We start from the raw sequence: 144,179 nt of genomic DNA on the forward strand, positions 1-144,179 counted from the left end.
GTGGATGTTTGCAGTGGTGTTGTAACCATGTTGGTCCCAGCATATTACAGAGGCAAGGTGGGTGAGATAATATCTGTTGTCAGACCAACTTCTGTTGGCGAGAAGTTGGTCCAATAAAAATGTTACCTCACCCTCCTCTCTCTGACAACAGGTGGCAGCTTTAAGTTACTAGCTATGGTTGTCTGGGGGAAGACGCCCCAGAGTGATGCCCCAGTAACTTGACATTCTACTACCAGGTTCCAATAGCAGGTCAGTGGATACTATTGACATAGTCTAATGCATGTTGACTAGCTATGCCTTCATGGAGCATGCCCACAGTATGGAACACATTCACGTCTGCATCATTCTTTCATTTGGTGCTTAACATATGGGGTATAATCCTGCCATTGACTTCAATCCTGGCCCTGTTCTATGTTTCTAGGAAAATCTTCATTTTCATATCATTACTATATTACTTTGCTATCCTTACTGAGTTGAGCCTTCACAACTGAGTTAATGTACACTGACCCATTAATTCAAGTGGCTCATAGAATCATAGTAAGAAGAAATGAAAAATGGATTAAAAAATATGTAAATATAAATTTCCATATTGGTTTATTGTTCCTTGTATGTAAGAAATTTTATTGTACAATTTACAGAGCTTTAAAATGTAAAATGGTTAAAAATGTGTACAAAAAAGCATATTCTCAGAAAATTATGCTAATAGCAAAAACATGGGCGGGGGAGCAAAAATCTTCAATTCAGTGTGCAAACATTTTATAAAAATAGAAATACTAACTCTACAGGTAGCACTTCCTGATAAATTATTTAAATAGCGTATCTACACAATTATGAGATTAACTATTCAATGGCAATGAGAAAAATAATTTATAAAAATACAAGCAATGGTATACAAGATGACAAAAATATAACACAACATTAGAAATAATATTTAACATTGTTTCAATGCCATTTTCTTATGGGGAATATACTTTTCCGCAAAGAGAATTTGACTATGTACAGCGTTTATTTTTAAAAGTTCTACAGTAGCTTTAAAGATTGTTAGACATTTAACTTCTGCTTGATCCAAAGATTTTTTTCTCAGTCACACAATGAGGTAATATTTGTACATAAAAGTTTCACCTTGTTATTTTTTTTTCTGGAAAGACAAAGGATTATAGGTATAATCATGCTGCCCTTTACACCTGGAAAAGCTTCAATTAATGTATGTCTTGCCACCCTCTCCCAGGAGCTCCTAAAATCCCACCTTCTCTGTGAAGCACTCCTGTTTTCACCACTGCACATGGATCATTCCAATGTGCAACCTGCAACTTCATAAATGGCTATAATCCAATGCCATAAAGACAAGTGCCATTTGTGCCTCTAGTTTGAAAACTTGTCGGGGCAGGGATTCTGTTCTTTGTCTGGCATATTGTTGACCAATTGTAAAACACCATGAACATCTAATGGCACTACGTAAATGATTAACTAGTAACAAATGCTGTCTAGTCCCTCCAGTAACAGGCACAAGAGATAGGAACTGACAACATATAAAAAAGGACTTGTTTTTTAAAGAAGCAGAAAGGTAACCTACCAGGCCATCACCAATTGCTTTGCACAAAGAAGTAAAAAACCAATACATGGAATGCTGACTTAGGAAAAGCCAACAAACATTCCATTCCCTCCAGCTGCTGTTCCCTGTTCTCCACATTCTCTATGGGAAAGTTGCTTTTTGTAATTAATACATCTCAGCTATCTGATCCAAACAAAAAGCTTTCTAAACTAAAATCTAGGTTCAGTATAGAACAGAATAAATAAATAATCTGTATTTACAATTGTACAGTCTTGAAGACTTGTAACAATGATTCTATGGATAGTCTTGACGCATTTATTTTGTTTTGTTTTATCAATAGTCCTTCAGTCATTATGACATCCAGGATAAGTAAAAAATAAATATTTTACATTTTTTAAGGTTTTATCTACAGCCTTCTTCCTCCTCCCAAAAAGTGAGGAGTTAAAAAAAAAGTCCATGAAATTTGTAGAAAAAGGAATGTTACTATTGTCATTTGTTGTGCCTTTTTAACCATAAAATATAAAGCAAAGATGCTTGTTCCTTGAAGGCCAGCAGAGGTGCTAATTGAGATGGTGTGCTTTCCAGCACCTTTTTTAAAGTTCTTGCTACATCTGCACTTGCTACATGTGGAATAAAATAAATATCTCTATTTAATCAGGCAACGGCACTAGATTCCAATTGTGAATCCCTGTTCTTACCAAGCGATACAATCCTGTGTGTCAATCTTTATTCCCTCTTCCCCACTGGGGATCTGTTTTACAGTTTCTATTTTATACTGTATGGATTAATTTGCTACTACAGCTAGTCTACGTCATTAAATCAAGGAATATATTTGTCACCTGAAAGATATTTAGTCCAAAATGTAACAGTTTCTCCAAGTTACCCGGATATAAACCCCAGAGAGCATAGGCACCTTTTAGACAAGCATGGCAATTTTCTGTTTAACCTTTAAAAGTCCACCCTCCCATCCCAAATCCCCTTTCCCCACATATTGAAATGTCTTTTGTTTTTAAGTAGTCCAAAGCACATCCAAAGATGTTCTTATTACAAAAATGCTACTTGGCGGGACCACCACTAAAAGAGAGGCAGTGACACTGCACTGTGATAAAACAGCAAAGCAAACGTCTTTTACTGATGCACAGGTGTGCTTTTTAGATGAAGAAAAATTCTCATTCATGAAAAACACATTTGTTTCCTTCCATTTTAGCCGAGGTCATATGTTGAGTTTACTTTCAGTTTCATTCTTTCAAAAGCATTCTTGAGGCAGGTCATGTGTTTTGAGTCCACATTTGTGCAGACAGAAGAAAGGAAGGAAGGAATACAATGGTCCCAGGGTTTGTAAAATATTAAACATTTCAGAAGGTGCAATACCAGCATTTTTAAATAGTCTCTGGATCAATAACCTCGTGATTATGGATCTGTGGAGGAAGGGCAGGGGGGAGACAGAAAAATTACAGAACGAGTTAAAATATTTCTGTATTATCAATCATAATTATAGTTAGGGACTAATCTGAAAAGCAGTTCTTTACCCCTTTAGTAGCAATTTCTTGAGCCAGACTTTTGTATGAAATGGTCAGGAATGTAAGAAAGATTTGAGTTATATGATAGAGTGCATACACACTTGAAAACCTAGCCTAACTCAGCTGAACACATAAACCGACTTGTATGGGCACATAAACCATGAGCTGTGCATACATTTTGCATGGGTCCAAGCCAATTGGGGTATGTTTGCATGTGCATATGTGTACATTAATATGAAAGTAAGGATTTTCTCTTTTCACACTGCAGTTTATGCACATGCATTTGAAAAATCCGGCCAGGTATTAAAAAAAATCACTAGCTGTAGTTCAAAGCATGAAGTAAATATATTTTATATGCCTCTTCAAACATCATGTCCTGCAATTAAGTCTCTTCAACATTTCACTTTTAGTGGATGGTAACTTTTAACTATGCAAAATTCATTAACGGGATGTCCTCTACCCATCCCTGCACAACACAGATCTCAAAAGAAATCCTGCATGTGGCTCAAGAGTAGTAAAAGATTATTAAAATGTTGTATAATCCCACAAGATTTAAATTGATAAATTTAATCTTTAAATTTGTTTAAGAAAGTGGCCTTAAGAAAACAATTGTCATTTCAATGTATTTCAGTAAAATGTCATTCCAACAAGATGCCATCCTTACCTCTGCATTCATATTTAAGATCTGAGAAGAACACCATTTCTTGAGAGAAGACAAATAATCCTAACCGACCACCAGCATAAGTTTTATCATAGATTGGTCCTGAATCAGCCATGATTTTCTTCCCTTCGTACATTACAACTCTGCAAGAAGAGCAGTGATAAATCATCCTTGTCAGCTGTGGTAAGTTTTTATCTTTAACATAAGGCTAACCGTTACCAAAATGACATTTGCCCTCAAGTCCCTTCAGATATATCTCAACAATGGTTACCTAATGTAGCCAGTCTTTGGTCTGTGGCTAAGACGCCATCTGTAGGCAGTAAAATCTTTCCAACCTACGTGACGAGGATCATGCCACAAGGTCCGCACCTAAAAAAGAAGGATACGATTATAAATAACCAGAGGAATCCAATTATTTAGGCAATATTTTGACACACGACATCTCGAGAAGCTTTTTATATTCAAAATAAGGGCGTACAGCTGGACAGTGTATCCAAAAGACAGGCTCTGAATAGAGTCTTTTGATATGCATCTGATTTAACTCCGCTCCTAGAGAGGTTCCTATTTAATTATTCAATCTGCCTAGTGCTGCATGTTGAATGTTTCAGAAGACCATCAGAAATAATGGACTCCCTACTTGTTTTAAACTTAGTAGAGTCCCTTAGCTCCAAACAGAAACTATGTAGAGCATGCGCTTCATAGTCAAGTTTATACACAAAATCCTACAACTACAAATCATTATTTCTTCTAAGAGCCCCTTTCTACACTAACAGGATGCACAAACTCCCCAGAATTACCATGCTTATTGTTAGAGTAAAGCCTGGCCTCAGGTGCAAGAAAATAATTAACCACAAATGCAGTTCTTACCTGCCCAGCGGTGTTTCCTGTGTGCCACAGAGCATTTCGAAGGTGCTCTCCAGGACCTGTGGTAGAGTTCACAACTTTGATAGAAAGACCTGAGTATCCCTGAGCTTTGGTTGGTGTTGAGTCCCAATAGGACTGGGTGATCTGCTTCCACATGACTACATAGAAACGGCTGCTAGACTGATAACCAAATACAAAGCCAGCATAGTCATCATCCCTTTCTGTATTGATGAAGAATGTGCCACTGAAGTCCACAGCATTGAATTCATCAAATCCTGGGTGAAGAATAAGGAAACCAGGTTTGAAGTTGCTGCTTTTATTAGCCTTATGCTGAACCTAAAGCTAAGTTTCTAGACTTTTATAAGACACTGAGGAGAGAGGATCCAAAATGTTCTACTCACCCACTGCAAGTCCAGGATCACAATTGACAGTCTGAACCAGCTCTTTACCCTGGTGACGAACCACCCAGTTAGGATCATTTTGCGATGTTCCCTTAGGATCCAGGGGAACCATCTGAAATCGACGGAAGTCTGTCTCACTGATGTCAACATTCTCAGGGCAGATGTCATCAATGTCTGGCACATTGTCTTGGTCAAAGTCATCTTTGCAAGCATCTCCACGTCCATCACCTACAAAAGTATAGCTTCACAGTGACAACTCTGAAAACTCACTGGCATAATTTGAGAATGATGTATCACTACAGTTGCCTCAAAGTCATACATGACACTTCAGACGGAAATCCGTTGCAATGTTTTGGCTGTGTCTCTACTACAAGAAGCCTAGATTTATTTACATAGTCACCCTGGTATCTTAGTGTCAAGAAGTTTTTTTTTAAAGATATGGCTTAGGTTTACATTAATTACAGTAGCCATGAGCAATTAATGTGTTCAGACCCCTTTTCCCTATCCCAATATTTCTTCAATTTTGGCATATTCCCAAACTTCATTAAGATATGGGGAATCAGCATAAGATCTACAGTAAAAAGGAATGACATAATACCAATACAAACTGTACATTTTTTTAAATAATCTTTTAAAGAGAGAACAAGTTATTCATAACAGAATTTTTTAAACATTGGTATATAATGCTAGACAAGCCTGTATGGGAAATTACTGGTTTTGATATTATAATGTTCATCTTACTTACCATCAGAGTCAGTCTGGTCTGGGTTGGCAACCAGTCTGCAGTTATCTTTGTCATCAGGGATACCATCATTGTCGTCATCATGGTCACAGGCATCACCTTTGCCATCCTTGTCGTGGTCAGCTTGATTAGCATTGGGCACATAGGGGCAGTTATCTAGGTTATTTTGATGGCCATCTTCATCTATGTCCTGATTGTTGTCACATTTATCACCTATGCGGTCAGAGTCAGAATCCTCCTGTTGGAGAAGAGGGAAAGCTTGAAGAACAAGCTTTAAAATGCACAACACTTCTTGCAGCACTTGAGGATGCTGACAAGACAGACAGAAATACAAGGCTAGAATTTAGGATTGCTATTCCCTTAAAGGACCAGTGTTAAATTGTTACACTCATTTTGCAATTCAGATGAGACTAGTTGTGCTAACTTCTTTTGAACTACTTTATTATTAACATTTCACTAACCAATTGCTTTAGGCTTATTTATCTGAACATCTGGGGCTCAGAGAGTAGTGTGGTTTTCAACTTTTTCCCAGGGGCTTTACAATTATGCATGTAATGTTTCTGCAGCTGCAGAGTAGTCTCTATTTAATCCATGAGATTTGCAGAGATCTAGTGTCAGTTTACCCTCCATCTTGCACCTTGTATCTTTCTGTTCCAAGCACCATATGAAACTGACTTCAGTATGTACCTAGCCATTAGATCACTCTTACATTATAAGAACATTTTGACAGACTGTTGTATGGCTTCCGCTCCATGTCATAATTTTCTTAATTACAGAAACAGCCTCCAAAGCCCTCTATAAACATAGAGACTAAGTGGTATTGTAAGGAGATAGTTACTTCCCTTAGTAGTGGGCTATACCTGGAAAACCCTCTTCTGCTTGCATTTTGTATATACTTTTGCATCTTGTTGTTTGCTAAGTTAGTTTCTGTAATATGATCACATGGCATCTAGCTTTATATTTGCTAGAGCTATCAAAAGTTAGCCTGTCCTATATTCTTGCAGACACTCCTCAGACCCCAGGAGTTATTGAAATGTCAGAGGCCATTTTAACTTACACATTCTGAATTGCTACAAGTGCTAGGGTTTAAGTTATTTTTTCCTTAATATGCTACCCTACAGCAATACTTACAGGTGAGAGTTTTGTGGATTAATTTAAAACAACCATTCAAGAAAACGCTCCATGAAAAGCCAGTGAAAAACCTAACAAAAATAGAATGGACCATGCTTCCCCCCCACTTCACCTCCACCTATTAGGAAGAAGTCAAGCATTCCAGTTATGCCCCTGAAGCTATTCATTTTACTGCCTTTTACTTGACAGGACTGTACAGGCTTTACCCACTGCTGCTGTCGAGTGTCTTAGAACCAGCAAATTCAGTGGAAGGGGCTGGAAACTCCCTCACCTCCACTTAATCTTGTAAAGATTAGTCTTCATATTTATGAATGTTGGAATATGCCTTTGAGCCTTGGCCATAAAGAGGCAAAAGCAGGCAGCATTACCCTTATTGTACTGGCAAAGGCAATCTTTTGAAATGTGGTTGTTTTGTACTGTTTTTTTTTTGAGACAAAGGTTAAAGCAATGTGTCTAAACAAAATGAAATGCAATGCACTGCACTAGTTAAGCCTCTGGCCCTGCTGTGCCTACGAGCTACCTCTATTCCTAGCACACACAGATGTTCTGCATACACCCTGCATTAATGTCAAGCACCTGCCAAGTGTTTGGGGGTTGATTTTTTTTCAGAAAAAAAAAAAAAAAACAGCAACAGTTGCTTTTTGAGTCACATTACTCCTCTATTTTTAGCTAATTTGGATCCACTTTTTTTAACCCCAGCCCTAGTAATGCCTGTGTCTCTATTTGTAATTTACATAGTCTTAGTTTTTCTTGTACAGCATGTTCATTTGACTACACTCCAGACTGTACAGTAGAATCACTGAGAAGAAATTCTCATAGGCTGTTTACTATTAGTTGTAACCCATGTAAATTTCATGCTGTACTCCCAGAGTTACTGCAACTGACAAGATCCATAGTCAAGTTTACAAACAGGAGGAGTGTCTCCCATTAAAAATGCTCAGGACACACATGACTTCAAGCAAGAGTCCTACAAACCTCCATTACTCAATTTCAGACAATAGCTAGCAGCTGTGTGAGCTTCCTGTGAGGTATGTTATCACCTGATAAAGGCATCATGTGTCATGTCAGCACAGTGTGTATAACAAAGGGTAAAAATTAAATGGGAAATACGATTTGAATAGCAGGTGCAGATAGAGGTCAGAATACAAAAACCTACCTGGTCTGGATTGTGTTCCATAGGGCAGTTGTCACACTGATCCCCAACACCATCCAAATCTGTATCCCTCTGGTCTACGTTGTAGACATATTGGCAGTTGTCCCTTTCATTAAGAATGCCTAAAGGAGCAGAGAAGAGATGAAGAATTCAAGTGGCTTACATAGATCATAAGCTCCACAATCTGAGTACTGTAAACTGGCAGTGGAACTGCAAAAAGTAAATAAGGTTGACAATTAAGCCAACAGTTTGTATGTTGCTAAAAAACCCACACTTGTACAGCATAATCTACAATAATTTATCTAACACTAATTGAGACCCCTGTTACAACTGTGGGATAGCACAGGACTTCATAAGTTATATCTCTCACCCATTGCCAGTGTGAATGGGGCTATAAATCAGGACCATCTGCTTCAAAAAATATAGGCTCCTAAACTAAAAGGAGATTTCCATTGGCTGTAATAGGATTAGTGCTTATAGCCTCAGTCACTAGGAGGTGACTTGATCACATACTTGACTTTCTATCCTGCACAAGACAGTGGTACCAACAGAGGCAACATATAACTGCCATCTATGCAGTACTGAACTATCTGTATGTTTAGGAGTGTGGAAATGGCAACAGAACACCTTACCATCTCCATCAATATCCACAGCACATGCATCTCCTTCTCCATTGTTATCAGTGTCAATCTGATCAGGGTTGTGATTGTAGGGGCAGTTATCACAGCGGTCACCAACGTCATCCCTATCATAGTCATACTGCTGTGGGTTGTAAATGAATGCACAGTTGTCCTGCAAGAGGGAGGAGAGGTCCAAAACCACTGTTAATAAACAGAGAACTACTTTGGTGCTTTACCAACACAATGCAAATGTAGGACATTTGTTTTAGGAGGAGATTTAATGCAAGTTAAGAAAATGCTTGAAAATTCAAACTAGTTAAGCCCTCTTCAGTGGGCAGATCAGAACTACAGTTTCCTTAAAAAAATAAGGAAACACTCAGATTGTAATGGATCCAAAGGATGTCTGGGAAGAAGAAGTGGAATAAAACAAATTTAGATTTAAAAAAAACCAAAAAACCACGCACCCTACTTAACAACATTGGCCAATATTTCAAGCCCTTTGCATCTCAGCCAAATTTACCACTGGTGTAAATAGCAGAAGTGATAAAGTTGCTCTCACTTGCAGCAGTGAATTACAATGACATTCTGAAAACCTTGGTTAGGCTGCTACTGTAAACCAACAACTAGAATGTGGAAGTGAAGAATGGGAGGAGGAAGATTAGCCACCTGCGTGCTGGAATGTTACTGTTTACTTGCTGAAGCTTCAGCTGTCTCAAGAGTCTTTTTGCCTGCATGAGACTATGAAAGCATGAAGTCAAGAGTCAATCTCATTTTCAAAGTTCAGGCAGCTGCAGCTACTTCCTGGAACTACTGAAGATGCAATCAGAGTTAGGCATCTCTTTTCAGATAGAGATCTTTCCCTTTGAGCCTGTCAATTTCCTAAAATCTTCTGTTAAGATTAAGGTCAGAGGCCAGGACTTGACCACTGGGAGCGGAGAAAGGAAAAGCTACACTAGAAAAGGCATGAATCTTTCATGTAGCCTTACCCTGTCATCTGGAATGTTATCATTATCATCATCATTATCGCATGCATCACCAATTCCATCCTTATCATAGTCTTCCTGCCCAGAGTTGGGAAGATTGGGACAGTTATCCTAGAAAGGAGAAAATGCAAAAGTATTTTTATCCCAGGCATAAATGCCATGTTTTCTTTATTGTTTTTAAGAGAGTGAACTGCTAGAGCTATACAGCATAATTCAGATCTCATTTACACTGGTGATACCTCAGTGTAATTCCATTGATTTCAACCAGTCATCATAATTTTTAAGGACTGCAGATAAAGTTTTCAGAAGTCACTTAGAAGCCTAAGTGCATGTTATTTTTGAAGATGGTACTTAAGCACTTTTGAAAGTCTCCTCCTGTATCTTTTTTGCCTAAAGCTTTTCTCTATGACATTGAGAAAGTTTATGGGTGGCTCTTTGTAGGAACATAGATGTGGTATTTTTGGAATTACTGGAATGTTCCGAATTCCTGAATGTTACAGGCATGACTCAACTACTGTAATAACAGCTTCTCTGACAATCTGTGACTTCTGACAGTACAATGCCATGATATCCCTGAAGGGATATATTCCTATTTTGCACTATAGGTAGTTTAATACCTGTAATTACTCAAAGGTCTGACTGTCTCATAAGCCTTTAAAATACTGAGCATTTAGCACATTCCTCAGATATATGCTAAGGCAATTTCTTAAAACTGCTAAGTGGGAGAACAGGGGAATATCCTTACTTTTTTGCAGTGGTAAGTGGCATTGGCAACGCAGACAAGGTTCTCATTTGGCCATCCATCTAAATCAGTATCTTCTCCACAGATTATGCCATTGCCAGCATAGCCTGGTTTACACTCACAGCGGTACATGGGGTCACTGAAGTGGCCAAGGTAATTGCACTTGGCATTCTTGTTGCAATCATGAGTTCCATCTGTGCATGGATTACGTGGTTTGCAGACCTAAAAGACCACACACACAAAGACAGTAAAACCACTGCAGAAGTCTCTATCCCTCATTCTTCCTGGATATACCACTAAGGCAAGAGGAATTTATGGCTGTTTTGATCCTAGATCTTTCAGAAACAAAATCTTGAAGCACAGTTGCCATCTTAGTATTAATAATTATTTGTCCTTATTCAAAACCTATCTTCAAAGGGATCAGGCACGTACAGGTCTAAATAGTCACATGTTAAATATTTACTTCATTTCTGAATTGGCAACATTTCAACCAATGTTCATCCCCCAAACTCATGACATATGCACCTTCCCACCTTTAAAAGGCTAAGAAAGCAACAGCTTCTAAAACTCATTTTACTGAAGCAGTTTATACGCTTGTACTATGCTGTCTCTTTACAGACAACCTTTAATTTCCCAGACTATGAAGGCTGGTAAAGAACTTGCTTTTTCCCTTTTTTGAAAACTTCAAACCTTTTCAGGAGGTGCTTTAGAATACAGAAGGCAGCTGGGAGGTTTTATAAACCAGGAAAATTCCCAACTTGGCAGTACCTGCTTGTTAGCTGTGGCATCCTCAATACCCCGACCAAAAGGCTGTGTTCCAGTGAAACGTGGTGGGCAAGGCAAGCAGTTGTATCCAGGTTCAGTGTTCTCACACCTGTGCACGCCATTGAGGACAAAGCAGGTATCAGGAACCTCTTGACACTGAAGGGAGAAAGATTGGGGTAGCAGGGAAAATTAGAGGATTTCTTAGGGCATTTGGTTTTTATCTTGTAGTTTAGCGTTTTGTACTTTTTTATTTAAAAAAAGAGAGACTACAAACAAGAACCCAAGCTTCTGACCTCATCAATATCTTTGCATTGAACACCATTGCCATGGTAACCAGTAGGGCAGGCACCACACTTCCAGGAACCATCAGGGGAGCTGGTACATGTCGTTCCCGCAAAGCAGGGATTAGATAGGCATCCATCTGAGACACAAGATTAGATCATGGTAAATGTCAATCATTTTAGCAGTCTGTTAAGGTGCTGGATATGGCCAATATGTGAATTTAAACAAACTCTTTGGACTGTTTTGGAGGGGTATGGCAGCATTTTAGACTTGAACAGCCTCACTAACCAGTGGAAAATACTAAAGATAAATTTCTACATGGCAGTGACATTAGAATGTCAAATGAAAGTAAGAAGTCGTTGGTTTCAGTTGCATTCTTAGCTGCAGAAAGAAGTATGGTCTAATGGATTGATAATGGGGCTAGGAGTCAAAAACGCCTTCAGATCTAATCTCAGCTTTGCCACTGACTTGTCGTCATGCCTTGACAAAGTAATCCAGCTATTCTTGTCATATTCTACCCTCAGTTACACAAATAGAAATTTAAAGTAATGGCACTGAAACCAGTTATGTTACTCTAGATTTGTAACAATGTAATGGAAGACAGAATTTGACTCTCAGTTTTCCCCATCACTAAAATGGAGATAATACAGGACTTCAGATGAGGTGTAATTTTTGCACAGATATTTGAAGATGTAAGTGTATCCAAGTGCTACGTAAAAAACATTTTTTTTAACGTAGAGTTACTCACCAATTGGACAGTCCTGCTTGTTGCAGACCTGGGTCCCGGTGGCATCACCTATGCAGTCCTTCCCACCATACTGAGGCTCAGGGTCATTGCAGAGACGTCCACGTTTTTGAATGCCTCCTCCGCATGTGACTGTACATACATCCCATGGAGACCAGGGTCCCCAGTTTCCATTTACTACAAAACAAATCCATGGAAAGTGTAAACATTCACAAAACTGATGGTAAATTCAGCAAGATTCTACTAGCTGCATCTAACCTAGGTATTGATGCATGTGTCAACACCACTGCTGCCCTTAGACATCGTGAAAGAATGAAGGACAGAATGGCAGCCCTACATTTTTCATTTCTGAGTTTGCTAAAATTAGAGCCTGAGTGTTATTCAAAGTAATTTTTAAATTTAATTTATCTGTAGTGGGTTTTTTGTAAATATGAGATTTTACCTAGCAGTTGATTTAACAAGAGACAGTTGCCAGGAATAGATTATATAGCAACTTCCAGCTCAAGAGGCTTGTTGTTTAAGTTAAATAATGTAATAGTCTCTATTTGACCAGTATACTTACTTGGGCAAGGATCTTTCTGGCATGATTTGGTTTCTCTTGCCTCACCCTCACACGGTTTGCCATTCATCTGTGGGACTGGAGAGTTGCAAAGACGGATTCTAGTGATCATGCCAGTGCCACAGGTAACAGAACATGATGACCATGGCGACCAGTGGCTCCAACCACCATCCTGTTTGACTTCAGAAAAGACAAACACCTATTACCATCTATGAGTTCTTTGAGGCATGTCTGCAGAGTTCCAAGAAGACTTTTGGCAGTGTGTGAATGCCAATATTAAATAAAAACCACAGTTTTACTACACCACTATCGTGGCTACAGAGTCAAAAAAATTAAATGCATGCGGGCCTGAGATTTTGCTGTGTTTAGTTCAGGCCCAGTGACAAAACAAACATTCATGCTTGCTTCCATTGCATACATTTCAATTCTGACATGAGTTTAGTAGCCAAAAAACCTTAGGAACTGCTAGAGCTAGAAACCAATGTTTTGTACCATCTGTAAGCAGCTTATTGTGGTTTAAACCATTACCCTGACTTGTGGTAATTTAATACTTAAATTACAACTGTGGAAGCCAAGGGTAGGCTCAGGTAATTTTTATGAGCTATGCAAGCAGATGAAATACTTACACCTCTTATCACACTCCTGAATGTGGCAGGTGCGAGTCTGCACAGAGGAACCTTCACAGCGATTATTGAGACTATCACAAGAGCGGCCTCTCTGCTGAACCCCATTCCCACAGGTCACAGAGCATGAAGTCCACTCAGACCAAGGGGACCAGCCATCTTCTGCATAGTCACTGGCTGTAAGAGAAGTACACTTCTGCTTAAAATTTGAATAAAAAACTTCTATTTTATAGACTACGTTTAAACCCTTTTCCTGCCCCCTCCCCCCCCAAAAAATCAAAGGCTACAATTATGTCATTTCCCTTCCTTTTACAAAAGATTTCAGCATGAACTTTAAAGGTTCTGTGGTGTTGTCTCAGTGGCAAGCACAGAGGAAGGCAAGGGCAACACAACTATTTTAGTGCTGTACTTTACTTTCATAAGAGTTTCTCAGGTCACTGTTTGGAAGACCAGCTAACAGTTAGGCAAGGGCTGCATGTATGTTCTACTGCTGCTTATCTTGAACCCATTAGGCCATAAGTTGAGCTGCTTGGAAAAACTTCAACAGAACCATTTTCTATCAAAAAATGGTCAAAATCTAAATGCTTTGCAAAATCATGTTGCATCTGCCAAAATTTCATTTTGGAGAAAAACCTGGAAAAAAGTTCTAACAATGTCAAAATATCCGATTTTGACATTTTCAGAATGAAATGTTTCACTTTTTGTTGGAAAAATTTTATATTATATGATTTAAAGAGTTGAAATCAAAATGAAGTGTTTTGTTCAGTCCAAAACAAAGTTTTCAAAACTTTGATTTGGAGAATTTTGAAATTTTCAGGTTTTGTTCAGATTCAAAATGAAGGCAAATTTCAAAATCTTTCATGAAACAGAATGTCCATTTTCTGCACAGCTCTAGTTATTGGGTACATGTTGTAACTTTAGCACCTGGCTTCTTATTTTTCACCATAAACTTTGAAGTTATGAGGCCACTTATGAGGCCACTGATATGAGGCCACCCTCTGTTCACTCAGATCTAATACAGCGATAGCTGTGATATGTCAAAAGCAAACAAGTTTTTCATTATGACTTGAGTTCTATGACATTTTTGCTTCTATTGTCATTCCTAAATTCGTTATTAGTGTTCTCTTATGGTCATAGTTCAGTTGCTAAAAACTCTGAAGATTCACTTTTCAAAAAAAGTATAATCATGACAAAATATTCTTGTAAATAGTTTACAGTATAGTTATATTTGTTGTGGAGGAAGATAGAGACCTAATCAGAAAAGCTGTTATCAGAGAACCTGATGGTAACAGCTTTACTTCTGATATTTTAAGAGAGAGTCTTTTTGCAAATTTTATATTGAAAAGTCAAATATTTTGCTGGAGAAAGTTGATATGAAGCTATTAGATATTTGAGACTATTTATACAAATATGTTTATTTTGTAATTAAGCTACACAATAAAGGCAGAGTTTCAAACAATGCTGTAATTCCAAATACAGCAGTTCCAAATTCAGATGATTTAAAAGAAGGACTTATGTTTGACTGGTATTAGAGCATTCCAGTTTCAATACTGGTTACATCAGACTAGATTTGTCTACAGTATTTTGTAATACGGGCTTTTGAGGGACAGTTAAACTTCCTTTATGTGGCATGTTTCTTTGGATCAGTGCCATAAAGACCAAATTCAAAAGCAAGTAACCACATCTGAAATGTCCACCCTACCCTCCTTTCATGGCAAACATGCCATGGGATCCATGCCTGGACTGTCTGAAGTATTTTCAGGTTTCCAGTATTGCAGTGGTCATTACTTTGAGAAGTGGTAATTAGAATTTAATAGATAAATTATCAACTATAGTCTATTTAGGACAGGACTGCATGATCGTTTAAGGGTCTCAAAATTCAGTTAATGCAAACTAAGGCTAATGGTTCTCCAGTGGTGTAATCCTATACCCTATTGTGGTAATTAGAGTACATTTTAGTACACTATACCTAGCTAAGAGAGACAGCAGAGCAGATTACAGCAGAAATGCCAAGCAAATTTCACTACTTACGCCAGCATCGTGGGCAGCACTCCCCATCAGGAACAGTGGCATTAGAACAAGGCATGAGAGGGCAAGACACTTTCCTGCATATAGTGGCAGAATTCTACAAAGAAGGAGAATCATAACTAAGCAAGTACAAATAAAGTTTAAGCTGAAATTTTAGCTGAAAAAGATCAAATGCTAAAGACAATTATCTACTGAATTTCTTGGAAAAGATTCAGTAGTAAGTCTACTGCATAACTCCTTGTTGTATTTAGAGCTGACACAATAGTGGTAGTTGTTCCAGTCATTCGTAGACCTGTTTTCCCAAGTTGTTCTTTAGTTACTTTCCAACCAAGAGTGGAAATGTTTTAGAATTTGTAGAAATTAAGCAAAAGAAACTGCCAAATGTCTGAGTCAAACTCTGCTGCATCATATCCCAAATATTTCAAACTTTGGGGGAACTAATGAAGAATTTGAAACCAGCTTTCTCATATGTTAATCTGAATTGAAATTGATTATATAAAGTGAGTTGAGTGGAGTTGGCTCAAAAAACAGCAATCCATAATTTATAGTTAGATGTGGCTTTGATCTTTAAGTCAGAAGCAGAACAAAAAACTCCACTAAAGACTGAATGAGAACTAAAATGCAGTGTATACTGTTGCCAGTTCTGTTCCTTTCAGGACAACAGGCCTTCTTATAGATATAGTTTTAGAAAAGAGTGCAGCAAATGATTGTGACAGCTACCAGTATTCAGTAATGAGAATCATAATGTCATTAGCTGACTACAACTTAAAAAGAATATGAAGACCTACAAGTATTCCATTTATATCTAATTCTTAGCCTTTGGTTTCCAAATTGAAGCAGGCTTTGATGTATTTGTACTCCAAAGTGTTTTTAAGAAGGTATAATTAAAATTTGAAGAATGCCATAAAAGGAGGAGTTTTAAAAAAAGAAGTCTGTGGAACTATAGTTATGGCATTATTCAGCATTTTAGGATATTTTATAGTATTCTACAGGAACAGAACATACTGAAGAATGAATTCCTTGTATGGTTCTGTGGTAGTTTTGGCTAGCAGTTACCAACTTTATGAAATAGTCCTTCGTTCCAGGCTGCAAAATGTCTGCAAACTCAGTGGCATTAACAGTTTCATTATAGAATCAGGATTTTCTTTTAACTGGTTACATTTTCTAGTTAACTGCAATGATTCATTCCTATTCATTTAAGTCAGTAAAAGGTGCAGTTGAGTGCCTAATTTGGACCCCAAGTATTTAACTTAGTTTACTTTTTGGTTTGTGTAAACTAAACAGAGGCATTCCCCAAATCACTGAAATAGACTGGTTAATAGACTATTATATCAGTTGGATGTTTTTAGCCTATGCCCTTCTAAAATGCTTCTTTGGTAACATTAAATGAAAGCTGCATTTACAGCAAAGCCTACTACATCACTGGGTGCTTGATGGGTCTTTCAGAGGATGATACAATATGCAGTTTAAGTGTGCCTAGTTTTGTGTAGGATTCATTCTTTTACAGAACGAATATCATTTAGGTAGCAGTTGTTTATATACAGATGTTGGCATGTTATGAACTGTAAGAAGTCTTTACCTGGCAAGTACATTCAGTGCAGCTGTCAATAGTCCACTCTTCTTTATTTTTGTGCAGAATTCCATTATGAATGCACACACCAGGAGTGATCTGCACTACTTTGGCAATCAATTCATTTTCTTCAGTCTTAATGAAACAGAAAAGAAAAAGCATCACAGGTATCTTCTGTACTAAGCTCTCCTTTGTCTCAACACTTGTAGTTTGGTCTACAAGTCTTAGAGGCAAGTTGTATTTGAGAGTGAAATACTAGCTAATGAAAACTACTTTGGATTTACTCTGCACTTACCACTTTACGCACTCTGTCTTGAAGTGTTGTAACCATGGACCGCAATCCTTGCATTTCCACAAACATATTTGTAAGTTCATCACAGGAGAAGCCACAGATTGCCTGGATATCCTTTGTTTTGTGGCCAATGTAATTAGTACGGATAGCTGGACTGGAGCCATTGATGGGATTGTCCAGTGTAATGATCGCACTAGTGGCTAAAAACAAAACAGTATATGCATGTTAATATAGATACATGCACTTGATCTCTCAAGATTACAAGTGAAAAATTCATCGTCTGAAGTGTGCATAACATCTGCTAACATAGCTGTCACCTAGTCCATTCATTTGTTTATAAGCCTGAAAAGGTAATATAATTTGTTATACAATAATGATTTGCATTTCAGCATACTTCTGAATTCTGTCTCAACTTGTCTTCCCAGCATGCTGAGGAATCCTGTTTTCAATAGGTCAGTGGATTCGAAAAAAGTTGCAGACTTACAGCTGGAGCAACCTTTGTTCCTTAGGATGGCCTCCAGGGTTGTTCCAAAGACAAACCGCACATTCTGCAGCACTCCCTGTGGACAGAGGAAAAATGACAACTTTCTGTCGCAATTACAGGGGAAAGAAGTGTCATTTTGCACAGAAAATTTAAAAGTTTCAATTGAAACATAAAAGTCAAAGGCAATAGGGTGAGGGATGTGTCCAGAATGCTTCACTACCCCTGTTGACTCAGTGATAGCAAGCCCTAAGTCTGAACACTCTTTTCCCCAGCTCTAAGTGTCTAATAACTCCACAGATGCACAATGTCCATTCTTCTCCTCTCTATATTCTGGGTTTTATTTTTGTTTACTAAAATTTGTTACACAACTATTTATCTGATCAGAAACTTTGAGTTCTTCCTGTAGTCTTACGAAATTCACCATCTCTCACTAAATGATTCTAAAGCTTAAATGTGCTTGGGATTTGAAGAGGATTTTCTACAACCCACCATTAACATGCAAGCATTCAAGTAGATTGTGGAGGCTATTTATGTTGGATGTTGAGAGTTTTCTTGCAGAAGCTGATCAGCGGCTGCACCCCTCCTGTTCTCATTACTACTCTGTCTCTAGGGTGTCTAGGTGTGGCCACTGTGCCTTTAAGTGTTTCTCTCGTTGCGGGAGCCCCATGAAGCTGCTGACTGAGAGAAGGAGCCTAACCTGGAAGTTGTCATTGACACCACCCTTGGCGATGCGGAGCTTGGCACTGCTGGCCAGGTCCCTGGTGAAGATGTTTTGGATGGGGATGTCCAGTTCAGCATTCTCCATTTTCTCACACCCTACGTACAGCTGGGCCCGGTCCTCCTGCACGAACAGGGTGATATTCTTCCAGTGCCCAGTGGCCAGCAGGGCATCCTCCACTGACACCACCTGCTGCTTGCCATCACCAGACAGGCTCAGGTCTAGGGTGCCTGCCTTGCCGTTAGACACCAGGTTGAAGATATGGCCAGAGCTGTCCTTGCGCTCCACGGCCAGCAGGGTGCCCCGGCTCTTTTTGGCCTGCCGGAGGGTAGCCAACAAGATGAAGCCCTTCTCAGCATAGATGGCATCCAGCAAATCTTGGAACTTGTCATCAGGCACGGCTGGGATGCGGCTGGCATCCTCAATGCGGTAAGCAGGGCTGGAGGGCTCAGGTCCCTTCACCAAGTGCACCCCAGTTGCCCGACGTCCGGCCCCCTTGCGAGTGAAGCCGATGAGTTCGAAGAGATCAAACACACTGTTATCATCGCCCCCAGACTCTGTGGAGAGACCAGAACAAGCACTGTGAACAAGGACAGGAAGGGGCTGAGTGGTATGCAACCCCTGGGGTGGGGGGGAACACACTCAGGTGCTGAGGGCTGTGAAAGTAGCTCAGCCCCATTGCAGGCTGGTGTTCACGGAGGCTGAGTGGGGGCTTTAAAAGGGAGTTGAAGGTCAGCCCAATGGGGTGGGGAAGCTGGCGGAGAGACAGTGCAGGCAGGGGCAGCTGTGAAGCTAGTTCAGTCCTGTAGTGGGGCTGCTGTGCAGAAGGGCATGAGAAGTCCAGTTGGGATGCAGGTGAGTGTCATTTACATCCTGATTTATGCACAAAGGTAGCTGGACAGGGAGTGGGGTTTTGAGGGCCAGTAGAGGAGGGGAAGCATATCAGGAGACACAAAGGGAGGACAGCAGAGTGCCCACATCTGTCAGATCCCATTTTAAAATCTAAGGGGAGAGTTCTCTGATCGCCTACAGAGATCTCAACTAGTACATAAACAATTTCTCTCTGTGGTCCCCAGGGGCTAGGCTGCGAAGTAATGGACAGTGCAGGCAAGCTAGGGGAGAGTGCCCCAGGTGGCTTCTTTTAGTTCCTGAGGTACATTTTTTAACCATGCTCAACTTTGAAGTCCTTGAGTGCTCAGTCCTTCCTCGTTTGAAGGTTACATAAATTCTGCACAGGAGGAAATATTTGCTGTTCATAACCACTAATCTGAATATTCCTCAGGCTAATGCATTTTTGTGGGCTGGAAATATCAAAGCCGCTCTTCGCCACAGTTTAAGGTTTCATTCCTTCCAAGTCAGCACCAAAGATATCAGAAGCCTTTTAAAAAAATAATAATAATCCCCACCATTAATATTGACCCAATAAATCTCTTTATAATCGCCAGGTACAGAATGAAGCCGCTGTTCTTACCTGGGATCTGGTTTGCTCTGCAGACACCAAACATTAGGAGGAGGAAAAGTCCGCCCGATAGCTCCATGGCAAAGATCGGTCTCCCGGACAAACCTTCGAACAACAATAAAGGGGCATCTCATAGCCATTACATTCAGAAAAGTAACGTTTGGGGCAATCAGTAGGTTTGTCAGGTGCCCTGAAGATGGAAACCGCTGCAAAGGGCTACGTGGGGCGAAGGGAGAGAGAGACGAGCGAAGAGTGCATAGGTAGCTAGACACACCCAGACCCCCCACGCATTTCAGCTGGGTTCCCCCCCTTCTGCTTGATTTGATTTTCTCTCTTAGAAATTACATTACGTCGCAGGGGGAAATCAAAGCGCTGCTTCAGCACTTACCTTTACAGGAAAAGATGATGAGACCCTAGAGATAACCCAGGGGAGGAACTATCTTCTGCAGCCACTGAAGAAAGAGCGATCAAAATCCTCGGAGTCTCCCGGTGGCTCTTAGGTGAGTTACTGTCTCGAGCGCTCGGCAGCGCCCCTGAGCGCGTAGTACCAGCGTCTCTTTGCAGCGGGGTCTCCCCTGTTCCTGGAGCAGTCCGAGGGTCGCCGTGAGTCCTGCGTGGCGTGGCGTGGCGGATCGGTAGCCGCTTGCAGCCCCCCGCAGGTTTCCCTTGGCTTGCAGCCCCTGGCCGGTGCAGTGGAGTGGCTGGAGGAGCTGCTCTCGCCTTTAAGGGGTCGCTCACATTCCTGAAAGTCCCGCGGGCCAATCAGCAGCAGCCGGGCAGGAAGCGGGCTGGTGTTTATCCAGTTACCTCACAACAAGAGAGAAACAAACCTCCCCCCCCCCCCAAAAAAAAAGGCGGGCGGGGGGGGGGCGATGATCACCCTCCCGCTTCTCGATTCTGCACGCCCAGCAGCCCATGGTGGCGGCGCTGCCATGCCGCTGTTACAGACCTGTCAAGGGATTTGCTGTACCCCAGTTCGCGGTGCTGGGAATGCCTGAGAGCCTAGCTCCCCCGAGACCACACTCTGGAGTAGTTCAGCACTAGGGTCTGCAGGGGAGGGAACAGCCCGGCCGCGAAGGAGCTGATCTCCCCAGTCTGATGTCCCCCCTCCTACCCCGGTCGTTAATTCGTTGCTGATCGCAGCTGGGCTGGGGCTACACTAATCCGTGCTCATGTTCACTGGCTGAAACCCTTCTTTGACTTTCTTTCTTTCCACAGGTATCTTTGCTGCTGGATGTCTGGGCCAGGCTGTTTGCACAGCGGGGCTCGGAGGTGTGAAACATACACGGACCTTCCATGAGGCGCGGGTTAGGGCTCTCACTCGATGCATTTCTCGGACCACGGGCACGCTTTCAAAAAGCCTTCGCGTCCCATGCCAGCTCGCAGTGTTCAAAGCCAAGCTGTCCACTTGGCGGCGCTCTGCGAATTCTGATCGCCATGGCCGGAGAGGGAATGGTTCTCAAGTTAATCATTCCTAAAGGGGAAAGGGCATTTTTCCTTTTATAGGAAATAATGAAGTTGCATCTTGAAACTCACCCCCCCCCCCGCGCCCCCCTGCAAACCGGATCTCCCCAGTTGTACTTTTTGTGCGATTCTTGCCTGAGTTTTGGAGAGAATTATGATGTCACCAAAGTCCTCATCAATCGCTATTCGTTCACTGGGAAAGAAGCTGCTGGCAGTTCTTTCTTTTCTCTGCTTCCTAAAAATCTCTCGTGCCGGTCTCCTCTATTCCCCGGGCGCTTCCGAGCAGATGTACGTTAATGGCTGGGAAGCTGTGCAATTCTCCTGGGTGGTGGTGGTTGATTTTTTCAGTGCTCTCCTACTGTGTAGGGGATCTCGGTGCAGTGCACGCTGACAGAACCTGTCCCTCGCCAGCATTACTCCAGCTGTCTGGAATCCCATTCATGTCCTCTGGCACTGACGTGGGAGCAGCAGCAGCCCTTCCACGCAATGGAGTGGGTGGGATGAGACCTATGAGCTAATCAGATCTATCTGTACAGCCTTGTTATTGTTACCAGGAGACCCAGGTTATCAGTCTTCTCCAGACAAGTGCCCACACATATCCTGCAACCCCAACCTTGAAAGCAAGACAGATCGGTAACAGTTAGACACGTGTCTCCAGGTTAATCATGCCGTTTAAATTCCCAGTGAGCGTGCTATAGTGTAGTGTGTGGGAGTGGATTGGATAGGTGGCAGGATATGTGTGACTTTAGTGCCTATGTACATATGCCCAATGTGTAGTGTGTGCCAGTAATAATGCTGAGTTTGAGCGTAGTATAGTGCATGTAGTGTATGGTAGGTTTGGAGTGTGTGAGTTTAGTTTATGTAGTGGGTAGTGCATATGAATAGTAGTGTAAGTTGTGTATATGTAATATGCAATGGGTGTGTAACGCTTGTATATATAAGTATGCAGTGTATGTGCGAGGAGTGTAATGTATGTAGTGTGTAGAGGACATGGCTGTGAGACTTGTGTGACCTATAGAAAACACCAGAAAAACCTGGAACGTCAGCACCAGCACTATCTTCAGAAGATCCTCAACATAAAGTGGGAGGATTGCCACATTAATGTCAGTGTCCTCACAAAAAGAACAGGAGGACTTGTGGCACCTTAGAGACTAACCAATTTATTTGAGCATGAGCTTTCGTGAGCTACAGCTCACTGCATCGGATGCAGCTGTAGCTCACGAAAGCTTATGCTCAAATAAATTGGTTAGTCTCTAAGGTGCCACAAGTACTCCTTTTCTTTTTGCGAATACAGACTAACACGGCTGTTACTCTGAAAAGTGTCCTCACAGAAGCCAACATCTTCAATGTTGAGGCCCAGATTATCCAGCACCAGCTGAGGTGGAGCAGGCACTGTGTGCGCATGCCTCATGTACGCTTACCAAAACAACTGCTGTATGTCCAATTCACCAAAGGAGAAAGGAAACGGGGAGGCCAAAAGGAACGCTTTAAAGACACCCTCAAGGTAAACATCAAGAGATATGGCATCGACACCACACACTGGGAGATAGCAGCCCAGGACAGGGATAACTGGCAAAGACTTGTCAGAGAGGGAACATCCATTTTTGAGGAAAACCTTGCCTTGGTTGCAGAAAAATACCAGAAAAGAAAAGACAGACAACTGTCACCAGCAAACGCCGCCCAACCCTGACTTCCAACACCACCTGCAACATCTGCCAACGAGCCTGTGGCTCAAGGATCAGTCACCAAAGGACACATAAAAAATAAACTCCTGTGAAAGAGATCATCCTCTACCTCGAGGGATCACCAGTGATGTAGTGGATATACGTAATGTCTGAGCATAGTGTAAGTTCTGTTATGCAGAATGTGAGCACAATGTTGGTAGTGTGCTGATCCATAAGTGGATAGTGAATAAGTGTAGTATGTAGTGTGTAAATATAGTATGCAGTGCATATTATGTACATGTAAAGAAGGGAGTATAATTCAGTTACATTAATCTCTAATCAAACTCAAAACTAGGAGATGGCAACTACACATGGTTGCTTTTAAATGTTAACTGAAATTGCAGACCATACATTACATGTGTTCAGCTGCAGAAATGCACTCTCATTTGGAAATTCAAATTTCTGTTGGGAAAGAGCACCCTTTCCCCTTTTGATTGCTCAGAACTTCCTCTAATTTGTTTTGGAATGCAGTTTCCCATGCTTGGTCTCAGCCTGACATTGATAGTTTTTTAAAAAAGTTGTAACCCAGTTGGTTCAGCTGTTTTGCATGATTCAAGCATAAAACACGATAGGACCCTCTTCTGCCTCCTCCCCTGCCTTATTTTCTGATATACAGCACAGGTTACTTTGGCCCCAAAAAGAAACATTACAAATCCTGTAGTGAACATGTACTTCTTTTGCTCTGACATAAGAGTGATCATCTTTAACTGGACTATCTCTGTAGGAAGAAGGAGCAAGAACTGAGAAAGAGGTTCTCCCCACTTTTGGTGTGTGTATTGCTGTTGAGAAACAAGCCCCTTGCATGTATTTTAAGAGAGCTTTGACCCTCTGTGGAGGTTGTGTGGGGAGACAGACGTGGAAATGTAAAGAGCATCAACTGGTGTAATTGTTATAGCTTCAGTGAATTCAATACAGCTGTGACGTTGCACTCTATATGATTTTATAAAAATATGCTAATGAGTGTGAATATAATGTAACTGGAATATGCTTCATGCAAAAGGTCTCTTGTAAGGTATCATTACAAAGCTTATAATCTACTGAGTGTGGTCATCCTATTTGTATGTATGTATCATTCTTGTATCTAAAACTAGAAATATGAAATATAACTCTTAGGGTCTATTGTAATTATGCAAAGTGTGGGCCATTAATGGTGGTTTGGAATCTTGATGGCGCCCATCAACCAGGACAATTGACTGTGGATGGCTCTGTTTGCTTGCAGGCCCTCCCGTGAGTCAGGCTGGGAGGAATGAAGGCTTGGGGTCTCACAGGACATGTGACCATGTCACCTGGTACTGAAATCCATCTTAAACCTGGTGCTTTTCCATTTAGAAGGAGGGGTGGGGACCCAGAGAGATAAAAGATTCCCGCCTTGTGCCAAAGCTATATAAGGGAGTGGAACAGACCAAAGGGAGCGACCATCATGAGAAATCCCCTAGCTACCATCTGAGCTGGAACAAGGGCTGTACAGGGGAAAGGATTGTGCCCAGACTAGGAAGGCGTCCAGTCTGTGATAGAAGCTTCTTGAAACATCTCTGTGGGTGAGTTTTTATCTGTATTCAGTTTTCTTACTGTACTAGGCTTAGACTTGCCTATTTTATTTTATTTTGCTTGGTAATTCACTTTGTTCTGTCTGTTATTACTTGGAACCACTTCAATCCTACTTTCTGTATTTAATAAAATCACTTTTTACTTCTTAATTAACCCAAAGTATGTATTAATTCCTGGGGGGAGGGGGGCAGCAAACAGCTGTGCATCGCTCTCTATCAGTGTTATAGAGGGCGAACAATTTATGAGTTTATCCTGTATAAGCTTTATACAGGGTAAAATGGAGTTATTTGTAGTTTAGACCCCATTGGGGGTTGGGCATCTGAGTGTTGGAGACAGGAACACTTCTTAAGCTCTTTTCAGTTAAGCCTGCAGCTTTTAGGGAACGTGGTTCAGACCTGGGTATGGGTTTGCAGCACGCTAGCGTCTCTGGCTCAAACCAGGCAGGGCACTGAAGTCCCAAGCTGCCAGGGGAAACAGGCTCAGGGATAGACTCAGCACATCAGTTGGTAGTTCCTAAGGGGTTTTCTGTGATCCAACCCATCACAACAGCTATGACAAATTACATCAGATGATGATCTGCCCCATTACCCAGATTTAAGGGGCAGGGAAAGGTTGATGGTTTAAAAAGATAGATTGGAAAAAAGTGATGTCTCCTTCCATCGTGGTGGTAAAATAAAATGTAGACTGTCCTTGTAAGGGAAAAGCAATAAGTAATGTATAAGATAGTATATTAATGTTTTATTTAGGGCTGTCAAGCAATTAAAAAAAGTATTCGCTATTAATCGTGTGATTAAATAATTAATAATGATAAATCATGCGATTAATTGTGCTGTTAAACAATAATAGAATACCATTTAAATATTTGTAGGCCTTTTCTACATTTTTAAATGTATTGATTTCAATAACAGCACAGAATACAAAGTGGACAGTGCTCACTTTATATTTATTTTTGACTACAAATATTTGCACTATAAAAAACAAAAGAAATAGTATTTTTCAATTCACCTATTACAAGTACTGTAGTGCAATCTCTTTATCATGAAAGTTGAACTTACAAATGTAGAATTATGTACAAAAAATAACTGCATTCAAAACCAAAACAATGTAAAACTTTAGAGCCTACAAGTCCACTCAGTCCTACTTCTTGTTCAGTCAATCGCTAAGACAAACAATTTTGCAGGAGACAATGCTGCCTGCTTCTTGTTTACAATGTCCCCTGAAAGTGAGAACAGGCTTTCACGTGGCACTGTTGTAGCCGGTATTGCAAGATATTTACGTGCCAGATGCACTAAAGGTTCATGTCTCTTCATGCTTCTACCATCATATCAAAACATATGCGTCCATGCTGATGACAGGTTCTGCTCGATAATGATCCAAAGTGGTGTGGACCGATGCATGTTCATTTTCATCATTTGAATCAGAAGCCACCAGCAGAAGGTTGAGTTTCTTTTTTAGTGGTTCGCGTTCTGTAGTTTCCACATTGGAATGTTGCTCTTTTAAGACTTCTGATAGCATGCTCCACATCCCATCCCTCTCAGATTTTGGAAGGCACTTTAGATTCTTAAACCTTGGGTTGAGTACTGTGGCTATCTTTAGAAATCTCACATTGGTACCTTCTTTGCGTTTTGTCAAATCTGCAGTGAAAGTGTTCTTAAAATGAACAACAGGTGATGGGTCATCATCTGAGACTGCTGTAACATGAAATATATGGCAGAATGCAGTAAAACAAAGCAGGAGACATACAATTCTCCCCCAAGGAATTCAGTCACAAATTTAATTAACACATTGTATTTTTAATGAGCGTCATCAGCATGGAAGTATGACCTCTGGAATGGTGGCCGAAGCATGAAGGGGCATACGAATGTTTAGCTTATCTGGCACGTAAATACCTTGCAATGCTGGCTACAAAAGTGCCATGAGAATACCTGTTCTCACTTTCAGGTGACATTGTAAATAAGAAATGGGCAGCATTATGTCCCGTAAATGTAAACAAACTTGTTTGTCTTAGCGATTGGCTGAACAAAAAGTAGGACTAAGTGGACTTGTAATGATGTATTCCAAAGTATTGTGGGTATAGTGGCTGTGGGCTAGCTTTCAGCTCAGGACCTTCAGAAAAGGTTCTGTTTCATTCTGAGGGAGGAGACTAAATTGGCATAGCACCAGTGAAGTAAATGGAATTATGCCAATTTACACTAGCTGTGGATCTGAACCTATGTATCTTATTCCCATAAATGGAAAGTCCCAAAAGAAGCTGTATAATATGTCTGTCCTGTTCACTATACCACGAACTTCTGAACTGCAGTGAGCAGTGATGAAGCTATGGGGATTGTTTTGTTTTGTTTGACAATTTAGCAATGCTTTTAAAAATTCTTATGATGTACAAGCCACAATTCTCTTTTTGCTTCATGTTGTGACTTTCTTTGGTGAACTATAAACAATCCCACAAACAGTGAAATACAATAGCAGACTGAGAGAAAGTGCAGAGCATCTAATCCTCTGACTGGCATCACTCACATCTCCTTGGAGTGTCAGCCATTATCTTCTTCCTCCTCATTTTCACTGTCATCATCGTCACTCAGGGTTGTCATCCTGATGTGTCCCAGTGGATTATCCCTGCAACCCAGCACACGTGCCGAGCAACACTATTTAGTTGTAATATTTTTTAAAGGAAATTGATGTTTAGCTCTAGAGAGGAAATGGATACATAATGTTGGGAGTGAGGATTTGTGTGCAGGGCAGAACTCCTGCTGTATGACACTTGATCTTGCGGTCACTGAACAGTGGCTCAATTGCAACTCAATGAAAGAGGCCACCCATGCAAATTCCAGTTAAAAACATAATTTCTTCTTCTAGAATATGACTGTGTGTCTGCACATCAATATTTTTTGTTTGTATGTATGTTCTCATCCAAGCCCAAGCTACATGCTGGCTGCATCCAAAACTCAGACTTCAGATAGTTTTGCCTTTGAATTTCTTGCACCAAATGTGGCCCTACACCCATGTCAAAAATGTTGTGGGAAATTGCGAATGACTGATTAACTGATATGTTATTGAACTGCATCCCAACCACTTAATAAGAGGAGATCTTTGCAGCTGTCTGAGCTTCTGCTAAATTACAATATAAGCCCAGATGCATTTGTTTACTGTTAGTCAAATATTGGTATTGGCAAAGGACAGCTCAGTTTCATATGGGGAATGTGATTTAAAGGAATAATATTGTGGTGAGATGACTCGCTTACAGTCAACTGCATGTGTTACTGAACTACTGGCAGCAGACACACAACAAGAATGATAAGATCAACGTTTAAGATTGTTTCCCTCCAGTTTGCTATTTTTCACAAACAAACAACCCAAAATATTACTACTGGACTTCTGAGTTCTGAGGTGGCTTGTCTTGTGGTTGGACATCAAAAGAACCTGCTTGTGCAATGATCCTCTTCCTTCAGGGTTACATTTCTTGTTACTATCAAAAAACAAAACTACAAAGTAATAGAGAATGTTGCTTTTCCTCCTGTTTAAAACAATTAATAAAGGAAAAGGTGGCTTGCACTGAAAGAAAGCAAATATCAGTTTGACTTTCATTGCTAACTTTAATATAGGAGCAATGTTTGCATACTGTTGTATTCAGTCAAAACTTTATAATGGTAACTTCTTGGTTAACTTTGTTAACAATGGATCACATTCAACCTCTGATATAAGTACCTAGCCCTTGATTCAGCAAAGCATCCCTATTCAGCAAAGCATTTGAGTACGTTTAACTTTAAACACATGCTGAAGTTCCCTTGATTTTAATTGGATTTCAAGCATGCACCGAAGTTAAGCACATGCTTAAATGCTTTGCTGAATAGGGATGGCCTCAAGCATGTGCTTAAGAGTTTTGCTGCACTGGGGCCTTTGGTCCCACTGAAGTTAATAAGAGATGCTCATCAGCATCCAGGAGCAGAATGTGACCAAATATGTTCTCTTGTACTTTCAACAAGCAGATGAGGATCTTATGTTCCTTCATGACAATCACATACACAGTAGGAAAGAGATTTGTTGAATTCATTCTCACTTACAAAATGGGAGGAGAGGGGTAACTGCACCATCATACTCCGAATGAATCTCTGAATTACCTTTGTATTAGACAGTTGAAGCAGGATTAAGTTACAATGAAAAGGAACAGAGATGTATTTACCACAACATGTGGCCATTATGGCAAAATGCTTTAGTCAAATACAGACCCACCCTTCTATTCTTTCCATCTTTTTTTTTTAATTAGAAGGAAAAGGTCAATTAATAGGGTAAAAATATAGGGATTTAAATAAAAATAATTACAAATCCTGTATGATTACATGATTTTTTATTTTAACTGTTAGTGAAAAGAGCACTAGAAGGCAGATCTATGCCAGACATAATAGTGTGAAATGAATAGAACTAGGTTGGTGCTGATATGTTCAGAAGTTGAACATTATATATATGCTCATATATATATGAAATTTCTGTGCTGTCATTACACATCTTAGAAATATGTATCTAAGACAACTAACATAACCAATGAATAAATTGTATGTACTCCAGAGAAGAAAGAATAACTGCATGCTAGGAATTGTTGAGTCTGTGGCTTTCAGGCACTGCATTTGGAATTAAATGGTGTTTTAAAAAGTATGGGAACATAGAAATTAATAGTGGACACTGTGATTATATTTTAACGTGGAGGAAAGCTTGAAAACTACAACGCATTTGTTAAATTCTTCTTACTGAGGAGCTGATGGGGAGCAGCCTCTGTCACAACTGTGTTGTGAATTTGTTTTAGATCAGCAGGCTACATCAGGCATAGAACTGCACTGCTGGGCTGTAAAACAAAAAGCAATTGCCTGTGTGTTGTTTTTACGAATTCTGCAAGGTATCAGCAGTGGGTCAATGCAGCAGCTGTTACACAACATGCACATAGATAGTGACGTGAACAACTTTATGTAGAACACAGAAATGAAAAGGTTCTGTTTCATTCTGAGGGAGGAGACTAAACAACATTGCCTCATATAGTTATTTCCATGATTTTGTTGCAAACAATTTCTTGCAGTCAAGCAAGAAAGAAATGTTGCCAAATTACTCTGAACATGAAATGATCCATGAAGTCTTTGAGTCCTTCAGACAACTGAAAAATTAGTTTACCCACTTGAAACTCACAAGCCTGCTGCTGTTGTAAACTAGCTGGATGCTGAACACATACTAGATGCACAGTGTATATGAAACATGTGAGGATCCTTTCCGTCTTCAACTTGTGTTAGTCTTTTCTACATCACAAAGTCAGAGTCAAATCCTGCAGATCTTTACTCATTGCTCTACTCCTTACTCATGTCTGTAGTCCTGTTGCCTTACTCATATGAGTAAGGACCACTGGTATGAATAAATGCATGCAGGATCAGGTCCTTATCCAATACCATTTAGAACTGTATCCTACTATGACTTGTGTCTCCTAACTTCAAACCACATACAGCATAATTTATATGGAAAAATGGCGATGGCTGACTGTCATAAATATAAAGGGAAGGGTAAACACCTTTAAAATCCCTCCTGGCCAGAGGGAAAACCCTTTCACCTGTAAAGGCTTAAGAAGCTAGGATAACCTCGCTGGCACCTGACCAAAATGACCAATGAGGAGACAAGATACTTTCAGAGGTGGGGGAGAGAAGCAAAGTTTCTCTCTGTCTGTGTGATGCTTTTGCTGGGAACAGAACAGGAATGGAGTCTTAGAACTTAGTAAGTAATCTAGCTCGATATGTGTTAGATTCTGTTTTGTTTAAATGGCTGAGAAAATAAGCTTTGCTGAATGGAATGTAGATTCCTGTTTTTGTGTCTTTTTGTAACTTAAGGTTTTGCCTAGAGGGATTCTCTATGTTTTGAATCTGATTACCTTGTAAGGTATTTACCATCCTGATTTTACAGAGGTGATTCTTTTACTTTTTTTCTTCAATTAAAATTCTTCTTTTAAGAACCTGATTGCTTTTTCATTGTTCTTAAGATCCAAGGGTTTGGGTCTGTGTTCACCTATGCAAATTGGCGAGGATTTTTATCAAGCCTTCCCCAGGAAAGGGGGTAGGGTTTGGGGAGGATTTTGGGGGAAAAGACATTTCCAGGCGGGCTCTTTCCCTGTTATCTATCTGTTAGACGCTTGGTGGTGGCAGCAATAAAGTCCAAGGGAAAAAGGAAAATAGTTTGTATCTTGGGGAAGTTTTAACCTAAGCTGGTAAAAATAAGCTTGGGGGGTTTTCATGCAGGTCCCCACATCTGTACTCTAGAGTTCAGAGTGGGGAAGGAACCTTGACACTGACTGTCAATTTAAGTCAAGTGATTGGTATATAAAACTGATATTCATTAGAATTGTTACATAGTTATGAGGGTTGCAATGTTTCTGACACCATATAATACTCTTGTTTGATTTCATAGTAGGTGGTGGCTGTGCATCTATGAAATTATTCCAGTGAAGTGAGCTGTAGCTCACGAAAGCTCATGCTCAAATAAATTGGTTAGTCTCTAAGGTGCCACAAGTACTCCTTTTCTTTTTGCGAATACAGACTAACACGGCTGTTACTCTGAATCCAGTGAAAGAGGCATTCAGGGATTTATTGGTGATATATACAGATTCTAAAAGAACCCTGCATTGCAACTAACACAACATTGCTTCCGAGGTCTAACTGCCTGTGCATAACAAGTCAAGCAGAACTTGTTAGAATATCTGTATTAGTGCCATCTGGTGACTCCCAATAAGATTCTAGAGACCAAATCCTTCAACTTTACTCAGTCTTTCGTGAGGCAAAACTCCCATTGACCTCAGTGAGAGTTTGCCAAAGTCTACTCAACACCCCATTGAAGGTGGATGCCAGGGCCAGAGAGCTATTTACATTAGTGCTCCCAATATTTCTGATATTGGTGCAGGTGAAGTGGTGTTAGGGTGGGAATTTTTTGTGAAAATTCCCTACTGTAGACAAGGCTGTAGAATGGCACCCACAATATATGGTAAAGAACTTTGTGGGGGGTCTAATTGCAAAGTGTTATGGGAAGGGGAAGGACTGGATTTATCAGTTCCAGTGGCATAGTTAGAGGTCCTGGGAACACGGCAAACAGCACTCAATCAGCTACAGAAACTGAACCATGTGGAAGATTAAGTCTCCCGCAGAGCAGCATGCTGTTAAAGTTCACTGGTTATTAACCAGTTATGAAGCATGTGATATGTGAATGTAAACACTGTTTTTAGCTAACTATGCCACTAACCACTAAGTGGCATGAAAAGGGGCTGGAGTCAAGGCTGATACATGCTGGCAAAGTATATTGGGGAAGCTTACATTTATTTTTTATGTTGTTAGTGTTTAATAGTCATTGTTAGGGCACTCATCAGTGAAGTATAAGTGAAAATTTCAGTCATTAATGAACTCAGATAGGGAAGCTTTATTGTCCACATTTTACAGATAGGGAATCTGAAGTGCAGAGATACTGAGGACTACATTTTGAAAAGTGGCTTCTAATTTGGAGGCTGCAAATTTTGTGCTTCCAAACTTAAACACAAAGACCAAAGTCTTCAAATCTGGATGTATACATTAGGCTCCTAAATCCATGTTCACCTAATAAGAAGCCTGATTTCCTGAAGTTCTGATTATTCACAAATCCATTGAACTTAGTAGGAGTTGCAGGTGCTCAGGATCTTTGAAAATCAGGGCATGCAGGTAAGTTATAAAGTTGAATGCTTTTGGGTGTCTCCATTTTTAAGGCTGCTTTGAAAGTTTAGGTCAAAGTAACGTGTCCACATTCACACAAGAAGAACATAGCAGAGTCAAGAATAAACCCCAAATCTCCTGGCATTTCCAGTCTGGCCCCAGAACTACACAGCCATCTTTCTGTCCAGTCCTAAACCTACTCTGTGGTTAAATGGAGAATTATAACCTGCAATGCCGACAGTCTGGCATCTTTCGTGAGCACTTAAGAAAAGAGTCAGGGACCTGGAATATGCAGTTTCCTCTCAGCAACTTTCACCTGAATGACAGCCCACCAGTGAAGGGTGGTGTTAAAGAAATTGGTCAGCTACTCAGCAACACAGAGGAACTCCTTTAGCTCCACTGCACACCCATGTGTGCACATCTAGATCCCTGCTCAGATGTTGAAGCACACGTAGAATCATAGGGTCAGAAGGGACCACAAGGTTCATCTTATCTAACTCCCTGCCAAGATGCAGGATTTGTTGTGTGTAAAACATTTTTTTTAAAAACCTACCTGCTGACCCAAGGTATCTGCCCCTTTTCGGCTATTCTTAATCCTGCCTTCCTGCTTTTTTTCACCACACCATCGAATGTCCTTTTCCAGAAAAAAATCTAGGTGTCCTTTGAATTCAAGTATATACTCTTTCTGCTTATGACCTTTCCTAATAACTTACTCTACATGCCCGTATTCCATAACTGCCCTTTGTAGAGAGCAGTTCTTCCAGGATAGGGAAGAGTGTCTCCTTTGTGGTCACTGGATAACCTTTCATCATTCAGAGGAGGAAAAAATTACTTAATATTTTAAAAGTTTAAACAAAACTGGAGCTACTAAAACTTATTCCAGAGGCCTAAAAAATTCATAAAACAGAACCAAAGGTGATGCAACTTTGCAAATGAAACATATACATCCTCCAGATCACCCATGCACACTTAAGCATATATATATACATTTGCATTTAATGAATATATGTCCTCAGGTACAGGTAAACAGAATATCTTCTGGTTTTAATTAAAAACAGATACAAATAATTTTACTTTAAGAAGACTTTTAATCCCTGGAGTTAATAAATCAATGTGTAGTTTTTCAGCTCATCACATGCTAGAAACAGTTCTTATACTGCTGAATAAATCAGTCTGTGTTGCTTTGTTTCTGACAAGATGTTTATTCCTAAGCAGGCAACGTTCTATACAAAATAACCAGTCCAAAAACAAGTTTGAAATCTTGTTTAATCTGATCTTTCAGAAGACAGAAACTAAAAGGGCCGTGGAATGTTTGATCTGCACAGAAAATGAAGTCAGTTTCCTTTCCCCACTTCCCTCATTTTCTCTATTGGAAAATGTAATTTGAGGTCAGGTAACCATGCAAGCTGAAGGGAAAAGGACCACTTATCCGAAAGATCCTGTCACATGGTATATTTAAGAAAAAAGAAAAGGAGTACTTGTGGCACCTTAGAGACTAACCAATTTATTTGAGCATGAGCTTTCGTGAGCCACAGCTCACTTCATCAGATGTGTACCGTGGAAACTGCAGCAGACTTTATATACACTGTACAGTGTATATAAAGTCTGCTGCAGTTTCCACGGTACACATCTGATGAAGTGAGCTGTGGCTCACGAAAGCTCATGCTCAAATAAATTGGTTAGTCTCTAAGGTGCCACAAGTACTCCTTTTCTTTTTGCGAATACAGACTAACACGGCTGTTCCTCTGAAACCGGTATATTTAAGGAAAGGCATGTTTGTAGAGAAGTTCTCTGAGCAGTTAGTGTCTCTAGATTTTGGAAGCAAATTACTAAATGGATGGAGTTGTAGCTACAAACTTGGCATGAGCTGAACTAGAGACAGGGAATTCCACATCTATGTGCGCGCACACATACATGGCCCATGAGGCTGTAAAACAGGATTTTTTCTTTTTACAAAAGGGATTATAATATTAATCAGGTATTGTAGTACCGATTATGTCCATGGCATGGTTATAGTGTGAGTCTCTAGGCTCTGACCCTGAAGTAAGCTAGCCAATATTGAATGATATGATTCGGACATAGTTTATGTCCGGTACTTTGTCAACTAAATCAGCCTTTTCCTTTTTTAATAAATGTCCTTATTAGATAGGGAACATACTGATGTTATTTAGATGGAAGGTCAGCATTTGAAGTTCTTTTCATATATATGTGTCCTGAATATGTTTAAATATAAACAAGATCTGGAGTATATTAATAGGCTAAAGAGTTCTATGTATCTAAACACAGACAACTAGAATGCAGAATGTATTTGTATAAAGGTTATGAGATTTTTAATTTGCATGCCACTGGTAGCCACAAAAGGGAAATCTTGACAGTATTTATAAAGTACTCATTGATACATTTTCAGATGAAATCCTGACTCATTCGTGGAAGCTGACCTGCTTTTAAATCATGGTGTTTTAGTGCTTTCTGGCTGTAAATGATGCTTTAAAAACATCAGCTTGCAGCAGTTTCATAATGCAAGGGATTCAGTGACACAGAAAATATTTGCAGATTTAGGTTTTCACAATTTAGCCATATTTTTCAAATTAGAAACATCTCTTTCTACATTAATTGCCATTTCCACTACAGCATGTACAGCATTGCTTTAGGGTGCTACTGTAAATAATTCTTCACCTTTCCAGCATATGAAATGCCATGCAGGCAGTTATTAACGTGAAAACTTGTACAGAGACAAAAATACAAAGGTTGATGCATAAAAATGAATAACTGCAACTTTCATCTAGGAAGTGAGAGTAAGTATTTGAACTTGAATAGGAACAAGGAGGAGAATAAGGCTATTCTGGGGAGGGATTATCCTGTGATCAGAACAGAGGATGGGGAGTCTGGGGCTTCTAGGTTCTATTTCCAGTGCTGCTACTGACTTACTGTGTGACCTAAGGTATGCCACCTCTCCATGCCTCAGTTTACCCACCTATACAATAGGGATAATAACACTCACCTCAGAGAGTTTTGCTGTGAAAATTATTGAATGTTTGCAAAGTGCATTGAGAACTTCAAATAGAAGATGCTATATGAATGCTAAGTATTTAAAATAATAATAATACCATCATTAGGTAGTACACAGCTGTGGTCTAGCAACTGAATGTGCTAGAAAGCTTCTGTTAATACACTTCAATCAGCAACCAATGGAATAAAGAGTTTACTCACACGCAAAGTTAATCGATTGCTGCAGAGTTTTAAAAATCTATATAGACCCTGTGATAGGGCATAGAGGCCCCAGCTGAGCAACAGAAGCAGGGAAATTACTCCCTCCTCAGGTCTCCCAAAGGTGCTCAGGAGGGGTCAGGAAGCAGGCTAGGGACTGAACGCCCAAATCAGGCTCTCAGAGGAGAGCCAAGGAATGATGAAGTGAGCTGTAGCTCACGAAAGCTTATGCTCAAATAAATTGGTTAGTCTCTAAGCTGCCACAAGTACTCCTGTTCTTTTTGCGAATACAGACTAACACGGCTGTTACTCTGAAACCTATATAAAATCAGCCTTCCTCCTGCTAGTTAGAGCTCTGGGCTTTACAAAGGGTTTTCCTAGTGGGCTAGGTGCTTTCTGCTTGGGTATAAATGCTTTCATACCTTACAGCACATTAGCCCTTGAGCATGAAAAGCTATGGGGAGAGAGATACTGTTGGAGAAAGATACCATAATGTTGGTGGCTCAGGTGACCCACTCTGCTGGTACATACCATATATCTCTAAAAGAAAAATGAGCTGGTAACTACTGTAAATGGGCCAGGATTGGGATCATATAGTCTAACCTCTCTCATATTCTGGGCTTAAGTAGGCGTATCGTTAAGTTCTTGTGCAGAGAAGCTCCCCATGATGTACTGGCTGATTTTGCCCACTGTCAGACGTGTTAGATACCTAAGTCTAACTGCTCTTGCCATATTAGTGATGTGGATGTACCTTGTGTTAATGATGGATGTACACTGGGGGAGGGGCAGCGATAGCAGGCTGCCACATGCAGCACTGCTTCTTAGCAGTGTTCAGAAACCTAGCCACTGTTGCTTTGTACCAATTAGTGCTTCAATGACTGCTTGTCAGTTATAGTCCTTTGCCTCATGGGGCCATTCATATTGGTAAGATCAGATGCTGAGGGAACTGTAGGTAACAAGACTGGAAGTGTTCTATTGGACCCCACAGAGCCAACATGCCTGAACTTCATGTCATAGGTTGGCCTGACGAATAATAAGGTGACACATCACTTTTTTTCATCTAGCTCGTATGTTCTATTCCTGCTGTAAAGTGGGTGCAGCATTCGGAATGCACTGGAGAGATATCAGTGCAAAGCCTGACTGTACCTCAGATTATCAACAATTCTGTGATTTTGCATGGGTGGTGGTATGAAATACATCTGAAAAGCCCAGCAGCATGAGAGTGAATGACACAGCACATTAAACTAACATGAGAAATGAGCACGCACAATTTAAAGGTAAGGTGTCCGTATGGTGATGTGGTTGAGATCTAACCTGCAAAGTGCTGAAATATTCTGATCATTAAACTAAGGGGACCATCAGGAAAAAAAAAATCCTGCCTTCATGTCACATGGTGGCTGGCCCCTTCATGGGGAAATGGGGCCTCAGTCCCACCTGGGACAAGATCAGCTCACCTCCCCATGTGGGAAAATGATTTTGGGCATGTGATTAACTCAGGCCAAGCCTGGGGAGATAAGGGAGGAAAGGAGAGACTCTTGTAGTAGTGTCTGGGAAAGGGAGCTTCAGTGGGAGCATAACACTCCAGCTTATCAGGGCTGGGAGTGCCAGGCAGGAGAGCAGCCTGGAAAGCTGCAGTTGGTCTGAGAAAGTAGCTACAGGTGGGTGCTGCAGGGATCAAGGCTGGCTCCAGCATGGAGTAAAAGGGATTGTTGGCTTATAACCCAGTTCTGGGGCGTCCTGACTCAGAAGGAGAATGAGGAGCTTGAATGACAACCAGAGGCTGGAGAAGGCAAAGAAAGGCAAGCCAGGTTTTGTGTCTTCCTCTCTACCTGCTCTGATAGCAGAAAGATAGAGTTCCTCAGGGAGAAAGGGCTGGGTCTGCTTGAAGCCTGGGCAGAAGAGACTTTTTTTTTTTTTTAGATTTGGACTCTCATAAAATAGAACCCCAGCATGGGACTTCTGTCTCATAGCTTTCAGACTGTATGGAGTTGTTAAGAGGACCAGAGCAGGAGAAACAGGGTGCTGCAGTGTCACCCCAGGCCATGAGGGAGAGAGAGAGAGTGTGTGAGTGTGGCAACTGCCCTATTGCACTTCATCCCCATCGTATCACATTGCACAAGTAAATGTAATGTGAGGATTTTGTGGTTTGCTCTGAATCATCCAGCTTTGGGGCATGGTTAGAGACAGGATGCTGAGCTAACTAAATTGTTGATCTTTTCTGGCATGGGAACTCCCATAGACATGGTCTCCCTGCCTGATTGTAGCCAACCAAGAGCATTCATTCTCCTGGTATTTCTAACCCAGCTGTTAAGATCAGAATTCCCAAGAGATTTTGGAACCTAAGAGGTTGAGATAAATGTTGGGGGAAAAAGGATGCTTTTGGGTGGCCCTTGATCACTATCAAAAATATTAAGAAAGTCATTTTACAGAGGAAAACTAAAATAAATATCTTGGGGCTCACTCATGAGGAGGATAGTCTTGCACAGAAAGTGGTTTCAGTAAAGCAAAATAAATATACACAATACAAATGATTTAGAATGACCAAGCCTTTTGCTCTCTCTGTATATCATGTCAAAGATTGACTCAGATCTGTAGTGGAAAGAAAATCCCTATAGATCAAATTCCTCTGGCGAAGAATAACTATTTTGAAGACCCCTGGCCCTTCCTCATGTGTGTTACAAACAAATGTCCGGCCATGAGAGTCATTGGGGAGTACTATTGCCAATGTAGCACTTGCACGGGGTCCTAGTACAGAGAAGCTGCAAATGCTCTTTAAACTGTCACTGGCCCAGATGTTAATTTAAAAGATGCTGTCATCCAGCTCATGCACGCAATCTGAAGAAACTGACCTAAAAATGTTGCTTTTCCCCTTGTACCTTTTCGTGATCTGCCTGCAGTTCAGGGGAGGTCATTGAACAGCCAGTAACCTACACTCTTGCATGTGAGTGTGGGGGTGGGTGGGGTGGTAAGAGTGGGGACTGAGAGACGGCTTGTGGAAGCATTAACTGCCTGAGGGAAGGAGAAAAGATGAGACTCAAACCTCTGTGTAATTGGGTGACAACAATGCTGCTCTGAAACAATGACTTTGTTTGGGTTTTTTTTTACACAGGGCCCCATAAGATCTTAACTCTTTCATGTGAGGGAAGGAAAGTAGATTAATGGTGAAATAATTCATACCAAAATATATCCACTAGAACAGTTACATGCTTTCCTAACAAATGAGCTGAGAGTCTACACTCCAGAAATGCAAAATGAGAGTGAATTTTCAAAAAGACTTTAGTGTGAAATGGAGCACAGTGTACCTGGGATAGGATGTGAGGTACATAACAGCATATGTGACAAAAGGAATTCAAGCCAGGTAGCATGTGCTTTAGGCCCTGCCCTCCTCAGTTGCTGTCTCAGGTTGGGAGTGCAAACATGGGGCCTGATCAAAAGTCTACTGATGACAATGGGTGTCTGTCCTTTGCCTTGAATAGGCTTTGGATGAAGCCCATGCTTGGCTTCATTGGAGGGGGGAGATTTCTGCCCCCCCCACCCCTTCTGTGTGGCGATGCACAGAATAGTGTCAATGGGTTTGGAAGGAGCAAGGTTGAGCACTTCTCACCCATCTTTCTTGCCTAAGTAGTGCTAGGATTTTGAAGTTAGTGACTGGAAAGTAAAAGGGGAGAGGAAATGCGAAGGACTCTCAAAACTTGCCCTCTCCCACTACCCCATCTGTGCCCTCCCCCAGCAAAGCCAAACAGAAGTATGCTGTTAAATTATCAATATTTCCAACATCCTGCTGTTTGTTACAGCAGAAAACCCTGTTTTCTTTTCTATCTAATAGCAGAAAAACATGGGATGACCTACAACTGTTGAAACATGTATAATAATATCTGAATGTAGACAATGGAAGAAATGCTGCAACAAAAGCTGATATTTGAATCCTAGAATCTCAGGGTTGGAAGGGACCTCAGGAGGTCATCTAGTCCAGCCCCCTGCCCAGAGCAGGACCAATCCCCAACTAAATCATCCCAGCCAAGACTTTGTCAAGCCTGACCTTAAAAACCTCTAAGGAAGGATGTTAATCAGTCTCACCTCATGACTACAATGCATGAAGAGCAAACTGTTGCTATTTGCATATTTGCTATTTGCATGTATGTTAGCATCTGGTCAGAGTGTTGTTCTTCAATTTTGTTTAACTCAGATTCTGAAGTGTGCATCTTCTCTGGCCATCTTCTTGAGAGTCAGATGTAGCCTCTAGTTTTCATCTTCATTCTTGCACCATCCATGAAAAGATTCCTCACTGTTAGGCACAGACATATCACCCTTTTAACACTACGGGATCTAGCTTTTTCTGAATCACATTGATCTTTAATTGTTTTGTTCCATTTGCACAGATGGATAGGATTTTGTTCTTATTTTCAACAGATCATTTTATTCCCAAGTAAGAAATCATTTCAAATTGCAGGTAGGTCATAAATGAGTGTCCGTTTAAAAAAAAGAAAAAGGAATAATGGAAAATGGATAAGACACTAAAGCTTGACTTTCAACGATACCCCAGTTTCTAAGTGTCTAACTTTTGAAAATGGGATTTAGGCTCAAAATTAATCTTGGCCTACACTAAAAAGTTAGGTCAACCCAACTATGTTGCTTAAAGGTGTGATAAATCGTCACCCCTGAATGATGTAGTTAAACTGACCTAATCCCTGATGTAGACAGCCCTTGGTTGACAGAAGAATTCTTCAGCTGACCTAGCTACCACCTGTTGTGGAAATGGGTTACCTATGCAGAACCTATGAGAACCCCTCCAGTCAGCATATGTAGTGTCTACTCTGAAGCAACATTTCAAATGTAGACAAGCCCTCAGACACTTTTGAAAACTTTACTCCAAGTTCCAGAGTCTGTCAATTTATGATGAATGAGCTGTCACATTGCTTTCAGTGGGAGTACTCATGGAAGAAGGCACTTCACTATGTGAGTAAGGGTGGCAGAAAGTAGCCTCAAATCCAGGTTCCCGTTCATTAGATTTCAGTAGCATCAGATATAAACCTGAAATCAAATCTCAAAAAAAATAAAAATAAAAAAAAAGCTCCAGGGTTTAAACTATTTTATTAAACAGTTTGTTTTATAAATGATTTTAAATAATCTGAATTGTTCCTCTTACCTGACAAATAACTGGGGACCTTGTTAGTTCCCCCCTTAAATTGCTTACATTTTGGTAACCTAGCCACATAATGAACCATTGCTTCCTCTGATTGAAACATTGTAACTGCAGATGGAAACAATAGGCTGCAGCAAAAGCCTATTCATGAAACTGTACACATAGAAACTTCTTTGTGCTGCAGCCATGCTTCTGTAAGCGTCTTCCATAGCAAAATGAGAGGAATGTTTTAATTTCTTGGCTACTGTGGAATTTAGACAAGGTGACCATGTGATGCTACCTGACTGCTGAACCCTTCGGATGCAAATTAGACACAGACTTTGTCATTGGCTGACAAATAAACCTTGCTTCTTTAATATTTCTACTAAAGGTAGCTGTATTTGAACAGAAAAGGAATTGTGCCATCTGCTCTGCATTTGCCAGTCAGGCAGAAAAATGACAATGATGCAAGACCCCTTCATTAGCTCAAATCCAGTTAAAGAATTAAGTGCACAAAATGTCATGCATTGATGGGCAGTTTGCTAGTTCTGATGCCAGAGATTTTGTGGTTAGCATTTTACAGAGAAAGTTAAAGTTCATTGATGTCGGTGTTTGTCTGTTTCTATAAGAAATATGGCTGTCTGAATGAGTCACTCATTCTGCCCCCATTCTGAGATTTCTGGACTTGGTTTTTCTTCTTCTCATTGGCATATGACGCACAATATTCATGTTGCAGGGTTTTGGCAAAAGCCTCCACTAATTAAAATAAAACTTTGAATCTCTGAGTCTTCCTGGGAGGACGTTATAGCTAAAGACAGAGCTGGAACGAGAGGCCCAGTTCTGTGGACCAGATCATTGACCCTAGTGCCATCCCCTTTGCACTGCTCCAGTGGAACAAAGAGGCCACAAAGCTGCATGCACCAGACAGCTGAGGATTTCCCCTGGTATCAATGAATTTTTGGGTGGTTGAGAGCTGAGATTTCTCCAGCGTGGGGGGTATGGACTGGGTGTTGTGGCAGAGTGGCTCTTCAGGAGTCGTTACAAGCTGGTGCAAGCTAGAGCTCTCCTGAGGTGGCTGTAGCTTGTGCCAGGAGGGAAAACTAACCCCCAGCCAGCCCTGGGACTGGAATACAGAAAGGTGACCTAAACCACCCATTCCTATTGGAATCTGTGCTGAATGCAGCTCAACCGGATTAAAAAATCAAGCCCTATGTTTCTCTAGACAGTCAATGCAAGGTATCCTATCAATGCAAAAGGGTTATCCCAGTCAGCGGTCACTCTGGTTTCTGACCATTTATCCCTATGAAGTGGCATTCCCATTTAAGAGAAATATCGATAATATTGATGGCACTGACTGGTGAGCTTCATGTTACTGGACATGGACTGGGTGTCTCAAGGAGGCACAGCAGGAGAAATTGATCCTGCTGTCTGCTCAGTGCAAACCGCAGAGGTGCATGCATATCACAAGTCTTGAGGGCCCAACCTCTGTAACTGGCATGAAAGACCAAATGAACAGCCAGGGACAGGCAGTGGTGAAACTTCCTGCAGATATCTTAGCTGGCGAGAGACTGAGGGCTGTTGTTAGAGGAGCAAATGGGCAGAACCTGCCTAGAGTGAGATACACAAAGGACCCGGGCACCCCGTAGTCACCATCACATTTGATACAACTATCATCCCCATTAAGTTAAGACATTGGGCCTTATCTCTGTGTCTGTCCAGGCGGTGCTTGGTGCAGGGCCTGGAGAACACGGGAAAATGAGGCTTTAAGCCACCTCCCCCAATCCTAGAGCTGGCTAAGGAATGAAACAGACCCTGGAATAATTTAGAGCAGTCTAGTGCCACTCTAAATTATGCTGGTGACAGCAGTCCACTTCCTTTTTGCCTGCTCCCTACTCTTTTATATGGAATATGTTGACAGTGATCATACTCTGGAGATCACTGCATGGTGAGTTTTGTTTCCTTGTCACAGTTTTTCTCCTGGTTCCTCACGTAACCTATTTGAGCATTTATTTTGTGTGCGTTGGATAATCTTCAAGACAAAATTGTGAAATTACTTGCAATTTTAGAATCTTTTAAACCCAAATGACAATGATCAAAGAGACCTGAAAAATGTAAAAGAAACAATACTAAGAAGCAGAAGACTATTACCAAGAATAGTAAGAGCACTGGGAATTCTTGGAACTAGCATACAGGATGCATCGAGCTTCTCCAAAGAATCTCGGTAATGGTATGTCAGACTGAATAATGTTTACTGCAGGCCTTGCTTTGGAATGGGGGTTTATTCATCTACGTCCTGATTCAAGGCTCACTGATTACCACAGGAAAAACTCCCATTGACTTCAATGTGCTTTTAATCAAGCTCATATTCTATTAGAGTTTCCTAAGTGATTTCCCTACTTTCACATCTAATTGAAGAAAAAAACACTGTGCGTTTGTTTCAGCTGGTACAATATAGCTATGTAGCTGTGAATCATTCATCCATTTGCTGGAGGATACACATGCGTAAAGGAACCATTTGTTTGGGAAATGGGGGTAAACAATGAAGTTCAGATCTGGATCTGAAGTTTCCCAAAGTTCAGGAGTAGTCTTAACTGGGCTTTGGGCCAAGACCATTGTCCCAAACGATATCTGTTAGTGTGGTTTATCCAATATATGTGGAGTAAAGATGCCGTTAACTATCTCCTTCATTGTTTAACTCTCTGGGAAAGCTGAAAAATATTGAGTGTGCAGGTCTTTTCTTTAAATAAAATAAAATCACACTTTCAATAAATGAGTCAGATACTCACTATTCCTTTCATTGTTGAGTAAGTGCAAGGACTTAACAGCAAGAACTTGTGACCATGTTCCATTTGCAGTGTGGTTGTTTACCAGCGCTGTCTTGATTTTGAGCAATTGAGAAAAGCTAAACAAACTGAAGCGGGGAGCATGAGCTTCCATGCTGGGAGCTTTCATGCATCTGGCAGTTGAAAAATAATGAGTCTCAGCCAATGTCTTAACGCAAGATTAACGCAAAAAGAGTTGCAAGAAATATACGGTTACACTCCATGTTTTCTGAGCCACTATTACAGTATATGGAATCAGAAAGCAATAATGGTGGGTTTTTTTTGGTATTAAACACTCAGAAAAGGCTTGACTACTATACAGAATACCAGAGTTCTGTCTTCTCTTTCACTTTTATGACCTTGTATGTAATTGGCTTGATTCATGTCTTGCTCATTTGATATTTCCCTCCATAGGATTAGCATTTTTATCTCCAGCAACTAGCTGATGTGCTTTATTTCAAAACAAAATAAAACCTGCTAATCTTCCTGTCAAGGCAACGGATAACTGAGCAATTGGTGTAAAATGCTGGGTGCTACACTTAATCTTTATCTGAATCGGGGAAGGAATCAGGAACCCTGATCCCACTGAGCTATGTTAGTGGGCTGGCCTGCATTCACCAACCACCTCTTATAAGCAAACCTCAGATATAGTGGCCAAAGTCAAATGGGAAAACTTGACTTCCAAATGAAGGTTTCTGCAGCCAGGGTCCTGTAAACAAAAAACAATATACTACATCCAGAGGGCCAAATTTTACTTTTACACCAGTATAAATCCAGAGTGACTTCAGTGATGCCAACTCTGGATTTACACCCATGCAACTGAGAGCCGAATGTGGTCTATAGACTCTTTTTAATGGATAAACCAGAGTGCTTCTTCCAGCCAGTTTACCCAATATCTCAGAGAGAATCTATTCCCTCTTACTTCTGTTCTACTTCCACATCATCTTCCTTGTTATGCACAGCTTTCCTCTTCATGATCAACTGTGCTTAGCCCCATTCCTCAGATACTGGGGTCCTTGCAATCCATGATAGCAAGGGGCATTTGCCCTCATTTCCTGCTTAGGAAGAGAGTTGTAGCATGAAGCTTGTGCTTGAGTATGGATCACTAGTAGATTATTTACTGAGCATGTGAGCTGCTTATGTTATCAGTTGCAAATGGCTTGATTTATTAGCTCATTTTCCTTTTAACCTCTCTGGTGCTCACAGGCTACTGTGACGGGAGCACAACAAATCATTAAATAACCTTTTCCCCACAAAAGCTTGGCTATGCTCTGTACACATCACTGTGTTACCCTTAAACCTCCTTGTTTGTAGGATGACAGTCCTCCTTCATGGTTTCCTTCACTTTGGGTTCTGCTCATCAATTTTTTTGATCCTGTCCTTCAACCTATAGAATGCATCTGTTACGCTTAAATGGTGTATCAGCCATCAGTGCAATACATCAGATCCTCAGTGAGAAAATCCGTGTCCAATAACCCTGTCTACTGTAATTGTAAGTGGACTAGAGAAGTGGACGGAGCCATTATCACTTCTCAGTAAGATCTAGACAGCACATTCTCATTCAGAATGAATTCTTCAAGCCTGAATTTCATTCAGGAACTTCAATGTCACACTGAAAATACTTCAGATAGTCTTAAATTCAACAATTTTTATTCCAGTGCTTAACTACCCTGACAGTTAGGAAGTTTTCCTAATGTCCAACCTAAACTACCATTGCTGCAATTTAAGCCCATTGCTTTTTGTCCTATCCTCAGAGGTTAAGGAGAACAATTACCTCCCTCCTCCTTCTTACTAACCTTTTATGTACTTGAAAACTGGTATGTCCCCCCTCAGTCTTCTCTTCTCCAGACTAAACAAACCCAGTTTTTTCAATCTTCCCTGATAGGTCATGTTTTCTAGACCTTTAATTACTTTTGTTGCTCTTCTCTGGACTTTCTCCAATTTGTCCACATCTTTCCTGAAATGTGGCACCTGGAATTGGACACAATATTCCAGTTGAGACCTAATCAGTGCGGAGTAGAGCGGAAGAATTACTTCTTGTGTCTTGCTTACAACACTCCTGCTAATACATCCCAGAATGATGTTGGGGGTTTTTTTTCTTTGGTTTTTTTTTTTTTTTTTTGCACAACAGTGTTGACTCATATTTAGCTTGTGGTCCACTATGACCCCGAAGTCCCTTTCTGCAGTACTCCTTCCTAGACAGTTATTTCACATTTTGTATGTGTGCAACTGATTGTTCCTTGCTAAGTGGAGTACTTTGCCTTTGTTCTTTATTGAATTTCATCCTATTTACTTTAGACCATTTCTCCACTTTTTCCAGATAATTTTAATCCTATCCTCCAAAGCACTTGCAACCTCCTAGCTTGGTATTGTCTGCAAACTTTGTAAGTATACTCTGTCATTATCTAAATCATTGATGAAGATATTGAACAGAACCGGACCCAGAACTGATCCCTGCAGGACCCCACTTGATATGCCCTTCCAGCTTGATTGTGAATCATTGGAAAACTGTTCCCAGACAGCAGTTATCAATCAGTTATGCACTGGTTGGAAAACCAGCAAAGTGACATACAGCTTTATAGTCACTTTCGTAACATAGAGTCAGACTTTACAGAATGACTGGCTTATTGTGTCAACTGAAGTCCATATGTATTGTCTACTTGGAGAGAACAGCACACAGGCACCATCTACACCTAGAAAACAATGGCATACAATCTCAGTCTTGGACACTGTTTGCAAATTGCTGAATATAGTTTTACCCTATCTACACTAATCGTCAAACCACTTTCAGCACCAGATGAGGAGTTGTCATAGTTACCTTTGGAGCTATAGGTACGTCAGGAAAATATAGGAGTGAGTCAGTAAAGAGACTGCTAAAACCATGTGACAGAATAGTGCCAAGAGGCATGCTTATGCAGGAGAGGCCATTGTTTGAATTTGAAATACAATCATAGACCTGATCCTTTCTGGTCATTAAATACCTTGTGCTACAGCTCATAAGAAGAAGGTTGTTAACCCTGATGTTCCTTCCAAAGCTCATCGTGGATAATTATATACTCTGTCTACCAAAAAAATCTAAACTTCAGTTGGGTACATTATTCTTCACTTTCTACCCTAAATTTTAGTAAATACGCTTGCTATGCACAGCTAAGCAGTGTGGGGTTCCACCACAGCATCTGCATTTCACAGATGAATGGAGTGATCCCTGCATGGTGGATATATCTGTTTGTTTGTAAAATGCTTTGTGATCACTTAAGAAAGGACCTAGGTAAATGTCAGTTAATGGTACAGATATATGGTTAGTTTGACATCATTTCTTTTAGAAAAATGAAAGCCTGACAGCAAAGGCTGCGGCTTAGCCAAGAGCTATGATGGTCTACAGAATTTGAACTGAAGTTGTTTTGAACTAGCTCACAGTTGCTGAAATTGGCAAGATAAATGCTATTGGAAAAGTCAGATGTTTTTGAACTAAACAAGGCTATTTTGTTTTGGTTTCTCCTGAAGGACAGAACAGTATAATAAAGGAATGCTATTACTTTGTTTACTTTCTGAACATTCCTTCATCTGTAAAGATCTACAGCAATCTGATATCCAGTGGAAAACCAATTTTAGCAGCTGACCTAGCCCTATGCTACCATACAGAAGTTGGGGGAATTGATATTCAGCGTGCTGCTTTTTGCTCCCAGGCTGGCAGTGCACTCAGCCTCTTGACAGTCTGCAGCAAGCCCTCCGGCCAATTCAGCAGCAATGCTTTATGGGCTCAGTAGGAAAGCTACATCCAGCCCTCCTCTGCTAGAAAGATGGGCCTCTTGACATGAGATTTTGTGTGTGAGAGGAGAAAAACAAAGAATATGATGGTACAGAATCCTCAGAGCTCTGAGTGAGAGGCTCAAATGTAACAATAGGTTGGTCATTAGTGTTCTGTCTGCAAAATTTGTTTTTGAATCCCATTCCTTGTATTATAGGTCACTGGGATGTTTGTGTAGCAGATGCTAGTCTCATAGTCTGTTCATTACTGGTCTGTCCTACCATGTGGGAAACCTGGGTTTGATTTCCAATCCTGATAGATCATAGTACTGTTAGTTTAGTGGGGCAGAAGGTAAAAATAATTACCATAGTAACTGTTTGTTTGTTCTGTTGCAAGGTCTGGCTTGTTAGCTATTTTTAAAAAAAATATTAATGTGGCATGTAGATATTTCCATGATCATCTCTGGCATTTGTAACTTCAACCCCAACTCCTGTGTCAACTTAAGTTGTCAAGAAAGGGATAGTAGCACTATCATTAAGGTTTCTTTAAGACAACTGGGACCTAGGAACTTATGAAAAGTTCCTAAAGTAATTTTAAAAAACTGATAAATGCCAAACCTTTTTCCATCTCAAAACATTCCTGTACATTCAAGTCAGTAAGAAGCCAAAAGGTTTATTGATTAATGACTGCTGCTTATAAACTGCATGAGTCTTCAAGAACATCACCTATTTGCTGCGGAGGCACCTGTGCCAGCCATAACCATGTCTTCAATTATGACCAGAAAAAACCCAGGGTTTGTCACACAGTATATTAATACTAAGGAAGATACTGCATTTCAACATAGGCAGCTACAGGATAGGTTTAGGGAATTTCTACTCACTTATGTGGCAGTTGTAGCCACACATCATAGGGCAAAATTTGTCTTATAGGCATTTTAAAAACATTTTAAATGAACTAATTACTTGTATATAATATTAGCTATCTGTGAGATGAATTAAGTCAGCTCTAGGATCCGAAGGGGACCTGTCAGTTTTCAGTAAGCCCTGCTCTGAAGAGAAGATTGATGCAGTTTTGCTGGCATGCTTTTCCCTCTGTGTGTGTTTCTGGGTTCCTGCACCTTTAATGATAAGGACATCTTTATCCTTATTCATAGACCTGCCCTCCAAGGGCAAAGACTACAATATCAATGTTACAAAGAGTAACTTCTCTCAACAGATTAGCCTATAGGGCCTGATTTAGCACTTACTGTGGGAGGAATGAATTCAACCCATGGTGCATATTCACAATTTGCATTGTGCTGGTTACTCATGTAATGTATTCAACACATTTATGTTCCCTGACTGAATGGCTTGTAACTAACCAACCCACTCTGATTTTCCAGCTTGGCAATTAGATGTACAGGTTAAAATACGCGTTCAGCACACAGTTGAACGATCAGAGCTTTATCTTCATTTTTGGTGATTATTCCTGCTAGTAAAGCTTGACTGCTCAGGACACACCAAGGTCAAGAAAATGGTGGAAACAACATTTTGTTTTTTAGAATTTGAATGTATGGTGAAAAAATTTCCCACTATTTTCTTAACTCTAGTGAGCACTTGCCTTAGGTGGTTTGGACAGTGAACTATAGTCCTTCGGCTTTCAAATCCTGCAGGAAAGGAGAGTCTTTTTTTACAGGTGCTCAGTATTATTCAATGGAATTAATCTCTGGGGCCAGAAATTGCTTTCAAAACATGTGGAATTTCACCTGCTGATATGAAAGTCTCTAGATTCCATCATCCACTCCCTGAACCATCCTAACCCTGCCCCTTTCCTTCTCCCACAACAAAGCAATCAATGCTAGCAATTTTCTGTGACACAGGATATGATTGTTAATCATTACAACTATAAAACCAGGTCTCTGTCTTCCTCAATAGTGACTTCTATCCAACAAGGGCTTTGGGGATCTCACATATGGAACCTCTTAATAAGCACAGGCAGTGTTTCATAAAGACATTTGATAGTCCTTTAATTATGAATGACCTTTTCCTCTGAGAGATGCACCTGACTTCATCAAATGGCAGAACTAAGACTGTAGTCATGGCTCCATTCTAAAAGTTAGGATCTAAAATACCTAATTTGAAGTGGACTCTTGGCCTATTGGGAGGGGATATAATTTTGTACTGTACAGGGTTATTGCAAATGTCTTAGTTCCCCTCTACAAGAACCTCTGAGAATAACAGGCTGAGTAAGCCATTACACATTTTCTTTCTCTTCCAGATTTTCACAAGCTCAAAGAAGCAAAATGCAATAGCTTTTCCTAATAGCTGAAAAGTTGGAGGAGGGGAAAGCCCAATGATCACAAGATGGGACTGTTTCACCATCAGCAGCCAGAGCTGAATCAGGAAAGCCATGGCACAGGATCAGGAATACAAAGCTTGGGCGGGGGGGAGGGGGAGGCAGTGGATTGGGGAGGGTCAGATAGGTCAGTAGGCGTGTGTGTGTGTGAGAGAGAGAAAGTGAGAGGGGATAGGGGAATGATAAGGGAATAGTAGGTGGAGATCAACCAGTACTTATTTCTTAATCCAAAGATTCGCATGCAACAATACAATGGCCTTTGCATGTCTTAAAATATGTTGTGGGTTTCAAAATAACTTCCAGGTGATGATGCAATTAGACTCAACTGCATCAACTTTTCCTCTATTCAGTATAAATGATTCTCCTCTTCCCGGCAGAACTGAGCTGAGAACAGTGGATCTGAATCTGCTCATCGTTTGGGAAAGCTCAGAGCCGGGCCTTTTTGGCTGAGGCCTGTCTCTCATCTGTTATGATTTGAAGAGATGACACAGCAAATATGCAGCATTTGTTCTTTTACTTCTTTTAGGGTTTTTAGAGATTTGACTATAGCTTGGAAATAATATAATGGAGAGAACAACATAATAAGAGAAGAAGAAGAATCGTAATTCTATATGGAAACCTCAATGACTGGGAGTATACCAATTCTTTGGAGTCTCCTAAAGAGTAAGGATGTCATGGATGTTAAGGCAAAGCACTTGTCATGAATAACCACACAATCACATGAAACCCTTGGGGAAGTGCAGAGACAAACACCACTTCCTCAGTGATTTTTACCATGCTAAACTGCCTCTTCTAAATCCCTGACTTATTTCCTTCAAAAGGGACAGTGTTCCAAAGCATAAGAAGACAGTTTGGTTTAAGTATCTCAATATGCTAACACTAAAGGTCTGACTGGGGAAATAGAAACACATTCTTTTTAGGGTTTTTTTGTTTCCAAATAGGTATGTCAGTTCAGAAAACAAAGTTTAAAGGACCGCTCTTGGCCAGATGATTTATTTGGCTTTTCAATCAAATGAAGAGCTGTATGTGCTACAGCGAGGACACTGGAGCACCCCATAAAGATAAGTGATGTCACAGCCCCTTCTGTGACAATAGTCGGTGAAGAATGCATGTACCAAAGAATGCATTTGTCACCTAGCAACAGCAATGGGTAGTCCATCAAAGTTCTGGTACAATGCTGCAAGTGAAAGGCATGTTGGGTAGTTTGCCTTTGATGGTAGTTCAGGGGCTGTCAGCTGTTGTACCCATTGCAACATACATCTTTCCCTTATTGTGAGGTTAAGTTGCGGTAGCCTACACAAGAAAGCAGGCGCCTCAGCTGGTGTCAGTTGAAGTCAGTGGTGTAGCCTGATCAAGAAGAAAGCAGAGAGGAAAAACTGAAAAATAGCCTTAAGGTGTGGAAAGCCTAAAAACGTGCCCCCCTGCAAATTTTGAAGGGTCTCTGTTATGTGCTGCACTGGCAGTATGATGAATTACACTAGCTAAGGGTCTGGCCCAAATGTTTTAGTGACACAGATTCTCAGTCACTCGAACTCTTTCTTCAAAAGGTAAAAATGCATAAATAAGCAAATACAGATCCTGTGAGTGTTACAAGAGCGTTACATGTTCACTTAGAATTCTGCATCCGAGTGTAATTACAACAAGTACAATAGCTAAAAATGGTCTTATTTCACTTAAAATTTGCTAATGTTACTGCACAGGAAATATTGTATTTACACTGTAGTCCTCTTGCATTATAAAGGTTCTACGTTGCCTTCTACTGAGTTTGTTTTTGTGTTTGTAGTATAGCTCCATTGACTTCAATAGAATAAAACTGATTTACACCAAATGTGGATTTGACCCAGTGTATTCTGTTTATATACAGGCATGGATTACCCCCTTCAGCTGCAGGTAAGTAGTGCATGGTCTTACTGGAAGGTAGACCTTTAGGACCAGCACAAGACCTATCCACCTACCCACTGTTTTAAGGGACTTATGCAGGGGCTAGGTCTTGCGCTGGATCTCTGCCTAGGGTGGATCTCATGTGGGGGGAATAAGAAGCAAGAACAGATGGGCTTTTAATAATAAAGATCCTGTTTTTCATGCCAATATATCAGTGATAAGTGATGAGTGGAAAAACTCCCGCAGAGGATTTTTGAAGTATAAGCAGAATTTATTCTTTATAGAATGTTTTTCATAGTTGTTTTATTTCCTTCATGAGATATCACATGCATTTGAAAATTCAGAGAAATTGGAACTGTTTATTTTTGGCTTCAGCGGTGACCTGGCTCTAATTGATCATTTTGTTTGCTATATGGCATGTTTGGCAGCAATCTAACTTCAGCAAAGAAATAGGGCAGTGTGGATCATAGAATCCTAGAATATTAGGATTGGAAGGGACCTCCGGAGGTCATCTAGTCCAACCCCCTGCTCAAAGCAGGACCAACCCCAACTAAATCATCCCAGCCAGGGCTTTGTCAAGCCTGACCTTAAAAACCTCTCATGATGGAGATTCCACCACCTCCCTCTGTAACCCATTCCAGTGCTTCACCACCCTCCTAGTGAAATAGTGTTTCCTAATATCCAATCTAGACCTCCCCCCAGCTGCAACTTGAGACCACTGCTTCTTGTTCTGTCATCTGCCACCATTGAGAACAGCCTAGCTCCATCCTCTTTGGAACCCCCCCCCCCTTCAGGTAGTTGAAGGCTGCTATCAAATCCCCCCTCACTCTTCTCTTCTGCAGACTAAATAACCTCAGTTCCCTCAGGCTCTCCTCGTAAGTCATGTACCCCCGCCCCCTAATCATTTTCATTGCCCTTTGCTGGACTCTCTCCAATTTGTCCACATCTCTTCTGTAGTGGGGGGCCTAAAACTGGATGCAGTACTCCAGATGTGGCCTCACCAGTGCCGAATAGAGGGGAATAATCACTTCCCTCGATCTGCTGGCACTGCTCCTACTAATACAGCTCCATATGCCGTTGGCCTTCTTGGCAACAAGGGCACACTGCTGACTCATATCCAGCTTCTCATCCACTGTAATCCACAGGTCCTTTTCTGCAGAACTGCTGCTTAGTCAGTCGGTCCCCAGTCTGTAGCAGTGCATGGGATTCTTCCATCCTAAGTGCAGGACTCTGCACTTGTCCTTGTTGAACCTCATCAGATTTCTTTTGGCCCAATCCTCCAATTTCTCTAGGTCACTCTGAACCCTATCCCTACCCTCCAGTGTATCTACCTCTCCCCACAGCTAAGTGCCCTCTGCAAACTTGCTGAGGGTGCAATCCAGCCCATCATCCAGATCATTAATAAAGATGTTGAACAAAACAAGCCCCAGGACCGATGCTTGGGGCGCTCTGCTTGATACCGGCTGCCAACTAGACATCTAGGATGTAGGTATCTGATACGGGTTCAGTGCCTGTACTCCTTTAAAAAAACAGATTACCACCAAAACCTCTGTAGCTGCCTCAAGAAAGGCTAGTCAAGTGGAGCATATCTTGGTAAGACTCAAAACAAATTGTAAATAGACAAACAATGCTCAGCTATGTTTTTACATTCTGTAAGAATAGCTGTCTCTTTTCATAAATCTGTTCTTTCCTGCCTGTGTCTCATTGATTGAGATCCCCATGTACAGACTGAGAATGGGGTGTGGGGCTGGAGGATAGTTTAATGTGTTCCATTCTTTTAAATTCTATTTAGGTCAGTGGTTCTCAAACTTTTGTATTGGTGAGCCCTTTCACACAGCAAGGCTCTGAGTGTGACTCCCCTTTATAAATTAAAAACACTGTTTAATATATTTAACACCATTATAAATGCTAGATGCAAAGCAGGGTGTGGGGTGAGGCTGAAAGCTCGCGACCTCCCCTGTAATAATCTCATGACCTCCTGAGGGTTTCCAACCCCCAGTTTGAGAATCCCTGGCTTAGGTATTAGAAAAATGTATGTTCTTCTTTTACGCTGATAGAGCCAAGGTTTGAAAAGTGGTCAATAAATCGTCACTCACAATTTTTCACATATAGCTCTATCTCTGCTATATAGCACAGAACCCTACTTTCGATGTACAAATACCATCAGCACATAACGATCAGATAGTTGGAACTAACCTATATGCATGAGCACCTATTATTTGTATATGCAAAAAATTGAATATGTGACTGCAAAAAATGTAACATGCAAAATCATAGGTGCAATTTAGTGACCAGGTTGAAGTCTAGTAAAAGTAGAAGCCTGGACTCACAAAGGGACATAGGCTTTGTGATGCTTAGTGTTGCGGCACCTAAGTTTCAGGTGACTAAAAATCATAGGACCCTCACTGCAATCCACAAAGCCTGAATTAGGCACCTACATTCCCTATAAAATGAACTCGGCTCGACAAGCACCTTCAAGTATGAACCACAAAAATTCAACATGATAGCTAGGGAGCTGCCTAAACTAGCCAATAGGAGATGCTGATGAAAGGGCTGTGTTCTAAGCCCCACCCATTTCTTGGTGATAGGCACCTATGCCTGAGCTGTTTGACAAATGGGAATCTGCCTCCAGGAGTCAGGTGGCTTAGATGCCTAAATTGCTTCTTGTGGGAATGAATTAGGCAGCTGTCTTGCCCCACACAAAATGGCCAGAGAAAGAGGTGATGCTGGTGCCAGTGGTGCCTACTTTTAGACTTCTTAGCCCAGTGGTTAGAGCACTCACCTGAGATATGGGAAACCCAGGTTCAATTCCCTCCTCTCTCTGTGGGAGACCCTGTTCAAATCCTTGCCGGCGAGTGCTTTAATCACAGAGCTAGGCAATATTCTGATGTGGGGCTGTCAAGGTTCCTCCCCCACTCTGAACTCTAGGGTACAGATGTGGGGACCTGGATGAAAAAACCCCCTAAGCTTATCTTTACCAGCTTAGGTAAAAACTTCCCCAAGGTACAAAATATTACACCCGTTATCCTTGGAATGGCCGCTACCACCACCAAACTAATACTGGTTACTGGGGAAGAGCTGTTTGGACGTGTCTTTCCCCCCAAAATACTTCCCAAAACCTTGCACCCCACTTCCTGGACAAGGTTTGGTAAAAAGCCTCACCAATTTGCCTAGGTGACTACAGACCCAGACCCTTGGATCTTAAGAACAATGAACAATCCTCCCAACACTTGCACCCCCCCTTTTCCTGGGAAATGTTGGATAAAAAGCCTCACCAATTTGCATAGGTGACCACAGACCCAAACCCTTGGATCTGAGAACAATGAAAAAGCATTCAGTTTTTACAAGAAGACTTTTAATAAAAAATAGAAGTAAATAGAAATAAAGAAATCCCCCCTGTAAAATCAGGATGGTAGATATCTTACAGGGTAATTAGATTCAAAAACATAGAGAACCCCTCTAGGCAAAACCTTAAGTTACAAAAAAGATACACAGACAGAAATAGTTATTCTATTCAGCACAATGCTTTTCTCAGCCATTTAAAGAAATCATAATCTAACACATACCTAGCTAGATTACTTACTAAAAGTTCTAAGACTCCATTCCTGTTCTGTCTCTGGCAAGAGCAGCACACAGACAGACACTGACCCTTTGTTCCTCTCCCTCCTCCCAGCTTTTGAAAGTATCTTGTCTCCTCATTGGTCATTTTGGTCAGGTGCCAGCGAGGTTACCTTTAGCTTCTTAACCCTTTACAGGTGAGAGGAGCTTTCCCCTGGCCAGGAGGGATTTCAAAGGGGTTTACCCTTCCCTTTATATTTATGACAGGGGCTCCCTCCATCTTTCCTCCTGAGGGTGTTCCACTGTGGATAAATAATGAACGAGTGACTGGAACACGGACACTGGGCTGTGGGTCTAACACTGCCCATGTGGGTACCCTACCATGACTAAACTACAGAGTCATTCTCCCTCTCCAGTCCAATGACTCTTCCAGTATTTATCTACAGTGGAACACCTTTAACTTCCTCATAGCTCAGTGGCTAGAATGCTCTCCTGAGAAGTGGGTGGCCCTGTTTAAATTCCTTCCCCCCACTCTGGCAAAGAGGGGGAATTGAAGCTGAGTCTCCCAGGTGAATGATCTAACCACTGGGCTAAAAACTGGGGTGGGCATCGCTACCAGAATTTGAATGGGACCTGATCTGCTAAGTGTCCTCTGAGGATGCCTACTAGATTGGATCCCATATGTGACATAGGCAGAAGAGCCCTTGTCTTCCCCTGGCTCGTGAATCTGGGGCTTAGATGGGAGATAGACATCCAGATGCCTGAGTGAGGCAGCAGTGCACAAGCCCAGAGACAGAAGCGTAGGTGTTTGAGAGAGCTTTTACCCTGAAAACTGGGTACAGGGTTTGGTGGAAGTTTTATGGATCACAGTAAAACCTAAAACTGGGACTGAGGCACCTAAATACCTTTTGTGGATCTCCCCCCTTAGTCCATTGAGTACTGTACAGATGCCAAACCAAACTTAGAAACAAATGTTAGGGTATCCCTAGCAGACAACTTACAGGTAAATATACCTCACCTACTGAGAAGTAGGTACTCTTGAATTCATCAGGTACCTCACTGGTGCCTGGGGAGCCTGCAGTGTGTGACTGACACTCACAGGCTACAGAACTACAAGGATGTAGGCTGTCAGAGTAATACACTACCATCTTAGGGCAGAGGAGAAACTTTTGCCATAGAAAACATGTAACATTTCTGTCACAGTGTGGGTGGCCCCTTCAAGAGGGAGCAGGGTCCAAAGCTCCTGTGACTTGTCAGCTGCCTCCTCAGCAGGCAGGTGAGAGCTGTCTCACAGCAGACCCTGGAGGAGTAAGGAAAGGGGAAGGTGCTAGCTGCCTGAGAGAGCCTGACAACAGAGCGTTAGTCAGGAGATTGGAGGGTGAGAGCTGCCAGAGACTGGGAACCTGGAGGAGGTCTTTGGGGAAAGCTGTGGAAAGTGGGAAACCCTCTACAGGCCCTCCCTGGAAAGAGGGAGGAATAGTCAGGAAGCCAGTGGAGAGACTCGCTGGCTGACCTTCCAGAGCCAGAGGGCTGGGGCCAGAGAGGGCTGAATTCTGACAGCACCAGATGGAGATCCCTGTTGGCTCTTTGAGCTGGAGGGCTGAAGGCAGATGGTGAGGTGTAGTGTGAAATGCTGGAGCTGAACCAGAGAGCCTGTGTGGGCTGAGATGCAGGGCCATATTTGGTTTGTTGACTGACTGCTGGGACTTGAAGATTGAATTAATGTACCATTTAGAGTATAAAGGGGAAGTCTGAATTATAGTTGTGGGACTTTTATTATGGTTTACATTTACAGAGCTTTCTTTTGAAATACATGAATCCTGCAAGGACTATTTATTTGGAAAGACTTTCTGGACTATTTCAGGGACGCACTTAAGGGGAAACTGAGGCAGGCATACCTGTTGTGCTGTGACCTGATGTTGGAAGGCATCCAAGGAGAGGCTACTTTATGACAGTTTCATCTTAAGTTTTCCACAAGGCTGACAAGGATCTTATAAAGTGCATTATACAGCTGAGTCTTCATCATGAAAGTGTTGCTTTTGGAGCACATTCGTGACTCTGGGGAAAATATCCAATGTGCCTGCTCACTGACCGTCCCATCTGATGTACAGTGGCATGCCTCCATTGACTTCAGTGAAGCAACATTGGTTTACACCGGCAAAGGATCCGGCACATCATTTGTTTCTTGACTTTAGCAAAGCTTTTGACACAGTCTCCCACAGTATTCTTGTCAGCAAGTTGAGGAAGTATGGGCTGGATGAATGCACTACAAGGTGAGTAGAAAGCTGGCTAGATTGTCGGGCTCAACGGGTAGTGATCAATGGCTCCATGTCTAGTTGGCAGCCGGTATCAAGTGGAGTACCCCAAGGGTCGGTCCTGGGGCCGGTTTTGTTCAATATCTTCATAAATGATCTGGAGGATGGTGTGGATTGCACTCTCAGCAAATTTGCGGATGATACTAAACTGGGAGGAGTGGTAGATACACTGGAGGGGAGGGATAGGATACAGAAGGACCTAGACAAATTGGAGGATTGGGCCAAAAGAAATCTGATGAGGTTCAATAAGGATAAGTGCAGGGTCCTGCACTTAGGACGGAAGAACCCAATGCACAGCTACAGACTAGGGACCGAATGGCTAGGCAGCAGTTCTGCGGAAAAGGACCTAGGGGTGACAGTGGACGAGAAGCTGGATATGAGTCAGCAGTGTGCCCTTGTTGCCAAGAAGGCCAATGGCATTTTGGGATGTATAAGTAGGGGCATAGCGAGCAGATCGAGGGACGTGATCGTTCCCCTCTATTCGACATTGGTGAGGCCTCATCTGGAGTACTGTGTCCAGTTTTGGGCCCCACACTTCAAGAAGGATGTGGATAATTTGGAGAGAGTCCAGCGAAGGGCAACAAAAATGATTAGGGGTCTGGAACATATGAGTTATGAGGAGAGGCTGAGGGAGCTGGGATTGTTTAGCCTGCAGAAGAGAAGAATGAGGGGGGATTTGATAGCTGTTTTCAACTACCTGAAAGGGGGTTCCAAAGAGGATGGCTCTAGACTGTTCTCAATGGTATCAGATGACAGAATGAGGAGTAATGGTCTCAAGTTACAGTGGGGGAGGTTTAGATTGGATATTAGGAAAAACTTTTTCACTAAGAGGGTGGTGAAACACTGGAATGCGTTACCTAGGGAGGTGGTAGAATCTCCTTCCTTAGAGGTTTTTAAGGTCAGGCTTGACAAAGCCCTGGCTGGGATGATTTAACTGGGAATTGGTCCTGCTTTGAGCAGGGGGTTGGACTAGATGACCTTCTGGGGTCCCTTCCAACCCTTATATTCTATGATTCTATGATTCTATGATTGGGATAATACATCCGTTTAACTTAGCATCCAAAAACCTGATCACTTGCTTGGCGTCCAGTATCTGAAGCTCTTATCTAAAGAACTTGCCATATCACTGCTTCAGGTATCATGAAGAATGGTCTTAACATTGTTTAACTACATTACCATAAAAATAGAACCGCAAAAAAAGAAAAAGCTTCTTAATGGTTTTGTGGACTCTTCCCTTTCCCCTTCTTAATCCCCCCTTAAGCCCAACCTAAGTAACTAGCACGTGGTATGTTCTGCATTTGGACCAGCACTGCTACACGTACACTACAGCTGTGCATATCCAGTGCACAGATGCTTTTATTTTTATTTGTGTAGCTACATAGAAAGTAGGCAGAATTTTAAGAGAAGGGGGGGGGGGCAGGAAGAGTTACCTACCAACATACGGGGGGAAAAAAGGCAGAAATCCATTGACTCAGGGGCAGTTAATTTGGTGGTCCTTACTGCTCTTTGTCAGGGTTCTCGTCTAGGTTGTGTATTTCACGGACAAATGCTTAGTGTGAGGGAATGTCTAGCTCTTGCCCATCTACTAAGCCTATAATGGTTTATGTATTTTATTCAAGTGTTCTGGATACAGATGTAGTTTCTTGAAATGAAAATGTGAACACTTTGCTTTTTGGAGTTGAGAGATCTCGAGTTTCACTGTAGAAATGTTAGCTATTGAAATATTTTGTTAACCCTTCTTAGAGCAATTATTTGTGATATCTCACCAAATACCCTCTGTCTCCTGCAGCAACAGGACGTGAGGGATAGCATGCCGTTATTGCAACAGGATTCTGTCCTTCTCTGAATTGATACGGTATGGTTCTCTTCTTCAGTAATTTATTCTCAAGACAGACCGGATTTCAAGCATGGCAGATCATGATATAGGTTATATCCAGGGCCGGCTCTAGGCACCAGCCAAGCCAGCACATGCTTGGGGCGGTACAATTCCAGGGGCGGCATTCCAGACATCATTTTTTTTTTGGCTTGGGCAGTTGTGCTCTCGGCACTTGGGGTGGCTAATTTTTTGCTTGAGGCAGCAAAAAACCTACAGCCGGCCCTGGTTAGATCCACCCTGAAGCTGGGAGCATGACTCCCAGCCTGGGTAGACAGACATGCTAGCCCGAGCAGAGGTAATGTCTATCTGCCTGGGCTGGAAGACATGCTCCTGGCTGCAGCGTAGGCATACCCATACACAACAGTCATACACGCATACCCGTACAGTCTATGTGCTGTTTTAAACAATTTTTTGTATGTAATCAAGTTATGGTTACAAAATAAAACACTTAAGTTAGAAATATCAGGATTAAGGTTGCCTGTGAAACTGCCCCCATGTGCACATGCATTAGGATACTGTCTCCAATCACGCGATTTGCTTTTTTTTTTTTTGGAACAGAACCCAGGATTGATCTAAAGGAAAAGGATAGGGGGAAAAGTCAGTTTTAAGCTAATGTGCTGAATCCCCCTCTTAGGCTGACAACTGGGGACAATCAACATATATGGTTAGAGTGGCTGGGAATTTTGAAATTTCGCATTGTGGATCATTTTTAAAAGCTCCTGAATTGTGGTGAAATCCCTCTAATCTTACTAAAGTGATAAACCACAAATAGATATTCCTGAAGTAGAAGCTTAATAAGAAAGTGTAGAGGAAAATGTGTTGAACTTTTAAGGTCTGCACCTAATGTGATGAAAGGGTAAATTTCAGATAAAGGAAGAAATGCCCAGTATCTGATAAAAGGATAAAGTCCCTTTCTTTCCACACAAGAATGTCATTTTCAGTGCTGAATTTGGGGGCAGCTGTTTGTTTTTTCCTTTTTTTAAATGTTCAATAAATAGTATTTTTTTAAAAGATTTGAATACTGATTTAACTAAACGAGTGACATTCTTTTCCCATATATGCTGTGCTTTCTTTAGCTCCACAACCAAAAATATTTTCCTTAGTTTCTCTCATAATCTCGATGTGAATTATGTTCTTCAGACAGATGTTCAGAGAGCATTTAAACCAAGTCTGAAAATTTGTGAAAATGTTTGCATTCTGAGATGGTGCTGCAAAGCTGCCATGCCCAGTCTGTGCGTACACAATTATGGAATTCTTATGCTAGGGGCTATTCTGGGGGAAATTATGTTGGAACTGCCCTTTCCTGGACTTTCAGTCCCAAGAGATTTTTGGGGTTTAGTTTAAGGTAAACTGCAAACGTAAGATGTTACTTAATGCATGTGCGGGAAAAACGAATACAGGAAAACATGACAATAGTATCTTGGGTAACTGAACAATGAAACCAAGCGTTCGTAATCCAACTTTTCACTTCTGCATTTGAAGTGTTAAGAACATTGTGAAATAATGGCCATGTGTTAGATCTGTGGTAGCAGACAAAATACTCCAAGAACTGCCAGGGTTTGGTTTTTATTGACGATAGTGATATTTATTGTCTGTTTTTCCTAACATACTTTCCCAATATTGCTTATCTGGAGTAGCCAGATGAGACACGCACAGCTGGACTAAATTCCATCCTGTTGTATCACACTGACTCATTTCTTTTTCTTATCTACAGAAGTTTATTATAAATAACCTCTGCATTTCTGCAGCCCTCCTCTTAGCTCTTTTTTTAGCTGTAGAGACCAATATATGCTGTAATTATTTTAAATCACACAGTGGGCCGGATCCTGGTCTGTGCTTGGTCCCCTATACTGGGACTTAAGCGTATGCTTAAGTGCTGTCCTGAACAGGGTTGCTTTCCAGACTTGGGGCTATGGCACCTACGGATTATGTTCAGTGAAAACTTTTTTTGTTCAGATTCCAAATGCAGAAGTCCATTCACTTTTTCGGGAGTTTGACAAGATGAAAGTTGGATGGGGTTTTATCAAGGAATCCCAAGAAAGGGGACTTCTATTATTTCTTTACTACTTTAGATGAAAAAAGCAAGCATATATGTGATGGTGGTCATTCCTCGGATGCTTATGTGCTGTAGCTTGGAATCTAATCTTGTGAAAGATTATGATGCTTAAGGGCAGAACAAATGACTGCACAAATGTGGTTAGTTAGCTGAATCACAGAAATGTAGAACTGGAAGGGACCTTGACAGGTCATCTTGTCCAGTCTCCTGCACTGAAGCAGGATTAAGTATCCTCTTCTAGACCATCCTTGACAGGTGTCTGGGGGTTTTTAAGAACAGGTTAGACAATGACAGAGGTTCCACAACTTCCCTAGCTAATTTTGTTCCATTGTTTAATTACCCTTCTGTAGAGTTAGGAAGTTTTTTCCTGATGTCTAATCTAAATATCCCTTGCTGCAATTTAAGCCCATTACTTCTTGTCCTGTCCTCCTTGGATAAGGAGAACAATTTATAACCCTCCTTTTTATAACTATCTTTTATGTACTTGAAGACTGTTATGTCTCCCCTCAGTCTTCTCTTCTCCAGACTAAACATACCTCATTTTTTTCCTTCAATCTTTCTTTGTAGGTCATTTTCTAGACCTTTAATCTTCTTTGTTGCTTTCCTCTAGACTCTCCAATTTGTCCACACCTTTCCTGAAGTTTGGTGTGGAGAACTGGACACAATACTCCACTTGAGGCCTTATCAGTGCAGAGTGGAGCAGAAGAATTACTTCTTGTGTCTTGCTTACAATACTCCTGCTAATACATCCCAGAATCTTGCTTGCTGGTGGTTTTTTGCAACAGTATCACATTGTTTACCCATACACTATAACCCCCAGATCCTTTTCTGCAGTACTCCTTCCGAGGCAGTCATTTCTCATTTTGTATCTGTGCAATTGATTCTACCTTCCTAAACAGAATACTTTGCATTTTGTCCTTACTGAATATTATCCTATTTATTTCAGAGCATTTCTCTGGATTGTCAAGATCATTTTGAATTCTAATCCTGTCCTCCAAAGTGCTTGCAAACCCTCCCAGCTTGGTATCCTCTGCAAACTTTATAAATGTACCCTGTATGCCATTATCCAAATAATGTATGAAGATATTCAATAGAATTGGACCCAGGACAGATCTCTGAGGGACCCCACTCAGTATACCCTTCCAGCTTGACTGCTAACCCTTCATAACTACTCTGAGTATAGTTTTCCAAATAGTTGTGCCCCCATCTTATAGTAGGTTTATCTAGGCAATATTTTCCTGGTTTGTTTATGAGAATATTATGCAACAATATCAAAAGCCTTACTAAAGTTAAGATATATCACATCTACCACTTTCCCTCTCCCCCTCCCTCCCCCCCCGGCCGCATCCACAAAGCTTGTTACCCTGTCAAAAGAAGGTATTAGGTTTGTTTGATATGATTTGTTCTTGAGAAATTCATGTTGACTGTTACTTATCACCTTATCTTCTATGTGCTCACAAATTGCTTGTTTGTTTTTGATTACTTGCTCCATTATCTTTCTGGGTACGGACGTTAAGCTGACTGCTCTATAATTTTCTGGGTTGTCCTCATAGTACCCATCTATAAAAAGGGGAATATTTGCCCTTTTCCAGTCCTCTGGGATCATTCCTGTTCTGTAAAAGTTCTCAGAGACAATCACTAATGGCTCAGATCTCTACAGCTAGTTCCTTAAGTATTTAGATTATATTTTGTCAGGCCCTGCCAACATGATGGCATCTAACTTGTTCAATCAGACAAAATATAAGAACTGGAAAATGTAATAAGAGTTTTCATTCTTGATCCAAACACTAGTGCCTAGAACATTGATTAGCCCTGAATACTTTGAGGAAATCCAGAATGAAGATGGAGATTCTTTACCAGCAGTGCACAACTCATTTAAAATGGTATGTGTGTGGGTGTGTATATATAAATGTTTTTCTTACACACACACACACACATATATATTAGGGTTGTCAATCACTATTAACTAAAAAAAATTAATCACGATTAATCGCACTTATAACAATAGAATACCAATTGAAATTTATTAAATATTTTTCCTACATTTTCAATATTGATTTCAATTACAACACAGAATACAAAGTGCACAGTGCTCACTTTATATTATTATTTTTGATTACAAATATATGCACTGTAAAAATGATAAAAGAAATAGTCTTTTTCAATTCACCTCATACAAGTACTGAAGTGCAATCTCTTTAACGTGAAAGTGTAACTTAAAAATGCAGTTTTTTTTGGGTTACATAACTGTACTCAAAAACAAAACAGTGTAAAACTTTAGAGCCTATAAGTCCACTCAGTGCTGCTACTGATTCTGCCAATCGCTAAGACAAAAAAGTTTGTTTACACAGACGGGAGATACTGCTGCCTGCTTCTTATTTACAGTGTCACCTGAAAATGAGAACAGGCGTTTGCAAGGCACTTTTGTAGCCGGCGTTGCAAGGTATTTACATGCCAGATATGCTAAACATTTGTATGCCCCTTCTTGCTTCGCACACCATTCCAGAGGACATGCTTCCAGGCTGATGATGCTCATTAAAAAAATAATGCATCAATTAAATTTGTGACTGTACTCCTTGGGGGAAGAATTGTATGTCTCCTGCTCTGTTTTACCTGCATTCTGCATATATTTCATGTTATAGCAGTCTCGGATGATGACCCAGCACATCTTCATTTTAAGACACTTTCACTGCAGATATGACAAAACACAAAGAAGATACCAATGTGAGATTTCTAAAAATAGCTACAGCACTCTACCCAAGGTTTAAGAATCTGCAGTGTCGTCCAAAATCTGAAAGAGACGAGGGGTAGAGCATGCTTTCAGAAGTCTTAAAAGAGCAACGCTGATGTGGAAACTACAGAACCCAAACCACCAAAAAAAAAAATCAACCTTCTGCTGGTGGCATCTGACTCCGATGATGAAAATGAACATGTGTCAGTCCGCACTGCTTTGGATTGTTATCAAGCAGAACCCATCATCAGCATGGAAGCATGTCCTCTGGAATGGTGATTGAAGCATGAAGGGACATATGAATCTTTAGCATATCTGGCACATAAATATCTCGCAACGCCAGCTACAACAGTGCCATTCGAATACCTGTTCTCACTTTCAGGTGACATTGTAAACAAGAAGCAGGTAGCATTAACTCCTGCAAATTGTAACCAACCTTGTTTGTGTAAGTGATTGGCTGACCACGAAGTAGGACTGAGTGGACTTGTAGGCTCTAAAGTTTTACATTATTTTATTTTTGAATGCAGTTTTTTTTGTACATAAGTCTACATTTGTAAGTTCAACTTTCATGATAAAGAGATTGCAATACAATACTTGTATGAGGTGAATTGAAAAATACATTTTTTTTTGTTTTTTATAGTGCAAATATTTATAATAAAATAAATATAAAGTGAGCACTGTCCACTTTGTATTCTGTGTTGTAATTGAAATTAATATATTTGAAAATGTAGTAAACATTCAAAAATATATTTAAATAAATGGTATTCTATTGTTTAACAGCATGATTAATAGCAATTTATTTTTTTTAATTGCTTGCCAGCCCTAATATATGTATGTTAACTGATTTTTCCTTTAGTTCAACAGATGAGTGGGGTCTGTGGCTTTTGGAACAGGAGGACCTGAGTTCTATCCCAAGGGACCATGGTGTGTTTACCATAGTGACAGCAGTTGTTTCACTAGGTGGCTCTGGATTTAATGTGAGAAGTGGAATTTGAATTCCTGCAAACTCCAGACGCTCAAGAACAAATTGCATCTAGCTAGCCACCATACTGAACTAGTGCATGTGTTTTATCCCTGCCCTCTAGATGGAACTAGGACTACGCATCTCTGTGTGTCAAAGGGTTTGTCTTCACTGCAAAGTTAACTCAAGTTCTAACTTGAATATTGTCACTAACCTGACTCCCATCCACACCGAAAAATCTCTAGCCTGAGTGTGGTGGTGCTCTAACCTCAAGATAGCTGGCCCATCTTGGGGTATAGGCTGAAGTTCAAGAGCTGCTGCAACTCAAAGCTACTTTGTGCTGTGTGGGCACAGCTAGAGTCCACTCAAGTCCTGATAGTCCCCCAGCACCTTCCCAAAATTCCTCGTAAGGCCTTTGTTGTGTCTGCTTACCTACTCCCTGCTTCTAGACCAGAAACTACCTCCAGCCAGTATAAATAGCCTGCTTTGAATTTTGGACCATGCCTTGCATGCAGCTTTCTGTACCTATAACAATTTTGTGGTGCTCCTCAAAGAACCACAACTCCCAGCCTGGTGACTGCCCTAGAACATCTCTGTTCCATGAGAAGCTGGATGCGTAACAGTGTCCAAAACATGGAGCCCATGTACATCTTTGATATGTTAGGCAATGTGTATGGTCACAGGCAATGTGTGTGGACTTGGAGAAGGAGCAATCTCAGCTGAGATGGATCAATTGCTCACCACTTCTGGGCACTTCTTGGACCTTGCCCAAGACTGTCAGGAGCTGTTGGGGAAGAGATAAAAGAACAGACTCGGGAGGACACAGAAGCGGAACCAGCATAGTTGCCACTCAGTAAGATGAACTGCAGTGTGTGTGTGGACGGGGGGAGGAGAGAGGGACAATTATTGTGGCACACATTGTTATAAGTGCGTAAAGCAGGTATTATTAATACAGATCCTGCAATGACCACAAACACAGGGGAAAGGAGGATGGGACAAGCATAGTTGTGGAGTACATACATAGCACTGTGCTTTCTCTCAAACTGGCCTAGGAAATCCAGAATCCATGCACACAGCATATGCATTACAACATTTTCAGAGACAGCTAAAACTTCAATAAAAAAACCAGCACTGGCCTAGGAAATAAGTCCACTGCATGGTCTGCGGTGCTATTAAATCCAGAGCACTTGCAAAGTCTCTCAAAATATGAATCTGGGTGGAATGGATGGGGAGGGGCAGTTTATAAAGGCATAGTTCTATGCTGCTGCATCCTAGGTCAGCACCCTGTTTATACTGGTCTGAATTTTAGTCACTCCCAAGGCAATGATGCAGGAGAACTTCTGATGCAACAAGGGTTCCACATGGTATCTCTGATGTCTTGGCAAAGCAAACTTCCCATGCAGCTCCTTCCCCACCCCTCTTGTAGCTCACTAGTCCCTTCCTGTCATTTAATCTGCCATCAGCCAGCAGATAACAAAACAACTCTATGTCACAGATAAGTAGCTTTTCTCCAGAGGCCTTCAGTTGGCCAAATGCACATTCCACTGCCATCCTGCACTTGTTTAGTGTGTAATTGAACCTTCTTATGCCAGGTGCTCTCACACTAGGATAAAGCTTCATGAGCCAGGGCAGCAAAGGATATACTAGGCCTCCCAAAACAATAGCGGGGACAGACACTCCACTGATATTCGTGTGGGAATAAAGACTTAGCTTGTCCAAATTAAAAAATAAACAAGACCCTGGATCTTTGGCATGCCATGGCATCATGCACCCTCCTGGTGCATCTCACAAAGCTGGCCATTAATCATCCTCTGTGATTGACCAAGGCCGTCAGAACATTAGGTTAGTATTCTTTCTGGTTTATATAACCATGTGCATCTTGGGAGTGGGGGCAGACTATGGCACATGTTTGCCATCAATGGCTCTGACACAGTTCAGGAAGCCCGTTCACTCAAAGCCTGCTATTATTACAGGGACATTTCCAACCTTAACTATCTGTGGGTGAACCAAAGCTATAACTGCCATGCAAATCTCCATCACCACAGAACTGAGAGTTGCCTTTCCAACACCAACTAGCTACTGATCTGTAGAAGTATGGTGTGACCAGCTTTCAGATGGCAATAGCAACTTACTTCTGGACTGACGTGTCCAGTCTCCTCTTTGTATCCTGGCATTAAAGGGCCAGGAAAAGGTTCTCGCACAGCTCCAGGAATGTGGCCTTTCCCATAAGGAAGTTCTGGGTCCACTGCTGATCATCCCAGAGCTGCATGACAATGCAGTCCAGCGACTCTGTTCTTGTGGTCCTGCTTCAGAACCACCAGTCAGCACAGACGGATTCCACGGCCATTAAAACCTGCATCAACTATCCATACTGCTCCTTGTCTTCATGCAGCCTGTGTGATCTTAGCAAAGCTTGTTGCCACCTTCTGAGGGTGACAGGCTGTTGCCAAAAGACCCTCCATCATGCCATGTGCCCTGTATCTGCCTCATGTTCCCAAAATGAGAGTTCTATTAATGCCAGCATTTGGTATATAGGTAATTGTTTTCAATGGGATTCATGCTGGAAAGCAAGCTACAAACACATCACCAGAGGTGGAGTACAACAATGAGTTGTCCAACTAACACAGCTTCTGCCCATGTGCCCAGAAAGGACAGACTATTCTTCCCTAAAGCTCCTTGAAAGATCTTAAAGAGAAGCTCTCATTAGTGCAGCACGAAGACTCAAGGGATATGCTCCCACAAGTCCTAGCAGCTCACTTGGTTCAGTGAAGGGCTGTGTGGATGCAGTAACTGGATGAAGTGAGCTGTAGCTCACGAAAGCTCATGCTCAAATAAATTGGTTAGTCTCTAAGGTGCCACAAGTACTCCTTTTCTTTTTGCGAATACAGACTAACACGGCTGTTCCTCTGAAACCTAGCAGTAACTAGTGTGGCTCGACTTTCCTTTGCAGTGTGGACTAGGCTAGCTCAAGTGAATACATTTGACGATAGTAACTTGAGTTAACTCTGCATAGGAGCCATACCCAAAGGCCCTATATTGCTAAAGGAGATGGTTTCGCAAGTTGTCAGGCCTGATTTTGGTTCCAAATTGAGGTGCATAGAAATAAGTGGCCTATTTTACAGAGACATTGAACACCTACAGTTCTCATTGAATTAAATGAGCTTTGCTGATGCTCCACACCTCCTGAAGATAAGGCTATGAGCAATTTGACCAAAGTCAAGTAGCTGCTGTGAAGCAGGTATGAGAGAAGTCGGATCTCCTGCCTCAGTTTTATAAAATGATCACTAAATCCTGTTTTTTTCTCTGGCTCTAGCAAGTGACAGTGCAATCTGTGTATCTTCTCCAGCAAATGGTGTACTGTACTAGAGGACTGTTGGGGAGAGTGAACTCGTAAGGCTGCCTTAGGACACCGTCTATATGGAATAATGTCTTTATTCGGCCATTTCTTTCCCTGTTTAGCTCTCTAATAGGCAATAGTTGTAGCAGGAGACTCCTGGACCAGAATAGCTACTAAACACTTAAATTTACTTATAGCTCTTTAGAAAGAAAAATATTTTACAAGGGATGTTGTTAAATGGTATAATTTTGGAGCTACAATGCCTGGTGAACCATCTAAAAGGTCTTTCTCCCTTATGGTGGCTCCATTTCAGCAAGATATTGAAGAATGTGAGTAGTCCCATGGACTTTAATTGTGCACATCCTTAAACATGGGGCTAAACTGGGGCCTAAGACAGGTGTCTTTTAGGGTTAAAATAAAATTATAACTTCAAGTGCCAATATGGTGTTAAAATATTCCAGATACCTCTTCCCTGAACAGTTTTTATCTAAGGGGATCTTTACTGGTAAGGACAGGAGAAAATGTTTACTGATACACTCATACAGTAGGGTAACAGAGATCTATAGGATATACAAGTATACACAGGAAAAGAGACATGAGTCAGCTGAACTGGAGGCAAATAGGTTTTACCTGTTTGGAATATTTTTCAAGGGGATGTATCCTGTCTCTTTGGTTTCAAAGAAAGGTGGGTTTTTGTTTTTAGATAGCATCAGCAAAGTAAACAGAAAGGACAATGAATGAGCCCCAAAAGCAGGTCTACTGAGTAAGAACGGCCATACTGGGTCAGAATAAAGGTCCATCCGGCCCAGTATCCTGCCTACCGACAGTGGCCAATGCCAGGTGCCTCAGAGGGAGTGAACCTAACAGGTAATGATCAAGTGGTCTCTCTCCTGCCATCCATTTCCACCCTCTGACAAACAGAGGCTAGGGACACCATTCCTTACCCATCCCGGCTAATAGCCATTAATGGACTTAACCTCCATGAATTTGTCCAGTTTTCTTTTAAATCCTGTTATAGTCCTAGCCTTCACAACCTCCTCAGGCAAGGACTTCCACAGGTTGACTGTGCGCTGTGTGAAGAAGAACTTCCTTGTATTTGTTTTAAACCTGCTGCCCATTAATTTCATTTGGTAGCCCCGAGTTCTTATATTATGGGAACAAGTAAATAACTTTTCCTTATTCACTTTCTCCACACCACTCATGATTTTATATACCTCTATCATATTCCCTCTTAGTCTCCTCTTTTCCAAGCTGAAAAGTCCTAGTCTCTTTAATCTCTCCTCATATGGGACCCGTTCCAAACCCCTAATCATTTTAGTTGCTCTTCTGTGAACCTTTTCTAATGCCAGTATATCTTTTTTGAGATGAGGAGACCACAGCTGTACGCAGTGTTCAAGATGTGGGCGTACCATGGATTTATATAAGGGCAATAAGATATTCTCTGTCTTATTCTCTATCTTTTTTTTTTTTTTTAATGATTCCTAACATCCCATTTGCTTTTTTGACTGCTGCTGCACACTACGTGGACTTCTTCAGAGAACTATCCACGATGACTCCAAGATCTCTTTCCTAATTACTTGTAGCTAAATTAGCCCCCATCATATTGTAGGTATCGTTGGGGTTATTTTTTCCAATGTGCATTACTTTACATTTATCCACATTTAAATTTCATTTGCCATTTTGTTGCCCAATCACTTCGTTTTGTGAGATCTTTTTGAAATTCTTCACAGTCTGCTTTGGTCTTAACTATCTGGAGCAGTTTAGTATCATCTGCAAACTTTGCCACCTCACTGTTTACCCCTTTCTCCAGATCATTGATGAATATGCTGAATAGGATTGGTCCTAGGACTGACCCTTGGGGAACACCACTAGTTACCCCTCTCCATTCTGAAAATTTACCATTTATTCCTACCCTTTGTTCCCTGTCTTTTAACCAGTTCTCAGTCCATGAAAGGATCTTCTCTCTTATCCCATGACAACTTAATTAAGAAGGTGCCATTCATTCACCCTCACTTTTCAGAAGTGGATTAATTACGCTGGCGGGAGCAGCTCCCGCCCGTCAGCGTAGTAGCATCTTCATTGAAGTGCTGCAGCGGTGCAGGTACGCCGGTGCTGTGTTTTAAGTGTAGACCTGCCCTTAGTATGCTAGCATAAGCCCTGCTAGCACAAGTCTGTGGACCTGGAGGAGACGCCTCCCAGCTGCAGCGTGACATACCCGTAGGGCAGGGGTTCTCACAACAAATTGTTTGCTGTTGTCTGCTCTGACAATGTTTCCTAAAATACTTAATTACCCTTGGGAAAAACAAATAAATATGTACATATAGATGTCCAAATCATTGTAATTTATTTATGTAGGGTGTTTTTTTGCAGACGCAATAATAAAAATAATGTACAGTTGTCTCTATGCTTTACTGGACCTAAACAGAATAGAGACACAAATAAGGTGCTTTGCATTTTGTCTTGTTTCATTTTTTTTGTTGTTCTGAAAGACTCGCTAGCTACTAAGTCTGCTGTGAAAAGTGAGATTTGTTTGTATGTTAATCTCACTTTTCACAGCAGACTTAGTAGCTAGCAAGTCTTTTACAAGTTTGCTGTGAAAAGTGAGATTAACATGCAAACAAATCTCACTTTTCACAGCAGACTTACTCAGCCCCGGCGAACCTGGGGACAAATTAACTCCTGAATGGGGAGGTGGGTACAGAGGCAGTGGGGGTCAGGGGGTGATAGGGCACAGGGGGAGATAGTGGGGACCAGCAGTGATGTGGGGGGTGAACTCAGGGTCAGAGCCCACCACTGCATGGCTAGGGAATAGAGCCCAGAGTCCTGTGGCTGGAGCCTGCCTCCCGCCACACCCACTCACTTCCTCCGGGAAGGTGGGGCATTCACTGGCTGCCTGCTCCTCCAGTTTTTGTGTCTCAAGGGGGGGAAGGGCAGAGCCCAGCCACTGCTGGTGGCCCTGGGGGAGGGGCTGCTGCTTTTCCTACCTTCCAAGAGGCTGTGGCCATGAGAAAATCCCCCTAGTGGCCGCATACTACCACGGCGGCTGCATTTGAGAAACTCTGCCCTAGCACTCATTCCAGTGCTTCACCACCCTCCTAGTGAAATAGTTGTGACAGGTTCGGTCAAGGAGACCTCCTAGGGGCTGTCACCTGACGTGCTGAAGTTATCTCTGAGCCCATTTTCCCTGCCAGCTTGAGACTCCAGAACCCTGTCTTGTTGAGCCAGACACACTAACCTGCTGCAACACAGACCCAGCTCTGGTCCATGCCCCCAAAGCTGCAGACTTTAACCAAAAACTTCTGAGCGGGTCAGTCCAGTGTTCCAGAAGCTGGAAAACTCAAAGTGGGGCTTACAGTTTTTATTTATATATTGCGTCTATTCCAGAAGCTCTTGTTAGGTCCTTATTGATGGAAAAACTACCATTGATTTCAATGGGTGTTTTCTTTGAGTAATAACATCAGAACTAGAATAATAATAGGGACTTGGGGTGGTTGAACAGGGTCAGATAAAATAAGTCACCACAACACTTGACTTTTAAAATGGGAACTGGTTTTCAGGTTTCTACTAGCTTGGCTAACTGTTTAACTTTGCACTTTTTGGTTTCAACTGAAAGTAACAAGTACAGAACTCCATGAAAATATCTATTTGGGTGGTAGCTCTAACCCAACTGAAAGTAGGAAGAGCTGTAAATGTAGCAAGACGGTTTTGACTTTTCCAAGACTTTCAGCTCAACAGAAGGTATTACCATCTCCTTGTATTTATTAGGAACTGAGAACAGCGTGTTTTTGGGACTCCTAGCAACCAGCTGTAGTCCCTACCCCAAAGATCTTATACATGGTGTGCTGATCCCAGCTGAAGGTTCAAGTGTACAAGTTGGGATTGATAAAGTAAGCATCTGAATTTTGGAATGCTTTACTCATGCTGACTCTATTGAGGTTTGATCAGCAGCGGCGTTTCCTGTGTGGTTGCAGTCCCCTGATTAAGAGGGTGTTTTCAGTGCTGTTGCTGGAAGGGGCCCTGGGCATTGCGCTTCCTGAGGAAGCTGTGCCGCCAAGGGAAAGAGACAGACAAAGGGAAAGGTATGGGGGCCCTAGGTTTCCATGCAAATGCTCCTGCCTCCTGCAAATGCCCAAAGAGCCATCTGTTGCCTCCAAAGGGAAAATTGGGAGGGTATCCTGAGAGGGGAAGGTGATCATTTGCTAGCTCTGGGTCAGGGTAGCATGCAACCAGTATTAGGATTCAATTCTCCTCTGTGTTTGCACTGAGAGTTTCCACCTGTATTGCATATTTGAAATATTTGTCTGCCACCAGCATATCTGTAATGTGTGTTCATTGCCACTGGCTTGCTCATGCTTGTCCTGGTTTTGTTTGGTATTTATAGTTTGGACTGCAGAGAGCCCTAAGTCTCTTTCATGTGACTTGTCACATGCGCAGCTGTGTGAGACACTTGCCACCCTGCTGGGGTGTTCTCAGCTTTCTGCTTCACACGCTTTCCTACATGGCTCATCCTTTACAGATGGCTCTTTTTTGGCTTCCGTGGATCTTCTGGTTGTTAATTTCTTTACATGTGTGTATTCATCCCACACAGACCTACGAAAACATGCTTTGTTTTTTATTCCATGTTTCCTGCCATCTAACATTAAAGGTTCAGATCTGTGAAGCCCTCGCTGATGCAAATGCAGCATAGCAAAATGTGTCCCTACTACAATTCATTCTTCTTTGTGAGATCCTTTTTTCCTTTAAGGGAGCTAGAATGTTTACTTTTCTCTTTTTTTCTTTAACCCTTTGGATTGCAGAGATCCAATCCCTCTGGTGCCATGTGAGTACTGCATACCTGCAAGCTGCTGGCCTAATGTCGTCTCTCAGCTAATTCTCTTATCATCACTCTGCCCTGCCTGATACCCATGAGCAGTGTGGGGAATAGAGCACTAGCCAGTACTGCATCTGAACATTAGAGATAACAAGCAACAGTAGTCCCTTAATGACAACTCAGCTCTCAGCACTTGTCAAGCATTTATGGAGTGAGTGAAATGGAGAAACAGAATCATAGAAGATTAGGGTTGGAAGAGACCTCAGGAGGTCATCTAGGCCAACCCCCTGCTCAAAGCAGGATCGACCCCAACTAAATCATCCCAGCCAGGGCTTTGTCAAGCCAGGCCTTAAAAACCTCTAAGGATGGAGATTCCACCACCTCCCTAGGTAACTCATTCCAGTGCTTCACCACCCTCCTAGTGAAATAGTTGTGACAGGTTCGGTCAAGGAGACCTCCTTGGGGCTGTCACCTGACGTGCTGAAGTTATCTCTGAGCCCATTTTCCCTGCCAGCTTGAGACTCCAGAACCCTGTCTTGTTGAGCCAGACACACTAACCTGCTGCAACACAGACCCAGCTCTGGTCCATGCCCCCAAAGCTGCAGACTTTAACCAAAAACTTCTGAGCGGGTCACCTATTTCCAGCACCTAGAAACCCAGCTCCCAATGGGATCCAAACGCCAAATAAATCCATTTTACTCTGTATAAAACTTATACAGGTAAACTCATAAATTGTCCGCCCTCTATAACACTGATAGAGAGAGATACACAGTTGTTTGCTCCCCCAGGTATTAATCACTTACTCTGGGTTCATTAATAAACAAAAGTGATTTTATTAAGTATAAAAAGTAGGATTTAAGTGGTTTCAAGTAATAACAGACAGAAAGTAAGTCACCAAGCAAAATAAAGCAAAAACATGCAAGTCTAAGCCTAACACATTAAGAAACAGATTACAGGTAAAAATCTCACCCTCAGAGATGTTCCAATAAGCTTCTTTCACAGACTAGACTCCTTCTGAGTCTGGGCCCAGTCCTTTCCCCGGTACAGTCTTTGTTAGTTCCAGCAGACATCTTAGGTGGAAAGTAGGGGTGTTCTCATGACTGGCAGCTTCCTTTGTTCTGTTCCACCCCCTTTTATTGCTTTGGCACAACGCGGGAATCTTTTGTCTCTCCCCCCGCTTCTAAATGGAAAAGTACCAGATTTAAGATGGATTCCAGTATCAGGTGACATGATCACATGTCCTGTGAGACCCCAGCCTCCATTCTTCCTGGGTTGGCCCACACATACACAGAGCCATTTACAACCAATTGTCCTAGTCAATGGGAGCCATCAAGATTCTAAACCACCATTAATGGCCCACATTTTGCTTAATTACAATAGAACCTCAGAGTTATACTTCATATTTCTAGCTTCAGATACAAGAATGATACATACAAACAAATAGGAGGAATATATTCAGTAGGTTATAACCTTTATTATGATATCCTAAAAGAGATCTTTTGCATAAAGCATATTCTAGTTACAGCATATTCACACTCATAAGCATATTTCCATAAAACATATGGAGTGCAATGTCACAATATTTTTTCCTAATATCCCACCTAGACCTCCCGCACTGCAACTTGAGACCATTGCTTCTTGTTCTGTCATCTGCCACCATTGAGAACAGCCGAGCTCCATCCTCTTTGGAACCCACCTTCAGGTAGTTGAAGGCTGCTATCAAATCCCCCCTCACACTTCTCTTCTGCAGACTAAATAACCTCAGTTCCCTCAGCCTCTCCTCATAAGTCATGTGCCGCAGCCCCCTAATCATTTTCATTGCTCTCCACTGGACTCTCTCTAATTTGTCTGGTTTCAGAGTAACAGCCGTGTTAGTCTGTATTTGCAAAAAGAAAAGGAGTACTTGTGGCACCTTAGAGACTAACCAATTTATTTGAGCATAAGCTTTCGTGAGCTACAGCTCACTTCATCGGATGCATACTGTGGAAAGTGTAGAAGATCTTTTATACACACAAAGCATGAAAAAATACCTCCCCCCACCCCACTCTCCTGCTGGCAATAGCTTATCTAAAGTGATCACTCTCCTTACAATGTGTATGATAATCAAGGTGGGCCATTTCCAGCACAAATCCAGGTTTTCTCACCCCCCCCACCCCCACAAATCCACTCTCCTGCTGGTAATAGCTTATCTAAAGTGACCACTCTCCTTACAATGTGTATGATAATCAAGGTGGGCCATTTCCAGCACAAATCCAGGGTTCAACAAGAACGTCGGGGGGGAGGGGTTAGGAAAAAACAAGGGGAAATAGGTTACCTTGCATAATGACTTATCATAGAATCATAGAATCTCAGGGTTGGAAGGGACCCCTGAAGGTCATCTAGTCCAACCCCCTGCTCGAAGCAGGACCAATTCCCAGTTAAATCATCCCAGCCAGGGCTTTGTCAAGCCTGACCTTAAAAACTTCTAAGGAAGGAGATTCTACCACCTCCCTAGGTAACGCATTCCAGTGTTTCACCACCCTCCGAGTGAAAAAGATTTTCCTAATATCCAATCTAAACCTCCCCCACTGCAACTTGAGACCATTACTCCTTGTCCTGTCATCTTCTACCACTGAGAATAGTCTAGAACCATCCTCTTTGGAACCCCCTTTCAGGTAGTTGAAAGCAGCTATCAAATCCCCCCTCATTCTTCTCTTCTGCAGGCTAAACAATCCCAGCTCCCTCAGCCTCTCCTCATAAGTCATGTGTTCCAGACCCCTAATAATTTTTGTTGCCCTTCGCTGGACTCTCTCCAATTTATCCACATCCTTCTTGTAGTGTGGGGCCCAAAACTGGACACAGTACTCCAGATGAGGCCTCACCAATGTCGAATAGAGGGGAACGATCACGTCCCTCGATCTGCTCGCTATGCCCCTACTTATACGTCCCAAAATGCCATTGGCCTTCTTGGCAACAAGGGCACACTGCTGACTCATATCCAGCTTCTCGTCCACTGTCACCCCTAGGTCCTTTTCCGCAGAACTGCTGCCTAGCCATTCGGTCCCTAGTCTGTAGCGGTGCATTGGATTCTTCCATCCTAAGTGCAGGACCCTGCACTTATCCTTATTGAACCTCATCAGATTTCTTTTGGCCCAATCCTCCAATTTGTCTAGGTCCTTCTGTATCCTATCCCTCCCCTCCAGCGTATCTACCACTCCTCCCAGTTTAGTATCATCCGCAAATTTGCTGAGAGTGCAATCCACACCATCCTCCAGATCATTTATGAAGATATTGAACAAAACCGGCCCCAGGACCGACCCTTGGGGCACTCCACTTGATACCGGCTGCCAACTAGACATGGAGCCATTGATCACTACCCGTTGAGCCCGACAATCTAGCCAGCTTTCTACCCACCTTATAGTGCATTCATCCAGCCCATACTTCCTTAACTTGCTGACAAGAATACTGTGGGAGACCGTATCAAAAGCTTTGCTAAAGTCAAGGAACAATACATCCACTGCTTTCCCTTCATCCACAGAACCAGTAATCTCATCATAAAAGGCGATTAGATTAGTCAGGCATGACATTCCCTTGGTGAATCCATGCTGGCTGTTCCTGATCACTTTTCTCTCATGCAAGTGCATCAGGATTGATTCTTTGAGGACCTGCTCCATGATTTTTCCAGGGACTGAGGTGAGGCTGACTGGCCTGTAGTTCCCAGGATCCTCCTTCTTCCCTTTTTTAAAGATTGGCACTACATTAGCCTTTTTCCAGTCATCCGGGACTTCCCCCGTTCGCCACGAGTTTTCAAAGATAATGGCCAATGGCTCTGCAATCACAGCTGCCAATTCCTTCAGCACTCTCGGATGCAACTCGTCCGGCCCCATGGACTTGTGCACGTCCAGCTTTTCTAAATAGTCCCTAACCACCTCTATCTCCACAGAGGGCTGGCCATCTCTTCCCCATTTTGTGATGCCCAGCGCAGCAGTCTGGGAGCTGACCTTGTTAGTGAAGACAGAGGCAAAAAAAGCATTGAGTACATTAGATTTTTCCACATCCTCTGTCACTAGGTTGCCTCCCTCATTCAGTAAGGGGCCCACACTTTCCTTGGCTTTCTTCTTGTTGCCAACATACCTGAAGAAACCCTTCTTGTTACTCTTGACATCTCTTGCTAGCTGCAGCTCCAGGTGCAATTTGGCCCTCCTGATTTCATTCCTACATGCCCGAGCAATATTTTTATACTCTTCCCTGGTCATATGTCCAGCCTTCCACTTCTTGTAAGCTTCTTTTTTATGTTTAAGATCTGCTAGGATTTCACCATTAAGCCAAGCTGGTCGCCTGCCATATTTACTATTCTTTCGACTCATTGGGATGGTTTGTCCCTGTAACCTCAACAGGGATTCCTTGAAATACAGCCAGCTCTCCTGGACTCCTTTCCCCTTCAAGTTAGTCCCCCAGGGGATCCTGGCCATCCGTTCCCTGAGGGAGTCGAAGTCTGCTTTCCTGAAGTCCAGGGTCCGTATCCTGCTGCTTACCTTTCTTCCCTGAGTCAGGATCCTGAACTCAACCAACTCATGGTCACTGCCTCCCAGATTCCCATCCACTTTTGCTTCCCCCACTAATTCTACCCGGTTTGTGAGCAGGTCAAGAAAAGCGCCCCCCCTAGTTGGCTCCTCTAGCACTTGCGCCAGGAAATTGTCCCCTACGCTTTCCAAAAACTTCCTGGATTGTCTATGCACCGCTGTATTGCTCTCCCAGCAGATATCAGGAAAATTAAAGTCACCCATGAGAATCAGGACATGTGATCTAGTAGCTTCCGTGAGCTGCCGGAAGAAAGCCTCATCTACCTCATCCCCCTGGTCCAGTGGTCTATAGCAGACTCCCACCACTACATCACTCTTGTTGCACACACTTCTAAACTTAATCCAGAGACACTCAAGTTTTTCTACAGTTTCGTACCGGAGCTCTGAGCAGTCATACTGCTCCCTTACATACAGTGCTACTCCCCCACCTTTTCTGCCCTGCCTGTCCTTCCTGAACAGTTTATAACCATCCATGACAGTACTCCAGTCATGTGAGTTATCCCACCAAGTCTCTGTTATTCCAATCACGTCATAGTTCCTTGACATCACCAGGACCTCCAGTTCTCCCTGCTTGTTTCCAAGGCTTTGTGCATTTGTATATAAGCACTTGAGATAACCTGTTGATTGCCCCTCATTCTCAGTATGAGGCAGGAGCCCTCCCCTCACAGACATTCCTGCCTGAGCTTCCTCCTGGTATCCCGCTTTCCCACTTACCTCAGGGCTTTGGTCTCCTTCCCCCGGTGAACTTAGTTTAAAGCCCTCCTCACTAGGTTAGCCAGCCTGCTGGCAAAGATGCTCTTCCCTCTCTTCGTAAGATGGAGCCCGCCTCTGCCCAGCACTCCTCCTTCATGGAACACCATCCCATGGTCAAAGAATCCAAAGCCTTCTCTCCGACACCACCTGCGTAGCCATTCGTTGACTTCCACGATTCGACGGTCCCTACCCAGGCCTTTTCCTTCCACGGGGAGGATGGACGAGAACACCACTTGCGCCTCCAACTCCTTTATCCTTCTTCCCAGAGCCACGTAGTCCGCAGTGATCCGCTCAAGGTCATTCTTGGCAGTATCATTGGTGCCCACGTGGAGAAGCAGGAAGGGGTAGCGATCTGAGGGCTTGATGAGTCTCGGCAGTCTCTCCGTCACATCGCGAATCTTAGCCCCTGGCAAGCAGCAGACTTCTCGGTTTTCCTGGTCAGGGCGGCAGATAGATGACTCAGTCCCCCAGAGGAGAGAGTCCCCGACCACCACCACCCGCCTTCTCCTCTTGGGCGTGGTGGTCGTGGAACCCCCAACCTCAGGACATCGCATCTCATGCCTTCCAACCAGCGGAGTCTCCTTCTGCTTTCTCGCCCCAGACATATCATCTGGTCCACTCTCCGCAACGGTACCTGTGGAGAGAACATGAAAGCGGTTAGTTACCTGTGTCTGTGTTACTGGAACCCGGACATTCCGCTTACCTCTTCTGGAGGTCACATGTTGCCAAGCTTCTTCACTGGCCTCTTGGCTCCTCTGTGCAACCTGCTCTATATCTTTAGAGCTTTGTGCCCCTAGAAGCCTATCCTGAGTTTTGTCCAGAAAATCCTCAGTTTCTCATATGCAACGCAGGGTCGTTATCTGTTGCTCCAGACCTTCAATCTTCTCTTCCAATATGGAGACCAGCTTGCACTTTGTACAGACAAAGTCGCTTCTGTTCTGTGGAAGAAAGACAAACATGGCACATCCAGTGCAGGTCACAACAGCTGAACCCCCCCCTTCCATATCACCTTCCTACTATGAGCTTCCTCAGAGCAGTTTGTAAGACGTAAGCCTCACTGGGCTCACTCCAGGCGAACTCCCAGGCAAACTCCTGCTGTGAGCTGCTCTGCTGTCCCCCGCTGCTCAGCTGGTTTGCCGCCGCTCAGCTGGTTCGCGAAGCTCTGGCTATTTTTAAACAGCCAGGCTTCCCTGACGCAAACAAACAGACACTCTAATGCCCGCCCCCTGCAGGCTAGCAGCCAATCAGACACTCACTCAGGCTCTCACACTGCCCTCCCAGCAAACACACGCTCGGATACTTCCTCAGTAAGCAAACAAACACACACTCGGATACTTACCAGTCCCAGGCAAACTCCTGCTGTGAGCTGCTCTGCTGTCCCCCGCTGCTCAGCTGGTTCACTGCCGCTCCCAGACTTAGCCACTCCCAGTCTCTATTCAAGCCTAAGTTAATTGTATCCAATTTGCAAATGAATTCCAATTCAACAGTTTCTCGCTGGAGTCTGGATTTGAAGTTTTTTTGTTGAAGAATTGCAACTTTCATGTCTGTAATTGCGTGACCAGAGAGATTGAAGTGTTCTCCGACTGGTTTATGAATGTTAAAATTCTTGACATCTGATTTGTGTCCATTTATTCTTTTACGTAGAGACTGTCCAGTTTGACCAATGTACATGGCAGGGGGGCATTGCTGGCACATGATGGCATATATCACATTGGTGGATGTGAAGGTGAACGAGCCTCTGATAGTGTGGCTGATGTTATTAGGCCCTGTGATGGTGTCCCCTGAATAGATATGTGGACACGGTTGGCAACGGGCTTTGTTGCAAGGATAGGTTCCTGGGTTAGTGGTTCTGTTGTGTGGTATGTGGTTGCTGGTGAGTATTTGCTTCAGGTTGGGGGGCTGTCTGTAGGCAAGGACTGGCCTGTCTCCCAAGATTTGTGAGAGTGTTGGGTCATCCTTCAGGCTAGGTTGTAGATCCTTAATAGTGTGTTGGAGGGGTTTTAGTTGCGGGCTGAAGGTGACGGCTAGTGGCGTTCTGTTATTTTCTTTATTAGGCCTGTCCTGTAGTAGGTGACTTCTGGGAACTCTTCTGGCTCTATCAATCTGTTTCTTCACTTCCGCAGGTGGGTATTGTAGTTGTAAGAATGCTTGATAGAGATCTTGTAGGTGTTTGTCTCTGTCTGAGGGGTTGGAGCAAATGCGGTTGTATTGCAGAGCTTGGCTGTAGACGATGGATCGTGAATATCCCTTATGTAGTGGGGGGCCCAAAACTGGACGCAATACTCCAGATGTGGCCTCACCAGTGCTGAAAAGAGGGGAATAATCACTTCCCTCAATCTGCAGGCAATGCTCCAACTAATGCAGCCCAATATACCGTTAGTCTTCTTGGCAACAAGGGCACACTGTTGACTCATATCCAGTTTCTCGTCCACTGTAATCCCCAAGTCCTTTTCTGCAGAACTGCCACTTAGCCAGTCGGTCCCCAGCCTGTAGCGGTGCAAGGGATTCTTCAATCCTAAATGCAGGACTCTGCACGTTTCCTTGTTGAACCTCATCAATTTTCTTTTGGCCCAATCCTCCAATTTGTCTAGGTCCCTCTGTATCCTATCCCTACCCTCCAGCGTATCTACCTCTCCCCCCAGCTTAGTGTCATCCATGAACTTGCTCAGGGTGCAATCCATTCCATCATTCAGATCATTAATGAATAGCTTGTATAGGTAGGGGGTAGAGGATGGTGGGACATTGGAAGAAAATGGTGGTAATGACGGCAGCAGGAAAATGTCTGAAATGCAGAATATTTCAGTTGCAGCTGGGTGTCCTGGCTAATCTGTGTAGTCAGGGCTGGAACTGGAAGCCTAGAAAGAACAAACTTTTCATCCCAATAGCAATTCCCTTGGCTGCTTCCTCTGCACCTGCATGTGTTGCATTCTTCACCATTGCCTACAGAATTGTCTTTAAATTGTTTACATTTACTACACAGTGGTATGGGAGATACTGCAATTATTGTTTTTTTTCTAGCATCTAAGCTCTTTGGGGTGGGGACTTCTCATTTCCTGTCTCTAAAATATACATGGGTGACACTAACGTATATAATTTCAAGCAGTAATGGTTCATAAACAGTGATTTTTTTAAATGGAGACTGCTCTACTAATCATAGGCAACCTGTCCTAATTCTTGGAAATTAATTTAGATTAATAGATTTTTAAAAATCTCAATATTACGTTCATATTTATCATAAAATGGACACCAACAGTCCCTGTTTCCTTCAATGGAGCCCCTTGCTAGTAGTCATGTTAATACAGTGGAGGAAAACTACAGCCCACAGGCCAGATCCGGCCCATCAGAGCTTTCAGTCTGCCCCTGTGGCCCCTGGGAGAGGAGGGGAAAGAGGGCTCCATGCGTTAACCTCGCCTGCAGGCACCGCCCCCTAGAGCTCCCATTGGCCAGGAATGTGGAACCGTGGCCAATAGGAGCTTTGGGGGAGGTACCCACAGGCGAGGGCAGCACGCTGTGGAGGCGCCTGCCCCACCCTACCTCCAGGAGGCACTGCTGGATATGCTGGCCACTTCCAGGAGCGGTGTGGGGCCAGGGCAGGCAGGGAGCCTGCCTTAGCCCTGCTGCGCACCACTGCCACCCTGGAACAGCTTGGGGTAAGCGGCACCAGGCCGGAGCCCACACCCCGAACACCTCCTGCACCCTGCAGCCCAACCTCCTGCCCTGAGCCCCCTAGCCACCTGCCTTGAGCCCCATGCCGCACTCCTCCTGCACCCCAACGCCCTGTCCTGAGCCCCCTGCCACACCTACACCCCAACTTCCTGCCTTGAGCCCCTCCTGCACCCCAACCCTTGCCCGGAGCCCCTCCCACATCCCCGTCCCAGCCTTACATTCATGGTCCTGCATAAAATTTCCCCACCCAGATGTGGCCCTCAGGCCAAAAATAACCCATGTTAACACCTTCTTATGCTGTGCGCCTCAGATACAGTAGAACCTCAAAGTTATGAACACCTCAGAAACCGAGGTTTTTCATAACTCTGAACAAAATGTTATGGTTGTTCTTTCAGAAGTTTGCAAGTGAACATTGACTTAAAACAGCTTTGAAACTTTGTTATGCAAAAGAAAAAAATGCTGCTTTTAACCATTTTAATTTAAATGAAACAAACACAGAAATGATTCCTTAGCTTGTTAAATCTTTTTTTTTTAAACTCTCCCCCCCTTTTTTAGTAGTTTATGTTTAACATAGTACTGTATTGTATTTGCTTTTATTTCGTTTTTGTCTCTGCTGTCTGATTGCATACTTCCAGTTCCAAATGAGGTGTGTGGCTGACTGGTCAGTTCGTAACTTTGGTGCTCATAACTCTGAGGTTCTACTGTACTTCTCAGAGGTAGCATGGTCCAATGAATAGGCACTGGATTAGGACTGAGGAGATCTGGATTTTATTTCCAGTTCTGCTGCTGTCCTGCTGTGTGTGCCCTTGACCAAGTCACTTCTCTGTGTCTGTTTTCCTTCCTGAGGTTTGTCTTCTCTATTGTAAATTCTTCAGGGCTAGAGATGGTCTCTCACGGTGTTTGTTCAGTGCCTAACATAACAGGGCCGCATTTTCACTTTGGGCCTCTTCTGTTACAGTACTAAATATGTTTACAGCAGTAAGTATACAACATAAGAAGAATATTCAATAACTTTCTTGCATGCTTTGCAAGTTTGCAGAAGATGTTGGCTCATGTAAAAACAAGGCATTCCAATAGCTGCTTCTGCTGATGGTTTGAATGTTCTGGGAGATCAAATTGTCCATGTCCCTCTTTTGCCTATAAGTCAATCAGACATTACTGTGTTCAGGTCTCTCTACCCTGGCCTTTTACCCTACTCTCTACTTCCCCAGCCTTGCAACTGTGACAGATATTAATCTTTTATACTTGTTCAAAATAGCATTTCCTTTTCTCCTTCCCTTAGTCCTGACTGCATGTTTTTGGACAGGGACCCAGGTGAGATCCTTTTCTGGATAATATTCTGAAAGTGCAATTACATTTAAAAAGTAGCCATGGATTTTGAGTGCCTATGGTTTTGATATGTTGGGCCTTTTTCTTAAAGATGCTGACCACTGCAAGTCCAGCTCATTTTAATGGAAATTGTGGGAGATGAGCACTTGTGAAAATCAGGCCCAAATTGTCTCAAGTGGGATAATAAAATCAGTATCTATTTCTAAAAAATGTGGACCAAGTTAGGGTGTTTTTAAGTGTTAGATTTCAAATATATTTGAGAGAATATAAACAATCTTAACTGAGAATTTCCAAACTTTTGCCCATTTAAATTGAATTCTAATGGTTCCATACAACTGTTTTTTGTAAGTGTGGAATAACTTTGCAACACTAAAAATAACAAGACTCTCCTCATAGTAACATATATGATGATGATACATTCGGGAAATAATAAAAACTGCAATATTTCATTTGCAATCTGTTTATTTTTTTTATACAGATCAGGTTTAAAGGAGAACAGGATTCCTGAAAACCTGTATGTTTTTGTTCTGACTGGTGATAGTAGCAGTTTAAACAATCACCTCAGGAGGAAATCTATTTTGAATCTTTAGGGATGCAAAGAAGTACAAACAGTTTGCTTGTTTATTTTTACACAGGAAATTACCAGTTTACAGGATGATATTGAATATCGAGAACCCAAACTGCTGGATAATTTTCCATTTCATTGAGGATATACAAAAATATAACATTGCTTTTTCAGCCCATAATCCTGCCTGAAAACAATCCCAAAATTTTGCAAAGGTATAAAGTCAGACAAAAAAAGGTGACATACTAGCTAAAAGAGAGGAGCTGGGGAGAATAGCACCTTAAATTAATATACCAATCTGCAATAATCACAGCTGAGGTTTTATTGACATGATCAAATGTTTCTCCAATATATTAAAATGTATATATACATTTCTGGCAATGTTTTTAGCAGCAAACTTTTGGCACTGAATATGGGGAATTTGCAGTCTCACTTCCTATAATACAATACTGGAGGGTGCCGTGCTCTGACAATTGTATTCCCTCAAGTGTGATAGGGTTGCAGAACATAGATCATGGTACTACAAGGAATACAAGACAGGCTCTATTAGAGTTGCTACCTACACAAAATGACACTTTCCCTTCAGGCTGAACATGTTAAGAAGACCAGCACAGTAAGTTATTGAATACTGTGCTATCTGCCCTTCATTTGTTATACAACCCAGGAGCTTAATTAATCTTCATCAAATTTTCACTGCAGGCTTTAAACATTCCCTCCAAAATCTACCAAGACTTTGTTAATATTTTTAGCCTCATGTTGCTTAAGGTTTTTCAGTTGCCTGCTGGTTAAGGATTTTCTGTTGTCTGTATTTCCTAAGAGCAGGTGACAGCAACCTTTACCCCAGTTTACAAAGCTTAGTTGGGATACTTTTATTGTGTTGAAGTACTTATTTTATGATGGGTTAGCAGAAGATTGGAATAATTACTGGTCTAATGTATATGGCATTCACAATATATCAGTATATTTTAGCACTAATATAGCTAGTCAGATTAAGGATCAAATTTTGCAGTCATTTGTGAAAACAAACACCATTAACTTCATACCCACTTAACTGAGAACTGAATTTGGGCCAGAATTACCCACCTGCAACTCCGCACCTACAAATTTGTAGGGCTCTTCTCTCCCACAAGCTGTGATACACATATAATAAAAATTGATCCCTGACCCAAAGAGTTCATGCTCTTGAAACAACCCTGAAAATAAACACTGAGAAGTCACTGGGGAGGGAGAGGGAGGAATCAAATAGGCATTCAATATGTATGTCTCGTCTCATTTAGTCCAAAACCCAGCATTTAATGACTATTTTCAGCTGGAATGTAGTAGTTGAAGGGTAGGGTTCAATACTGCCAACACTAAGGGTATGTCTATACAGCCTGGGTAAACAGACTCAGGTTTGTGGGGCTCATACTCTAAAAATAGGTATGTAGACAGCACTTTGAAGTTGTGATTCAGGCTCTGATGACTGAGGGTGGGGGTGGGATGTCAGGACTGCAGTCTCTGGACTGCAGCTTCAAAGCACTGTCTACACAGCTGTTTTTAGAGCACTAATGTGAGCCCTGCAAAACCGAGTTTCTTGATCTGGGCTGGGAGGCTTGCTGCTGTGGGCTGTATGGATGTACCCAAAATGCTCAAAAATCATTAGATTGGGTTAAAATAATGAGGTTTAAAAAAAAAAAACCACACTGGGTTCTTTTTATTTGCTATGAGGGTGTGCTCAATTCACATTTCACGGTTGTGGAGAAAAGCTTGAAAGACTGAAACTTATTTTTTGAAAAGGAAAGCTGAGATTCTCATGAAAACACAAGACTCCTGGAGTTGGGGCTTTAAGAATAACATCTAATATTGTGAGACTTTTGTGAAAAATTGTAAAAGTTGCCAACATTGAGGGTAATTTATTGGGGAAATTTGTTATTTGTATTGCGATAGTTCCTAGGGGCCTCAGTCATGATCAGAACCCCATTGAGCTAGGTACTGTACAAACACAGAACAAAAAGACAGTCCCTACCCCAAAGAGCATAAATGTGAGCAGTTATTCTAATGAGAATCACATTCAGTTTTGGTGCAAAGGTTATTTAAAAGATTGGGTTGGTTAGTTGTTTTTGCACTAGAAGTTGACATCTTTCCCTTCCCCTTCCTTTAGACACCCGTATCAGTAGAAAAGAACTGCCTCAAGAGACAAATCCACTTTCCAGAGGTACTTGATTCCTTTTCATTACCCTCATATTATCTCTCAGTTCATTAACCTGAGTTATGTAAACAGTTCTAAACATTGATACGATGGTCTAGCCTGATATGGAATATAAATATAACTTGGGACTGGAGAGGGTGGAGAACATAAAATCTTACCGAGTCATAGGCGGTCAGATTGGTGTGTTATAGTAACTGACAATGGTGACCACGGAACAGCAATACCAAGGGTTCTGCTCACTATTTCATCATGAAAACAGCTGGTTGAAGTGTCCAAACTGAACAATTTATTCCACGGATCAGCCCCTTTTTCCCCCTGTTTATGAACTGCCGAAACAAACAGTGTGTTTTTCTGAATTAATTAATTTACGTTTGTTCAATTCCAAATGGAGATGTCAGTGGAGTTTCACCACCGATCAGCTGAGGATCTGGCTCTTTATGTGAACAAATGGACTATGGATTGCTAGTGAATGGCTTATCACAAGTATTAATTTGCCATTCACTGTACAAGCTGTGTGATTGCTCACCAAAATCACATGATATTGTAATATAGCCTCAGTGCAGCTCTAACCTGCACTGGCTGCCACTAGCCGCTAGGGATGCCCTGGGCATATCCCCTGTGCCTGGTAGATGGACCGGGTGACATTAGAGATGCTCCTTCAAATAGAACACATAACCTCCCTTCAAGATTGTGAGGACTAGTGTGAATAGATAGAGGCTGGCAGCAGATGGCCAGTGAATTATCTGTGATACTGCATCAGACAGATATGGGATGGGCGGGGGGGCTGCTGGATAAGGAAACAATATTATGTTGCTTTGGGAAGCTATCACCTGCATTCTGAACAAAGATTTATTCTCTCATTTATAAAAATGATACTGGCAGAGTGTTTGAGGACTTTTCCATTCAATTGTAACAGGATTTGATTCTTCATCTGAATAGCCTACAATGAAATCCTTACTATCAGCAACAAAAATCACACTGAGAAAGGACTTGTCTGCTGAGATAGTTAAGGTACAACATGAGTTCAAAGAAAAGGTAGGCAACGTTAAGGGGAGAATAATGAAGGGGAATTTTCTCTACTTGATGCAGGGGATTAGACAAGAGATGTCCCTGTCATTAAAAATTCTGATCCTATATTAATTTTGATTGCTGAGTGGCTAGTGGGAAAGAGAAGGATGTGAAAAAGGAACAAGCAGAGGATGCAGGGATTAAAAAGAGGAGAGGGAGAGCAAAAGGATGGGAGAGATGAGAAAGAAAAGGCATGGGAAAAATATAGGTCTTTCAAGGTGCTTATGTTTCCCAAAGCTACCTCTTTTCACCTGTACACTGAACTGGGGTCTCGTCATTATGGATGGTGCTGGCTGACTGCTCTTTGACCTGAGTTAATGGTACCCAGCAATTTGCACTAGGTACTTGGCACTGAAGTCAATGGACCTATGCCAATTGACAAAGCGTTGACTGACGAGTTGGCCCAAGAATTCCAAAATATCAATTTATCAATTTATTTAAATTATTGCAAGAGAGATTATTGCAAAGAGAAAGTGTGCTCTGCAAATGTATAGCAACAAAATAAGATCTTTAACAGAGTATTCTCAGAGGCATTGCCAAGATAGCACATATCTTGCCAGACATCACAAAATTCAACCAGGTCATGGTTGTTTGCATGATGTATTCAAGTCTCATTCCATTGTTTAGTATAGCTTAAATTTATGGGCTGTAGCAAAATTGCATGTCACCCAATGGGCAAATAAACACATCTCCATTGTACTATATAGTAGCAAAGCAAGAGACTGAAGCTAAACATAAGCAATCCAGGAGGTAAACCTCTATCCTGTTGAATGTTAAAAATATGCAGTGTCTAAAAAATGGGATTACTTTACCATATGTCAATATCCATAATGCATTAAATCCTTTAGGGAAAACAAACAAGAGACTATCCCACAGGTATGGATGCAAATACATTTAGAAATCCCTCTTAGAAGAAGCAACCCTTTGAATCATCCCCTTATTCTACCCCAGTGCCCCTTTAATCCTCCCGACTGGGGAAAATGGCATTTTCCCCTGGCTTTAATAACACAATGAATTCAGAACAGATGGCACACATGGGCCTTGGTTTTCAAAGTCCTTGCTCCTTTTTATCCTCCGGTCCATTTTGCATTCATTAGTGTCTTGCATTTGTTTTGCCCATATTTATTTTATCTTAAATACCCCAAACCTGGCAAGACAGAACAGCGAAACCAGGCCAATTTAAGGAGATTTCTCTGTGTCCGATGCATTTGAAATTGCAGCATTTCATAAATACTGAGGATTGCTTATGAGCTACTGCCTCTAGTACATGGTTTTTACGTATTGGGTGTGCCAAGACCTATAGACGGCATGCAGTTGGTGGCAAGGAGACAGTTAACAAGCAGAGTAGAGCAGACAGCTGTGGTAGCTTGCCCTATTGCAGGGATTGTCAGGGAGCGGAGCCCTGTGGGAAACGTGGCTAGGCTCATCTGCAGGTAATTACTGCACCAGTAAAAAGAGCAAGCTAAAAAAACTCACTCACTCAAGACTAGGCAGACATAGGAGGCCAGACTGAGTATAAGATGGGAAGGAAGCTTGGTTGTGAGAGGGCCTTCCATTTTAATTTAGGATCTACAGCTTCTCCTCCAATTGACCTCAGCCTCTTGTCCTTTCTCTCTTTTTAAGGCAGCCTCCCAATTTTCAAAAATATTTGGCTAACACATACGTGAGCTTTTCCTAGGGTCTGTGAGTAACAAGGCAGGGCTCCCTCTAGTTGGGAGAAAACCTGCAACACAGGGCCACGTTATAGGGATGAGGTGTAAAAGTAGAGTATTTGAAATGACCTAAACTCTGCTGCTTTTTGGCTGTCAATGTCCTTCTTGCAGTGGTGGTAGCTACCAGGTTTAAGTTTTACGCAGGAGAGGGAATTACATTTGTGCTTCAGTGACGTGAGTGATATCTATGTAATGATGCCTTTAGCTGAGTCACCTTTGGGAATGGAACTGGGGACCTCTCGGCACAAAAGCCTCTCCATAAGCCTCTCTTCATGCCATCCGATAGAGAGGCTTCTCCAGGGGTGGTGGAACTGGGGTCTAATGCCCCCACAATGGAAACATTGTAGGGGCTGATCTGTGTTTCCTCCCCAAAGCAAGCTTCTGCCTCCTCTGGGCTTCTCCCAAGATAGACACCAGGGAGGTAGCCCCTCCACTTACTACCAGGAGCACTCTGACATAAAAAGTTGGGATGCTCCACTGTAGTATCCACTCCCTGTTGCACTCAGATGTAATCTACAGAGTGGTATGACACGACCACAGGAAACCTGGGTTATGTGTATAAGATACTCTTGTCCCATAAAAACCCACCTAGATTTAGAAAAGAAATAAGTGTCAGTACATTTTGGGTTTCTTTTTTTTCATATTATCAAAATTGTATTGTTCTGGACAGGAATCAAATTGAGGGGGGAAAAAAGGTAGAGGTATTCTTTTAAGTTTCCCCTTCAAGTACTTTTCCTCACTTGAGTGGTCAAAATAAGATGCCATTCCAAGTAGATGGTGCAGATACTCTAATCTGGAGGGAGGTGCCAGTATGCCACACCACCAAATCCTCCTTCTAGTCTGAGCCTTGTTTTGCATCAGTTACTTTGCATAGATGATTGCAAACTGCTCCTGTTTAACATAAAGAGAAAGGTGCAATATTTGCAGGTGATTAGACAGACAAGAGCATTGATATGGCTTCCTTTATTACAGTGCATCAGCCTGAATAACCACTCAGCAGGATATTTAACTGTGGGTGTTCAGATCCCCAAGATAGATGCCAGTCTGACAATGATGAGATAAAGCAGGTAAGGTAATATCTTTTACTGGGCCAACTGCTATTAGTGTGAGAGACAAGCTTTCAAGTCACACAGGAACTACACACCTGTGGCTGCCCTGTGCCAGCCAATTAGGGCTGTGGGGCTGGTTCATTGTTGTATAGACTTCCAGACTCGGGATGGAGCCTGGGCTCTACCAGCCTGTGAGGTGGAATGAATTTTGAAAGAGAAAATTGTTGAGGACATAGAAGTAAATGGTAATTGGGATAAAATACAACATGGTGCCAGACCAAACTAATCTCCTTTGAGAAAATAATTGATTTTTTTTAGAGATCGGAAATGCCTTACTGAAATTGAGGTAGATTGTATCTACTGCATTTGATACAGTTCCACATGGGAAATTATTAGTTAAAATTGGAGAATATGGGGATTAGTATGAGAATTGAAAAGTGGATATGGCACTTGTTAAACGAGAGACTACAATTGGTTCCACTGAAAGGTGAACTGACAAGCTGGAGGAAGGTTACTAGTGGAGTTCCTCAGGGATTGGTGTTGGGACCTATTTTATTGAACATTTTTATTATTGACCTTGGCACAAAAATGTGGAGTTTGTTAATAAAATTTGCAGATGACAGAAATTTGGGAGGTATAGCCACTGTCAAGTTTCCTTCCCCACTCTGAACTCTAGGGTATAGATGTGGGGACCTGCATGAAAACCCCCTAAGCTTATTTTTACCAGTTTAGGTTAAAACTTCCCCAAGGTACAAACTATTTTACCTTTTGCCCTTGGACTTTATTGCTGCCACCACCAAGCATCTAACAGATATATAACAGGGAAAGAGCCTGCTTGGAAACGTCTTTCCCCCCAAAATCCTCCCCAAACCCTACACTCCTTTTCCAGGGGAAGGCTTGATAAAAATCCTCACCAATTTGCATAGGTGAACACAGACCCAAACCCTTGGATCTTAAGAACAATGAAAAAGCAATCGGGTTCATAAAAGAAGAATTTTAATTGAAGAAAAAAAGTAAAAGAATCACCTCTGTAAAATCAGGATGGTAAATACCTTACAGGGTAATCAGATTCAAAACATAGCGAATCCCTCTAGGCAAAGCCTTAAGTTACAAAAAGACACAAAAACAGGAATATCCATTCCATTCAGCACAGCTATTTTATCAGCCATTTAAACAAACAGAATCTAATGCATATCTAGCTAGATTACTTACTAAGTTCTAAGACTCCATTCCTTTTCTGTTCCCAGCAAAAGCATCACACAGACAGAGAGAACCCTTTGTTCCCCACCCCCCCAGCTTTGAAAGTATCTTGTCTCCTCATTGGTCATTTTGGTCAGGTGCCAGCAGCATGTCTTAGCTTCTTAAGCCTTTACAGGTGAAAGGGTTTTTCCTCTGGCCAGGAGGGATTTAAAGGTGTTTACCCTTCCCTTTATATTTATGGCAGCCACTATGGAGGAGGACCAGAATATCATACAAGAAGATCTGGATGACCTTGAAAACTGGAGAAATAGAAATGGGATGAAATTTAATAGTGCAAAGTACGAGGTCACGCAGTTAGAGACTAACAGCAAGAATTTTTGCTATAAGGTGGGGACTTATCAGTTGGAAGCAACAGATGAAGAGAAAGACCTAGAGTATTCGTTGATCACAGGATGACTTGGTTTGAGGATTTCAGTAACTCTGCCAGAGGTTAGGGGTCTATTTCAGGAGTGGGTGAGGTTCTGTGGCCTGCAATGTGCAGGAGGTCAGACCAGATTATCATGATTATCCCTTCTGACATTAAAGTCTATAAGACTATGAGCCACCTATGTGATGTGAAGACTGTGAAAAAGGCGAATGGAATCCTAGGATGCATCAGGTGAGACAGGGAAGTGTTAGTACCATTATACAAGGCATTGGTTGGACCTCATCTGGAATAATGTGTGCAATTCTTTAAATTCTGGTCCCCCATGTTTAAGAAAGATAAATTCAAACTGGAGCAGGTGCAGAGAAGGACTACTAGGATGATCAGGGGAATGATCAGAAGAGACTCAAAGAGCTTGGCTTGTTTAGCCTAACCAAAAGAAGGCTGAGGGGAGATATGATTGCTCTGTATAAATACATTAGAAGGATAAACCAGGGAGGGAGAGGAGTTATTTAAGTTAAGCGCCAATGTTGACACAAGAATAAATGGATATAAACTGGCCATCGATAAGTTTAGGCTTGTAATTAGGTGAAGGTTTCTAACCATAACAAGAATAAAGTTCTGGAGCAGCCTTCTAAGGGGAGCAGTGGAGGCAAAAAACCTAACTGGCTTCAAGACTGAGCTTGGTATGTTTATGGAGGGGATGGTATGATCAGACTGCCTACAATGTCATGTAGTTGATCTGCGACTGCTAGCAGCAAATATCTCCAATGGCTGGTGATGGGACACTAGATGAAGAGGGCTCTGAGTTACTACAGAGAATTCTTTCCCAGGTGTGTGGCTGTTGGGTCTTGCCCACATGCTCACGGTCTAATTGATGGCCACATTTGGGGTCAGGAAGGAATTTTCCCCTAGGTCAGATTGGTAGAGACCCTGGAGGCTTTTCACCTTCCTTTGCAGCATGGGTCATAAGTCACTTGCAGGTTTAAACTAGTGTAAATGGTGGATACTCTGTAACTTGAAGTCTTTAAATCATGATTTGAAGATTTCAGTAACTCATCCAGAGGTTAGGAATCTATTACAGGAGTGGGTGTGCAAGATTTTGTGGCCCACAATGTGCAGGAGATCAGCTTGATGATTATGATGGTCCCCTCTGGCATTACAGTCTGAGGCTATGAATACTTCATATTTATCTATTTTGGAAATTCCTACTTTCCTTTACCCTCAAGCCCAGACAATGAAATCAGGAGATTAAGTTGGATGATTATAAAAACGTTTATAATTTATCTCTGCTGAAACAGAGAATGTGTTTAAAAAAACAAAACAAAACAAAAAAAAAGAGTGAATGTACACCGGAATGCTGCAGTCTGAGGGGCATACAAGCACGTTAATCATCGTCTCACAGAAATGTGCACAAACAAGAATTAATACAATTAATCACTAATAGATCATGCAGCTGTGAAAGTTAAATAATAAGGAAGAAGAGGAAGGGTGCTCTAGGGACAAAAAATACAATCTAATTAAGTTTGTGATATATATATGGCATGGGGCCTTATCTAAAACATATTAAAGTTCATGGAAAGTCTCCCATTGGCTTTAATGAGCTTTTGGATTAGTCCTATGATTATTTCTCCCTGCTCTTGCCTCCCCCACCCCAGTATTATATACTCCATAAAAGGTTTTTGGTCTTCACCTTCGACTTGTCAACTTGTAACTACCAGCCCTTCTATCATCTTCTCAGTGACCTCAGGCTGACAACATTCACATGTTTTTCCCAAAGGCTATGGCAACTTTTATTCAGGTTCTTCAGCTTCAATTTTCCATCTCACACACTTCCTCCCGGATACAGACTTCAGCTACCTATAGGATGGACAGACATCATAAACAGGACAGGATTGCTTTCAGAAAAATTCCTGCCTACAGCACTACTTTCTCATCCTTTCTGGGAAGTGCTTGGATTTTCCATATCACGCTCTTTCCTGTCTGGTGTGTGACCTTCCTTTTCCCGGTTTAGTCCTTTTTGTTTTTTAAAAAGCAAAATAGCAAGCCCCCATGACATCTCATTTTAATGATGGTTTTATCCTGCTAGACTTGTGTTAATGTACGTTGTTGTTACAGGGAAAGGGTCAGGGGGAAGTGATGAGAACTCGGTAAGGACAAAACACAAATGTTCTTGGTTACAAGAATAAACATGACTTAACTCTCCTATAAACCCCAATTTTGCTGAAGAGACCTTCTACAATCCAATAGTCACACTAGTAAGGAGCTGAAACCCTGAAATCTTTCTCATGAAAATTGACTTAAAAATGTAGAGAAGTCAAGATATGGGATTAAGTGAAAGGTGTGGAATGGAATGCCTACAGTGACTTTTAAAAAAACCCATTATTGACACACATGAACTTTCTACACCAAATCTTTTTCATAACCTGTATTTTTATCTTTAAAAGACATACTTGTGTTTGGTTAACCTCTTATCATTAACTTTGTATTTATTTTGTGCAAATTCCAAAATTGGTAACCACAGATTATGAAATGTACTTGATGCTAATATAAAGCTCTCTCATTTTTCCATTGAAAGGATTTCTCATACTTTATTTCTCCATGACATTCATTGTAGGAGGATCTGTCCTTTTCCAAAAACAAGCTGTAGCATATCTGGCTGCAACTAGTAATTGTGTTTGCCTGTGGCATCCTTCTCTGAGTCAAAGGCCTCCTTTGGGCTGTAACCTGGTAGAATACTATGGGTTCTCTGGGTAGCCTAACATGAAATGGGTTGACGAGGAGCCTCTGAGCACATGTACATTTAAAACACAACCATAAAAGTATCAAAAATAAACTTTTCTCATACTCATCATAGAAACATAGACTCATCATCCTTATCTATCACCCACCTTCAGGCAAAAATCTGATTAAATACCTAAGTCTCAAAGTTAGTCTCATAGTAATTTTTTAAAAATACTTTTAGATAGAAAAATGATTTTTTGACTAAACTGAAAATTTTTCAAAAGTTTTCCATCTTTGTTAAAAAAACAGAAACCGAAAACTCTTCAGTAAATATTTTTGGTATTTTTATAATCTTTTGCTTTTGTTTCTGATTTAAAAAAACCTTGGCTTTCGGTTTTCAGATTGTTTTGTTTTTTTATTAGATTTTTCAGAACAAAAAATTTCATGGGAATTTTTTTTAATGAAGATATTCAAAAATTCCCCATGGGAAAAATAGTTGCCATTTTTTTGACTAGATTGTCCTGTTCTTGAAGGTCAACTAACCTAGTTTGCCAAACCAAAAAGAGAAGCAAATTCCAGATCTGAGGGACAGTCCATAGAGTAAGTCCTGCTCCCAGTCCTCTAGAATTCAAATCCAATGGCTATTAGTGGAAATGTCCAAATGGCTTCTACTGTTGAAATGATTCACTGATAGATAGGTGAGAATCTGGCCCATTGTCTCAAATATGCAACAAGAGGCAAACCTTGAACCATAAGGCTTTATAGATTGGAATTAGAGATGAGCAAATAATTTTACCATGAATAATTTATTTTGCAATTTACCTCATGTTCTACCCATGGAATATCCATGACCCCTTTGTTTAGGTTAGCTCTGTAGCCAGTTTTCAGCCTACATTACAGTATTAATAGCCAAGATGGTACAAATAGATTTTGAGAGTAAAATTTCAAGTGACATAGTTGCAGATGCTTCAGTAACACCCAACTATATTGCATCTATTGTTTTCCATTCATCCACTATCTTTGCAAAGTTTTGAAAACAAACAAAGAGAAACATGCTGTTTTTGTGGTATCCTTTCTCAGTACCTGAGCTCCATGAAGTAATGTTGGTTGTGATATTATTAGTTGGCCATCTACAACAGCTGTTCTGTTTCTACCTAGAGTTATGGGGACAGTTAAATTTGCCCTTCACCCTTGAAATTCTTTCACTTACGAAACTGAACCAGCAGCAGATGCATCAAGAGTAAAATTCAGAATTGTAGTAATAGTATCTAACCTTTTGATACATTGAGTATTGCTATTTTTTCTTTGCATCTGATCAATATAAGGACATAAGTTTGGCACATGTATTTGTTGAATCACCAGCTTTGATTCAAAGTACGTGTCGTTAACCATTTCCTCCCCTTCCTTCCTTTGTAAATTTACCGTCAGAAAGATGTTTCTTGTCTAATTTTTTTAAGTTTCAATTAAGCTTCAGCAGACTTGCAGAAGCAATTTATTGAACGGTGCCCACACAAGACGACATTCATTCAGAAATTCATATATGCTGCAGATTTGATTCCCCTCTCCCTCCCCTCATGGTTTTAGTGTTCCCTCTACTTCAAATGGAAAAGCCCAAATTAAACATAATTACAGTACTATGGGCATTAATTTTGTTTTATGTTTCCCGTTTTGCAGAAGAAGAGTACTAGGGCAACACAAATAATACAAAGCAGGAGTTTAACCAAGAGGATTAGTCAGTGGGCCAGATTGTTTGCTGGTGGAAATCAGAGTAGCTGCACATGCCATTTTGGGGGGGATGTAAATGTACCTTATCCAATCATTAGGCATGATATTTGGAAAGGAGAAAAGCGGAGGGGGGATAGCCTAAAGAGGCAGAATAGAAGATTGGAGAGAGAGGGGGGCTTGGAAAGAAAGCTAGTAGGAGGAAAAACAAACTGGAAGAAAGAGGAGGGGGAACTACAAGGTAAATAGTCACAAGTTTGAGATGTTTATGATGTGGTAACCTTCCTAGTGAAGATTTCCCTGGTGATGTATTCCTTTGTGACACCTTGGCTAGTTTTGACTGATTTCCATTAATGGAATTTAACATTTTATTTCTCATACGTAAGGCTAATACCAGAATGTCTCTCACAGGTTCAGTGCAACTGCATTGCTGAGTTAATTAATAAAACAGAAATAATTCCAGAAAAGCTGCACAGGTCAATAATTACTCATCAAGCCCATCCACCTGTAGTATGGTAAATGATTTAGATACAGTACTTTATCTTATTAAAATATAATATCGGTAGGGATATATATTTTTCTGTGTAAGAATAGAAAGCAGTTATCACTATTCAATAGACACTATAGATTACTATTCAGCATATGCTGATTGCTTTGAAATCACTTTCTTTCCTAGAACTGTAATTCATTGGAACTTATTATCCAAATTATTCACAATACTTATAACATTAGAAGGTTCTGAGATACTATGAAGATTCTTGGTTACCATGATGATGAGCACAGTCTAAAACTTGAGACATTTTGAAGATTTTTTTATTTGTTACATGGGCTATATAGAATGTACTTTTCTATTTCTATTCCATTGTCCCTCCCTTGCAAAAAAACCTGTATCTCTTGAAATCAATACAATAAGTAGTTTTTTAAATTCCTCCTGAGCTTTAACTCCCCTATATTCTCCATTATAGCTTACTCAAGAGACAGCATATATACATTGTGTAAGTGCATACCAAAGATCAAAAGATCAGAGGAGAGACCTGAATGTGAATTTCAGAATGCACACAAAATTTTCAAGCTCTTACAGCTACAAAGTAAATGGCTATAATGCAGAACAAGGCATAAGGATTAGGAATTGTCTCCAAGAGAGCTGATAACTATTGGCTTTTACTCATTTCCCCCCTCCCTCTGTCCCCCAGTTGTTGTTTTACTATAGTATGTTCTACAGTTTTATTCTTTTTCAGTTGGAAATTTTGATCAGGGTCAACATTGGGAATGGCACAGAACGTGCACAATGACATTCCTTCCATCAAAGAACAGGCAGTAGCCTGTAAAATTTGGTAAGTTACAGGAACACCATTTGTGTAACTCTGCTGCATGTCACAGGAAGTCGCTGCCCATGCTGCTACATATAAGGACATGGTTCCGCTGGAAGCAGAATGCCTGTCTTTAATAAATTAAAAAAAAAACCCAAAAACAACTTTCTGAGCATTCCCAGATGACATCTGTAGTTTGTCCTGCAAACAACTGGCCTGAAATATGGAGATGCTTTGGTTGTGCAGTCATGCCTTGGCTGATAGTAGGCTTCCTGTGAAATCTGTAAATCATCAGATAACAAAAGAGTTTAGCAGCATTATTTAAGTTTAAAATATTTAGAAATATGCCCCCAATAGAACTGCTTATTTATAGCCTATCTCTAAACGTACATCTCTAGAATGAATTCATGCATCTATATTTGATATTACAGCTGTTGCGCTGGATTGGGAATGACCAATGAATGAAGAGATGGCAAGTACAATGAGAGAATAATAATGATCTGATGGCAGCCTGTCATTCGTAGCTAGTGTCTGCAGTGTGTTTTTTTCCTAAATGAATTAGTTAAACTTCATCTTGTTGAAGTCTCATCATTTTAGAGGCTCTTACAAAAAGAAAGCTAATAAACAGATGGACTCATTCTTGTTCTAAGTCCACAATCTCATTTGGAACTAATTGCCATTCTCGTTGTCAGTCTCAGGAGAGAGGCTGATGAGGAAATAGACCTATGCTTTCACCCCTACAGGCAAGTCTCTGCTCTGGGGTGAGGGTCATGCTGAGAGATTGTAGGGGAGACCTACAGTGCTGCTGCCCACACTATCCCTGTAGAGGCCTTCAGCCTCCAGTGTTGGGAATCCAGAACCTTACACGAACATGACATTTAATAAAAAATTACAAGCATAAAAATTCAGATAATATCAATTGAAAACCCTTCACAGACTGGGAGAAGTGCTTGGAGGAGCTTTCCCATCTATCACTAGAGGGTGCTGGCTCTTCAAGGGTAAAATGCACTGCACATGTTTACAGTGGGCATGTCTATGATAATTCCTAAGCAATAGTACTTCAGAAGGGAAAAGAGAAAAGACACTGTCAGAGATTCACTGTATTACATGGTGGAAATGAAGCCAAGTGGACAGACCAATTGAAGAAATAGCAGTGCCTTGTGGACAAGTTCTCTCCCACCAAATGCTGCAGTAACCAGTTCAAGGGCTTGTCTACACTTACAGTGCTGCAGCAGCTGCTGGAGCACTTAGTGAAGATGCTAGCTATGCTGATGGGTGAGTCTCTCCCATTGGTGTGCATACTCCACCTTCCTGAGATGTGGCAGCTATGTTGACAGGAGAAGGTCTCCCACTGACATAGCACTGTCTACACTGGGAGTTAGGTTGGTATAACTGTGTAACTTGGGTGAGGATTTTCCACACCCCTGAGCAATGTAGTTATACCAACTGTGACAGGGTCAGGCCAGATGGCTATAGGAGAGTGATAGAAGGTAGATATACTAGCCCCAGATTAAGGAGGTCCCTTTTCCCTGAGTAAGATAATGGGCTGTTCCAGAACAATCAGGAAGTTCCTGGAACCAATTAAGGCAGGCTAATTAGGACACCTGGAGCCAATTAAGAAGCTGCCAGAATCAATTAGGACAGGCAGGCTAATCAGGGCACCTGGTTTTAAAAAGGACCTCACTTCAGTTAGTGATGTGTGTGCGAGGAGCTGGAACCAAGAGGTGTGCAAGAAGCTGAGAGTGAGTAGGCATTCTGCTGGAGGACTGAGAGGTACAAGTGTTATCAGACATCAGGAGGAAGGTCCCGTGGTGAGGACAAAGAAGGTGTTGGGAGGAGGCCATGGGGAAGTAGTCCAGGGAGTTGTAGCTGTCACACAGCTGTTACAGGAGACACTATAGACAACTGCAATCCACAGGGCCCTGGGCTGGAACCTGGAGTAGAGGGCAGGCCTGGATTCCCCCCATCCTCCCAACTCCCTATTTGGTATAAGAAGAGTTGATCTGGACTTTGGGCCCCACCTGAGGGGAAGGTCCCTGGACTGTCCCCCGCCCCATTAGGTGGGCCAGCAGAGGATTGATCTCCTCCTTTTCCCCATGCTAGCCAGTGATGAGGTTAGCCAAGTGAACAGCAGGTTTGTGCCACTAACAAAAGGAGCCAAACTGAGGACTGCCGTAAACCTCTGAGGTGAGCAAATCCGCCAGAAAGCGCAGAACCCTCCAAGCCTCCAAGGCAGAGGAGGAACTTTGTCACACAATATAAGTTTGTAGTGTAGACCAGGGCCAAGAAACCTTTAGTGCTTCTACTGTGTTCTTTGTCCTTCTGCACTAAGGCCTTGATTCAGGAAAGTACACCCATTCGGGACAGCACTGAAGTCAATGGGTCTTCAGCATATGTTTAGAGTAGAGCTTCAGTGCATTCTTGAATCAGGGCCTTACACAGGTACAGTAATGGTGCTGAATGGAAGGGTTCAAATTCTCTTCTGTTTTATGCAGGTACACCCCTGTCGGTTTCCATGGCATTGCACTAGTGCAACAGAGGAGATTTTGTCCCCTTGCAATTCAAATGAAACCAAACATTTATGGACTAGATCTTCAGTTGGTGTAAAACAACATAGCTCCATTGAAGTCAGTGGCGCTATGGTGAGTCATACCAGCTGAGAAGCTGACCCAGTGTTAGGAAAGAAAACTGTAATTGATCAGGTTTCAGAGTAGCAGCCGTGTTAGTCTGTATCCACAAAAAGAACAGCAGTACTTGTGGCACCTTAGAGACTAACAAATTTATTTGAGCATAAGCTTTCGTGAGCTAGTGAGGTGTAGCTCACGAAAGCTTATGTTCAGATAAATTTTAGTCGCTAAGGTGCCACAAGTCCTCCTTTTTTTTTTTTTTTTTTGTAATTTACCAGTGGAAGCTGTGCTTAAAAAATACATCTGAAACTTTTAAGAATTACAAGCAGATTAGTCAACCGGTGTGGTGGATGTAGACTGGTTAAGTGTGATCAACTACTTTATGACTAAGAAGATGTCAAATCTTAAGTGGATGTCACTCTGTTCTTGGAAATCAAGTAGTTACAAGTACATTCTTCCAAGTAAATAGTCACATGAATAGACTCCATTTCTTTCCCCCTGTGTATTTACAGTAGCAGTGTGCAATTTCACTGATGTGTGACCTGTTTCACCACTGTTGCTCCAGATTTATGCTAGTGTAATGTCACTGAAATCAGTGATGTTATTCCAGTGTAAAACCGGTATAATGCTTTGCTTCCAATCTTGTTTAATAGGATTTTTTTTTCTTTACTGAATGTTTGAATTCTTGGGTCTGGGTATATATTACAGTTGCAATTAAAAAACATCCTTTTTACCTGAGGTGGCTAAAATGCTCCTGGGGAGACAGGATGAACTCAGAAACCCTTAGCATAAAAAATAATGAACTATCACCATGTTTTTTTTCTTGTACTGCGTATTAAGACTGACTCATTTTAGCCTTTTTGTCAAAAACAAGAAAATCCCTCATGCCTGGATTGAACTGAAAGTGTAATGATTCATCTGTGTTGAATGTACCATGCCAAAACTTATGAAAGTCAGTTAGAGAGAGATGTTGGGGAATCCTTATGCATGAACAGTAACAGGTGAACTCCTAGGTGAAGAGCATGACACCTGAAAGATGATTTTCCAAGATTTGTAGCAAGGACTTGGATTTCATCTGTGAATGACCTTGCTGTCAGGATGATCTGGGCATATGTACCATAACTATTCCTAGGGCAGTGGCGTGTATTCATTTGTATACAAGAATTTTCCACTACCACCTCTTGCATCCCCCCTCCCACAATTATAACACTAAGTTACATTTTGGGGAAAGGCTGCAGGGTCTTCTCTCCTTCTGGCAAGATCAGCCCTCAAGGGCCATTGGCCAGATTCCAGGACTTTCTTCTCCCCAGGCAAGAAAAGCCTTTGTGGTAAGGTGAAGGCACAGTCTTTAGGAAAGAGAAACTATCTATGAACCCTCCCTAATTACCAGAAGCCATCTTAGAGGAAATGGACAGGTTACTGGACTGTCTTTTCTTTCCCCATCACTTTATGTTCCCTCTCCCTAGACCAGTAATTATCTTTTGAAAAAAAGGGCCAGGGCTTCAAGGCTAATTCTTTTTCCAAAAGAGGGACCTTGGTGCTGGCTCATTTTCCATGTGGGAGATGTATGGACTAGCCTTTAAATTGATCCTCATGGCTGGAACACCCTCATTTTATTTTCTGGTGCCTAGTTTTTCCAGCTATCTGTGCCAAGCTGATTCCATTGCCCATGCTGCCACTTCAGATGTCAGTGATAGCATTCCATCTTGACCATTGCACTTGAATGCAATAGCATGTTACTCCTTTTGAGCCTAGTGGCTAACCAAAGTTTGGAGCCCTGCAAGTTGTTTCCTCTAGGAAAAGAAATTTGATGATGGAACCAAGTAACTTACTAAGATTATATATGAAGTCCTGTTGTTCTGAACACAGTAGGGATCAAACCACAGGAGACTGTTCCTTTGCCTGTTGTTCCAAACCTGCCTTTCTAGCCAGCACTCTGTGTCCAAAAAGCTTTCTCTCTAAGCTTTCTCTCAGGGCCATGTTACCAGCACTTTTGTTACTGTCTACTTGGCCTTCTGGCTGCTTCTGTCTCCCCTGGCTCCTTTTCTCTCACACAGAGAAAATTGGTTCCACCAAAAAATAACTTAGCCCCTGCATTTGCTATCAGTGGCCTGGGAAAACCCCTTGGGCCCCATGTTTCAGCTTTTACTCAAACTTTCCATGTGCCTGCTTTGGGTACTACTGCTATTGTTTTAGCTTCTTTACATATATTCTGACTGAAAGGTGGCACTCCCCCCCCCATAATAAGCATATACTTAGTGTAGGCCACTTGATTAAGTTTCAATCAATGAGATTTGTTTAAAAAAATCCTGAAGATATAGACAGACACACACACACACACACACAAGTTTTAACAGGAGGAAATTTTAATATGCAGAGCATTATTTTTCCTACAAAGAAAACCACACTTTTCTATTCCTTTTTTAAAGAAAAGGCTGACACATAGATATGCACTGAATCTTCCGTGACCTGTAATAACCTGAGACTGTGATTAATGGAAGACATTCTTTCCAATATCCAACCCATCCCTTTTATCTGAAACTGTTTTACTCTTTGCTTAGGCATTTCCCAAAAGTCAACTTTTTTTTTTTCATAGCTTTGTGCTCTTACAATGCCACTGCTTGATTTTCTTCCCCCCAATATTCCAAGGAGTGCTTTGTGAAAGGAGGTTAGCAAAGTAGTGGTGGCTCATCACACTCACCGATGAACACTTAATCCATCTCCATTAATTGTTCCAGTCTGATTTAGACATTAAGCAGGTGACAGACACTGCAGTTAGTATCATGTCTATCACACAGAGTCTACAAATGTGCTAAGAAAGCAGAGAAACAAATGACCAAGCAAGATCAGAGATAACCAAACCCAGAATGTGTCACTTTTTAAAGATCTTTTAGAAACACTAATGGTAGCTCCAGTTGCTTCATATACATATTGTGCGTTAAAAAAATTACCTTGTGAAATAGATGACTTGAAGACTTTTCCACTTAATGTGTTAAGTTTAACAAATACAGGAAAAGTTTTTCTCGTATAAGAAACAAAATTTTATACTTTGTATTTTCATTTTCTTCCCTCTTCTTTTCCTGTAGGTTTAGTTCTTGCGTTTCTAATGGTTATGAGAGAAGATAAAATGAGTACTGTACTTGTGACTGAGGGGCCAGTCTGCTGCCTTTGAAGTCAATAGCAAGTCCCATATGTTCCAATGGCATCTGGCCCATAGTGTGAAGCAATTTCTCATTTGCGAAAGGAGACTTTCTAATAATGGTCAGGAGAATTTTTCATTTTGCGACAGCTGTTACTGAAAACCCATGTATTTGCCGTGTACAGTTTGGGGCCTGACTCAGTGCTGCATTGCTCCATTTGTACATACGTGTCACTCCACTGATTTCATGAAACAAGATGCTGTGGTATTGTTCTCCATTTTTTGTTCCATTTAGTATATTGTCTAGAAGCTGATGGCTGGCTTCAGTTCATCTTAACTTTTGCTCACTTATAAAGATGCTGGGCAAGTTTTAGCACCTGTTTCAGCCACATAATCCCGTTCAGCATGAATGTAACTCAACAGAATAAGATGTTTACTTTTTAAGTAAACAGGGATCGATTCTCCACACTATTATGCTAGGAGCCCCATATTAGCATAAAATAGATGTAACAGAATGAAAACTCAGGCTTATAATGGTTTTTCTTTAAATTTCCATCAGACTGCCGAATCCTATGTCTCAAATACAAACTAAAGACGATGTAAAGGACGTTTTGCATTGTCCAGAATCAATGCATAGTTCTCAGAAGCCCTTCATGGCACAATACCTGTAGAAGTTTGCTGTTTGTCAGGAGAAACATTCCACTGCGTTTGTTATATGGAAATTTGAACCTCCCATCCCTGGAAGCCTATTCTGGTAATATCAGAGTATACTGGTTGTGCAGTATGGTATAGTAGTGAAATTGCATTAATAGTCTTCGCCTTCTGTGGCATGGTGTTGAGAGCCATGAGTGTCAGTAAACTAATAACTGAATTATCTTCTGCTCCTGCAAGCTAAAGGAAATAAAGTAGACTGATTTTTACTGTAGTTTTGGAAAAACACTTTCATTATACCGCTGACTATAAACAGTCTACTTTTGCATTGTTTGAGTCTGTGGCTTTTATTACTATTCAATTGTAGGCAACAAGTTCCAAGTTTAATTGTGTTTTTTTTCTAGCCCTAACCTAATGCTTACTTCACAGCCATGAGGGTTTTTTTAATGTGGGGGAGCAGATAAAACATGTTTTAACTTTCTTATTAGAAGAGTCCTCCTTCATTTTAGCCTCAAATAAGCACCAATATCATGGAAAGTCTATATAATCTCCCTTTTGATACTATAAATTCTTGCTAGCAGATATTCTGAATAGTGAAATTAGGATACATTATTTACCCCTAAATACAGTAAATAAATCCCGCAGAATGTTGGTCTTTCTGCCATTATTAATACTTTTAATTATTTTTGGAGGGATAACACATTGGAACTTTTTCTTGCATTTGGGTCTTGTTTGGTTGACAGCTGTTCAGTCAAATAAAGTTTCAGTTAAGGGTCAAATTCTGCCTTTAGGTGTGTGCCACTGGGCAATATAAAAGTGAATCTGATAAAGAATTGAAAATGAAAAGCTTGCACCCTAAAACGTGTGTGTGCGTGTGTGTGTGTGTGTGTGGGCACACGGGCATGCATAAACACATACCTGCATCCATCCCCGTGTGGAACTGAAAATCTATTGTCTACATCTGATCAATAAGAAGTGGAGGAGAAAACACTCATGAGTTAGCCCTTGATAGAAACTCTCAGAGATAAGTAACACCAGCTCTGTAATGAAACTCACTGTTCATGAGTAGCAAGAGTTCAAAAAATGCCAGTAAAGGAATCCACTTTACTGACAAGAGCATAAAATATTTCCACCCTCCTCCTGCTCGCCCTGGCTTCAGCCACATGGAATTCCTTCACTGTCTAAACTACTCCACTGGCCAGGAATACAAGTAAGTCCCCTTCCCCCCGCCTTCCCCTATCTCTTTAAAGGAATGCACTGAACTGCTACCTAAGAGCAGTTGTTAGAGAGAAGACCACCCAAAGTGGTGCTTGGTTTAGACACTTCACATGGAGTTACTGGGCACAAACCATCCCTCGCAGTTTGCAAGGAACAGTTGGAATTCTCTGAATTGTTTCCAAGTCTTAACTGCATTGTAACCCTGGAGGCAAAAATTCCTGCCTTTGGTCCCATTTAATGCTTAAAAGCTTCCTAATGAAGTCCATCTTGGGTCTTTCCATTTTAGGCAACCATAATACCCGCAGGAATATATGTATCTTATTGTAAGCAGAAGTTTTTCTTTTGAATGTGTTTACTACACCATTGTATACTAATAATAATTTACAGGAACAATCAGTTGGACATCATCCTTGAAAAAAGGATTGGATCAGCATATGTATGCCTGCCTATGGGTGAGAAACCATTATGGGAAAATTTAAGTTTAAACTTTTGTCAAAGTGCTTGCTTTTTAGACAAGGGTGGGATGGGGAGAGATCATACCTTTTTTAGGAATACTTTAACAGTGAATACTTCTTACTGTGGTATGGAATGAAGAATTGGTGCTTGGAAAGGAAAGTAAGTGAGAGAGTAGAATGAGGAAGAAGGGCTATGAACTGAGGCTCCACTAGAATATGTGATGCAGAACTATGATAAAATGTGGCCCTAAAGTGGCTTTTATGTTGTGAAAATGTCTTGCAGCAATTCCCAGGATTGGAGAACAAACCTAGATTAGTTGTAGTGAAAGGAAGAATGTTACATTATGAACATACATTACAATCATAAGAAAACCCATGGAAAGGACTGGAGTGAAGGCAAGTTTGTAGTGAAGGTGGTTGAGCTCCCTTCATTGAGGGGTGGGTCAAAATGTAAGCCATGCATTAAGAATCGGTCTATTCTTTCCAGGTTTACATCCCATGCATTCCTGTTGAATTCAGCAGAGTATAAAGCAGTATTAAAATTTAACACATTGTTTGCAAACCAGTCTTTAGCCAGCCCATAAGGGCTTAATATCAGAAAGCAAGATTTTATATAAACTTCAGCAGAAGCATTTGGGCCCTGATAGCAACATGAGCGTCCTGCAGGTGGTGAATTTATTATCTTCAAATCTCACACTGGATGCACTTTAAAGTGTCTTTTTTCTTACCCCAATTGTAAAATTCCAATAGAATGTAAGAGGGATGAAATCAGTCGGGCTGTACAGAACTTACTAGCGTGATCGCCTTTCTATTTGCTTTTGAACAAATTTATAGAATTCTATAACAGGGACAGCATTCTCTAAAATTCTATATAATGATTAAAAACATATGGAGATGTTATTTTCTATAAAATTATATAGAACTATTCCATATGTGACTGAACATATGAGAAAAGGTTTCTTTAGCTTTTTTCTCTATAATTTCCTAGAAAGTATGGTCAGTTTCAATGCGGTAAATGTAAAACGAAACATAGAGCTGTTTCAAATCTCAATGCCTATTTGCCAAAGGAGGGGAGGTATTGGCATATTTGGTGTGATCCTTTTTATTTTCATCTGAACTGTAACTCCTTCAGGTACCCTACAGTAAGGCTGACAGCATTACTTTAATTCTTGCTGTCTTAATGTAGTTTTCAGTTTGTGTAAACAATTACATTTTACTGATCACCCTGAAAATCTATATGTCTTGACTGGACTCTGATAAACAGATGTCTGACAGGTTACGGAAAGCTGCGTTCAGCTTGTAGTTAACAGAACAGAACATTTTCAGTGTACCTGAAATGAAGACAAACATCTCAGGATCTGCCCCTTTCAAATTTATATCTCCCCTTCCCCCCAGAAAGCTACACATACGGTAGGAATTTTAAGGATAGTGAATGAAAGCAACACTGAATAATATTTGCACAGATAAGAGAATCTGGAAGGTAAACAGAGGATCAATTCAGCCAAAGAGAGATGCTTGCAGTCTGACAAGCAAAGCCCACTCCAGATGGGCCTCGAATTACACAATTGCTAAGTAAGAGGGATAGATTCTCATTTGGCTTAAATTGCCTTAGAGCAATGACAATTTACATTAAATGAAGATCAGGCTCTGAGTGTCTCTGTTTATACTTAACTCAGCAACTGAAAAAGTAGGGGCATAAATTCAGTCTTTAAAAACGATATATAAACAAGCGGAAATACTTGCATATATGCTGATATTACAGCTGACTGAATTCTGAAATATTTAGTTATCAAATAAATTATCTGATGCATACTACTGTTTACTGAATTCATTTGATGAATGTTATTCAACTAGCTATGGAACTGGTTGAGTACCACAAATACCATTTGTCACACAAATCAATCTAATGAGAAACAGCAACATTTGCTGGCTTCCATTGGTTAGTTTTTTCCTTTTCTTTGCCACTTTTGAGAACGATGACAGCCCCAGAAGAAGTAGACTCCCGCAGATCTGTTGGTGGGCTGAGTCTCCCATGCCTAGAACTGTGCTACCCAGTCATGGAGAACTGGAGGCTGGGTGAGTGGTGGGTCCTGTCAGACCCTCAAGGAGCACAGACCTCTATTCCTTAGGTCCTAGGAGGTAGCCTGGTTGAGGACAGAGCTTGCTCATATGACTATAGATGGTCTGAGCCCTCAAAAGGAAGGTGGGCTGGACTCCCAGCAATTGCCTCAAGATGTTTTCTGGTACCTCACCTTAGGACATCAGGCCAGACTGCAGCTTGCCAGAGGCTTCCCCAAGGGAGGTCTGTGGCATGTCAGGGACTGTCTTTTTTTCATTTTATTTTCCTTTTGTTTCAGTTTATCCAACTGTTTATATTTCAATATATACACGTATCGTCCCTACCAAAGAACTGTGCTGTTTCCATTAATACTCTTCTGGAATTTCAGGAAGAACTTTGTTTAATCCAGCACAAGGGACCTTTAATGATTGTCTGCTCTTTGTTTCCCCTTTCTCCACACTAAGAGGATGGTATTAAAGCTTTTGTGAGTGTCATCTCATCGCCTCAAGTGGCCAGCAAACACCCACAATCTTCCCCAGTAATTGAATCATCTCCCATCCTTATCAGCTTGGAAACAATCTTGTGGTAGCTGGGATGTGTTTGAGATTCTAACTTGGATCATATACATGGTAACACGTCATAAAGCCATGGCTTTAGATCCTGGGCCAACTTTCTGAGTTGCACAAAAAGATCACTCTGCATTCACCCCCAGTTTGTTTTTATAGGTTTAAATTTGAACTCTAAGAAAGATTCCTCAAATTATTTAGACTGTTTAAGTACCCAAACTTCTGGATCTGAGATCATCACTATCTCATACTTGTCCAAGCCCATTTTCTTCATGTTCTTCCCCCTTCAAGGTCACCCATGCAACCCTTCCATGGGATCACATAGGTATACGTGATTGGAACTGATTTTGCTGATGATACACAAGGAGGGATAGACTCTAGCTCAGTCCCTCTCATTCTGCTTTATCTTATTTTGCCAAAATAACTCAGTGCTTTGGTGTCCCTAGCCTCTGTTTGTCAGAAGCTGGAATGGGTGACAGGGGGATGGATCACTTGTTGATTACCTGTTCTGTTCATTCCCCCTGGGGCACCTGGCATTGGCCACCGTCGGCAGACAGGATACTGGGCTGGATGGACCTTTGGTCTGGCCCAGCATGGCTGCTGTTATGTTCTTATGAGCTCTGACACCATGGTAACAGGCATAATATAAGAGCTTGAACTGAATAGAAAAAGAATTTAAAAAGAAAATCTTAGTTACTAAGATAAGCAGACAGGCCTCTGATATACACAAGGAGAACATTTCAGTTTTATTCATAACTCATTTTCATTTTACTTTATTTTTATGACTCTCTTTAGAGTTTTCACCATTAAGGGCCACATGGCATTATGTCATATCACTTGGATGTTACTAAAACATAAGAACAAGCAATTCTACAATGTAATTTAGAAGCACCAGTGAAATGTTTTATTGATTGATCTCTGTTAATTGCTCCCAAGATTGTTTTATATGATGCTATTGTAGCTAAGGGCCTGATCTGCAGATGCTTTCTTGCATGAGAAGTCTTTGCTCATGTGTCAATTGTATAAAAATAAATGCACATCAAAATGTGCACACAGAGACTTGCAGATTCAGGTTTAAAAGCTGTTTTGGCCTTAACTGACCTTGTAAGTCTTTTAATAAAGAAAGAATTATGATCATCAAGGTCCCTTTTTTATGCTACATTGTTTATACTGTATTTTCTATGATATAGAAAAGTTGGAATTTTCCAGTGAGGGAATCATTTAAAAAAGTTCATCCCTTTATCAGTTGCATGTTAGTATGGGATGTGGATTGTGATGAGGACACAATGATGCAGCAGAATTTGGTAATCTATCCAGTACATTCCGTACCCTGAAAGATGAATATACTCTTTCTCTAAGATTAATTTAAGCTATTTCCAGAAGCCATAGAACACAGACTCAGAGGGAAATATTATGTAAGTAGTCTCTCTACATATGTTCTGCATTACCCTAACATTTTAAACAAATATTGCACAACAGAGTATATATGAAAAGGCTTTTGATTTGGAATCCCCAGATAGATTATTTTTGTCCATGAAAGTAAACCTACAGATTCTAGGCATGTTCTCTGCATAGCTCTTCCCCCCTTCATCTGAGATGAGATTCAGGAGTTGTGTCTGAAAATATTTATCGTCTGAAATCTCTTTGGGAGTCTAAGTGAAATAAGTTGCTGTTCTCTATCCTGTTCTTGAGGCACAAATGTCCATATTACAAAATCCACCAATCCAATCAGCATGCTTGTCAGCCTCAGCAAAGACAAATACAGTATTTGCCTGGACAGTGAACTACCTTCTTGCCCCTAGAGATGGTCCTTCCAGCTTGGGTTAAAATAAAAGGGGCCTGCCTGGTTCAGTGGGAGCCTCTCCATTGGCTTCAGTGGGCTTTAAGTCAGGCCAATGGTGTGGTAGCTAGGGCAAGCTTGCACTGCTACTGCCTGTGGTGCATTGTTTTGTGGAATAACGGATGTGCCATAGAGTTTGTCCACACTTCCCATTTAACTATTCACAAACACACAGCTCTGCCAGGGTTAGGGGCATCTGAGTTCTAACCACCTTTTTATATTGCTGTTGTGGATGGTATGGCTATAGAATGGTGAGAAGATCATGCCCCTGGGATCCACATGCAAAGGGAAACCCTCTATGGATGGATCTCTCTCCCTGGTGGAAAGAAGGAATCAACCACTTTTGTGGAGGTTCTCTCTCCTTATTTCAGATCCCAGAGAAGACTCTCTCCATTAGTGCAGCAATCCACAAGTAGGGAGACCACAGGAAATGCGGGCTAGCCATGTGCACATCCAGGACAAACTGAAGAGGAAAGGAATACCACCAGAAGCTGTGTTAAATTTTTTTATGGAGCCTTATCCTTGCTGAGGACCACAGTTAAGAGGGAGACTCTTAAGGAGTTCATTTGGAGACAAAGGACGGCTTCATATATGGCCCTGAGGCAGCTGTGGATCCCCGTGACCTGTGGATGGGCCTTTGAGTCTCCAGTCTTCTCATCTAGCAACCTTTTAAACAGACAACAAAATTCACTTTAAAAACGAAACTGACAATGAATAGGAGGCTGAAATATCAAAAGCCCTATCTCTGTTACTAAAACTTGTTTTTCCCAAATGGGGACATTTTTCTATAACTTAGAAATTGTAATCTTTTGAAAAATACACAAAAAATATTAACCCATAAATTGAACTTACTTCACTCTTCCATTTCCACCATGTCCAGGTCTGGAGAATGCTACTGTCCAGTCATCTGTTTTGTCAAATCTAAATTAAACTTTAAATCATGGCTACAGGGTACATTTTGTCATAGTGTACCGGAGTGAAAACATGAGTCATTTCCAAATCTCTCTAAACCAAAGGCTACCAAGAATTGATTAGAAACATCTTGCTTCATTGTGTAAGTTACAGAGCTACTACTGTAGCTACAGAAAGAAGAGAGTAATTGAGTATGCTAACTCTTCAGTAAACAAGCAGTGGGGGAAATTTTCATGCAGCTACTAGGGTGTAAAATGGTGATGGGAAAATTAAGAACCAACTCAAACTTTCACCTCAAGTTCATACCAGTTCTGAGCCCATAACTTTTAAAGACATAAGGTGATTTTTTTTACTCCATTTTCCTACATATCTCCGTTTCTTCATTTATAGAAATGTCCTATAGAATTCAATAGGGATGAAACCCAAAAGTTTTGAAGAAATTGGTTTTAGGGTCTAACGAACTGAATGGCAAATTATATCTAGAGGATTCAGTGGACAATTATATCTGGGAGTTTTGTTGTTTGCCTTAAAAATTCTACAGAAAGGTTGTTTTGCATTTTAAAAAAATCTCTAGGCCTCTTCCATAAGGGGTGGTTTTCTCCCAGAAGCAAATTCAATGATGAAGGATACTATAAATCTCTTGAGAGAGCTGGTCCTCATGAGACTTCCAGCTGGTTTCTAGGCTCAAGAAGATCAGACAGCTGTGTAGCTATGATCAATTGAATCTTGTACAAATTCATGACACTATCAGGAATCTCTGAACAATCCAAACAGATTCAAGTCCAGTTGACGAAGGAAAATAAGAGAAATGTAAGCACCTCTCATAAGCCACTTGCAGGGCTCTCGATGTGTATTCATATATTGCTTTATGACCACTTTGTAGATCTCTTCATCATTGTTCACGTTTCCCTTTCTATGATGTTTTAAATTCTTTATATACACTTGCTTATATTGTGCAAAAGTTCCTCTTAACTTTCAAGTGTCTTCTACACTTTATAATGATCCTTATTCTTCAGTTATTTGTACTACTTTCTTAGAAGCATGAACATATTTTTCTTTGATTACTTTTTTATTTGTCACCCTTTGATTATTCCCCCATTTTCTTTGAGTACAGTTGATGGTTAATGAACCTGGCTTTGTTTAACAACATCTTACGGATTTTGTATCATGTGATTACAACATGGGCTAGCTTCACAAAGAAAGTAGGTGTGGTGATGCTCTTGGAGATAGGCACCTAAGACTGGGCACCAGTGAGGTGCCAATGTCTGGTTAGCAATCTATAAATGAGAAACTCTTTCCTGGACTCAGGCAATTTAGGCTTAAGGTGGTCCATTGTGGATAAACAATTAAAAAAATTCCTTGAAGCAGAGAGAGACTGGATTCTGGGTCTCCCACCTCCCAGATACTACTATGCTAGAACTTAGATGTGGATGGGGGAGGTCTTTCTCCTCCTCTGCCCATCCCAGGCCCCTCCTCCTAACATATGTATGTAAGCTTGCCTATAAGGGCCTGATCTGGTAGGCGAGCTCTAAGCACACTTACTGGGTCAGTCCCCACCAGCTACTTAGGCAGAGGAATGCTTATCTTCTCCTGGTTTGTGAATTGCTCTGGGGCTTAGGCATCCAGATATCTGGCTTGGGGGTGACATACAGGTGCCTACTACAAAAGTTTTTTACTACAAAAGTTTAGGTGTCGAGTGAGTTTAGATACCTTAAAGGATTTGGGGGGAGCTGAGCAGGGGTTGTGTGTATCCTAATGGGGCATGATTCTGGGATGTAGATGCCAATAGTGTCAGATAAGTGCCAAAAGCCCTTCGTGAATCTAACCCTATGTCTCTCTCTGTATTCCAGCATTGCCAGTAATAGCTGCACTGTTCTGTATTGGTTCATCAATTAATTAGTGCTGCGGAGCTAACACAGACAGCTCAGGAGGACATTGTGTTACTCTAAGTCTAAGAATAAATGTGGTTCTTGCTCTGTTTTTAAAAAGAAAATTGCTAATGGAATAGTAGATTTAAAAACAAATTCTCAGAGTTCCACATAAATAATCTAGGCGGGGTTGGGTGCATTGTTCCCATTGCCAGCTCAGAGAGCCTGTGTGCCCAAACATGTAGAATGACCTCCAGGCCATGCCCTGGAATACTCCTCTGTAAGCCCTATCACAATAGTCCTGCAAAATGGCCATTCCACAGACTTTATGGGGAGCCAGAATCACAGCAAAAAAAATCCACTCTCTGCTCATCTTGTGCCTTCAGGTTTTCTAGGCCTTGATTCTACGCACACAGCTCTGCAGGGCTACTCACATGTGCAAACTCACTTGTGTGTTACATGTTTGCAGAACCCAGACACTAATGTACAACCATGCACAATGGGCAGCCAAAAGTTGGCCCAGGGGTATTTCTACTGTTTAAATGCCTTTATCAGAAATCTGCCTGAAGTTGTTACCTTTACTCTGTTTCAGCAGTGTTTTTTCTCCAGATCTAGTCCCACAGAAATCATTAGAACTACCTACGAGCATTACTGAGACAAAGATCTAGTACTGACAATGTGGCAGGTATTAAGCAAGGCCCCAGCAGCAAATTCACCTAGCTTCCATGCTGTTACTAGTCTCAGAAAATCTACCTCCCTACAACTGGTTTATGTAACAGAGAAGCTGGATGAATTTATCTGTGCTACTTTATATAAAAAAAGGAAAGAATATTATTGCATCAAAGAAGAACGAAAGGTTAGAATAACTGTTATAGAGCTGTTAACATTTCCAAAAGGTTATATTTTTCTTAAATTGGCTGGCAAGTATAATTCTACACGTACTGTAATCCTTCCTGTGCAGAGGGTATTATTAATTCTAAAATGAGTAAAATATTGGAAAATGGAAAGAAAACTCAAAGCTAAATATAGATTGTTCATCTTTTAATAGAAACAAAATCTGACATGTTTCCTGGAGTCCTATTTAATATCATTCTATTTTCGTCCAATAAAAAAGAAAATGTTTTCCACGATCCAACTGGAAATTTGCAAAGTTGAAATAAAATGCCTTTTGGTATTATTATTCATAGGTTTGTCCAGGGACTACTCTTCTTAATGGATAAAATGGGCCTTTCTTCTTTTTAACCTATGGATGGAAAATCCTGACTTTCCTTCTAAGAGAACAGACTTCTGTTTCCCTTGTGAATTATCCTTTTGGAACTAACCAGAACACCTTGGTCTCCTACATTGCTGTACAAAGGATTCCACTCTGCATTCAAAAAAGCAAGACTATTTAAACTATATTCATATTTAAAGATGACCATTCGAATGGAAGACAGGCACAGAGGACTGGACTGCAACTATTCTGGCTTTGTGGTTGTATAATATTTGATTATTTTGTCTGGCATAAGTTTTCTTTCAAATAAAAGAAATGTTGCACAAAACAAACTTGGATTAGGAGTTTAAAATGTACTTCCCACTCCCTCTTCCCAAATCTCCATGGAAAAACAGTTTAATAGCTTTTCATGGGAGGAAGTATCTGTTTCTGGAGAACCCAAATGCAGACATTTGTCCTTGATTGGAATTTTAACTCTACCAGTATTATATGCTAAAGGTTAAGGTACATATGTGTCTTGTCTTCTAAACCATGAGCTTTCTAAGCTCTGCAAAACTCTGCTGCCACCTACATGATCAACCTCATCCCTAAAAAAAGAAAAGGAGGACTTGTGGCACCTTAGAGACTAACACATTTATTTGTCTCTAAGGTGCCACAAGTCCTCCTGTTCTTTTTGCGGATACAGACTAACACGGCTGCTACATCCCTGTTTACTCTCACAAATTCCCTCACTCAGCTCTGCTGATACCTCATACCCCACTCCCATCTCTGTGCCTTCTTTCACATTAACATCCATGACGGGAACATTTTTCTCATCCTAGCCAATTGAGCTCCACCCATGCACTCCTTTAATTTCCTTTGAAATATACCTTTCTCACCCAGCTGGCCAGACATAGCCACTGCCTCCTGACCTGTGAGGGTTCATTAAAAAAATCTGCTGCATGCCTCTGGTAAGCGGTGCCTCCTCGGCTTTTGTTAATGAATGTGCTTGACTTCTTTGGCTGTAAAGTCCTCAGTGTAGGGAGTGTGGCTCCTTTTTTTGTTCTGAATGTTGTGAGCAACGGGTCAGTGCTCAATAAATAAAAAATGTATAGCCAAAGGACTAAATTCTGGCTGACAATGAGCGTACATACACATCAAAAACGTGTGGGGCGCAGTAGGAGCGTGCAGTGGATGCTGGCTGCCCTGTTTCTGCTTCCTGTGGAAAGTCACAAACCTCTGCAAGTGATGAGGGCCACAAGGGACATAGCAGGGGGAAGTACTTATAGTCCCTGTGTTTAACTGAATTTACATATGACACTGCCTGAACCAAACAGTCATTCCTGTGCACTGTGTGGAAATTATTCCTGCTCTTAGCAGGAGTGGAATGCAGAAGAGAGCTAAATGTATATTTGCTTTCAGATTGAATATGGGCAGATACCAAACCAACCCCACTTTTTCAGTCTCTATATGTGTCCTTGTGATGGTTTAAGGGATTATGCCGCTTTCCCTGTATTGTTATTAATAGCCACAATTTGGCCCATTGTTGTATCAATCCCTCTCAATTCTAGCAAGACCCACACAAGTGATAAATGTTAAAGGTAAGGGTCACAGATTGCATACACTTCCTTTCTCCCTCATGATGTTGAGGAAATCACTTAATCTCTCTGTGTCTGTTTGCCTACCTGTAAAACGGGGAGGTGATGATACCTACCTGTCTTTGTAAAATACTTTTGTTGTTAAAGATTGCAAAATGATGCAACAGGCGAGTGGGTATTAATTGCATTGCATTGCTATTTGTTGTAATTACATTAATCCTGTTAAATATGTTTGCTTGGAAAGTAGATGGACTAGCCTATGTAGAGCCACTGGAATCTTTATTACAGCTGAGTCCCTGGCTACAATTATAGTGTTAATGCTGGGGGAGGAAGGAGAAGGAAAGGCACTCAATGAAAATTAACATGGACTTTATTACTTCAAAGTCTTTGTGGGCCTCTGAGGAACACATTTTAAAAAATGTGTTTAAAATTAATGTCTGGTCAGTGTCCTTTTCTCCTAAGGGAACAGTGCCTCTTCAGATGTCAGCTAACACACTTAAAACAACATCGACAATCCATGCTGCAGAATCAAAGAGAGGATGGGAATGAGAATGAGGAGTGTGAAAAACCTGTTCCAACCCCTTGTGCTTCGAAACAGAATCTTTTGGAAAGTCTAATTCCCGAGCAGTTTGTTAAGAAAAGGTAACTGGCAATGATTACTGGCCTTTGGTCTTAACAGTCGGCTCGTGCCGCATACTGAATCCCCGAAGTTCTTGCTGAGTCTGATAGCGCATTGTGCTGAGTGGCCTCAACTCCCATTGGTTTCAGTGGGAGATACGAATGCTCAGCGACTTTTGGGATTAGACTGGAATTGTGGCTGGTTCTTACTAGTACAGCATGCATTCTGGGCAGCAGACCCACTGTACAGCCCCGCACCATACAAAGGATCTTTGTATGAACCTTCAGAGGCTTCTTGGCTTGTTATTTTAGTGAATGATAGAATCTGAGGCAGAAACAGACCTCACAGTAAAACTACCAATGAAATTCCAAGCTTTGCCCTCTTACTTTACATTTGCTGTCGGGTGTTAGCCAGCCTTGCTTTAAGAGTCCCACTTTCCATCGAGAGCTCTTGAAGTCTTTATAGAGGGCAGTCTGCATATTACCTTGAACAATATCATTCTAATTAATAGGCCACTGGCTGTGCTTGGATTGCTTTATTTAGGTGGAGATATATCTATGACACTCATCACCATGGTACCAGAATGCCTCATAACCAGTTAGGGCTAGATTGTGCCTTTAGGGTGATACAGACAAGGGAGAAACTAAAGGATGGTGCCTCAGGGAAGCACAATCCCTCCCCCCATTCCTGAGTGCATAGAGGTTATCTAGACCACACTGTTACTTCTGGGGTACTTAGCACAGGGGTTGGTACTATAGTCCCTTCTGTTTGGGTGGTGATGAATGCCCTCGGGGGCCCATAAGAGGAAACAAACCCTGCTCTCACCTAAATGCAGGGACTGCAACTGTGACTGTCCTCTTGTGCAGACTGCACAATGGGGAAAGGGCTCCTTGCCCCCTACCATGACTAATATCAGTCTGGTCTCATTGCACCCCTGGAGGCACGGGTGGATCATTATCTTCATTAGGCAGCAGGGGAAGCTGAGACAAAGAGAAGTTAACTGACTTGGTCAAGGGCATGCACTAAATCTGTGAACAGGACTCAGGTGACCAGAGTCCCAGTCCAGTTCTGTTCCACCCATAGCACCACCAACTCAGTCCTTATTTCAGAAATAGAGGACCCCAGTGAACACAACAAAATAAGTTTTAAAACATGGAAATAGCACCCTAGTGTACATGACCCTTTAAAAATCTCAAGGCTCAACTGGCTTGTGGGAAATATTTTTCATAATTATCTAAATAAAAATGTCACCTCTCAGCATGGGCAAACTGTGAGATTATCTGATCTTGAAGGACATTATTTTAGTTCCTTCTACAAGTGAGTTATAGCTTGTCTAGGATAGTAGATGCTCTGACACTGTGGTAAAGGGAGAGGTATCAAAATTTGATAGATATACGCAAATGGAAAAAAATGCAGCAAAACAGCTATTACATGAAACTGAAAGGAAAGGCTATCACTTCCATGCACTGTAACAAACAGACCTGCCAAGTTATGGCTGAGAATGTGAAATAAATGAACATTTTTGGACGCAGCACCACAATTAACAGATGACGCTCTGAAAAGCCTGGGTCAGATCCTCAGCTGCTGCAAATGGGTATACTTTGGCCTCAGTGGAGTTGCTCTGATTTACACCCCATGAGGTCCTAAACAACTTTCTACAAAAAGTTCAATTCTACTCTTTGAACAAGTTATGTTGAGACAGACCACTCAGTTCCTAGCTCTTTGTCTTTGAAGGCAGCTATAAATCGGTACCCCTGAGGGATCACATTCCCTACCAGAGGCTGGAATGTTAATAGGATGAATAACACAAAATTAAACTGTTTTCTTGGCAAATCTGACCAAAATCTGAAAGGAAGAGAGAAACACAATTGGTTCCTGTCCATTTAATATCACTGATGGAGTCAGAAATGTTACAGAATTCCACTCTGCTTGTCCTTTGGGGCGTTTGTCTTATGGGGAACAAAACATCTGGTTCCGATTGCAGTTACATTTTACGAATTGAGCTCACAAAGGGAAAGAACAATCACCATTTAATACCTTTCAAATACATTATTTATTTGTATTGTGGCAGAGCATAGAAGCCCTAATCATGGACCAGACCCCATTGTGTTAGGCACTGTGGAAACGCAGGCCAAAAAAGATGGTCCTTGGCCCAGAGAGCTCACACTCAGACATGTGCACCTGACACCAGGCCATGTGGTCATTCAAGGGGAATTCTTAACCCTTCTTCTGAGGTCCAGAGGAACCACATAGGGAGGGGGAAGGCCAAGGAAGATAAGATGGTCTGTACAGATGTGTGTACACTGTGTGTAGTGCAGAGCCCAGCACCTAGTGGAAGGGGAGGGTGTTTTGTGACTGGCTGGGGAAGGGTGGGGCGGGATGCTCAGGGATGCAGCTGCTGAGCAGTTCTGCAACTGGTCCAGAAGGAGGCGGACGATTCCTTATTGCAAAATCATTCCCTAGGGAGAACATCAACGTATAACCCACTACTCTGACTGGGCTGTAGTGACCAGCCTTTGGACCATAACAAATACAACACAAGGGAGACCTCTTTCAAGAGCTCTCAAGTCCAGAGAAGTCATGTAGTTTCTTACATGCTCTTGGACATTGTTAAATGTCATTCTAACGGTGACTTACCCCTTATCCAAATCACACACCTCTGCCTACACAGCACTTGAAAGATGTCGGATGGAATAGCACCCAGATTTAGGCTGTTGAAGGGATTTTATAAAAAATACTTGTAATTAAAACATTTTAATAAATTCTTTTTTTAAATTGGTGTAAGTAAAACCATATTTTAAGCCCCTTTACTCCCCACCCAAATGTTCCCCTGCAGTGCTGGAAACCACACACCAGCTTTGGGCTCATTTAGATTCTGTTTTTTCTCAAAGCAAGTTTAATTGGCAAGAAAACTTTTGTAAAATACAGAGATATGAGGAATTATAGGCAAAGAACCCTTGACTCGTAATTAACTACAACAGACTCTGACATTGAAGTGACATTAACGGCTTTTCTCACAATGGAGAGACATTTAAACAATGCAAATTCAAAATGCCCTTAAAAATCTCATGAACTGACTAGTTAAAATAACACAGAGAAATCCTAGATTAGCAAACAGCAGTAACCAATTAGCTTATCATTAATAAAGAGCATATCTTATTTTATCATTAATAAAGAGCATATGCTCTTAGACGCACATCAGAATGGATATGTAGAAATGCTAAGCTGTTGTGACCTGACACAGAAAAATGAGATGATGTACAAACGAGAGCCTGATTGGAGCTTTTGGGTGCTACCATAATACATTTAGTACATGCCCCAAATCCGGCTCTGACACAGGCCTGGCACAGAGCCTTGCAATTGCAGATCCCATAAGGGGGATGCCCTCTTTCCCAATTTGAGGGTGGCCACATAGCACTGATGTGGCTGCCAAACCTCCACCACTTCGGGGAGTGGGGGAGCTAGTGCACTGAGATAGCTCCTACCCCCGACTGCAGTGTGTGGCAGCTGGGGCACAGTGATGTCAGCACAAGAAGTCCCTCCCAGATGTCCTTCCTAGCAGACAGTCAGGGACAACTGTGGGGGAGGTTTAGATTGGATATTAGGAAAAACTTTTTCACTAAGAGGGTGGTGAAACACTGGAATGCGTTACCTAGGGAGGTGGTAGAATCTCCTTCCTTAGAGGTTTTTAAGGTCAGGCTTGACAAAGCCCTGGCTGGGATGATTTAACTGGGAATTGGTCCTGCTTTGAGCAGGGGGTTGGACTAGATGACCTTCTGGGGTCCCTTCCAACCCTGATATTCTATGATTCTATGATTCTATGACAAAGTGAATGGGCCAAGCTTTCAAAGACACCTTCTGACTGATGGCTTGGATGAGAGCTGGGAAGATGAATGCAATCCACAGATGCAAAGATTCCTCCCCACATAATATATCAACTCCAATTATCCCCCTCTGCCTGCCGACTACTCACTTCTTTTTTTTGTATTGCTTACTTGCAGAACCAAAACCTGCTTTACCCTCTCTCCAGCTCTGTGGTGGTTATGGCCAGTACTGCGGTCAGTTTTGTGGTGCTTCTGAGGGGAAAGAGGAAGACAAAGTTCCATGTGTAACACTCAGTGTTTTGGTTTTTTGAATAAAGGGACCCCTCTTGTGCTTCTACTGGTCCGACATGTATGTCGCACTCTGAGGCTGAGTGTGTGTGATTTCATAAAGGGGTACGTCTCAGCCTTCTCTGTCCCCGCATTTTGGAAATCCGTGTCCATTAGACTGTAAAAGGAGTCAAGGTAGCCACAACATTTATCTGCTAAAGATAAGGTATATTTTGCCTTTGGAAGGGTTAACTTTAAAAAAAATGTATAGAAGAGCAAAGGGGGAGGATAATTTTTTAAAACAAACCAAGTACTTTGCAGGGTCTATTTGTTTATTTATTTTGGTAAAAAGCGATTTCTTTTGGTGAGATTTACATTAAGTATTAGATCTTGTTTATGCCAGACGTTTTGGAGGTTATTTTTCTTTCAAACAATAGGTAACAAAATTCCAGATGCCATCCAAGGTGGGTTGAAGAAAGGAAAAATTTCTGGGAACCACTGTGTGAGTAAATGACTTATGGTGTTTGATTTTATATACCGGGCCACCACCTGTATAAATGATTCAGCCCAAGCTATAATACACTTTGTGGTTTATTTCCCCCTCTCCATTAAAGCCCTCAAGGGAAAATATACATTCAAATGATCACTCAGCCCCCTCCTAATGGAGCTAGACCTTTCCCCGTAAATAGGCCTCTCCTGATGCGGCAGTTACAGGTGATTTTTTTCCCCCTCAAAATCATATCAAAGGTCCCTTTATAGAGGAGACCACATGTAATGCTGTGAAACATTCCTGCTCTCCAGCCCTCCTGCTTTACGGTCTCGGAAAGCAAACATTAGAGCTTAGATCAGAGAGTGTGGACACAAGATAACCCCCATACACAAACAGTGTGTGACTGTTAAAGCTAACACAGCAAATAGGTTGTCTCTCTCTCCCCACTCCCCTTTCCTTGGGAGAGGGGAGTCTCCTCATAACTTGCAGTCAAAGATTTCTTTGATGTGTTTGAATCTCTGTACTAAGGTTGCTGCTCATTGACATGAGAAACTTTTAACGTTTCTGCTCCAGCTCTGTGAGGTTGAAGTTTCAGGTCAGACTGCGACATGATCTGCAAAGCTTGCCAAGACCATGTCTGATCTCAAATTGCCCTTGGAACACCCAAAATAGTGCATCTGATGTGCCGACACGTACATCACAGTGTGAGGCTGACCATGTTTGACTGCATAAAGGGGTACTTTTCAGTCTTCTGTTCCTGTGACTCACAGGGACAGTTTCCAAAAGTCTGGGACCTGCTCTTTTAAGAGAAAAAAAATGCAAAGAATTTTCCTTTTTATAAGACCAAAGGAACATTTCACAATAAAAATCTTACAACAAAAAACAAAACCCCAACAACTCACAGTGGTATTTCTGCTAAGGCGCTGAGCTCCTGATTTAGAACCTATCCAACTCCCCTTGAAGAGACTGTTCAGTGACTGTAATCGAGTTACATCAGGCTCACACATTGGACTTATTGGGCATGGTCAGTTGCCAAGGGGACCTTTGTAGCCACAAAGGCAGTGGTGGAAGGGGCATTGTATTTACTTATTTAAATCCCTATTCCTTTTTACTATAAAATTATGAGGATCTTTTGTTTCCACATGCATTAGAATTCTCTCTATATTGGATATCAGCCCCTTACTGCTTCAATTAAGAGACTCAAATTGTGTGGATAATTTGAAAATCTTGGCCAAGATTTTCAAAAGTAGGTACCTAAAGTTAGAGAGACAGACTGGGTGAAGTAATATCATTTATTGGACCGACTTCTGTTGGTGGGAGAGGCAAGCTTTGGAGCTTACACATGTAAGTGGCAGAATGGTCCCGCTATTGTGGGGAACTTTCCTGGCTTCTGCACTACTCCGGTGAAATGGGCGGGCGGAAGGATCTGAGTCCTCGCGCCCACTTCCTTTACCCAGAGGCCTCCCTGCCCTCGAGGACTCCCCTTCCACTCTCCTGTCTGGCAGAGTCCTTGTAACCCCAACAAGGCTGGCCCCAGGATTCCTGGGGAGCTTGACCCCCAACCTTGCTGTGGTTACCTAGGACAGGGGCTAGGGTGTCCGCACTTTGGGATACTCTCTCTGCACTGGACACTTCCCTGACTCACTGATCATTACCTATGATTTAAAACAAATACAATTTATTTAATCCACAATTAGTTTAAAAAGGAATAAGGGAAAATGGGAAAGGTTAAAGGAAACACATCACCCCGCTCTGTGGCAGGAACATCACAAACAGCGTCTCTGGAATGTCAGGGCATTTCACAGTCTGTTCCTTGTAGGTCCCAGGCCTTCTTCTTAGGCCCTGGCTGTGCTGCACTTGCTCTGGTGGTGGCCACACACACTCTCAGGCTCTAAGTCAGGGATCTCAAACTCAAATCACCACGAGGGCTACATGAGGACTAGTACATTGGCCTGAGTGCTGCATCACTGACACCTTTCATATAAAGATACCAAAGGCCCCACCTTTGCCGCCCCCCCCAATCTACCCCTTCCATGAGGCCCTGCCCCTGCCCCACCTCTTCCCACCCCTTCCCCGCCCCCATTCCAACCTCTTCCCCAAAGTCCCCACCCCAAATCCGCCCCTCCCCCCATTCCAACCCCTTCCCCAAATTCCCACCCCTGCCCCACCTCTTCTACGCCTCCTCCCCTGTGCGTGCAGATCCCCGCTCCTCCCCTCTCCCTCCTGGAAAGTGCTAAGTGCAGCCAAACAGTGGTTTGGCGGCGGGAAGCACCTGGAGATAGGCAGAGGAGCGGGGACATGGCACACTGGTGTGGGAAGGTGGGCAGCGGGTGAGGGGAGCTTGGTGGCTGCAGGAAATAACTCCGCGGGCCACATATTTGAGACCCCTGGTCTAGAACTTTGCTGAATTAACTCCTGCCTGAACTAGAACATCTGCTTTAGGAAAACATCCAATCTAGATTTAAAAATTGCCATTGATGCAGAATCCACTACAGCCCTTGCTAAGTTGTTCCAATGGTTAATTACTTGCACTGTTAAAAATGTGTATCATTAGTGGTCTGAATTTTTCTAGTGTCCAAATTCCTACCTGTAATGATGCTGCCCTCGGTGGGACACTTCTGAGAGTATTAATTCAGGACAAATTGCTTACAGCAGGGCAGTTACAGCCCTAGGCTGGGGTTTCTCCACTTCTAAGGCACACCAAACCAGCCAGACAGAGAGGACTTTGGTTTTACCCTACTGGCTAGCCATAAGTCACACCAGAAATTTCCATACACACTCCAGTTTCCCAGTATCACCACCAGTGCCACTCGTTATGGGGACAAATGGTTATGAAAACCAATGCCCCAGTAAAAGAAAAAAAGGTTCTCCCGATCCCAAAGGACCAAGCCCCAGACCCAGGTCAATATACAAATCAGATCTTACCCACAAATCACGCTGTTGCCAATCCTTTAGAATCTAAAATCTAAAGGTTTAGTCATAAAAAGAAAAAAAGATATAGATGAAGCTAAAATTGGTTAACTGCAATCAATGACATACAGTATTGGCAAAGTTCTTGGTCCAGGCTTGCAGCAGTGATGGAATAAACTACAGGTTCAGATCAAGTCTCTGGAGTACATCCACAGCTGGGATGGGTCATTCAGTCCTTTGTTCAGAGCTTCAGTTTGTAGCAAGGTACCTCCAGAGGTCATAAACAGGACTGAAAACAAGATGGAGGAGATGCAGCAGCCTTTTATAGTCTCTTCCCATGTGGCCTCTCTTTCTTTGTTCCAAAGACAAGCTATCCAGCACATGGCATGAAAAAACCTTAGAGTTCTGCATGTCCCTGCATACCTTGCTGAGTCACAAGGTGTATCTGCCTTCTCTCAATGGGTCAGTTGTATAACTTAATGGGCCATCAAGCAGGCTAGGCCATGCTGATGCCAAGTTGTCTGGGGTGTCACCCAGAAGCATAATACAAGTTTGAAATACAGACAGTATAGAGCCAATACTTATCACTTTAAATACAAAAATGATACATGCATACAGATAGCATAATCATAACCAGCAAACCATAACCTTGTCTTAGACACCTTATTTGACCCCCTTTATACAAGATTTGGTGCCACTACAGGATCTTGATTGCAACAGTGATCTATACGGTCCCAATTTGTGTCAATAACATCACACTACCATTGGATCTTTATACCTTTATCATCTAGACCAAAGAGTCCATTATCAAATGTTTATTCCCAGTGTAGGTACTTTTAGACTGTGATCAAGTCACCAATTAACCTTCTCTTTTTTGCTCCTGGAGTCTGTCACTATACAGCATGTTTTCCAATCTTTTAACCATTCTTGTGGCTCTTCTCTGAACCTTTCTTTGACCTTTTATCTTTACGGTCACTTTTGTGTGGCATGGTGCTTAGCTGGAAATATTGATTAAAAAGGCAATGTGGAGCACTGGGATTTAAATTTAATTTAATAAAAAAGTTGCTTTTTTTAAAGTATGTCTACATCATTGCCCCCTGCCCCAGTAGTTCTTGACTGCCAGACGGGGCCCTTGAATCCACTGGTAATAAACTGTAAGTTAGAGCAGCCGTTATGGATCAAGCCCCCCAGTCAGCCCATGGATCAACAGAGCTCAAAGATGAATTAAAGCCACCTTCCCCCACCATCATTCCCCAGTCTTACACAGATCATAGGTTGGCCACGTCAGAGAACCGGGGCCTTAATTATCTGCAACTGATGACTATGGAGAAGAAAATGAGCTAATTTTCCTTTTAAAATTGTGCATTACTGTTTTGATGTCTTATAAAGAAATGGCAACTGATCTTTTATTTCAAAGCCACTACCAAAAAGGAATTATCTTTAGATTTTCATACTTGCCACCTATGCAGCAATATTTAAATTGACATGGAAAATTTGGTTCTACAGTAGGAACATTCATGCTACCAAAAAAAAAAAAAAAAGGGGCCATGAAAGGGAAACAGTTTCAGTGTGTGGAAACTGTAACTCTGTAGGTGGTATTAAGGAAGCATTTCCTTCTCATAACCAAGAACCACTCTAGCCCCAAACCATACCAAATAGAAGATTAAATTAGTGCAATCTTCCCACAGCACATTTTCAAACAGCAAGGTCTACAGCAGCCCATTGAGTGACATACTTTGAGAGCCACAAACACTAGACATGCTGCTTTGATTTACAAAAATCATATGGGGTTTTTTCAACTTCACTTGGCAACTCTTCCTGATTAGCGCAACTAATTTGCCTCAGTTCTGGGTGACAGGCAACACAGGGCCCTGATCAAACACTTTGGGAATTAATTGATACATCTGTTATATTTCTGTTTCCTTTAGCTTACTTCCAGTCTAAAGACAAATATCAGAAGCAATACACAAAGCCAATTTCAGCATCTCTTCTCCATCAGCTACTATTATTTCAGCAAAAGCTTTGGTTAAAGACAACATTGTCTAGACAAAAAGAGAGTAGTTTTTCTTTTCTTTAAACAAAAATAAACTCTCAAGTCTAAAAAGCACTAAAAGGTCTAAATGAAACTAACAAAAATCCACCAAAGTCAGAGATAAGGATGACTGAATTTGGATGCCTATACTTAATTCATGCTGTTGATGAGTGCTTGTATATGTTAGTAGACTAACAGCCTTAGCTTTGGCTTTTCTGGAATTTGTAGGTTCAAGACAGTCTCCTGTTTTGCTCTTAATTTCCTAGGCTTCTTTCACATTTATTGCAAGGTGCTTAGATGTTATGTCAATGGAGTCCATGTAAGTACTTTAGATAGATAGCTTGCTCTGAGTTTTCTATTTTGAGGGTATAGCTCTAAGGGCAAGTTATGCCCTAAGCTGTGCATCCCAGCTTCCACTGCCTTCAATGAAGAAGTTGAAGACTTTAACAAGTAAAAAAGGGACATACTCTATTTACAATTATGAGTGAAGAAATCTGAAGCAATAATAAAAAGCAGCTCTTAGCAAAATAATGGCCCTTCTCTGCTATTATTTGGACTCTCTTTCTCGCAGACTAAAATTATCCAAAATACTGTTTTGCTCTAGCTCCAGGATATAGGTATTTGCTTGAACTCTCCAATGGAATTTAAATAATTATCATTAAGTCTGTTAGAAGTTTTGCCTCAGGACAGGCTAAGTTTTTCAGGGTTTGGCCCACTATTTCACTGTTTTTATTTCAATTTCTTGAGGATTCATTGCTCATAAATGCATGTTTGTTTTCATATGATAATACCACAAAAAGGAATAACTTTAGTGTTTTATTAGATTATCCATTTTACTGTTTTTAATACTTACAATGTCTAGTTCACTACAAAATATTATTGCAATTTTACCTCTTTAGTGCCCAGTCATTGGCTTCAGAAAAAGACTTGGGCCTAGCTTAGTGGTGGGCAACCTGTGGCCTGCGGGCTGCACACAGCCCATCAGGGTAATCCACTGGCAGGCCACGAGACAGGGTTTACATTGACCGTCCACAGCCACCTGCAGCTCCCAGTGGCCACAGTTCGCCATTCCTGGCCAATGGAAGCTGCAGGAAGTGGCAGCCAGCATGTCCCTGTGGCCCACGCTGCTTCCCGCAGCTCCCATTGGCCGGGAATGGCAAACCACGGCCACTGAGAGCTGCGGGTGGCCGTGCTTCCAGATGGTCAATGTAAACACTGTCTCGCAGCCCACCAGCAGATTACCCTGATTGCCGCAGGTTGCCCACCACTGGCCTAGCTCTTCAAAGCTAATTAGTCACCTAACTCCCATACCTTTGAGGATCTGGGCCTTAGGTCCTGATTTTCAGAGGGTCTGAACACCTGCTGCAGCCATGATTTCAGATGGAGTTGTGGGTCCTCAGTTATCAGTAAAGGCGTTGTATCTTTGCCCCACAGAAGCATCTCCTGCTTAGGAGCTGCCTCTGTCCTCTAAGGGCTAGGCTCTGTGGTGGGAGGGAGTAATTGCAGACCTAGCAAAGTCAATGGATCAACTGTCATGTGCCCCATATGGCTCTTTGGACCTCTTTCAAAGCCTACTGAAGTTGTGGGAGTTTCCATTTACTTCCCTGGACTTTGAAAGAGGCTCTGAGGGTAGAATCCACAATGCTACTTAGACACCTAAATGTGGCTTTAAGTGCTTAAGTCTCCCATTGTGATTCACAAAACTCCCACTGAACCCTGTAGGCACCTAAATTCCCTCAGTGCCTGAGATTTTCAAAATAAAAATTCCCTAGGTACCTAGGTTTTTTGCCTTGGGGCAGGCGCATTGCTGCCTCACTCTAGGTGTCTGGATACCTATCTCCTGCCTAAGCCCCAGAGCAATTCACAAACTAGGGGAAGATAGGTGCCTAACTGGCCCGAGGAGCCTGATCTGGTAGGTGCTATCTGAGTACACCTATTGGATTGGGCCCCATTCAAAAGCTGGCTAGAGGAGATGGTGGTGCCCACCTTATAATTTTTAATTCAGTGGTTAGAGCACTCACCTGGGAGGTGGGAAACCTACATTCAATGGAAGAGCTTCAACAGGAGAGACTGAGGGAGTCCTACATCAGAATATCCTGTAGCTCAGTGGTTGGAACACTCTCCTGAGAGAATAAGAGACCCCAGTTCTCATTCTTTCTTCCCCATCTGGTGTGGCGCGGTGGGGGGGGGGAATTGAACCTGAGTCTCCCGCATCCTAGGTGAGTACTCAAATCACTGGGCTAAAAGTTACAAAGCCATTGCTGCTCCTGCCATTTTGTGTGTAATGAAGCACACAAACTATCTCCTTCCCACAAGAAACTATATAGGCCCCTACACCAGGAGAGGGGTTCCTGTTTGTGGATTGCTAGCAGAGCTAAGCACCTCCCTGCATCCTGGACTCAGGTACCTGTATCTGAGAAAGGAGTGAACCTTAGCACATTGGTGTCTCTCATTGGCTAACTTAAGCAGCCCTGCTTGCTTGACATGCTGGCTTTTGTGAAGCACATTCCTGTGATTTTCCCCCCGAGGTGCTTAGTTAGGTGCCATGGAGCTCTGTGTTGCAACACCTAAGTCTCTGTGTGGATTCCACCCTTAGCACCTGCCTTGCAGCAGTTATCAAGAAGTCAACCATTTCGTGGTAAGGATATAATCAGTGCTGAGTGTTTCTTTCTGATTTTGGAATTTGTCTTCAAAGCTGAATTCGTCTCTACTGTATATTTTCCTTGGATGATTTTGAATGTCATAGGAACATTTGGAAGAAATGCAAACAAAAGTTTTGTATGTTTTCATTTCAGTATATTAAATGTCTCTTCTTGTTTACTTTTCTTTTCCTCTTTCCCTTCTCACCCCACCACCTTCTCTGCAACTGATCTCATGCTGTTTTAAAAAGAATTTTTCATGTTTCTTTTCCTTTCCTTTATAAAAATGCTATCTTCCTGCTGCCCTACTATTGCACTATGCTGGGCTGAGTTGCCCACTTTTGAAGGCAATGTTTTCAATGTCATTCTCCTGTCAACACTTGTTTCTCAGAGATCTGATCCCAGTTCACCACTTCTGCTTGAACCTTTTCTGGAAGACTCTTCCCTCCTATTATTTCAGCTTCTTCATCCTTTGCGCATGGGAGGAGTGAATGTCCATTCTGCCATAAGCTGTTTTGTCCCATGATCTCCAGCTGACCCTCTTTGCATTGTTATCTCTAGAAAGCTCTTTTGCAGGTATCATCAGGCCTCACCAAGCTGGCGATCACAATGCTGGCGCTCCAGTGTTTATCTTACTAGGATGAGGCTTAATTAGGATCTTCCTGTTCTATGCAGGGCTACTTTTCACAGTGGCCTATTGTTTCCAAATTCTTTGCATCCCAAGCTACAGTGGTGTCTACTTCTCCAACCTGGTGCATCCTTGTTTTGCTTATCTTTCCTTGTCTTTGCTTATCTTGACAGTCAGGCAATGGATTGCCATGTCTACCTGGAACAAGAGGCCCTAATGGAGTCTATTTTTTCTCTCTCGCTATTAAAGTAATAATTATCCTAAAAGGCATTTCCTATTCTCACCTATTTTCCTCACTAGGCTTGCACAATGTCTTGTGTGGCAAAACATTCTCTCTCATTTGTCCTGCTACTGAAGTCTCTGTTTCTCTCCTCAAGCTCTGTCAGAAGGGTCTTCCAGCAGCAGGACCTTACCAAAATTCTTTTTCACATATTCATCTTTTCTGCAGACTCCTCCCTTGCATCATAATCTGCAATGTTAAATGTATTGGTTTAAGTAGGACTATGTGAACAGGAGTTGTCATGGTATTTCATACGTACATCTTTCCTAATAGCTTTCAACTAGTGTGAGACCAAAGCTTAACTGAAATATTTTCCAATGCCACATCATTCTAAAGGACAGTTTCTAATTGTGAGTCGCTCCAGATTTAGAGCCCTGACCTAGGACTTGGACAGGTGGGAAGTCAGGTAGGAGGACCCACAGGAAGTAGGATAAGCTTCTATGAGGCAAATCCTGAGGTAGGGGCTACAAGGAGTAGGGAGATCCCTAGGGGAAGCTGCCAGAGTCCCTGGTAGGGGGAAAACCTGCCACATAAGAAGCAAGAGAGAAGAATTCTGCAAGAGTTGGGGAGGCCCTTAAGAAAGAGCTTCAGTAGAGCCCAAGAGGGATGGAAGAATTGTTATTTGGATGTTTAGCATTGGACTTAGACCTCTGGCCAAGACATTTGAAGTTCAGCCCTTTCCAGAGGTTAAAAAAAGTCCAATCAAGTCACAGAACGGAAATGACAAGCTGGTGCAGTGCAGAGGAAGCAGCCACAGAAGTATTAGAGATGCTAATCTGTGTAATACTGACTCCTGATGCAAGAAGGTGCTACAACTGTGAGCAGAAATGGATACAGTGCCTAAATATAGATATAGTGATCAGAATTTAGGAACATATTTTTTTCTAAAACATCTTGATCAGTAAACCTAAAACATCTGCTCTTAAAATGGATTTTCTACATATAAAAATGTCATACCGGAATTTAAAGAGATTGTCTTTGGTCCTTCTGAGGCCACAAGGATGTTTTTTTGGGTCCCCTTTCAATGATCTGGATCTCCTGTTTCTGGGATTACAAAACAGCCTGTCACTGGTGCAAGAATGATGCCCATCATGGGCATCTGGACAGTGTAATATTTTGGAGGGAAATTTCATATTTGGGGGAAGCAAGGAAACATTTTTGGCAGGCTGATTTTTTTTAAAAAAACAGTGGTGGTTTGAAACTGCTCAGAGGTTTGGAATGTTAGTAGTTCCAGGGGAAATAGATTTCTTTCCAGAAAGAGGATGAAGTGGTCAAAGCCATATAGGTATAGTACATTAGATGGCTTTGCAATTCACCACATGCATAGCACTACAACTACACACATGTGGCTGTGGAGTGTGTGCAAGGATACATCGATATGTTATGGAATTTAAAAGCATGTACATTGTCACAGCTAGCAGCTAGGTGATGGAGTCCTATTGTAACTATCCATGTGTCTAGAAAGGCATCAACAAACTTTCTGGCCAACAGAAAATGTAAATTGTCAGTAAACTTTATTTGCTGAATGCTTTTTCTTGCCCATGATGAAACGTTGTGGTATCTGAAATGAGCAATAAATAAAATGACTATAGTTTTTAACATTGTGCAGTCCAGTATGCAGAGTCCTTGGCAGGGCTTCAGTGAATATTATTGGAAATACATTAGTTCCATAAGCCTAAATTTGGAAATAGCTACAATAATACTAAGCACAAGCAAATTGTGAAAGCAAAATCCAACCAAAGTAACATCAGGTCAGCACTGGACCTACGTCATCCTATTTGTTTTTCACTTACAAATCTAAGCTGATGGCCAACAAGTTTAGAAAAATTCCTGCACTTCCAAACAAGGAGAATATAGGAAAGAGGGATTAGATGGCTAGTTTGCTGTCTGCTAACACATTCAGTTGGCTCAGAGGTACTTATCCCATAGGATTATAGAGACATCATTCTGCATAAAGACAAATTTCTTGTGCTTGAGAAGCTCTTTGCTGTTTCAGAGATGTGAAGCAAATTTACAAGGGGCATCTGAAATCAAGTGAAACTCAGTTGGCTTCAGGTTTTATTACAAGCTCAAAGCTCCTCTCTGGTTTTGGGAAAGCTCAAGACTCTTTTGAGTGAACAAGGGCCAACTTATGATTTCACATTGGAACACTATAAGACTTGCAAAAAAACCTCAAAACAAATTCAGATTTGCCTGATTTACACCTTATTTTTGGAATTCAGGGGAAGCGTGGACTCAAAGTAATATGCAGCAGGTGCAATGCTACAGGGAGGGAATGAAAAGAATGTTTCTCCTGGAAAACAAAAATGCTGAATTTCACACAATTCTATGCAATAGCTTAGTTCTATGCAATAGCCAATTCACTCCACAAAACTGGAGTGAAGGGTGAAGTGTTGTGGAGCAGAGTATTGTTGGCCAAATCCTCCCATGTGTTAGGACAGCTTATCTTTGCACTGGTGAAGCTATTTTAAAACCCAGTTAGCTGGCCACAGGAGAGTCATCCCACATAGAGAGAGCCTCAGGTTAGGCAAAGCTGCCATAGACACTATGCCAACCCCTTCTCTGGAGTTTGTATTGAGGCCATAGAGAAAGGGGGCATGGCTGTGCACCAGCAATCCCACTCTGCCATAAAATCCCTTGGGACTAGGGTTGTGGACTTTAAGCCACCTTTTGCAGTCACCTCCTGGATATTGTCACCGGTGCCCGCCATTCAGAGTGATTGATCAAACTAACAAACCACCTTAGTAAAAGAAGAAATGCCTCTGAATAGACAGGCTGCTGGGGCTAAATAAAATCAGATTTGGTTCTACATGGATCCTAACAGAAGAGAGTGGATCTAATGCTTCAGATCCCTGATCTTATATTTTTATAGGCATTTTTCTTTAATTTGTGACAGTGTGTGGATCCAGGCTGATATTTAATTTTGCGAGAGCTTTGGAATCCAAATGAAGATCAGGATCAAAACTCCATAGTTAGCACTATGAAACCAAAACTGTATGTACAAAGAACTCAGGACTCTGAGCCATTCAAAATCTGCATCCATATTTGCTTTAGCTTAGTGAGGCTCTGATTTTTGGTCTTTTAAAGATACTGACTGACCCATTCTATTGTCTGAGGCTGAATACGATGTGCTCAGATAATGGTATGTACAGTATATACCTTAAATAATGTGAAAAGAGAGAATAGTTGCTGGAGCTAAACTTCTTCTGTGGATTGTAATTTTCCACCCTCTGCCCCTCATTCCTCTGTTTTGTTGGGCACTTTTGAAAAAATTGGGAAAAAATACCTTGCAAATGCTCATCTCCTCAAAGGCAGATATACAAACCGGTTTGTAGAAGAAGACAGCTGAAAGGTATTCCGTTATACCTCCACAGATAAGTGGACCAGTGCTCAAGCCATCAATTATATCTGTCACTACACTGGTTATCTTATATCCTAAGTGCTATGCACTGGCACCTGAACTCCGTAACAGGTGTCTTCAGAAATATAGTAGAATTGTGTAGGTAAAACCAATTGTCAGACAGATAAACTCACAAAGATTCCAAGTCTATCTGCAATAATCATGGCATATGCAGTCTAAAAAGTCTTGGAACATCCATAAAGCAGAGCGAGGAGTTAGGCAGAGGGGTGGTAAATTCTTTTTTTAACTACTACATTTTATTTTTGCTGCTATTCTACTATTCAGATCTGAAGGACACCTTAGAATTAGAGGGTTTTCCTTCCATGCAATTCTCAAAATCTCAGCATGGGGGAGATTGGGAGAGTAACTGAGGTCAGAGAGAAATTACAGTCGTATCTATCATCTAAGGGTTTGTCCAGGGTTTAAACTGGATTGATTTGACATGCATGATTTAACATAAAATATGCAAGCTGCACTAATAGTGTAGACATGGTATGGCTGTGCCCTGTTTCAATTTGCATCACTGTGTGCAAATGGTGTTGGCTTGCTGAATACTGAGAATGAGGTCTCTAGGTACCACTGTAATAAAAATAATAGTAAGGAATCTACTCACTACATTAAAAGTGTAAGCAGAGTCAGGATGAGCTCCACCCTGACATCTGGTGGTGAGTTTGGCAAGTTGTGGAAAAGAACTTCAGGGGCTGATCTCATTTGCATAGGCACACACACCCCGCCTAGCATGAGCCCATAGCTGCCCAAATGGTCACTTTGGCTGCTGTGGGATCCCCAGTTTCTCTGTTATTGGGGCAGGAAGAATAAATTGTAATTATCCTGATTATGTGAATCAAGGACAGTGGAACTGTACTTGGCCTTTTGTTATGATGGAGGGACTCCCCATCAACTAAGTAGCACTCGCTAGGCAAGGGACATGGGTTCCAAAACTCAGTGAATTGAGAGAGGCTGGGGACAGGTATAACTTAGATAATACTTTTACTTTACAATCCAAGAGACACAGACAAGGTTTTCATCTCGAGGCCAAAAGACCAAAAACATCAAGACACTTGATCATGGCCTTTGATAGGCCAAGAGACTACTGACACTTGATCTTAGCTATAAGGCTGAGAAGCAGTACGTGGTATGGGGCCCCTGGTGAGGGCCTTACATGCTAATTGCACTTCCTCCTCTTTCCACTGTGGAATATCAGAACTAATTTTGATTCCATTAGGAGTCTAGTTACTGGCTGCTGAGCTGAATTCACTTTGGGCCAATGGTGCACCAGCACTGAGGCTCCCCTACAACAGGCTGAAATCACAAAAGAGCTAAACTTACTAAGAGCTGAAATCACTGAGTGCTGTGTTAAGTAGTGGGGGAGCCTGAAGATATATTGCAGAGCAGTTTGCAGGACAGCTGGCAGAGCAGAACGGCTCTTGGAGCAGAGCAGAGCGGCTTGTGGGATGGCTGGAGCGGCTCATGGGATGTCTGGCAGAGCAGAGCGGCTGGTGGAGTGGAGCAGTTTGTGGGATGGCTGGAGCAGCTCATGGGGTGCAGCTGGCAGAGAGGAGCGATTCGTGGGACCGCTGGTGGAGCGGAGCAGAGCCCCATGGAGAGGTGGGGCAATCGGCTTTGGACCACGTAAGGTGCCCCTTAACCCCCCCCCCCATCTCCACCCAGGTTGGGAGGTAAAACTCTGCAGATAAACTTTCGAGCTCTGGACTTTGGGACTTTGGGTGACTTTGGGTTGCTGGACTCAAGAACCAAAGGGAAAGGACACGCTCCAAATTGCTTGGGGTGGGTTTTTTTGCTCATGGGTTGTGTTATGAATCCTGTTGGTGGTGTTTCCCCAACATAATGCCACATTGCTTCTCTCTGTTATTAAAAGGCTTTTGCTACACTCAGACTCTGTGCTTGCGAGAGGGGAAGTATTGCCTCTTGGAGGCGCCCAGCGGGGGTGGTATATATTTGTCCCAGGTCACTGCGTGTGGGCTCGAGCCGGTTTTGCATTGTGTATTGGAATGGAACCCAGAGATACTGAACCCGGCCTTTGTTGCTGCCAACTCTGACGGGCAGAAGGGCTACAAAAGTATAGAAATGAAACAAAAGTGCACTCTTTAGAGTGCTTGACCGCTAATCAGTATGAGCTTTAAGAGCAAAGGACAAGCATACATGTCTTGCTACAGGAGGATATTGAATTGCCATAAAGGTGTCAAGCAAAGGTCAAGGAGCTGAAGAAGAATATATTCCCCAAGTGGGAGGCAAGAGAAATCCTAGGATGTTTTTCATGTGACAATCCATCCATCAGTAAATATTGGAAGTCAAAAGGTCCTTCACATATAGTACCAAGTGTCAAGACTTTCCATCTCATTTTAAGAAAATTCTATAAACAGAAATGACACTGGTTCTAATAAAATAGCAAACATTTGACATTTGACTACATAAATACTGCATGTTGACAACAAAGGATAAAGAGCTATACAATACCCTGGCGCATGAAAAACTTGCATGTGGTGTGAGGTCAGAACCGAGCCATCTGATTCAAGGAAGTTTCCTGCCTCAGAAGTTCAATTCTTTAAGGGGATGGGAGGGTGATTCTAGATTAGGAAGTGGTGTTGTCAGTTCATGTATGATTGAATCACCAAGAAGTATTATGTAAATTAGGAAATTGTCTCTGTTTTGGTGAAATCTTAGTATTTACAGTCCATACTTGGTTGGCAGCACATTTACAGAATACAGTGATGCTTTCTGACTGGCTATAGTTAATATTATAATGGTGTCTATAAAGGCCAATAAATACAAAGGCTGGCAGAGTTGCTTATTCTTAGCTATAAATTACATTTAATTAAAAATAAAACATTTTGGCCTTGTACTAAAAGTGCTTTGGGAGCCCTAGAAGTGCACCTTTTATTCAGTCTTAATGCTTACATACAGAAAATTAGTATGTTGGAAATAAAAACCCTAGGGCTGCTGTGTCATGCTTCCAGGGGGCACCAGGGTTGTGAAGCACCTCATTTCCACCTGCCCTTAGTGTGAGGACACCTTGCCTTTGCCTCCTGGGGGTGGGGGGTGGGGAAGTCCATGGGCAACACAAGCATTTCCTGCTAGGCCTACACTGTCTCTCTACAGGTTAGCAATAGGCATGCTCCAATCTCCGAATGTCCCCCTGGAGCGTCCAATGCCTGATCCACTGACTACTCATGTTATTCGCAGATTTGCTGCTCCCAAAGAAGCAGCTCACGCAGTTCAATCACTGCTCTGCTTAACACACAGCACTTAGATATGTTTATAGTGAAATCTAATATAGGTTTATTTAATAAAGCACAGAGATCAAGTAATAGCAAGTAGAAGCATTGGAAACATAATGATAACTTATAAAGTAAAATAATAACACACATTCTAGAGCCTCAACTTAATTATCAAGATACTTTCATGTCTAAAGTGTTTCTCACCAGCGCTTACTGCCAGGCTGGCTGTGACCCTCTTTTCATGGGACAATCACACTGTCAGCTTCTCTCCTTGGTGAAGGATAAAATCTGGTGTCCTCTTTTTATTTTTTTATACAGTTACAGACTATTGTCTTTTACCCCTGGAGGTCCCCTCTTCAGGCGCTCATCTTGGGCTTTCTTTGTCTTTGTAAATCCTCAGGCCCACACCTGGCTCAAGCAATTTTTTTTTACTGTCTATCTGCAAGGATGCCCATTAGTCTATATGCTGTTTGAGTTAGTCCTGAGGCTCACCTCAATTCAGCTGACATGCTTTACTTCTGTCAAGGTTCCTCCCCGACTCTGAAGGCTAGGGTACAGATGTGGGGACCTGCATGAAAACCTCCTAAGCTTATCTTTACCAACTTAGGTCAAAAAGTTCCCCAAGGTACAAAATATTCCACCCTTTGTCCTTGGATTGGCTGCTACCACCACCAAACAAATACTGGTTACTGGGGAAGAGCTGTTTGGAAACGTCTTTCCCCCCAAATACTTCCCAAAACCTTGCACCCCACTTCCTGGACAAGGTTTGGTAAAAAGCCTCACCAATTTGCCTAGGTGACTACAGACCCAGACCCTTGGATCTTAAGAACAATGAACAATCCTCCCAACACTTGCACCTCCCCCTCTTTCCTGGGAAATGTTGGATTAAAAAGCCTCACCAATTTGCACAGGTGACCACAGACCCAAACCCTTGGATCTGAGAACAATGAAAAAGCATTCAGTTTTCTTACAAGAAGACTTTTAATAGAAATAGGAGTAAATAGAAATAAAGAAATCCCCTCTGTAAAATCAGGATAGTAGATACCTTACAGGGTAATTAGATTCAAAACATAGAGAATCCCTCTAGGCAAAAACTTAAGTTACAAAAAAGATACACAGACAGAAATAGTTATTCTATTCAGCACAATTCTTTTCTCAGCCATTTAAAGAAATCATAATCTAACACGTACCTAGCTAGATTACTTACAAAAAGTTCTAAGACTCCATTCCTGGTCTATCCCGGCAAAGGCAGCATAAAGACAGACCCACAGACCCTTTGTTTCTCTCACTCCTCCCAGCTTTTGAAAGTATCTTGTCTCCTCATTGGTCATTTTGGTCAGGTGCCAGCGAGGTTACCTTTAGCTTCTTAACCCTTTTACAGGTGAGAGGAGTTTTCCTCTGGCCAGGAGGAATTTTAAAGGGGTTTACCCTTCCCTTTATATTTATGACACACCCCCCAAATCTCAGCTACGGTGAAACACTGGCTGGGATTTCTTCCTGGAGCTCTAGGAAAAACAGAGTTAATAAGACACATGCATCTCTAAATATACTACCAAGTACATAAAGACTAACAATATTTTCCACATCTCAAGGACGATTTTAACCAGTTGATTCTGGGAAACTTTCATGGGAGAGTGCATCAGCCACTTTGTTAGAAGCTCCTGAGATGTGTTGGATGTCGAAATCAAAATCTTGGAGAGCTAAACTCCACCGAAGAAGTTTTTTGTTAGTTTCTTTGACGGTGTGAAGCCACTTCAGTGCAGCATGGTCGGTTTGCAGGTGGAAACGCCGTCCCCAAACATATGGGCGTAGCTTTTCCAGAGCGTTGAGAATGGCGTAACATTTTTTTTCAGTGACTGACCAGTTGCTTTCCCTCTCAGACAGTTTTTTGCTGAGAAACACTACAGGGTGGAATTCTTGATCAGGTCCTTTCTGCATTAAAACTGCTCCCACACCACGCTTGGACGCATCTGTGGTTACTAGGAACGGTTTGTCAAAGACTGGGACCCTTAGTACAGGGTCAGACATGAGTGTCGCTTTAAGCTTGTTAAAGGCCTTCTGACACTTTTTGGTCCACTGAACAGCATTTGGCTGTTTCTGTTTGGTTAGGTCTGTCAGTGGGGCGGCGATTTGGCTGTATTGCGGTACAAATTGTCTGTAATAACTGGCCAAGCCTAAGAAGGATTGAACCTGTTTCTTTGACTTTGGGACAGGCCACTTTTGGATAGCATCCACTTTGGCCTGTAGGGGGCTGATAGTTCCTTGACTCACCTGGTGTCCAAGGTAAGTCACTCTGTTTAGGCCTATTTGACACTTCTTAGCCTTAACAGTTAGTCCTGCCTCCCTTATGCGCTCAAGGACTTTTTGTAGATGTTCCAGGTGATCTGCCCAGAAATCCGAAAATATGGCCACATCGTCAAGGTAAGCGACTGCATATTCTCCTAATCCCGCTAGGAGACCATCTACAAGTCTTTGGAAGGTGGCGGGAGCATTTCGCAGCCCGAAAGGGAGTACATTAAATTCATACAGCCCGAGATGTGTGGTGAAGGCTGACCTTTCCTTGGCAGATTCATCTAGCGGTACCTGCCAGTACCCCTTGGTTAAGTCCAAGGTAGAGATGAACTGGGCCTGTCCCAGTTTCTCTAATAGTTCATCTGTGCATGCCGTTGGATAGTTGTCTGGGCGAGTTACAGCATTTAGCTTATGGTAGTCCACGCAAAAACGTATTTCCCCATCTGGTTTAGGAACTAAAACCACTGGAGATGCCCATGCACTTCCAGAGGGGCGGATTACACCCATCTGTAACATAGAATCATAGAATATCAGGGTTGGAAGGGACCCCAGAAGGTCATCTAGTCCAACCCCCTGCTCGAAGCAGGACCAATTCCCAGTTAAATCATCCCAGCCAGGGCTTTGTCAAGCCTGACCTTAAAAACCTCTAAGGAAGGAGATTCTACCACCTCCCTAGGTAACGCATTCCAGTGTTTCACCACCCTCATAGTGAAAAAGTTTTTCCTAATATCCAATCTAAACTTCCCCCCCTGCAACTTATCCTGGATCTCCCGTTCTATAGCAGTTTTAGCTTGAGGAGACACCCGGTAAGGTTGGACCCTAATTGGGTGAGCATTACCTGTGTCAATGGAGTGGTATGCCCGTTCAGTCAGTCCTGGGGTGGCTGAGAATGTTGGCGCGTACCTAGTGCACAGCTCCTTGATCTGCTGTCGCTGCATACGCCCAAGGGTCATGGAGAGGTTCACCTCTTCCACACCACCAGCACTTTTCCCTTCGTAGTAGACACCTTCAGGCCACTCAGCGTCGTCTCCTCCCTGGGCTGTAAACTGACAAACCTTTAATTCTCTGGAATAAAAGGGCTTTAGAGAATTAATATGGTACACCTTAGGCTTTCAGTTGGAGGTGGGGAATGCTATGAGATAATTAACAGCTCCCAGGCGCTCCTGGACCGTGAATGGCCCTTCCCACGATGCCTCCATTGTATAGGCCTGGAGCGCCTTTAAGACCATGACCTGGTCTCCTACTTTGACGGAACGCTCTCTGGCATGTTTATCATACCAGGCTTTTTGCTCTTTTTGAGCATCCTGTAAGTTTTCTCTAGCAAGGGCTAAAGAGGTTTGGAGGGTGTTTTGTAGGTTGGTTACAAAGTCCAGAATGTTAGTTCCTGGAGAAGGTGTAAATCCCTCCCATTGCTGCTTCACCAACTGCAATGGCCCCTTAACCTCACGGCCATATACAAGTTCAAATGGGGAAAACCCTAAACTGGGGTGTGGTACAGCTCTGTAGGCAAAGAGCAACTGCTGCAACACTAGGTCCCAATCACTGGAGTGCTCATTTACGAATTTATGTATCATGGCCCCCAAAGTTCCATTAAACTTCTCCACCATGCCATTTGTTTGATGGTGGTAAGGAGTGGCAACCAAGTGATTTACCCCATGAGCTTCCCAAAGGTTTTCCATAGTTCCTGCCAGAAAATTAGTCCCTGCATCTGTGAGGATGTCGGAGGGCCAACCTACCCTGGCAAAAATGTCTGCTAGTGCCTGGCACACACTTTTAGCCCTGGTGTTGCTTAGAGCTACTGCTTCCGGCCATCGGGTGGCAAAATCCATGAAAGTCAGTATGTACTGCTTTCCTCTGGGGTGTCTTTTTCGGAAAAGGACCCAGAATATCCACAGCTACTCGCTGAAATGGAACTTCAATGATGGTGAGTGGCTGGAGAGGGGCTTTGACCTGGTCTTGGGGTTTCCCCACTCTTTGGCATACTTCACAAGACCGGACATAGGTAGAAACATCCTTGCCCATTCCCTCCCAGTGGAATGACCCCCCCAAACGGTCTTTGGTCCTGTTCACCCCAGCATGGCCACTAGAGTGATCATGGGCTAAGCTCAAGAGCTTGGCCCGGTATTTAGTTGGAACTACCAACTGTCTCTGAGGATGCCAGTCTTCCTGGTGTCCCCCAGAAAGAGTTTCCTTGTATAAAAGTCCTCTTTCTACAACAAACCTGGATCAATTAGAAGAGCTGAGAGGCGGTGGGTTGCTCCGTGCCGCCGTCCAAGCTCTCTGGAGGCTTTCATCCGCTTCCTGTTCGGTCTGGAACTGTTCCCTTGATGCTGGAGACATCAGTTCCTCATGGGATTGTGGACCTAGGCTTGGTCCCTCTGGAAGCGATGTAGGGGATGGAGCTGTTTCTGTTGATGGTGAACCACTCTCCACGGGTGCACTATGTTGGGATTCAGGCTCCGGCTGAGCCTCTTGTGTAGGGTTATCGGCTGCTGCCAGTTCAGGTTCGGTGGGGCCCTCTGGTGTTGAGGTTGCAAGTACTGGATTCAGTGTTGGCAATGGGTCTGGTGTTGGTTGTTTGGCTGGTTCCGGTTCTGGGACTGGTTCCGTCTGGGTCTCTGGGACTGGATCCACTACTGCTGTTGCAGACATTGGCCTGGGGTCCGGGTCCATCACTTCTGACCGGGTCCTGATAGAAGTTTCCGGAACAGAGCTAGGCCTCATGGCTTGTTTAGCCTGGCTGCGGGTGACCATTCCCACCCTCTTGGCCTGCTTCACATGATTGGCCAAGTCCTCCCCCAACAGCATGGGGATGGGATAATCATCATAGACTGCAAAAGTCCACGTTCCTGACCAGCCCTTGTACTAGACAGGCAACTTGGCTGTAGGCAAATTGAAAGAGTTGGACTTGAAGGGTTGAATCGTCACTTGGATCTCTGGGTTGATTAAATTGGGGTCCACTAAGGAAGCATGGATAGCTGACACTTGTGCTCTGGTGTCCCTCCACGCAGTGACCTTCTTCCCACCCACACTCACAGTTTCCCTCCGCTCCAAGGGTATCTGGGAGGTATCTGGGCCTGCGGACCGCTGGTGTGATTCCGGTGCAATGAACTGTAATCTGTTGGGGTCCTTGGGGCAGTTGGCCTTTACATGCCCCAGCTCGTTACATTTAAAACATCGTCCAGCTGACGGGTCACTGGGGCGAGGTGGGTTGCTGGAGAATGGGGTGGTGGGACGATAAGGTGTCTGGAGGGTTCTTTGGGAGGTAGGTGGGGCCTTGGGTGGCCCGCGGTAATAGGGTGTGGTCTGGGGTTGTCCCTTCTGGTCTCCGCTCCAACTGCGACCAGTTTTCTTCTTCTCTGCCACCTCCACCCATCTGGCTCCAATCTTTCCTGCCTCAATTACAGTTTTGGGCTTCCCATCTAGGATGTATCTTTCTATTTCCTCAGGAACACCCTCTAACAATTGTTCCATTTGCATTAGGAAGGGCAAATTTACTGGAGATTCAACACTTGCTCCTGATATCCAGGCATCCCAATGTTTCACAATGTGGTAGCCATGTCGGATAAATGACACGTCTGGTTTCCACCTTAGGGCTCTGAACCTCCAACGAGAATGCTCGGGTGTTATCTCCATTCTGACTCTCGCTTGGATTTAAACAGTTCATACTTGTTCATGTGTTCTTTAGGCATTTCAGCTGCCACCTCAGCTAAGGGTCCACTGAGCTGCGGCCTCAGCTCTACCATGTATTGGTCAGTAGAGATGTTGTACCCAAGGCAGGACCTTTTGAAGTTTTCTAGGAAGGCCTCAGTATCATCGCCTGCCTTGTAGGTGGGGAACTTTCTGGGATGGGAAGTGGTACTCGGAGAAGGATTGCTAGGGTTTGTTGGGATATTCTGCTGAGCCTTTATCTTCTCCATCTCCTCCACATGCTTCCTCTCTTTTTCCTTCTCCTCCATTTCTTTGTCCCTTGCTTCCATAGCTCTCCTGTTAGCAGCCGCTTGGTGTTGTTCTGCCTCTTTTGCTGCCTCCCTTTCTTGTTCCTTCTCCTCCTTCTTCAGCCTCATGAGTTCTATCTGTCTTTGTCTTTCCTCAGCCTGAAATCTGGCTCATTCCAGCTTTTGTCGAGCCATGGATTTTGTCATTCTAACCTCTCTGTTTTTAACTAACTTTACATCCGAGGTTTAGAAATAAACAAACAAAACTTGGCTGTAAAATTTTGCTGTGCTGGAATAGAATACCTATTCTCTGATAGTGATTGTCAGCCTACAGAAAAAGACAATTCCCTTGTCTCTGCTCTGGGCCCAAATCAAAGCAAAAAACCTCCAACTACTTGGAAACCTGCATACCAGCAGCCCAAAGGAAAAAAAAAATTCCTTTTCAAACTTGTGCTCCTTGTAAAAAATCAAAATCCTAAAAAAAATAACCCTGCCACTTTTGTCTCCAGGTAAATGGGTAGAACATCCCCCCCCCCCACCCCGTTTACTTTTAGGGAAAAAAAACCTCTGTGTTAGAAGACTGTGAATTTCCCTGCAGGAGTTAAGTACCCTGCTTCCAGGCAAAGAAAACTGAAATTCCCAAAGATAATCCCCTTTTGTCTCTGCTTGGCCACAAAGCAGAGAAAAAACAAGCTGCTTTCAGTTTCAGCTGCTTTCTGGACTTCCTTTCCAAAGGAAAAAAAAGTTTCCTTTTTAAAATCTGTATTTCTAGTTCAAAAAATCTCAACTGGATCTCAAAATGATTTCAGGTTAATCCTACCGCTCTGCCATCATGTCAAGGTTCCTCCCCCACTCTGAACGCTAGCGTACAGATGTGGGGACCTGCATGAAAAAACTTCCTAAGCTTATCTTTACCAGCTTAGGTCAAAAAGTTCCCCAAGGTACAAAATATTCCACCCTTTGTCCTTGGATTGGCCGCTACCACCACCAAACAAATACTGGTTACTGGGGAAGAGCTGTTTGGAAACGTCTTTCCCCCCAAATACTTCCCAAAACCTTGCACCCCACTTCCTGGACAAGGTTTGGTAAAAAGCCTCACCAATTTGCCTAGGTGACTACAGACCCAGACCCTTGGATCTGAGAACAATGAAAAAGCATTCAGTTTTCTTACAAGAAGACTTTTAATAGAGATAGAAGTAAATAGAAGTAAAGAAATCCCCCCTGTAACATCAGGATGGTAGATACCTTACAGGGTGATTAGATTCAAAACATAGAGAACCCCTCTAGGCAAAAGTTATAAAAAGATACACAGACAGAAATAGTTATTCTATTCAGCACAATTCTTTTCTCAGCCATTTAAAGAAATCATAATCTAACGCATACCTAGCTAGATTACTTACTAAAAGTTCTAAGACTCCATTCCTGGTCTATCCCTGGCAAAGCAGCATATAGACAGACACACAGACCCTTTGTTTCTCTCCCTCCTCCCAGCTTTTGAAAGTATCTTGTCTCCTCATTGGTCATTTTGGTCAGGTGCCAGCGAGGTTACCTTTAGCTTCTTAACCCTTTACAGGTGAGAGGAGCTTTCCCCTGGCCAGGAGGGATTTTAAAGGGGTTTACCCTTCCCTTTATATTTATGACAACTTCAACAGTTTTGGATCCTAATATGGGAGTTGTACTTTATGTGCCTCATGTCCTCATTCTCCCCCGTGGGCCCAGTTTCACTGGGTCAGACTGCATCATGGAAGTTGTAATATAGTGGCACACAAAAAGGGAGAGCAACGTGCATCATGGAAGATGTAGTCCTGGCCCATAGAGGAGAATGAAAGCACAAGGCACTTGAACTACAACTCTCATCAGACACGGTGGCATCATTTCCAAATAGAAATGCTTGATTTTTAAATTGAAATATGCCACCCAAGGCTAATGGGCTTTTTGATTCTTCATCATCAAAAGTATCATGGAAAATGTCACTGAAAAGTTTTGATTTCACTGAAATTTTCCATGGAGGGGAAAATCCGTTGTCTAACCATCTCTAAAAACACGAAGGAGGAGCTCATTTTACAGTCTAGTAGTTAGAGCACAGGACTGGAAAATACAACCCACAACCCCCATCTCTCCCACTGACTGACTGTGCGACTT

The 144,179-nt window shown here is 42.0% G+C and overlaps 1 protein-coding gene and 1 long non-coding RNA gene across 6 annotated transcripts; one reads left to right on the plus strand and one right to left on the minus strand.

Annotated features, from left to right (window-relative positions):
* Positions 1–571: 571 nt before the first annotated feature.
* On the minus strand, positions 572–20,577 carry THBS1 (thrombospondin 1). The gene is made up of 22 exons (XM_048853445.2): positions 20,283–20,577; positions 19,907–19,999; positions 18,415–18,992; positions 17,718–17,793; positions 17,237–17,433; positions 16,951–17,076; positions 15,375–15,468; positions 13,347–13,520; positions 12,724–12,900; positions 12,165–12,338; positions 11,428–11,555; positions 11,138–11,290; positions 10,373–10,591; positions 9,631–9,738; positions 8,657–8,816; positions 8,028–8,146; positions 5,744–5,978; positions 4,999–5,226; positions 4,601–4,872; positions 4,005–4,102; positions 3,737–3,876; positions 572–2,970 (listed from the first exon to the last, which is right to left on the minus strand). The coding sequence occupies exons 2-22, from the start codon at positions 19,971–19,973 to the stop codon at positions 2,963–2,965; spliced, it is 3,531 nt and encodes a 1,176-aa protein (XP_048709402.1). The 5' UTR covers positions 19,974–19,999; positions 20,283–20,577; the 3' UTR covers positions 572–2,962.
* Positions 20,578–20,757: 180 nt separating this feature from the next.
* Positions 20,758–114,204, plus strand: LOC125638127 (uncharacterized). Of its 5 annotated transcripts, XR_007357155.2 has the most exons (6): positions 20,758–24,620; positions 59,101–59,166; positions 86,098–86,151; positions 87,062–87,180; positions 89,898–89,992; positions 113,877–114,204. It is a non-coding gene; the product is annotated as an uncharacterized LOC125638127 (long non-coding RNA). The 5 variants fall into 5 exon arrangements; XR_007357157.2 differs by lacking the exon at positions 87,062–87,180; XR_012668975.1 differs by lacking the exon at positions 59,101–59,166.
* Positions 114,205–144,179: the final 29,975 nt, after the last annotated feature.

This window comes from Caretta caretta, chromosome 6 (assembly GCF_965140235.1).
Source record: "Caretta caretta isolate rCarCar2 chromosome 6, rCarCar1.hap1, whole genome shotgun sequence".
NCBI lineage: Eukaryota > Metazoa > Chordata > Testudines > Cheloniidae > Caretta > Caretta caretta.

What these genes read in the sequence shown, in the direction of transcription:
- THBS1 (XM_048853445.2), bottom strand. Translation starts at nt 19,973, where the DNA reads ATGGAGCTATCGGGCGGACTTTTCCTCCTCCTAATGTTTGGTGTCTGC. An exon ending in CAGGAAACACCGCTGGGCAG is followed by an intron (nt 4,103 to 4,600) that starts GTAAGAACTGCA and finishes CTTCTTTTTTAG; the next exon opens with GTGCGGACCTTGTGGCATGA. An exon ending in CCAAAGACTGGCTACATTAG is followed by an intron (nt 3,877 to 4,004) that starts GTAACCATTGTT and finishes CTCTTCTTGCAG; the next exon opens with AGTTGTAATGTACGAAGGGA.